This window comes from Lynx canadensis, chromosome B1 (assembly GCF_007474595.2).
Source record: "Lynx canadensis isolate LIC74 chromosome B1, mLynCan4.pri.v2, whole genome shotgun sequence".
NCBI classification, from domain to species: Eukaryota; Metazoa; Chordata; class Mammalia; order Carnivora; family Felidae; genus Lynx; species Lynx canadensis.
In genome coordinates, this window is record NC_044306.2 from 113,704,118 (window position 1) to 113,829,426 (window position 125,309).

The following is a 125,309-nucleotide window of genomic DNA, read 5'->3' on the forward strand; positions in this document are numbered from 1 at the left end:
TGGCTCAGAGCCTGGAGCCTGTTTCCGATTCTGTGTCTCCCTCTCTCTCTGCCCCTCCCCCGTTCATGCTCTGTCTCTCTCTGTCCCAAAAATAAATAAACGTTGAAAAAAAAAATTAAAAAAAGAAAGAAATCTTTAAAAAAAAAAAAAAGAAAATAAATCTGGAAATTTGCTTACAATCTCATATTTGAAAAAGGTAAAAATTCTGTGCAAACGCATGAAGGGAAAATTTACCATTTTTATTGAAAAAAATTCCATGGGGAAAGGATAGCAATGCTTGAGGAACACCGATGTCTCTTGGGTAATGTTTTAAAATAAAATATTTTCATTCAAAGATTTTAAAAGAGAAAGCATAAGCCAACTAATTCTGAAGAAATAAAATTCTCAGTTAGTACATTTTTTGATTTGATTTTCAAATTTCATTCTGTGAGATTACCAGCATGGACCACACCAATGATAAGTTAAATGCCCACAATGTATCATACCAGTAATTTTAATATTCTAATCATTTTATGAGATTGAGCCAAATGTTCTGTCCAGATAAAAGGAATTACCTTACAACTGACCGAGCCAGTGTGTTTGCCTACTTTAACCCCAGATTTCTTCTGGGGCTGCAGAGAAAAAAAATATCTATCTGCATTGACTATTGAAGACAACACAGTGTACAAAGCACTATGTACTTTGGTTTCTAATGAGTTACCTAGTGATTCTCACTGTGACTCTTACTTGAAAATCTGCAGCGGACTGCTTGGAGGAAGAATCAAAAGCACAACTACCTATTTGTCTCCAGGATGCTGAGTAGGTGATTAGTGGCAGAGACTGTGAAACCAAAATCTGTATTTTCTCTATCCTTTTTGAAGTGAAATATTACTGTCTATCAATACAGTTTATACCTCTTGACCTTCCTTTCAATTCCAGTGTTCACTGAGTCAGCTTCTTTTGGTGTGGTAGATCTGAGGCCCTTTGTTGCAGTATGGGGTTTGCTGACAAGAGAGATTGTGACTTCTCAACCCCCAGAGCAATGGGCTGTGCCTCACAGGAAGGGAGATGAAAACCCCACTGCATTCCGTGGGGACCAGAGCCTTTATCACTGGATGGTGGAATGCAGCAGCCTTGCTCTGCGCCCATGTACACCTGGGGTTCATTTCTCCATGATGGCAGTTGCACTGACCCTATACAAAAGGAAAAAGGAATTTTAGGATTCACATCATTCACAATATCCAGCAAGAGAGGCCCTAATAATAGTGGTTGGAGAGTAGGCCTAAACGATGAGGCACAAAATGAATCCATTCTCAGACTACCTGGATCCAAGGTTTTTAAAACTTAGTCTTGGTTGGATGAGACGATTCAAAGGCAATACTACCTGACATTCCATTTTAACTTTCTCTGTGCACGTCTCTCCCCATCTGGGAGACTTGAGAACAGAGGCCAGATTTTAAATGCACTTGCATGCCTATGCCCTAGCATGGCACTCGGCCCCTAGCACAGTGCTAACTTAACCTGCACCAACTGATGTTGGTTGAGGTCAGTGAACATGGTTCCATGGATCCACCACCAGCACAGCCTGTATTTTAATGGTTTTTCCAGGAGCAGAGAAGGAATTGGCTCAGAGCCAGTCTCAATCTTTTATCTCATTCTCCACTCTATTTCCTTACTGCGGATCTCTTTGTGCACTTCCACCACATATATTTATGAGACAGCTGGACATGATTGGGGGGTGTGATCACTCATACTGGGAGACAGCTTTATGAATGGCCCACAGAGAATGGGTCAAACTGCAGTAGAGTGAGCAAAAAGGGAGATATTTTAATCTCTTCCTGTGTACTCAGCTAACCAAGTTCTTAGTTCTTTCTTGAGTTTAACCATACCTTGGTCAAATCATTGTGCTACTGATTAACTGGCAAAATTATACGTACCTTGACAGTGAATTACTTACGCAATAAAGAATTTGATGCTTTTACCTCCTCAAGAAAAAGTAATATGTAACTACAAGGTACTCCATTACTTTCTAATAATGTTAGTAATAACAACAAAACCCAAGTAACTTTTGAAAATGCTAAATGTAACAACACTAATAACAGTTTATATGTAAAACTATATTTACTGTAATTTTAATATTCAATTCTTAAGTGTACCATAATATCCAAGGCTTCCCTCAAGGAAAAAAAGTTCTACTGAATTTGGGTTACATGACAATACATGTATGAGACAGAAGTGTAGAGTGAGTTTTTCAAAACAAGAATCCCATGTTCTCTCCATATGGATATCTGAAGAGGAGAGTATGGTAACAAGCATATTTACAAAAAGCAAATGTCAAAAAATATAAGTAGAGTTGAAGCCCCTCTCAGCAGAGAAACTATGTTGGCTCAAAGTTTCTTTGAACCTTTCTAGCAGCATATTATTCAAAACATGTTCAACTTTGTCCTCTGAATTATGAAATAAAACTGACATCTGAGACCCATGCCCAAGATGTCATAATGCAACCCTTGGCTAAAGTATTATTTTAAAGGGTGTCTAACTCCATTTCCACATGAAGCAGACTGAGTTCCAGAGAAGCCTGAGAACCTGGGTTGATTTTATGGCCCCTCTCCCAGTAGCCATGGACTTCACAGATGGCCAGGCATCTGGCTGAGGGCTAGCTCCTGAGAAGACTTGAACACTCCCAAATCCCCAGGAGGACCCCCAGATCAATTTGAATTCAGAAGAACCTTCCTAGTAGAACACAGAACACATTTTCTTGGAGCCATTTATAATTTCACCGGAACTACACCTACACCTACCAATACCGATCCCAAACCCCAAGAATGACCTCAAAACCCAACTTAATTCAAGTAAGGAGTCACTCATTGTGTGTTTGCTCCAAGTGATCTAGCAGACTGGTATGTGACCAGAGTTTTGAGCAAACGTGCTAACCTCACATAAGATAGGAATCCAATCCAAACACATTTCTCTAAAGTTCTAGGGCATTCCAATACAGCCCAGCTGCTCACATAGCTTATACAGTTTAACCATTGTTTCTGTGCTTCTTTGAGAGTTTGACATTAAGGAAAACATTCAGGATCCAAGTAAAGATAGCCATTCACCTGTCTCCTGAGAGGAAAACTGGCTAACATCTGCTGCCTCACTGTCCTTGAGGGCCATAGATTGACTTCCATTCCTGAGATTTGGATGTTCCTTTATAACCACAAACTGCAGAGAATACAAGAGAGGGAAGGAGAGAGAGGATATTGCTATAATTCACATATTATCTCAATATACATTAAACCAAATTCTATGGCTTCATTATGTTCATCCTATGGAATGTGAAAGTTGAAAGGCCCTGCCAAATTTATTGCTCTTGCTAATGGAAAATTCAGGAGCCATACTACTCTACTCATACATACTAGTCATTTAATAGAGAATACTCTATTAAAGCAACTAGGCACTACCAATGGCTTTACTGAAGAATCTATTCTAATTCTGGAATCCCAACTTTTGGGTCATGGATCCCAAGGATACCACTGTTTTACTTTAAGGAATCCAAGAATCCATAAGTGTTCTAACCATTGCCCAAGAGCCAAATAAGATCTCATATGTGTATGTGATCCAACTGTTCAAATATGTGTATGTGTTTAGTTTATAAAATTCATTTAAACCTGCTACCAAGTTCTAAGGAATTTGGGGTCATTAATGGGTAATAATAACTAATAGTAGAACTACTATTTTTCAGGGATCCACCAAATGCTTTTTCATAGTTGAAGAGCTTGGGAACAAGAATTCTAAAAGGCAGGCCCAGAAAAATCCAGCATTTCTCTTTGGTCAAAAAATTGATTATTTTGTCCTTATGGTATTATCCACAATTGACTGGGTACCTGCAATGCAGGCTAACCAGAGTTCACTGGCTCACATTCACACTAGATAGATTAGCTATTAGATCAATAAAAAAATAGATCAAGGGGTGTTTGTGTGGCTCAGTCGGTTGAGCATCCGACTTCGGCTCAGGTCATGATCTCACAGCTTGTGAGTTTGAGCCCACGTCAAGCTCTGTGCTGACAGCTCAGGGCCTGGAGCCTGCTTCAGATTCTGTGTCTCTCCTTCTTGCTTTCTGTCCCTCTCCTGCTCATGCTCGCTCTCTCTCTCTCTCAAAAATAAATAAACATTAAAAAAAAGAATTGGTCACACACACACACATAAAGATCGATGATAAAATTAAAGAAAATAAGTTATCTCATGCGGAGGACAAAGGATGTAATTTGCAAGTCCTTCCTCACCAGTGAGTAACCCAGCGGAGGGACTACCCCAAGATTTTAGCTGATCATGCTCTGCTGGCTCAGAAATGGGCTTTCTACAGAAACGAGCCCAGACTCAGAAATACAATGAGGAAAAGGGAACAAAAAAACCTCCCTGCTAATATTTCCCTTTGAGAAAAGTATAGGAAGAATAATGACTAGGGAGAGAAATGTTGGTGAATCCCATGAACATGTGTTTTCATTTTCTTATTTTCCACAGTGCTAATTATCCTTCACTGCTTTCTCTTCATTAATGGTCTCTCTGTAGCAATATATTGCAAAAGCACTACATGACCCACTGTTTAAGGGCACATACTCATTATTTCTGACTGAAGTCAAAATCCAGTCCTCTGCACTGCAAATTTTCCAGCCACATGTGTTTCTTCCAGAAGAACATAAGCCCTAGAATTCTGGGCTGAGCTGGGGAAGGCAGCTGATAGAACCAGATTCGGTTCTGCTGCTTCTCCTGCTAGTTCAGATGCTCAGCTCTCTCTCACTCCCACTAATATCTACAGCAGCAGTTGGTGTTGATGACAATTACGGCAGACAGGACGGCTAGGGGGACAGAGCTCAGCAGCCTGAGACCTCCTAGTATAGCTCTTAGCCAGCAAGTTGCTCATAACAGTGGCAAGTGTTTTTGATTTTTTAAAAACTAGATAGAGATTGTTTCTCTCACTCTTCCATGATTTCAACAACATGAATTAAACTTGCTACCCAAAACCTGAATGAAATACCATCTAGACCAACAGATGCAATAATGGTCATTTAGAAGTCTGCATAGTCATGAGGTCTCAAAGAACTGAGGACATTCTATAGGTAAGTCCACCCAGAAGCACACACTTATTAAATCTGGAGATACAGAAGTGGTCTCAGAGGCCACTGAATCCAAACGCCTCCGTGTCCTGAAGCAAGATGACTTGCTGAAGATTAGACAGCCAATTACTAGGAGGGTAAAGCTAGACTTCACATTGCTTACTTTGTTTGTGTACTCAAGTTTCAGCCAGAAAATAAGTATACACTGAATGCCTATAAGAAGCAGGGACAATGATCACCTGTTAGGTAAAATTGTGGCCATGAGAGAGCTATTCTCTGGGAAAGCACAGTGAAGTGAAGGTGGGGGAGTGGGGAAATGGTGTGGGAATGGAGGCAACCTCCACCCTTCCGTAACATCTTCCTAATAATCTTTTCCCTATTCGCCCGCAGGTTTCAATCCCACCCCCATGGATCTGCCACATATTCCAGCCTTATCTGCAATGTATACAACAAATATTGCCAGCAGTACACTAAACTAGTCAAGTTACTCTGACAGGTGTCTGGAAATGGAAATTCCAACAGTTTTAAGAGAGCTGAGCCTATCCCAAACTTGCCGTGTACTGTTCCAAGATCAACTGCTGAAGTGGGTGATTTATGAAGCATTTTGAACTTCCCAATCATTATGCTTTTAGGAAAATGTGTAAATTTAAAAAAAAGAAAGAAAGAAAAGAAAATGTGTAGATTTGCCAGATAAAATATAGGACACCGAGTTAAATTTGAATTTAAATTTAACAGTGTTAAGTATGAATTTAACTAGGTATCCTATATTTTTATTTGCTAAGTCTGGCAACAATTTTGCTGCTGAATTTTACAGATTTAAAAATGTATGTGAAGAAAAGAAATATTAAGAAAATTAGAGCATCAGCTGTATTTCAATAAATAAATAAATACATAAATAAATAAATAAACATCTACAGTGAGAAACCAGAAGAAGAAAGAAGATAAAAAAAAAAGAAAATGAGAGCATAATCTTGGGTTTTTAAGACATCCACTTGAAAGAGATTACCTAAAAATTGGGAAAGACTTTTAACATCACCCATTAAAGTGTAAGTTATAGAAAGAAGGTACATGACAGAAAAAAATAATGAGAAAAAAATGAACTAGGATCCATATGAAGCCAATTTCTTGCTTCATGTCCTTCGGTCACATTACCCAAGGTTGGGGACAAGAGGCCATCCCGGCCTCGCTGTCTGTAGGCCTACTAACTTCTCTGCTCGACTCTTCATAAGGATTCTTCAAATTTTCTGATGGTAGCTTCTTAGTTCTGCAATAAAGCCAAAATGTGAGACAATTTCAAAACAAAACACAACCAGAGCCCTTTCAGTGATGGTCAGGGACAACCGCTTTTGCTACTGAAACATAGGTACTTACAATGTATGAGAGAGGAGAAATATTAAGAAAGCTAGGAGCATAACTTGGGGTTTTTTAAGGTATTCTTTTCTCTGGAACTTTCCAGATGATATTTCATTTTTTCCAAGGTTCTCTGAGATGTTGCGGGCCAGGGGGCAGGGAGCCGTGCATTCATGCATTCATTCATTCATGTGTATATACTGACTACTAATTATACCCCAGGTACTACCCTAGTACTGGGGATAAAGAAGTGGAGAAACAACAGCAAAGTCTCTACCTTAATGGACTTACAATTTGGGCGGCAGGGAGTGTCTGTGGAAATAATATCACGGCAACTATGACACAGACTATGTTAGCTCCATTTTATAAGTGAAGCCAGTGGGACTAGAAGATAGCAGTGACTCACGCAAGGCACACAGCTACCAAAGGCAACTTAGGAGTTGGGTCACAATGACACAAAACCTAGGCCTCTTCCATTGGCCTGGCGCCCTCTGCTGCTCAAAAGCATCAGATTGCAAGGACACACAGTGGAGAACCCAAGAGGATACTATTCCATACTTGCCAAGCTAGGAAACAGAATAGGTCTCTCGCCTCCAAATCTAGCTTTATAAACACTTATTTGTTTGACAAACATGAAGCACAAAGTCTATAGAAGGCATGGTGTCATGCACTGAGGGGAAGGGAAGTTAAGGGAGGGAGATCTAATATTAAGCTGCGATCCCTGTCTCCAAAGCAGTAGCCTCTAGAGGCAGAGAGATGGGTACATAATGTTTTGAACCGCCATTTAACGCAAGGCAATGAAGGAAATGTTATGGCAAAGATCACTAGCCAGCTTAAGATTCCGAAACAGTGCTGCTGTCTTGGGCAGGTGGCAGCTAAGTCCCTCTAGGAGTGTGACCACCTATCAAATAGGCCTGCCTGGACATCTGATCAAGAGCAGTAAGGAAGGTAGGCACTCCTATGAAAACCATTCTAGAAACTGTGAGTTCAGTGTGACAGATGGTACTGGGTGGTGGTATGGGCTGTTACTGTTTTTAATCAAAGGCATCAAGGAAAATATTGAAGTAAGTGGATAATAGAAACAGTTCCAAGTTGCAAAGTAACAAAGGTATAGTTTGTGACGGAAGTCTTCTTGTTGATTTTCTTACAAGGGGGTCCTTCCAAGAAATCAAGCTTTATGAAGTAATATTACAACATTTAAAAAAATTACTTAGTTCCACAAACAAACTTTTGAGAGATATACCAAAGAGTGTTAAAATACCTGATTATAACTCTTTAAAGAAAATCATTCAGGGGCACCAGGTGGCTCAGTCGGTTAAGCATCCAACTTAGGCTCAGGTCATGATCTCACAGTTTGTGAGTTCAAGCCCCATCTTGGGCTGTGTGCTTACATCTGAGACCCTGGAGCCTGCTTCGGATTATTCTGTGTCTCCCTCACTCTCTGTGCCCTTCCCCTGCTCACACTCTGTCTCTCTCTCAAAAAATAAACAATATAAAAAAAATTAAAGAAAATCATTCAACATGCCTAAGATCTGTACTTACTGGTATACTTTAGTGACATGACAATATTTAGACAAGCAGTTTTAATTTGATCTTCTCAGAATCAATATAGCAGAGTACAAATGCAGTCAAACACATAGCTGAAAATTTGGGTTATCAGTTCCACTGACCAGAACTATTAAGTAAGTAACCATAGATTTGCTCAGAAAGAACTTTGCAGCTCTGGATGCATTCCAGTAAAAAGTAAAAGAAGGCGTTCTGATGAGTTTTTTTTGGTGAAGAAATAGTTCTTATCACTTTTGACTTAGGTAAATGGGGGTCAGAAGCCAAAAATGTTCTTATTTGTATATAAAGTCTACACAGACCAGCTGAGCTGGTCTTTGAGTTCTAAGTCCAAAAAGCCAGCAATCTGACACTAGCTTTCAACCCAGAGCTCTGAAGAACATCAACAGAACATAAAACTTATTTACTATGTCATAGCCCATAGAATAAGAAAAAATACTTAATAATTATAGCACACACGAACTTGAGTTTCTTGTTTCCATTTTTTCTACACTATTTGCCAAGCATCTACTTTTCTTTCGGCATTCTGTCCAATGGAATAAATCTTGATTATTCGATATTCTTTCCACAAATCCAGTACCAGGCTAAAAAGTGAAATGGTTATTGTTGGCACTCTGAATTACAAATTTCAAGTTTGTGCTTGAGAATCTTGTCTCTCAAGATGTAAATAAAAGGGTTTAGAACATGTTAGTCTTTAGGGGAAGATTACAGTTCCTAAAAAAGTCATCATCTTAATAACATATAGTGTTTATTAAGTCCTATATGCCAGTTCTACACTAAACTCTTTAGTTAAATTAATTCAATTAATTTTGCAATAACTCTTGAGACAAGTACTGTTCTTTGCTTCCATTTTATAGCAAAGGAAATTAATGAATACAAAGGTTTTAGATAACATGCCTGATGTTACTTAAGCATGACAGAGACTTATACCTGTGTAGTCTGACTCTTAGAGCCCATGCTGTTAGCCACAACACTAAGATATAGCAGGATCTCAGACAAGCACATCTTGGATGACATTCTGAAATTCTCCACAGTGCATGACACTAGCCTCCTGAATGGTTGTGTAGCGCTGGTAAGCGTGATTGGATTTTTATCTGCAGATGGTGGGATAGGTATTTCCTACATTCCCAGAGAACTGGGACTGTTAAATGAGACTTAGGCTCTTTAGCCATATAATGATGAAACTGAATTAGATAAAAAGTCCTCTTTACCCCAAACGCGTTTTGACTCAATAGTTTTGTACAGCAGAAACTACAATAGCACATAAAATGCTTTTCAACATTGATGATGGTGGAGGATGATGTCATTTTTTAAGAAAATGGAAAATAATGGGGGCACCTGGGTGGCTCAGTCAGTGGAGCATCTGACTTCAGCTCAGTTCATGATTTCGCTGTTTGTGGGTTCCAGCCCCACGTCAGTCTCTGTGCTGACAGTTCAGAGCTGGAACCTGCTTCAGCTTCTATGTCTCCCTCTTTCTGGCCCTCCCCCGCTCACACTCTGTCTCTCTCTCTCTCTCTCAAAAAATAAATAAACATTTTTTTTAAAAACTTTTGATGGAAAATAAGCAAACAATGTGATACCTATTCCTTCACCTTAATGTAGCATTTTTTTTAATTAAATGTATAAATATTTTTGTTCCACAGTTTTTAAGTTTCACCTTGAAATTACTCAAAAAACAAAACCGAAGGAACTTCTGGGTGAGGGAAAATACTGATTCTCTTGAACAGAAGTAATAATTTGCAGAAAATTGACTCAGTGGAAGACAGCCATGAGAAATTAATTACGTAGCCTATGGGGGGAAGCATGTGATGCTAAGAGAAAAAAGTGGAATGTAAAAATGCATTATGCTCAGTTAACAACCCCATAAACAACACAGATACATTGACAAAGACTGGAGTGGAACAAGGAAAAGTAAAACCACTGATGTTTCAGAGCAGTGAAATCCTGAGACATTTCTTGTTGTCTTTGATTGTTAACGACACCTTTTAAATAAATGTAGCAAGTCTGTAACAAAAGTTCATCTCAGGGAGGCAGGCATTCTCCTGGGAGGAGCAAGAAAGAGGTTGTAATGGAGGGGCCCAGGGGGCTCAGTCAGTTGAGCTCAGGTTTGGGCACCGGTCATGGGTTCATGGCATCAAGCCCCGCATGGGGCTCTGTGCTGACAGCGCAGAGCCTGCTGGGGACTCCTTCCCTCTCCCTCTCTCTCTGCCCCTCCCCCGCATGCACACGCGCGCTCACGCGCTCTCTCTCTAATAAATAAACAAACATTAAAAAAAAGGAAGTGTCAATGGATAGAAAAGGTCACCTGTAGCAGTGCGCCCCCCACAGCCCCAGCAGCAGCAGCAAGACGAGCGCCACCACGCAGACGGCCACCACAGTGACTTGCCGCTGTCTCCCTTGGCCAGCGTGGCGCAGTTCCCATTTCAAGTCCCGGTGCTGACATCGCTCCCCAACATAGCCAAAAACACAGCTGAAACAACACACAAACAGAGGTCAGCAGTAAGCCCTGGCCAAAAACACTGTGAGTTTTCAGATTCGATATCCAGCTGTCTTTCAACCTCTGCATTTCCAGGCTCAGCTCTTTAGAAGCATATGGAAAATCCATCAGGGGTCAGTTGAAAGCACTCTGATTTACACGTTAATGCGGCATGGACTTCCCCCTTTAGTCTGTTTGCCCTGGGATGGATGGGGGATTATTTGCATACCGCCTCTATAAGGCATTGCAGAACATTGATTAAAGATCAGCTTCTGTTAGGCTAAAATCCTGAGGAGCTACCTTTAAGACCAACACAAAGCAACTCTGCCCTAAGAGCCAAGAGAGTTTTTAAACAAATGTTTGGCTAGATTGCAGTGAGTGGAGGTCAAAGGAAGGAAGAATTTGAAGGCAGAGCCCCTCACTTGAGACCAGGCTTATAAAAGAATGTGTAGCCTCTGAACAGGAAGTACAGCCTAGTCAGCTGAGGAAACATTTCTTTCTTTTCTTTTTACAATTTTTTTAATGTTTATTTTTGAGAGAGAGACAGAGAGACAGAGCGTGAGCAGGGGAGGGGCAGAGAGAGAAAGGGAGACACAGAATGCAAAGCAGGCTCCAGGCTCTGAGCTGTCAGCACAGAGCCCAACATGGGGCTCAAACTCACAGAGTCCAAGATCATGATGACCTGAGCTGAAGTCAGATGCTTAACTGCCTGAGCCACCCAGGCGCCCTGCTTTCTTTTTTAAAAAATCATTACTGACTCAAGAGAAAAGGTCTTAGTGACAACATGTGAACTTTTGTCTACTTTCTTCAAGGGAGAAAAAACTAAACGGAGGAAAAGGGGCATGCAGGGGCAGTATTTCATTAGTGAAACTGTAACTAGCATTACCAACCACCAATATGCTTGTCAACCTTTTAGACAAAAGTAAATGAAACAATGCTGCCATCTACTGGGAATGTATACTTCCAGAAATTATGGGATCTTGGGTACAACAACTATATTTCTATTACTCTTTGCAACGGCATAAACTTTAAAAAATATCCTATTAAACATTTTGAGATACCCACTTGTTAGGAATTTCTTCCCCCCTTGGCCCTGGATCAACTATCTATTATGTCCATATTGTCCATATCATATGAAGGAATGAATACACAGGGAATTGGTACTGGTCTTTGTGATGGGAAGAGACAGTATGGAAAAAGCATTGGATGGAGCTCCAGAAGATCTAGGCCCTAGGCCAAGCTGTACCTCGAGTTGGTCACAAGAGCACTGGAAAGTCACTTTCAGAGAGGGAGGGAAAGGAGCTCGCATTTGTTAAGTACCCATGTGTCTGACGCTGTGCTAGGCACTTTTACTCATTTTACTTTCAATAGCAAATTCCCATTTTATAGATGAGAAAAATGAGACTCAAAGGCGGTAAGTAACTTGTACCAGGTCGTACAGCTAATGAATGGCAGGGATTTTGTTTGTTTGTTTGTTTGTTTGTTTGTTTGTTTTAGTAGAGCTGACACACAATGTGACATTAGTTTCAGGTGTACAACATGGTGATTTGACAAGTTTATATGTTTGTTGTGCTCACCACAAGTGTAGCTACAATCTGTCACCATATATCACTATTACAACATCAGTGACTATATTCCTTATGTTGTGCCTTTTATTCCTGTCACTTATTTATTCCATAACTGGGAGCCTGTGTCCCTCCATTTCCCTTCACCCATTTTGCCCAACCCCTCCATCTCCCTCCCTTCTTGCAGCCAACAGTTTGTTCTCTGTATTTATAGGTCCGATTCTGCTTTTTGTTTACTCATTTTTTTTTAGATTCCACATAGGAGTGAAATTGTATGGTATTTGTCTTTCTCAGTCTGACTTACTTCACTTAACATACTCTAGGTCCATCCATGTTTTCTCAAATGGCACATCCCATCCTTTTTGTGTCTGTGTCATATTCCATCACGTGAGCACACACACACAGACACACACATACACACACACACCACATCTTTCTTATCCATTCATCTATTACTGGACACTTAGTTTGCATCTATACCTAGGCTATAATAAATAATTCTTGCAATAGACGTAGAGGTGCATATATATTTTTTGAATTAGTGCTTTCATTTTCTTTGGGTAAATACCCAATAGTGGAATTATTGGATCATATGGTATTTCTATTTTTGATTTTGGGGGGAAATTCCATACAGTTTTCCACAGTGGCTGTACCAATTTATATTTCCACCAACCGTGTATGAGAGCTTCTTTTTCTCCACATCCTTGCCAATATTTGTTACTTTTTGTCTTTTTGATTTTAGCCAGTGAATGGCAAGTTTGATCTAAATGGTTTTCTGATGTCAGAGCCAGTGTTCTCCTGCATTGGGCTACTCCCAAAAAGGTTTTTTGAGCTGTCTGCACCTCTGAAAAGCTAGTCTTCTAGAGGCACCTGGGTGGCTCAGTTGGTTACGCATCTGACTTTGGCTCACGTCATGATCTCACACTTTGTGAGTTCAAGGCCTGTGTTGTGTTCTGTGTTGACAGCTCAGAGCCTGGAGCCTGCTTCAGATTCTGTGTCTCCCTCCCTCTCTGCCCCTCCCCCCCCAATGCTCTTTTTCTGAAAAATGAATAAACCTTAAAAAAATAAAAAAAATTAAAAAGAGAGAGAGAGAGAGAGAAGCTATTCTTCTAGAATGGACCATGAAAGAGAGGATAGGATCTGAGTGTAGTAAGTATAAAGGACCATCAAATTACTCCATGCTTTCCTGCATACTGTTTTAACTCTAGCTATCTTTGGTTATAGTCCTTTACTACCAATGCCTAACAGCCTCTTTTAAACTGTTGGATATCAACCTCAGAGATTTTAGGGTCTCAAGGAATATGCCAATCACATGGGCAAGAGTGCTGGGGAGCCAAGGCAAGCTGTAATATCGATGCCTTTCTGGGCTGTATGAGGCCCAGAGCAGTCAGTTAGTATTTCACATGGATGGGCCACCCACTACTAGTTCTTTGGGTTATTAACTAGTCCTGTTAAACCAAGCAAAAGATTCCTGGGTTTATTTATTCAAATAAATTATTCAAACCCGAGTTCATTTGTTTAAATAATTTTAAGAAATTCTGGACTGATAAAAGGTTCACAAGACTTTTTCACATTGTGGTGTAATATGATCAAGAACTGAGGGTTAGAGTGTGTAGCATTTCTCAAACTGATTTGACCACACAACTTTTTTTCATGAAACATTTCACAGCACTGGAGTTGGGGGATCTTGATCTCGAGAAGACCTGGCCAGAAGGATGTGGGGTGGTTCAAAGCCAAGACAGAGTAAACGAGGACCTCCACTTAGCTCAGGAGGCTTGGTCTTCTGAGACTCTCCACACCAGGGAATCTTTGAGGAAGACATGGGGTGTGGAGACATCAGTTCTCATATCCTCTGCACCCCCAGGGAACTAGGGGATCTCTGTATTGAGGGGAGTTTCCATCACCTGCGAGCAAGGACAGTAGAACAGCCCTTTCTAAACCTGCTCACTGTGTTAAGAACATTCTGCAGAATGATGCCCATGCAGTGTTTCTAATAAAAGTTAGACTGCTGCACACTTCTAGAGATGTGTTATTGTAGAATTTTTAAAAATATAAGGTGAGATCAGCAGGGCAAAAGGAGGAAAGGGTTCAATGTTTGATTAAACCACACTTTTATCAAATGTAGAATTCAAAAACAAAGTTGTGATCTAGATTAATGGGAACTCTGGTGATATTTTAATATTGCTTTTGACTAAAGGTCCTCAAATGTGAGTGTTATCTCTAGTTTAATTGTCATTTGGTAGCAACCCATTGTTAAAACACTATCAGGGAATAAGATACTTTCATCAGGATTTAATGACAGAAAGAAAAGCAGCATACTAAAGAGTTGATTAATCATTTAATGAATTGATGCTATTGGGTCAAACGAAAATAATGTACTAAATGCAATACGTAATTGTGAAATACCTTTCACATTATTGTAATGTCTTTTATAATCTAAAAGTAAAGTATCATAGAGAAAAACAAACCATGACCTAATAAATTTATCTCCATAATTTCATTATTTTGGATAACAAGAAATTATGAACAAGTAAAAAAAATGATTCTTATTAACAAAAATCAGGGATAACTACTGTGAACATTGGATTTATTTTAGAAAATTACAACATGCAAATATGAATATGAAAAGGCACCTGGGTGGCTCAGTTGGTTAAGCTTCTGACTCTTGATCTTGGCTCAGATCATGATCTCACAGTTCGTGGTTGGAGCCCGTATCGGCCTCGACACGAGGAGCCTGCTTGGGAATCTGCTCTCTTTCCCTCTCCCTTTCTCTCTCTCTCTCTTTCTCTCTCTCTCTCTGACCCTCCCCCACTTGCTTGCATGCTCTCTCTCTCTCAAAATAAATAAACATAAAAATATGAACATGAAGGTAGAATTCTGAGAATTGAGTCATTTTCACTATATTCATGAGCATTTTTTTCATTATTTTTTGTCTAGCTGACACAATTTATAATGCAAGACCATTCACTTTGTCACATGATATAACTTGTTCTTCTAACAATTTAGACTATGTTTCTGCTGATTACTATTCATAAAATAATAAAAGCCTTTAAGCTTATAGCATGTATTCATGAGGATCAGAATATTTTATCACGTCTTCCTCAGGCACAGAGAAAATTATCAATGAGTCAGGTGTCTAGCCATAGGAGACCTATTTATTTTTCAGTACCTATCAGTTCCCCCTGATTGACTGCAAAATATAAGATCCATTAAGAGTAAAATTTGATGCGGAACTAGATACTGTGAGTGTGGTTTTCTCAAAAGCTCCAATGGAAATGTTTTCTGAGTAAGTTTGGTAGAGGGACCTATGGTTTCAGGTCACCCTCAGACCTGCTTTTCAGTTGACCGTGTCCACCGTGAACCTGTCATGGGGACAAAAAAGGAGCAAGGGGCAGCAGGTGCCACTTCCAACACTTGTTACTAAACCACAGAAAATGTAAACACCAACTATTAGAAAATGAAGAAAAAGGGGCGCCTGGGTGGCTTGGTCGGTTAAGCGTCCAACTTCGGCTCAGGTCATGATCTCATGGTCCGTGAGTTCGAGCCCCGCGTCGGGCTCTGTGCTGACCGCTCAGAGCCTGGAGCCTGCTTCGGATTCTGTGTCACCCTCTCTCTCTGCCCCTCCCCTGTTCATGCTCTGTCTCTCTCTGTCTCAAAAATAAATAAACCTTAAAAAAAAAAAGAAAAAAGAAAATGAAGAAAAATAATTTCTTTGCTAGTTTTGAACACTGAAGGTAAGAGGTTCAATGTGAATATATAATAGTTTTGTAAATTTGGAAACGCATTGTGGGTGTTCTCCATATATGTGGCAGAAAATAAATCAAAAGTTTTAAGGGATTCTTTCACAAACCCAAGTTTTCAGCCGGAATGAGAGGTTTATGCCCCAGACTGTACCAGTAGTAACATCAAGTTAAGTAAAAGGGAAAATCACCAATTCTTTAAATGTATATTTACTGTTGGCAGCTTGGCGGTGGGGGGTGATGTGTAGGGAGGGTGCAGCATGCACACACACACAATTTATATATGTGTATTTATATATTTCTACCTAGCAAAAACCTACTTATAGAAAACTCTCCTTGACACAAATCTTATCAATTAGCTAAAAGTGACAGACTACAATATCATATCTCTGTGCCACCACAAAGATAGATCGACTTACTTGCATGCGTATCTGTCCACTGCTTCAATATACATACACACACCGTTATAGAGGCAGTACCCGTCATAGGATGGGGGGCATTCCTGGTAACTGTTTCTCACAGAATAGCGGCCATCCTCCATGAGAACAGAAGGAGGAGTAGAGTCTACAAGAATCAAAGACATTACTCTTACTTTCTGAAGTGATTAGATCTTTCAGGTCTTAATATCAGGAATTAGTCTCTGTGAACAACTTGTGATACAGTGTCCTTTAGGGACAAGAATCGTCACAAGTGACTCTAGTTTCACTTTCCCAACCAGACTTCATGTCATTCACCATGAAGTCAGCCACTCTTTCTTTGGGTTCAGTATTATCTGACAGAAAGCATAATGGAAGCAAGTAAGAGATTGGTCAATTCTAAATAATTCCATGAATCCCAAGTCACTGGTCTCATTATAAAAGTGCATCTGTCATCCACAAACACACACTCACTGTGTAAAATGACAGATAGCTTTAAGAGGGTCTTACTGAACAACAACAGATCTTTTTATGGCTCATCAATCACCCACCAGTATACAATCTATTACCCCCAATACCCTGAAAGCCTCAAAAATTTCTCCCATACAATGCTTTCTTCTAAAAATAATTCAACTTTCAGGGGAGCCCTCAAAGACAAGAGTACCCACTTTGACAGAAAAGAAATGTTACCATAAGAGAGGGAATGTCAAAGTGGTAAAAATTCCTTTTATTGAACGATTATCTGCTCATTAAAAGGAAAACATTAGGATGTGTAACCGACTATATAAATATTAGTAGTCCTTCAATAGTTTTAAGAAGAGCAAATTATTTGAGAAAAATAATGTGTTAAAAAAAAAGATCCGGGTAAATGCAGAAATTTCCCTTCTTGGGTGTTTTCAGAGCTGAGACAGGTGAATTGCTGACAGTGGTGGGGGAAGAGTCCCTGATCCTGGGTTCCAAGGTTGGGGTGAAGGCAGCTCCCTTGTGAGGATGGTGAGAACATACTGCCTGTTGGAGAGATGCTTGAGGAAGCAGAAGTCAACCATTAACATTTAAAAAGGAAAAAAAAAGAGATGAAGTTCTAATTCAGATCAAGAAATACTAATTTTTAAGGTAATACTTTAAAATCTTTAAGAGTGATTCAAAATGCTAAGGGTCTAGATGTCCTTCCTGGCCTGCTTTGACCTGCGAAGTTTTTCCAGCAGTCCCAGAAATCAACATTACAAATTAAGACATTAGTCACATAGTTAAAGAAAACCATCTGTATTCTCACCTTTAGTGAATTGTAGTGATAAAAACAGAATTTATTCCAGATGCTATTAAATTAAGAAAATTTGGACTATTTCACATTCTCAAGCTTAGTATCAACCGAATAAGGAAAGTAAACTCACCAGCTGATTGAATCCAATGATTTTCCAGAATCTCTAGAGCAAATACATTGGGGTAGAGAATTTTCCAAAATTAAGCCCCTTCCTTGGATTTAGACCACCCACCAACCTACCAGGACATATCTGTCCAGGTTCAGACAGGGTGCCGGCACACATGCAGGTGTAGTTTCCCTCCGTATTTGTACAGGTGGCATTTTCCCCACAGGTGTGTATGCCCAACTGGCACTCATCAATATCTGCCAGAAAAAAAAAAAGGAAGTAGGGAGGAGAAAAGTGAGGTGCAGAGGAGGAAAAAGGGTTATACTATTGGAAGAGCCAACATTCTGGGAGGGGAACATATTCAACTTTTGTCATGCTGCATGCTTTCGGAGGCTTTGCATATTTTGATTAAAAAATTATATCCTGGGGCACCTAGGTGGCTCAGCCGGTTAAGCGTCCGACCTCGGCTCAGGTCGTGATCTCACAGTTCGTGGGTCGAGCCCCGCATCGGGCCCTGTGCTGACAGCTCAGAGCCTGGTGCCTGCTTCAGATTCTGCGTCTCCCTCTCTTTCTGTCCCCCTTCCCTGCTCACACACTCTCTCTCTCTTTCTCTCTCAAAAATAAACATTTAAAAAATTTAAAAATTATATCATGAATATTGGACACAAAGATGAATGGAGTCCCTCAGCTGCCTGCCCATTCAGGTGTTCTAAACTCCTGAAATATGGCTGGATGTTTTCCTACTGCTTGGGAGAAAGGAGACATCCCAACAGCAGCTCAGTGGGGAGGCTGGAGATTGGTAAACTATCTCTAGGCAAACATTTAGAAAATCAAATCCTAAAAATTCATTCTTAACTTTTGCAAATAGACCTCCAGTCATTAACATACATGTTATGTCAAATAAAACACTTCTGCATTTTTTCCTACATAAATATAAGCTAACTCACCCCTTTCTTTCCCAACTACCATCATTTTCTTTCTCAATTACCACCCCCCTGACATCTAGATCCTTCCTCTCTTCAACTTTGCATTACTAATAGAATGGCCTTACTCCATTCCCCGCATCCCATCTCTCCCCCACTCTATTCCTAAACACCAGTGCCAGATTACTCTTCCTAAAGCACATTGCCCATCAGTACACCGCTTGCCTCAAATGCTGCCGGTGGCTCCCTGCTGCCTAGAGCTGAGCTGCCCAAGGTGGCTGCCACTGCCGTGTGTGTGTGTGTGTATGAGCATCTGAAACGGCAGCCAGTCTACACTGACATGCTGTAAGTGTAAAACACTTCCCAGATTTGAAGACTTAGTACCAACATGAAGCAAAAATGTGAAATCTCTCAATAACTTTTATATTGATTACATATTAACATATTAATACCTTTGACATATTGGATTGAATAAAATCTAAAATTAATCTCACCTGTCTCTTCGTACTTTTTGTAACATGGCTATTAGCAAAATTAAAGTCATATATGTAACTTACATTACACTTCTGTTTGATGGTGCTGGTCTAGAGAAGTAAAACCCCAATGACTGATGCTCAGCTTCTAGTCTCCTACATATGTAACCCAACCCACTTGTTATGAACTGTATTGAATCTCCCTCGAGATCCATATGTTGAAGTTCTAACCCCCAATGGGACTATGTTCAGAGATGGGGACTTTAAGGCAGTAATTAAAGTTAAATGAGGTCATAAGAGTGAGGCCCTAATCCAACAGAATTGAAGTTCTTATAAGAAAAGAGAGAGAATGATCTCACAGCTCCTGAGTTCAAGCCCCGCATCAGGCTCTGGGCTGACAGCTCAGAGCCTGGAGCTTCAGATTCTGTGTCTCTGGCTCTCTCTGCCTGTCCCCTGCTCGTGCTCTGTCTCTCCCTCTCTCTATCTCTCTCAAAAATAAACATTAAAGCAATTTTTTTTTAATTTAAAAAAAGCAAAGGAAGAGACACCACATGCCCCAACCCCCCACCCCCAATGACAGCAGGAAGGCATGTGAGTATGCAATAAGAAGGCTGTGGTCTGCAAGCCCAGAAGAGCTGCCACCAGGAATTGAATCAGCCAGCACATTGACCTCGAATGTCTAGGCTCCGGAACCGTGAGGAAATACATTTCTGTTGTTTAAGCCATCCAGTCGATGCTGTATTTTGTTATGAAGGCCTGAGCAGACTAAGACATCACCTTGCCAGCCTCAGTCTGTTTCTCTCACACCTACTACACTTGGGGATCAGTTGGGCTATTCTCTACCTCCAAAATAGACCTGTAATATGTTTATGCCTGGAATTCCCCCCTTTCCTTCACATTTCTAATAAAAATTTACTCTTGAGGTGCCAGGGTGGCTCAGTTGGCTAAGCGTCTGACTCTTGATTTCAGATCAGGTAATGATCCCACAGTTCCTGGGTTCAAGCCCCACATCAGGCTCTGCACTGACAGTGCAGAGCCTGCGTGGGGTTCTCTCCCCCCACCCCTCTCTTTCCCTCTGCCTCTCCCCACCCCCTTAAAATAAATAAATAAAAATTCCTCATGCCACAAGGTCCATCCATAGTGATACTTCTTTTATGAAGTCTTTCCTAATACTTCACACAGATATTCTCCCAGTTGTGAATTTTCACTGTAGTTTTTACTTCTCCCATGATGCACACCCTTCTTCTCTACTTATTATTAGCTCCATTTCTTCTAGATCCTGCTCTTCCCACAAACAAGCTCTACCTCCAGCATTCTGGTCTTCCTCACAGGTCCTACTGCTGTGTCTTTCCACTAATAAGAGCTAAATGAATATATGTCACATTGAACTGCTATCCTGATGGCTCAAATTGAGTCTTTTTTTTTTTACTTACTTCCTGTTATAATTTCTATGAATTATTATCTTGAGAGTCAGAGAAAGCTTTTCTTTTTAAAGTCTTTTTTTTTTTTTTTTCAACGTTTATTTATTTTTGGGACAGAGAGAGACAGAGCATGAACGGGGGAGGGGCAGAGAGAGAGGGAGACACAGAATCGGAAACAGGCTCCAGGCTCCGAGCCATCAGCCCAGAGCCTGACGTGGGGCTCGAACTCACGGACCGCGAGATCGTGACCTGGCTGAAGTCGGACGCTTAACCGACGGCGCCACCCAGGCGCCCCTAGAGAAAGCTTTTCTAAGAAGCAAAAACAAAGATATAGTCTTGGCCAAAAAATACAACTACTCTTAAGAATAAGAATAACAACAATGGCACTTATGTGTCAGGCATGGTTTAAAGCACTATATCTACATATATATGGAGAGGAAGGAAGGAAAGAAGGGGGAGGGAGAGAGAGTCAGAGAGAGGGGGAGAGGGAGGGGGGAGGGAGACAGAGAGGGAGAATGACACACACACAGAGAACAAGAATAGGCCCATTCTTCCATGTGGCCTGAGGATTCCATGCCATCCAGGTAGTCTGGGCCATGATGCCCTGTTGTGTGCTCACTACTGAAAGGAGGTAGGTTAGTGACACAGTGAGAATCCAGACTACAATGGGTTTAAACATCCAAGAAAGTATACCTTCTTTTCTCTTCAAAGCAAATTAAATATAAAGCCTGTTTGTCTAAATTATCTATGAGCCTGCTTAATTAGAGCAGTGACATTTTCCTGACTGACAGCCAAATATGTGCTTAAAAGAGCATTTACAAATGACTGTGGGCTCCACAAAACTAATCTGATAAAGGTCTGATTTAAACCAACCAGATCCAGAAAACTGGTAGTTACGACTGATTTCATCTTCAACCTCAACATGTGGGAGAAAGCAATAGCATTTTAGTGTCTTATCGGGTCATCTGCCCCTCACCGTGAAAAGATTTGTATGTTTTCAGAAGGAAAAGAAAATACTGAAAGAGACATGTTAAAGTCCTGTTAAACTTCAGATAACCACTTCACAGGGCCATGATGGCTTCAGGCATGTCCCCACTTGTGCGGACTACTATGCTACTGACACCTGGAATGATGGCAGACATCCACTAAGTGAACTCCCAACCCAAAAGCCACACCCAGATCTTGGCAGAGGATGGTAATTATGAAAAGAGGTCTTAATCATGCTTTACTTGTATCCAAATGTCAGTCACTTGAATCTCCCATCTTTTTTTTTTTAATGTTTATTTATTTTTGACAGAGACAGAGACAGAGTGTGAGCAGGGGAGAGGCAGAGAGAGAGGGAGACACAGAATCCAAAGCAGGCTCCAGGCTCTGAGCTGTCAGCACAAAGCCATCAGCACAGAGCCCAAGGTGGGGCTCAAACCCACAAACCTCAAGCCAAAGTCCGACACTGAGCTGACTGAGCCACCCAGGTGCCCCTTGAATCTCTCATCTTTGAAACTTATCAAGAGCCATCTGATGAACCCCTTCATAGAACCATTTTTCCTTTCTTTCATGCACATAGCAGTCACTTCCAACAGACCTACAGCAGCTCTGCAGTTCACCACAGTTCAACTGCCAAATTCAATGACAGTGAAAATGCTGTACAATTCCCCCGAGGATGGCTCGAGGTATAGAGTGTGGGTGAGGCACGGGGGTCACTCAAATCCCAAAGAAAGAAAGGCAGAGCGGCAAACCACCTCTTTGGGGTCTTGAAGCTGATGACTGCAGTCATAGCACAAGGGCACAAACCTGACTATTCATCAAGAACTGAGATATGTCAGCTTGAACATCACGCAACTTCTCTTTCAGACCTAACATGCGTGGCACCTAAATTATAGCCTGTCTTCTCCTGACCCACCACACCCACCGTGTTTCATGATTCTCTGAGGCCTGCCTCCACCCTCCTCCCTTGGCACACGTGCTCTCTTACCAAGACAGTGAATCCCATCTCCCTGGTAGCCTTCTGAGCACTGGCAAACATAGCCGCCTTCAGTGTTGATGCACTTGGAGGAGGTGGGAGGGCAAACGGTGGTGCTTGTCCCACACTCATTTATATCTGTGGGCAACATGACCAACTAGTGAAATATGTACACAAATGAGAGTCATAGGAAAAAAGAAACATAAGCTCAAATACGATCTTTCAGCCGCTTGCAGATGCTATTTGCAAATGTAATGCAGACTCTGCATCTTGGTTGTAAAGTTGCCTTCTGAATCCGTTTCTACAGATTTCTCAGGTGTCTGATTAGCTAAGTATGTGTATATACATCACATTGTGCCAGAGTTTCAGACCATGAGAACTGAGATTTTTACAGTAGTCACTAACTTAAAATTTCAAGGCTATCAATATAAAATAGAAACCTATCCAGCAAAACCTCAGCTTTTAGGGGAGAAAGTTGTGTTTTCATTGGAATTGTTGACTTCATAAATTTGACTTGAACTCAAATTCATGTTTCTGAAGCTAATTATATTTTTTCCTTTAATGTCAACTGCATATATTATGTAATTTTAATATAAACTCACTGAAATATAGCCACATATTATGTGTTTCATATATTCTATATATACTATCCATTATCTTTTTAGCTAATATCAAATAACTTATTCAATCCTGTTGATCACATAAATCCTCTGGAGATTTTGAGTCAGTATTATCTGGTTCACTGTTTTCCAGATATTATGTGTATTGGCCTTTGCTCTTACCAGAACATAGTTTTCCATCGCCAGTAAATCCTTTCAAACACTGACATGTGGCATTTTCTCCTTCTGAAACACACTGAGCCCATGTACCACATCTTATAGGACCACAGTCGTCATTATCTGCAAACAGGGAGAAACCCATCAGATTATTTGCAGACCTCAGGGGGGAAAATGGACTTGACTGTTTGGGGTTCTACAGAACATTCCAGCACTTCCTTTCCTGAGTTCTGGGATAGTTAACCTCCAAATAGAAACAATTTGTTGACCTATAAGCTTTATCTATATTAAAGGATCCACCAGCCATATGTTTCCATTTACATGCTCTCAATAAGTCTCTAGTCTTAAAGAACTATTTGGTGTTCAAAGAGCCCTGTGTGAACTTGTTTATCATTTTTTAAAAACCATTTGCAAGTCTGAACCATAACATTCCTAGGAGTGAATGCACTCAAGTTTCAAAAGTTGTATTGTTTATTTGAGAATTTCCAACCATCATGACATACAATAGGGGTCAATATATTCTTATCCCTCAAAGAGACACAGACTAATATACAGCAAGTAGATCTGTGTACCAACATGGCAGAGAAACAATAAATAACAATTTATTATAATAACACAAGATACAATAGAAAGATTTATTGTCAATTTACTAAAATTATGTTTCATATATAAGAGAAATGTATGTCACAAGATTTATGCAGTGACTTGCAAACTTCAAGGCACTTTTACAAAAGTCATGAACCATGCAAACTAAATGCTGTAAATGGATCATTTCATTTCATACTCCATTGAAATGCAAATGCCCCAGGGGATGGAGCTACATGTTGAGCCATAAACATGAGCAAGTTTTGTGGTTTGTTTTTTTTTCCTTTGACTACTCATGTATATAATCATTCTCCAAATGTCTCCTCTCTTTTGGAGTTGGGGAGCCTGACATACCACAGCAGGATATGAACTATCATCTCTCTATTCACTGGTAAGTTTGCTCATCTGAGTACCGAAGAGGTAAAAGAAGCACTCTAAATTTGTCCATAAATAAAAGAAAGTTAAATGATCTAAGTAGGATTCAGGTTCCATGTGAATGTAGACATTGGGTAATTGCATTTGATTTGCTTAGCTATTTGAGTGAGGTTTCTCTTGTGGGAACACATGCCCTTCATTCTTGCTTGGTCCTCTCCTGTCACTCATGACTCTTCAAGATGGATAAGTTCAGACTAAATCAATTATATTTGATTTGGCATGCATTTGGAAGACTAGCGCTCAAGTCACAAGGCTGTTCAGTGTATAATGGACAGTATCCAATTACCCAAGACATTTTAAATCACTTGCAGAATTGCCTTAAATTAGAATATGGCTCAGGATTTATTTGGTAACTTGCAAACCCCAAGGCAGCTTTTGCATAATGACAAGCAATGGATGTGCCGTTGCAGGGGGATGGGCCATAACCAAAGTTCTTTCTGCCACAAACTTCCTCTGGAAGGAATGCCTAGGCTTCACATTCCTCTTCTCCAAAATACCCAAAATACAGGTGACACTTTTTGTCCCATCTACTTCACATGATTATTGTAAGGACTTGGGGAAAAAAAGTGATTTTTGTCTAAGTTTATTTATTTAAGCTAGCTCTACACCCAATGTGGGGCTCAAACTCATGACCCCAAGATCAAGAGTAGCGTGTTCTTTTTCTTTTTTTTTTTTTTAGGTTTACTTATTTATTTTGAGACAGAAAGAGAGCAAGAAGGGGAGGGGCAGAGGGAGAGGGAGAGAGAGAATCCCAAGCAGGCTCCATGCTGCCAGTGCAGAGCCTGACCCAGGGCTTGGTCTCTTGAATCATGAGATCATGACCTGAGCCAAAATGAAGAGTCGGGTGCTTAATGGACTGAGCCACCAGGTGTCCCAAACTTGAAAAAACGTGATTTTTTTTTAAAAGCCTTGAGAATAATAAATCCTACACATATGTAAATAAGGACAACAAAGAAGAAGCGTATTGTGACCGTCTGAATCAGAATTAGCCTTATCACATTAGAAAAGACTCTTGATGGGGCACGTGCGTGGCTCAGTTGGTTAAGTGCCTGACGCTTGGTTTCAGCTCAGGTCATGATCTCACAGTTTCATGGGCTCGAGCCCTGCATTGGGCTCTCCACTGGCAGTGCGGAGCCTGCTTGGGATTCTCTCTCTCCCTCACTCTCTGCCTCTCCCCTGCTCATGCTCTCTCGCTTCCAAAATAAATAAATAATTTTTAAAAAAGAAAAGACTCTTGGGACTATTAATTAAACTAATAAAATTAATTCATTTAAAAGTCCCTACTATATGCCAGATCCTAAAGAGAGCCACAGATACAGTGATAGAGAATATAGACAGGGGTTCTGCTTTCTTGTGTAATTAATTATTGAAGTACACGTGTGATAAGCACTCTCAAGAAACAATACCACACTCTAAGAGAGCTAAAATAACTCTCATCTTACCTGGTTAGGAGACTAGGAAAAGCCTTCTGAGAGATCTGAAGGATACATAGGACTTGAAAGGGTATAGAAAGAATACTGTGGGCTGAGAACACAACATCAGTATGTTATAGGCAAGGCCAGTATAACTGAAGCTGGCCATAGAAAGCTGAGGACAGGGGTGCCTGGGTGGCTCTGTCCATAAGGTATGACTTTGGCTCAGGTTATGACCTCACAGTCCGTGAGTTTGGGCCCAGTGTCAGGCTCTGTGCTGACAGCTCAGAGCCTGGAGCCTGCCTCAGATTTGGTGTGTCCCTCTCTCTTTGCCCCTCCCCCCATTCATGCTGTGTTCTGTTTCTCTCTCAAAAATAAGTAAACATTTAAAAAATTAAAAAAAAAAGACGAGGCTAGAAAGGCACACATTGAGGCTGTTGAGATGTGTAAGGACTAGTTCATCCAGGGCCCAACAGGCCATGTTAAGAATTTTAAATTTTATTCATGAATTTAGAAGAACTCATTATTTTTGTAAACCTGACCATGAAACTTTTTTATGATTGAATTTCTTTGCCATCTTCTATGCAGATCTACTTGCTATATACCAGTCTCTGTGTCTTTGGTGAATAAGAATATATTGATACTAACCTAAAATCTCTTATACCATTTTCATTCTTTTTGGCATAGATATTTTGTTTAAATGAAATTTCACTACAAAACATAAATATGACCCTTAGCCTAACACAGGTAGAACTAAAACTTTATAGACTAAGACAAAATAGAACACAGTTTAGATATGGAAAGAGGAGGCAGTTTTCACAAAGGCAATCAATTCCATCCATTCTGCACAAGGTACAGTACAGTCTCAGGTATGAAGCCAGACACAGCCTATTATACAGTATATGTATTCCAATCTTTGACCATCTCATCTTCCCCTCCATCCCATCCATGTGTCTAATTTACTATCTGTCATTCATCTTGGTCTTGGAATCTCCCAAACATTAGCCTTTCAAAATATGCTCCATGAACCTTTAGGGAGCCCTAGCAACTTTGAAAGGGTTCTTGATACTGCTAATATTTATTAATATTGTTTTATTCTATCACTTGTTTGCCTCCACATCAGACTGTGACCTTGGATGTCAAGGCTATTTTCAGCTCCTCATGGTATCCCTAGTGCTTAGCACAGTGTGTAGCAAATAGTCACTAAATGAGGAATATTCCTAATGTGATCATGTTTTCCTGACTTTTTTTCTTGACATGAATTAATTATTTGGTCCTAATTTTCAAAAGTCTTTGGTAAACTCATTACATTAATATATCTTAGCTTCAGTTTTCAAATCTGTTAAGTGATGGGTTGTGACAAGAATCATATTAGAGGTTAAAGTAACTGGTAAACTCTAAACCTCTGTACAAGTTATTATTACCAAAAATATCCACCTCTGTGTTTGCATTTTATAAAAAAAAAAAAAAATCACACTGATAAGTTCTTATAGGGAGAGGTAAGAGGTCTCCAGGCTCTGGTACACTGGCAAAGGAGTCTGCAGGCCACCAAGTTGGATGAGCGCTTTAAGTGTATCTAAGATCTTGATGTGGAGCTTTCAAACTTATTTTTCACCACAGATATTTTATTAAAATAAAATCTTGGGGCGCCTGGGTGGCTCAGTCAGTTAAGCGTCCGACTTCGGCTCAGGTCATGATCTCACGGTTCGTGAGTTCAAGCCCCGCATCGGGCTCTGTGCTGACAGCTCAGAGCCTGGAGCCTGTTTCAGATTCTGTGTCTCCCTCTCTCTCTGACCCTCCCCCGTTCATGGTCTGTCTCTCTCTGTCTCAAAAATAAATAAACACTAAAAAAATTTTTTTAATAAATAAAAAATAAAATAAAATAAAATCTTAGCCAGAAATATAAATAAATAAAACATTTCAAAGTAGAGCTGCACTGATTACAGGGCAGAGAGCAGAGTGAAGAAGGGGTGGGGTTTGCAAAAGTTCTAGGGCTGAGCTAAGCCCAGTTTGAACACCATTGACCTCATCAGTAAACAGAATACAGAATATAAAAGAATGAGGCTCCCTAAACTTGTTACATACTGAACAAATTATTTCGTATTTTGGTGATAAACGTGCAGTACAGAAGAAAACAATTCAAATATTTGCCGTGTGTAAACTTTGGAGCAGCTGAAGCAACCAACTTACGTTTGCTTATCAGTTACAATCTACTTTTTCACACTAACGGAAGTATAGCTAGATGGGCAAAAGATAAAAAATACTAGGTATGGATAGGGATACACTCATATCTGTTTTGTGTTATTTTTCACCTTTGTTTCCAAGTTAGATTTCTTCAAAGAAGTTTCAGTTCAAAGATTCTCAATGAGTAAAGTTCATGTCCTGTCTAATAGGGAGCCATTTTCCTCAGGCACACGGTTCAGAAAAGAAGGACCAAAATTTGAGTCCAAGGTTTGGCTTCACTAGTTTTGTGTACATTTAGCCAAAGTTAGAGAATGAATTCAGGATTCTAATTAGAAGGATGGAAATTGTTGGAACCAAAGCTGTGTTGGAGAACTCATCATTCATACCTGACACCATGATCTCAGCCACTAGCATATGTTGGGATTCTGTACTGTTATCTTCAGATCCTCTATTCCTGGATAAGACATCCAGTGGCGTTACTTGGTTGCTTAGATCTGCTTCACTACCTACTGAAGGTCAAAAGATACAGTTAATTTACCTTTTATGATTCAAGAAAGTTTTGATTTTAACTTATATTTATAGATGTTTGTTGGTTGTAATTTCAGACTTACTTGTACAGTAAGAGCACTCAACTAGCAGTATCTTGGTGACTTAGAAAACCTCACCTGCTGTACCACACCCTCCCAGCTTCACTCAGTGCACTTGACGGTTGAGGGTAGGGAGAGACAGTGGGCAAAAAGACAAGACCAATTTAGGTACTGGCAAAAACAATGCATAAAATACTAAAATCCTAATGGACATAATCAGCTCATAATCACAGCCTGCTATAAGGACAAATTAATAAGATGATCTCCCCATCCTGCCTTCCATACATATTCTTTCTCCTTTAGGCTGCTTTCAATACTTACTTTAGCCTTATTTTACCTGTATTCAGAAACATGAAGGGGCACCTGGGTGGCTCAGTCAGTTAAGCGTCTGACTTCGGCTCAGGTCATGATCTTGCAGTTTGTGAGTTCGCGCCCCACGTCAAGCTCTGTGCTGACAGCTCAGAGCCTGGAGCCTGCGTTGGATTCTGTGTGTCCCTCTCTCTCTGCCCCTTCCCGGCTCATCCTCTGTCTCTCCCCCTCTCTCTCTCAAAAATAATTAAACATTAAAAAAAATTTTTAAAAAGAAACATGGAAGGGTATAAACAAGTCATAATTTAACATAGGCATGGAACCCAGTACATGGGAGAAATTGATCCCCTAAAACACTTAGTGTGTTCTCTTGGTTCTCTAGTGGGTTCCCATTGCACAGAGTCCATAACGTCAAAACTACTTTCACAAATACATGTTATATTGTTTGCCTTTTTTCCCTGTGTTGACTTTGATACTAATGGGGCAAACCAATTAGGCAAAATTACTGGTGCCTTAGTATGAATTAAGGCAATGGCACAAAACTCAACTAACAGTCATGTCTTCACTGCACACATTCACACACACACACAGACACACACACACACACACACAGTTTCACTTAAAAAGACCCATGATGAAACAGTAAGAATTATTAATTTTTTAAAATCTCAACCATGGAATACTTGGCTCTTTAATATTCTGTATAATGAAATGGAAAGTATATATAAAACACTCTGTGTACACACTGAAGCGATGATAGTCGTCTGGAGGAAAAGCACATGTGTAGCTGCAAGTTGAAACTAGCCTCTTTTTCATTGGACATAATTTTTACTTGGGAGACTGACAAAGTATGTTATTAACACTTGGAGATATGGCAAGCACCTTCCAAAAATGAAGTGAGTATGTTGTTTCAAGAAAAGCAATCGACAGTACTTATTGCCAATGATAAAACTTCAGCTTTCAAGTGAAAAGTAGAATTCTGGAAAAATTTTCCCACTATGCTGAGCTTGACAAAATCTCAAAACTCAAGAGCTTTTCTAATGGGTTTGACGGTAATTAATTAGTGAATGTGACTGGATGTGTGTGTGACACTTGGAAGATATGCAACAACTCGGCCAGCCAGTTTTTTCAAATGACCAACATAATGCCACAAAATCACACATTGGTAAAAGAGCCACTCAAAGTAGAAAACAAAAAGAAAACAAAACAAAAAAACCCACTGGATTTTAATATAACAGGTGACAAAAAGATTATTGATGTGGCTTCAGATTCCACATTGCGGCTAAGGTTTAAGAAACTACCACCTGTCCAGTTCTGATATACTATCAAAAGGATACAAAAAAGGCATCTGAAAGGCTATTAAATTTTCAACCCTCCCTTTTCCAAATCCACGTCTATGTGAGGTCAGGTTTTCTTCATAGGCTTTGACCAAAACAGCACAACAACAAATTTAACGTAGAGGCAGATATGAGAATCCAGCTGCCCTATATGAAGCCAGACTTTAAAGATATAAATGTAAAACAATGCTACTATCCTCCCTACATTTTTTTGTTCCAGAAAATATAGTTACTTCATTTATTTCCCTAAAAATATATCATGTTCATACATAATAAAATATTATATAAAATTATATATTAAAATATAGATATATTTTTTATTTTTATTTTTATTTTTTTTAACGTTTTATTTATTTTTGAGACAGGGAGAGACAGAGCATGAAGGGGGGAGGGTCAGAGAGAGGGAGACACAGAATCTGAAACAGGCTCCAGGCTCTGAGCTGTCAGCACAGAGCCCGATGTGGGGCTCGAACTCACGGACCGCGAGATCACGACCTGAGCTGAAGTCGGCCGCTTAACCGACTGAGCCACCCAGGCGCCCCTAGTTTTATTTTTAATTCTAATAGCATAACTATTGGTAAATTTAACCCACATTAACAAAAGCTCTTTGGAGTTTTCAGTCATGTTTAAGAGTGTAAAGGGTCATAAAACCAAAAATATTGAGAACTGTTGTGCTACAGCAACAATTAATAGAAAATTCTGAAAATCCAAAATAACCAATTCTGGTCCATGGATAATTAATCCATTTGTTTGCTGTTAATCTACCATGTAACTTAAACCTTGCCTACCAGATAAATGAATTAAAGAATTTGTAAATAAAATTTAAATTCTCTTTGGTATGAAAACTTCAAGAGATGAATCCAAATTCTCCTTCATTATTTGCATACACATTCAAGGAAAGCAAATCAGCACACTACTGGTTACACATCACATTTGATTTACTCTTCTGTCCTCTTCCTCAAAAACATGATTAGTTATTTAAATGTGGATCACAAGCATTCTCAGGCTAGATTCCCTACACTTATTTAATATCCTAAAGTTATTTATATAAAGGACTTTGCTTTTTCATATTAAGCCCAGCCATGTGGAAGGAGGATTGTATAGGACTACCTTTAAAAACTGAGGCCAAAATGTCTCTAAACATTATCTGAGGTGGTAAAATGCTCACATTGATTTCCAAGTGTGGGCCACTCCATCGTAAATGGGGGACCAGAAGGCTGGAAACTTAACATTTTGAATATTATATTTTTTTGTTAATTTTACAACTGGAGGAGGTCAATTGAATTTAGTCTTTAATAAGGAGCCTAAAAATAAAAAATAAAAATTAGGAGCCTAAACTCATAGAAAAGAAAAACAAAACAAAACAAACTTGGCATCCCTAAAAGCAGGGAAGCTTTTAATAATATAAAATACTAAAAATCAGCAAAAGCATACGATTGATGTAGAATTATATTCCTGAGCCAAAGTAAAATAATTTAGCCACATATTTATCATCTTACCTGCTGGTGGTATCTGATGGCCATTGAGGGCCAGACACATTTTCCCATCTGGGGCTTTCACAAAACCTTCACGACACAAACACTGAGCAGATCCAAACCTCTCTTTGCAAATATGTTCACAGCCTCCATTTTGGTATAAGCAGGGATCTGATCCTTGTGGGGAAAAGAGGTACATTCACAGATGGGCTTGGAGATGAAAAGAGTGCCATTGATACAAATCACATTGTACAGCTTTTGGGGAGAGAAACTTAGTGTATCTAAATGGAGCCTATATCAAGAGCTATTTCAGAAGAGCTCCTAAAGGAGCCAGTTCTAAGATAAGCTCAGAATGTTATTACCTTATGAGTATTTATTGAGTATAGCCAGTGCTTTTGTTCAAGAAGCTCTTTAGGCAGATGTGATCCTTATTTCCTGACTCATAATCTAGTCAAACTGACAAAGGGCAATTCAGAAGGAAGTTACATAGGACACTGGATAATGCTCACTCACTGGCACTCTCACGGGGTGGGGAAAGGCCCCAGTATAGATAGAAGCTTCCATTGCAGGTGTCTAAATTGCACCCCCAAACCCTGACCTCCCTTTCAGTGCCTTTAACCCAAGCATCCTTGAAAAGGAACATTTAATAAAAGCTGGCCAGGAGAGGTAAAGATGAGACTGGAGAGATAAAGCCCAAATTCAGTACCAGATTGTCTTAGTTTAAACCCAATCCACATCTTACGGAATCTTTTTTTTTTTTTTTTAATTTTTGAGAGAGAGAAAGAGCACAAACAGGGGAGGGGCAGAGAGAGAGGCAGACATGAAACCCGAAGCAGGATCCAGGCTCTGAGCTGACAGCAGTGAGCCTGATGCAGGGCTCGAACCCACAAACTGTGAGATCATGACCTGAGCTAAAGTCAGACACTCAACCAACTGAGCAACCCAGGTGCTTCCACATCTTACAAAATTTTAACATCTACCCGAATTAGTGAGAATCCCCCTCCTCTTCTCCCATCAAACAATTAAAATAGTTGCAGATTCCAGCCAAAGAAAGACTGTGTAACATGTCCAGTGTACCTGGTTTTGCCAATGGATGAACTACAACCAGTGATGAAGGCTTCAGCATGCTGCCTCGGAGACATACCCTATTTTTGCCAGTCCTCTTGTTCACCCTTATTACCGATGGCATAGTCCAATCAGAGAACCACACGTGATCCTCAAACACAGCTATAGCAAAAGGGTGACCTGGAAGCAGTTTAAATCCATTACATACATCTTGTCTCTGCCATGATTATTTTTAAAAGGACAAGGCTTACAACATACACAACTCCTACACCAAATCATTCCTTTAATATAGCTGCTAAGCAAGATACATGCCACTACTACACCTGCATCAAGAAGAACCCACATGATGAGCAAACATCATCTTACAATGCGAGCCCAGCGCTAGGAAGTCCTAGCATTGTTGCGCACCATATGGGGAGTGGGAGAATGTGGGTTGATTGATAGAATATCAAGAAAAAGACCAGGATGGGAATGTTTCCATGTTTGGTGATTCTGACACTACAGACTAAGCTTCAGAAAGTGATTTTTAACCTCTCTTTGCATTAAGTTCCTTGTCTTTTGAATGGCAGTAATAAGTACTAAAGTCATAGGTTGTTGCAACGATCTTTAACGATTTGAGGTAATTGAATAGCTGTCTCCTTAAATTCCCATTTCCAACAGCACATTTTGCTGCATTGGACCCTTACCTCCTTTCCTATGTCTCTTGTTATGCCATATTAGTCCAATGACCTGTGCTCTTAGTCTCTTTCTTCTTGCCTTCTCTTGAAATTTGTCTGTCAATTATCTCTTTCTTTTACATCTTTACTCTCTTCACTCTACTAGCTTCCTTCCCTTAGCCGATTAATATCCTCATCTCCTTGGCCCCTCTAGCATCTTTTTGTCTTTTTCTTTCCCTTCTTAGCCAAAGTTTTTAAAAGTCATTTATTATCTACTACCTCCATTTTCATGGCTCCTATCAACCCCTAAGTGGGTTCCCTGACCCCACCTCAATTAAACCACCTCGCCATGCTCCTGGAACTGATAAGATATTCAAGTATTTATAGTAAGCAAAGAAACGTTGTAATACACTATCTCAAGTGGTTAGAGGCTAAGCTAGGGAGCCCCAAATTGGGAAGCTTTAATCATGTCCAGTCACATTTTCTGGGACAATTTTTGTTTGTTTGCTTGTTTTTGTCTTTGTTTTGTTTTGTTTTGTTTTTGCAAATAAGCAATGGATGTAATGGATTAGAATAAATGTCTCCCTCTTCTGGCAGCAGACTCAAATGACTTGTCCTGGTGACCACGAGTCTCCATCCATCATTATTGACCAGGGCCTTTAAGATGTATTTTAGTTTCTAGTTCTTCGTCCCCAATTAAAGCTATAAGTCCATCAAGGAAATTCTTTTATATAGCTATAAGGTTTCTTTGTTATGGTAAAAAACATCTAACATAAAATATATCATCTTAACCTAAGTGCACATTTCAGTAGTGTTACGTACATTCACTTTGCTGTGCAGCCGATTTCCAGAACTTTTTTATCTTGCAAAACTGAAACTCTATATCCATTAAACAACAACTTCCCATTTCCCACTCTCCTTAGTCCCTGGCAAAACACCATTCTACTTTCTCCTTCTATGACTGTGACTATTCTAGAGACCTCAAATAGATACAATCATACAGTATTTGTCTTTTGTGACTGGCTTATTTCACTCACCATAATGTCCCCAGGGTTTATACATGTAGCATGTGTCAGAATTAGCTATGTTTTCTTAATCTTTTTGAAAAAATTTACTTTTCTTAATTTTAATATTGAAGTATAGTTGATGAGAATTAGCTATGGTTTTTTTGAACAAATACCTCACACTAGACATAGTCCTCCTTATTTTTTAAAAACGTTTATTTATTTATTTTGAGAGAGAGTATGTGCAGGGGAGGGGTAGAGAAAGAGGGAGAATCTCAAGAAGGCTCCACTGTCAGCACAGAGCCCAACGTGGGGCTTGAACTTATGAAACTGTGATATCACCACCAGAGCTGAATTCAAGAGTTGGATGCTCAACCGACTGAGCCACCCAGACTCCCCTTCCTTATTTTTTTAATAGAAGAGCCACAGTTGAATGTTAAATTCAGAACGAATTCCTTCAATAGCAGCTGAGAAGTTACCACTTATATACCAGTAGATGGCACTGTAATGATGGAAATGGTCATTTAGATATTTTCATATCAAATATTTGATAATAGCTTTTAATAAGTTGTATAGTCATTAGATTACAGCAGCAATAGAAATCATTCACAAAATATCTGTTATGCGTTTGGTTTAGCATATGGTATCTTTACATTCTGGATAGGAATTTTCAAATTCCTTTATACTGTCATATAGCAAAGCTATAATTTCCCATTTATTTGGGTGATGTATTTTTTAAATAATATACACCCCCCCCAACTAGACTCTATGACTTCACAGGAACCATATTCATTTTACTCTCTACCGTATGTCCACTTCCATCAAATGATTCAATAAATATCTGTTAACTGCATGGATAAATAGTTTATGGTCATACATAAGTTTCTAACTTATTGTAAAGTGTACCTTTAATTTTTAAAGAATCTTGTAAGTATATAAAATGTTCAACTATACTTATCATGATCTGTTTACTGTATAATACAAATCTAGAAATTCATTTCCTCTAAATCAAAAAGAATGGACAAAACAATACCTTATACAGATTATTAGTTAGATTCTTCATAAAAGAGACCATATTTTTGCATCTTCTCAACCGACCAGTTTCCGAATCTCCAAAGCATATTCAGTATCTCCCTGGCTCTCATTTTAATATTCAGTCTGTTATCAAATCCTCTCAGGTTTTCGTTCACAATGATTTTTTAAATACTCTAGTCCTCCACTCCACTTTGACATGGCAATGTTCTATCCGAGGCTTTCATGAGTTCTTGACTGGACAACTGTTGTAGCCTCCTGACTAATTTCCTTCCCTCGGATTTCAATCCAACCCTAATGCTGTTCCTTAAGTGGTTATGCTGAGGTACCAGTCTTATCGTATACACTTGCTGCTTAAGAACATGCAATGGCTCCTGGTACATTCAGTATTTCTCTTTCAACATTTAGCATAGACTACAGCATTTTAAATATATTTATGAACATATACAACACTCCATGAAAAATCTGGAAACTATATTTATTATCCTTTGCATATAAATGTTTATTCATTAATGTCTAAAGGTGATACTATGACAGTTGTACAAATGACATTGTCTAAAACATAAGAAATGACAACAAACCAAGTTCTTATTCTTAAGAGATCTTAAAATTTTTAATATATTCCTTCTGATTTGGGAAAATCTTGGCAAAGGGAAATGATTATACGTCACTACGTTTTATCCGGTATTCCAATATGAAGGTAATCTTTGTAGCTCAGGAATCTCCCAAGAAGTCTGTCAGTCTGTCTCCATGCCTTTTTTATCATATGGCTGAAGGAGGAGGGCACCTAGGGGTGAGTGTGTGTGTAAACATATTTTGTGGGGTTTGTTTGTTTTTATTTGAGAGAGAGAGAGAGTAAGAGAGAGAGAGAGAGAAAGCAGGGGAGAGAAGAAGAAGGAGAAAGAGAATCTTAAGCAGGCTCCACTTAGATTGGAGCCCAACGCAGGGCTCCATCTCACGACCCTGGGATCACGGCCTGAGCCAAAATCAAGAGTCAGACACTCAACGGACTGAGCCACCCAGGCACCCCAAACCCATTTTGTATTTCACACTCATTAGCACTCATCAACACTCGTTAACACTCAGGCCAAGATTAAGAAATCACCCATCCCAAAACCTCACCTACATCGTTCTGGGCAAGTCTTTGGCGTTTTGAACCATCCAGATTGGCCATTTCGATCACAGACTGCTTGGCATCACACCAATACAATTTGTCAGTTAAGTAATCAATCGTTATTCCACTGGGCCAGACCAGATCAGAACTAGCTATAACCCGTCGGCCAATGCCTTGAAGGGAAGAACTTTCAATTCGTGGATTAATCCCCATATCAGTCCAGAATAATCGCCTTTAATCAAGAAAGCATACAACAAATAAAATTTGCATGAAAAAAAATCTTTCATTCTTTCATCACTGAAAATGTCAATGTAAATCACTTTAAATAGAATAAGCTGAAGTGGTACACTAAGGAACATAGAGAGTATAGCAGTGAACATTAGACAAATAATTCTCAATAGCAAAAATTATCTTTCCATGTAGAGCATCTTGGACAGGAAATGATGAATTAAGGTTTAGGACATTGGATAAAGAAGAAATTATTAGTTTGAAAAATTTTACAATATTACTAATTGAAAGTGTGTTCAAGAGCATATTCTTAAATTAGTGTTTCATGCTGCAAAAGGCAATAAATAAAACCTTGTTAGCCTGTCCCTCTGCCATGCATATATAAAACTATATATGTTAAATTACAACATAAAGGGAATAGCATATTTATCTGTTACCTAATTTTATACAATGTACTCAGTTAACTTTGTCAGTTTTAACTTCCATAAATCAGATGCTGAGGCACACTTTTTGTCATATGGTTCATTGCCTTTTATACTGGTTAGTTTGGAGATGGTTATAGTCCCACTTTTTTAATCATATGGCTGGCTCCAAATCAATTATCAATTATTGCCAGTATATTGTTTCCCATGGACCATTGTAAAACTTTCATTAGAAACAAAATAGGGTTAGTCTTTAATCCTTCTGTTTTAACAAGTAGGAAGGAATCCATTATTCTCCTTAATTCTCTAAACCTAAACCAACATCTGTCACCAATATGTTGCTAATTCACAATTAACAATATAGTCTTCTAATCTTTCAGAATTTCTATTTCCACATGTCTAAATCTAGGAATAACCTATCATTTGAACTCATGTTATAATTTTTCTAAATAGAATTCATAAGCCATGCAATCTAAATACTATCCTTCACTTGGGAAATCAATAATGTAGATTTTTAAAGAAAGTACTTAAATGGGCTTGTGTCTAATTGATTAATGAATTACAGCCCACTTCTTTTTTTAAAAAAAATTAAATTTGCTTAAAATGAAGGTTATCTTGGGGCGCCTGGGTGGCTCAGTCGGTTAAGCATCCGACTTTGGCTCAGGTCATGATCTCGCGGTCCGTGGGTTCGAGTCCTGCGTCGGGCTCTGTGCTGACAGCTCAGAGCCTGGAGCCTGTTTCAGATTCTGTGTCTCCCTCTGTCTCTGACCCTCCCCTGTTTATGCTCTCTCTCTCTCTGTCTCAAAAATAAATAAATGTTAAAAAAAAAATGAAGGTTATCTGAATAATGAAGTTTGTATGTAAGAATAGAAAGTCAAAAGACATTAAGAGGATGAGGAAGTCATGCTAACTATATCATTTCTGAAAATTTGAACAAATTTCATGGATTTTCTTGATTTCTGATTCCACTGAACACCTGAGGTCTTAAGACAAATTTCGGACACTAGTATATCAAACATGAACTGTCTTATGACTTCTATGGGAAAGTGTCTTGTTTTTACAAATGCTTACTTGGCCATTGGATGGACAGCAATTCCTCGTGGCTGAGAGACCTCCTCCTTGATGATTATTTCACGATGCTTTCCATTTAAATCACTCCCTTCAATGAGAGATTTCCTAAAATGTATGTGATAAAAAGGAACTTGTTACATCAACTTTACTTTTTTTTTTTTAAGTTTATTTGTTTATTTTGGGAGAAAGTGAGCGTGAGTGGGGAAGGGGCAGAGAGAGAAGGAGAGAGAGAATCAGAAGCAGGCTCCACATTGTCAGTGCAGAGCCCGACACGGGGGCTCAAATCCACAAACCACATGATCACAACCTGAGCCAAAATCAAGAGTCGGACGCTTAACCAACTGAGCCACTCAAGCACCCCTACATCAACTTTACTTTTTAAATAAAAATACTCCTTTTCTCTGTTACTTACTGAAATGCAAAAATAGGCATTCTAAACTACCTCCATCACATGTGCATGCACTCACATACACATACACACACACACAAACACACACACACACACACACACAGGTCAGGACATACACCCATGAATTCTACTTTTCTTACACAGTCTTTTAAATAGCATCCCATTATTTATCCCACGCAATTAAAATACACGGTGAAAGGATAAGGTAAGAGGGACTGTGTCAGGAGGCTGGCAGGGACAAAGCCAGGGGTGTAAATACCACCAACCCCTTTTCTTCACAGCCTCCCAGCTCCTGCTGAACCCAATGAAAGCCAGAGGACAGGTCAGAGATCACAGGAAAGAGAGTAGGCCTCAAAGGGCCACAGAGACAGCCAGCACAAGGACAGCAGGGAGAGAGTAATGTTGACTTAATTTTCTTCCATATGATTCTAAGACAAATGGGAGTACTGAAATATTATTTGGTATTCTTTACATTAAAAAAATAATAACCCTTTGGAATCTGGCAGGGGAGAAAAATCCTTGTCTCCTCATTTTTCCATTTATTTTTTAAACAAACCTTTATTGTCAAATAAATACTGAGCACTTACTGTGTGTCAGGGATTGGCCTAAGCATTGGAGACAATAGTAAACAAAACCTTGTCTTTGTTCTCATAGAGCTTAGAGTTCAGCAGGAGAGGGAGAGAGAATTATAGTACAGAGAATGTAAAGAATGCAGTCGCCAGACTCAGGGCAGACACCTTATTGCAGCACACTTTCACCCTGTGTACTAACCTGGGCTTCCCAGCAGCATCCAGGAGCAGGCAGGACCACAGGCAGAGGGGACAAGAAGAACCACCCTTCCCCACCACATGCTGTCTGCTCAGCCTTTTCCCTACTGCAAACTAGAAAAGTATAATTATCTTTAATTCATTCAACAAACATCTGGAAAGGCCTAGCTCTTGTTCTTGTGGACAATGTCTGCATGAAACAGGCCTACCCAGAAACACAGGGAAGAACTATTTTCTCTTCCTTGTTCTGCTAAACACGAAGGAGGTCTCTGTGTGGTTTATTCGAGCGCACTTTCTAGCCACTCGGTTGGGAAGGGGCTTCATATATTCCCCCTTGCAGGTTATGTGAAGGAGAGAGGCAAAGCTAATACTGGCTCAGGGCATGTGCTGGTCAAGTACACTTTGCAGACTACCAACTCAAGACCCTGATAATCTGATGTGTACTCCAGGGCCACTTTTATCAACGTTTATTTATTTTTGGGACAGAGAGAGACAGAGCATGAACGGGGGAGGGGCAGAGAGAGAGGGAGACACAGAATCGGAAACAGGCTCCAGGCTCCGAGCCATCAGCCCAGAGCCTGACGCGGGGCTCGAACTCCCGGACCGCGAGATCGTGACCTGGCTGAAGTCGGACGCTTAACCGACTGCGCCACCCAGGCGCCCCCAGGGCCACTTTTAAAAGATAATTCTATTCCCAGATGAAGTGATTGTCAGAAAGGTACTGCTGGGTGGAAGGTATTTTTGAACTCAATGTGTCAAATTCACTCAATCACAACTGTCACTGAGCCTGTCCCTTGGTGGGAGGGAAGGAATTCTGAGGCCACTTTCTTGTGACCAGGGGAGATAAAACTGTCAGTTCTGATCTCACTGGTACATCATCTCTAAATTCTTACTGTTTTGAGCAGGAGTGAAATGATGAGAATCAAGACGGACATAAGCTCCTGACCCTGGATCTGTCTTAGGCAGGTCTCCTGCAATTTACTTTCAAAGCTCCCCAAGGGGTTCGCCCAATAATGTACTTCTATTTGATTCAGCCAGAAAGCAAATCTCTAACTCTGGTGTTGGTAATGAGAAAGTAAAGACAAGCACGGACATTTGGGTGCAAAGGAGTTCGAGCATGACCCTTTATCTAGTGGAGCATCTCTCTCTTTTTATCCATTATCTAATGGGTCTCAATGCCACTGGGATCCTCCAAAACCCACCCTATTTCCTGACAGGATTGTCCATCCAGAACCGTAGAAGAGCTATTTATACCTCATGGTAGTTTTTTGTTTGTTTTTTTTTTTTACCTCAGAAGAAAGAGCAAACATGTTATTTTTACCTTCCTGATGCATTTTTTACTGGGCATTTGACTTCAAGAATCAGGATTCCTTAATGCTAAATAATAGCATTACCAGTGGAATGATCAATTAGCTTCCTGCCTATGTTTAGATGATAATTTGAATCTGTCTTTTCCTAAGCCAATATAAACTGTAAGCATCCACTCTGGTTCTTTTAATTGGTTAAAAGTTCCCATATAATCTAATATCATGAACGTGGAATCTCGGTTATTTGAATCCAATTTCTAGCTAATATCAAGGTTTTCAAACTATAAACCTCTCATTTCCAGACAAATTAAAGGTTTTCTTGTAACAGCTGCCGTTAGAGGGAAGAGGACTTAGAAGGGCTTGTTATTACAGAACTCAATGAACTAGGAAATTTGAGGTCTGGATTCTCCAGGACACGGAGGTGTGTGACGATCTCCTGAAGGCATTGCCTTGTTGTAGGTACCACGGGGCTATTAATCAAACACTGTTAAAATTAAAGGTGCCATGCACATGTGGGAAATATGAGGAGACCCGGCATGCTCAGAGAGGCCAAGAGCGCCTGACATCTGCTGTCCTGATCAACGCTTACCCTTCTGAGAACAGCCGTGTACAAGCTCTGTTATTATGCACAGCTGACATTTTAAAACGTCCTTTCAAGTAGGTTCAACACAGAGGAGGCTGTTATTATGATTTTTATCATTACCACAACTGAAATGCCAGATCTACTTCTTGCTGGCCGCTTGCCATCGGGAAAGTTATTTTACCTCTTTAATTCTCAATGTTTTAATCTTTAAATTGAGGACAAGAAAACTTACTTTTTCAATAGTGTCATCGATATAAAGCTCCTAGCACAGTGTCTGATGCACTTTAGTGATTCAATAAATAAATATCCAAAAAATAAAGAAAGAAATGTTTAAGCGAATGAATGAATGAATGAATGAATGAATGAAAATATACTTGCCCTGGATATAAAAGTACCATATTATCGATAACTGTACACCACACCATACGTCTGGCTAATTTTTAGAACACCATTTGTTTCCCACGGATTATCTAGACCAAAGAAGATTTTCTGGAGCATAGAAAATCTACCCCCAAGCATATAAACCTGTTCCCTGGAACTTGGAAGGAGTTCTGTGTTGGGACCACTGATTTCATAGAGGTGATATCCTAATTAATTCTATCTTCTTTTGCTTTAACACAGTTGCGTAGGTACCAGATGTTTAGGTTGTCTACCATTACATTTCATTACTTTAAGTTACTCTGAGAAAACATCCTAGAGCACAGAGCATTTCCAAAACCGTCCTGTGACAGCTGCCTGTACTCTCTGGTTAGCTACCTATCTCAGAAGCAAGGACTGGGCTCTCATGAGCACACATAAGAGGAACAGCCCCTTCACCCATCCCTCTCCCCCATCCTTCACCCTCCTCCCCCCACCCCACACCATTCTGGGGGGCTCACACAGGCCACACACACACCAAATGCAGCTGCCCTTCCTGCAGCCCCAAGAGCAGTGTGCCCAGAGGGCAGAAATATCACAATTTCTCTCTAGTTCTGTTCTTTCCCACATAAGGGAAAGTAGACCATCTCTCCAATCTCATGAGGACTCTCCTCACAACTCCCACGTAAAGCCCTGCTCCCTCCTTCATGCTTATTAACAAGGAGCCAGCGTGTGGATTCTAGTCTGTAAAATGAGGGGGTTTGGCTAGTCGATCCCTGAAGCCCCTTCCATCACTCGCTCTGGATGTGTACACCCCTCATTTGGCATTTATTTATGTATGGCCTTATTTATACATCTCTTGTACTGATAAGTAGACCAAGCATTTGTACTGGTTTTGCCGGTGTACATGTGCCTTAGCTCCCTGGCTAAATTGTAAGCTGACCACAAAGATGGACAGCTCTTCACGCTCCTTTGCATTTCCTACAATACCCAGGACAGGGCTTTATCCATAGCAGGTGCTCAAAGGATGCTTGTTGATTGCATTCAGACAGGCTTTGCATTTCTCTGATTACCACAGCCTGAAGTGTGAAAACACATGCTACTTCCTTGGTCCACACAATTCTCCCTTGGATACAGATCCAATCTTGATGAAAGGAGGAACATCCTGCTTGGTGATGTGGGGGAGTGGAGGGAATATGGACAGCATTAGGAGCATCTTTCCTCCAGTCCCAGCCAAGTGCCCAGCAACAATTTCTTGAGTACAAAGTGGAGGATGAGGTCCGCGGTATTACCTATGCCATCACTCCCATCCCACGTGGCTTAAAACTGAAGGTGGAAGCGTACCCTCTGTCTGTCCAGTAGAATTTACGGTCAATCCAGTCTATGGCAAGACCTTCTGGCACATCTACTGCTTCCTCAATAAGCCTTTCTCGCTGAGAACCATCCATATTAGCTCTCTCTATCCACTTCAGGGCTGTATGGGCAAAATATATCTACAAAAAAGAACACAGGCATTTCTCTCTGATTTGCTTTTAAAAAATTAATGTGGAATATATACAAATGGAGTTGGTAACCTTCAGATCATACAGTGTAATCATTAAGAGCTTGACTTTGGAGATAGACACACCAGCAACTGAATTCCACCTCTGCTGCTTCCCAGATGTCTTAGACTCTTGGTTTCCTCATTGGTTAAATGGGGATAATGATACCAAATGCATTCACTGATATCTATCTATCTATCTATCTATATATATATATATCAGATATATATATATCTGATATATATATCACTTATATATATATTCAATTTTATATATATTCAATTATATATATTCAATTATACATATATATTTAATTATATATATACTCAATTATATATATACTCAATTATATATATACTCAATTATATATACTCAATTATATATATATTCAATTTTATATTCAATATATTCAATTATATATATTCAATTATATATTCAATATATATTCAATATATATATTCAATTATATATATATTCAATGCATTCACTGATATATATATATCACAGATATATATATCACAGATATATATATATATATATCTCAGTGATATATATATCACAGATATATATATCACAGATATATATATATATCACTGAGATATATATATATATATATCACTGAGATATATATATCTCAGTGATATATATATCACAGATATATATATATCACAGATATATATATATCACAGATATATATATATCACAGATATATATATATCACAGATATATATATATCACAGATATATATATATAGATATATATATCAGTGAATGCATTTGGTATCATTATCCTCATTTAACCAATGAGGAAACCAAGAGTCTATATGTGATATATATATCACTGACATCTGACATATATATATATATATATATATATATATATATATATATATCCTTAGACCTGTGCTTGACACATATTTCTATTGCTACTTGGTAGTTTATTAATCTTTGATCATTGGTTAATAACAAAGCCATTATACTTGAACTCTAATGGCTTCTATAGCCTGAAAGTGAACAGTGATGAGCAGTTTAGTGGCAGCTACAAGCTGGGCTGTGTCTTCTACTGTTCAGTCCACAGCACTGCATTTCACTACAAGTCAGGAAACACAGGTTCCTTTCCTGGTTTGGCCCTTATTTATTTAATTGTGCTGCCCAAGTCATTTGACCTCAATTTTCTCAACTGTAAAAATGACAAAGTTAGACTAGATATTTGCCAAAGTTTCTTTCATCTCTAACCACATTTAATTTCATTTTAATTAATCCACCTTGTTTAACAGAACATACCTTGCAGGTGCAAAGCTCTTTTTCAGTCTACTATGCAGACTAGCAAACAGGTACCAGAATTTTGTGAGAGTATTAACCATGAGTCAGATGACAATTTAATGATAGCATGTGTGGAATTTTAGCTGTGAGTACATATATGCACATAAATCTGTAATCAATGATGAGAATGTTCATAAACATTCATTATCTAATGAGTTATCATTAGATAAAATAGAAAAGGTTCTATTCCATAACACAAAAATGGGTACTTCTCATATTAAACAACACTAAGCTAGAGCTCTTCTCAAACTCAAATGTGCACATGAATCGCCCAGAAATCTTGTTAAAATACAGATTCTGATTCAGGAGTCAGGGTGGAGCCTGGGAATCTGCACTTCTAACAAGCTCTAGGTGACATTGATACTGCTGGCCCAAGGACCACGGTTTAAAAAGCAAGAAAATGAGAACTGGACCAGAGAAATGAAAACTAGCCACATGACTGCAAGTTCATTCTAGGTCTCTTTATTCACCTTATAAAGAACGCTGACTGTGTAGGAAAAAAAAATAGTTTGGTAATAAATCAATCTTGAACTGATTGTTTCTATTAATTATTTCTTTCTGTTAATATAATTCTTCCACGGAATTATCTAAATTCAGTTCAAGGAAAAGAGAGAAGGATTTTTTGCTAGTGTTTAAGTACAAACTTCTATTTGCAAATATAGTTATATTTGGCTATCAATCCATAGCAATTAAACAAAGAGTTGATTTGCTTCCCTCTGCCTCTTTTGACCATTTACCAGATTGCTTCTTCAAATCAGGAAGAAACAAAAATACAAAGTTTAAAATTCTAGGAATTAATGCACTGTCTAGTAATAATTAAATGATTAATTAAGCGCTATGTAAATTTATAATTATTGGGTGATTAACCTCCACAAGACAGTGTAACATATCATTTCAAGCACATTGTAACCTAGCACAAATATAACCAGAAATTAAAGATCAAATGGTCAGTTGATTCAGGTGATAACACAGAAATTTTTAAAACTTCATGTAAAATTGATTATTATATAAACAATGTTGTAAGACTGTCATTCCCACGTGAGTCATAAAATCTGTGTTTCTGATTGCCATGATTAAGAGGTCATTGAATTCCATCTTTCAAGAACTTATATTAAATGCAGATTACTAACCCATACTTCCAGTGTCCCACCCCCACCCACTCCTTCCCCTATCAGTAAATAACTAAAAACCTATTTATGGCAGTCTTCCTATGTGTATGGCACTCTGCTAACCTCCCATCCTCACCTCCAAAGATGAAACTAAATTTAAGATTCTGCCCAATCATTCCCAATAAAATGGGTGAATTACAATAAAGACCAAGGCAGTGTTATGAGAACAGGAACACCCTTAAAATTTGCCAAACGATGTTCCTACATTTCTCTGTGCCTAATCATTCTGAGCTTAGCAGAGGATTTTCAAGTAGCTCAGGTCATCTGTTAGGATAAAATCCTCTACTCTGTCCTTAAAGCACTGCCACATCTGTTCAGGCGACAAAACCATACCTTATTTTCCACAGGGTCGTGATCAAGGGCAAAAACCATTCCCATTTGCTGGCTGAGCAGGGATCCGTAATCTGTTCCATCAAAACGCACATGTCGAATATCTTGAGAATTGGCAAACAGCAAAAATGGCTGTGGTCCTGTTAACCAGATTCAAGTATGGCTCTGTTTAAAATATGCCTTGGAACCCAGAAAACACTTCTGACTCTTCCTTTTCATTGTACCCGCTTTCTGCAGTTCTCATCTTCGTAATTTCCCACCAGTGTGGTGTAGGTTAAGACAGGCAAGACGATTTCTTGTATGAGGCAACATTTTACCAGATTCCCCTCTGTCTAGGTGCCAGCTTTTAAAGTGCAAATTACTTGTCAAAAGAGCCAGCATCAAATAGTGAACACCAGAACTAGAAGACGCAAGTCTTAGTGCCATAATCTCCTTGATTCACACATATGGAAACATATTAATATTAGCAGATTCGTGTCCAAATAAATTCATGTCCAAATAAATACACTTCTCTGGCCTGGGCACTTCTGAAAAGGAGGCATGATTATTTGAGTTAATAACAAGACCCCTGATAATTTTCAGAGCTCAGATTACACTATATTCACTAAGGCCCTGAGAAGCTAAGAGTATTGGGGTCTAAGGCAAAACTCTGTAAGCTCATCATTATGTGATCCCAGATCACAGGCATAATGAACTTTGGGAGAGATGACATTAATTTCGTATAAACCTAGGATTTCTAAAGCTGCTGAGGGACACAAGAGATACAATGTCAGAAGATGAAAAAATTGTTCAAGCATACAACTACATATTAAATCTTGACATAAAAAGGACAGAATTTGTCAAAGTCTTATGATGGCCACATTCCCTGCAGAGATGAAAATCAAATCAATCAACAAATATTTATTAAACATCTCTAAAGATTATTCCGGTCATGACTTTCACATATACTGGCATCCCATGCTTGATGTTATGGTAAATATTTGCTGAGTGCTAACTGACTTAGAGATATTCCTCAAAATGATTATTATTTATGTGATTCCTATTTATATTTACAATGTGATTTTGTGTTCCATTTCCAAAAATAAAAACTCAGACTTTCTACTCAGAAGCCAAAAGCGATTTAACTCTCCATCCTTCTAAATAAAATGTTTTCACATAATCTTTTTGCAGAGACACACGTTCAAACATCCACAGCACTAACCTGATGCTGCACAACTTTTTTTGTCCAGTTGTAGGTCATACCCAGGAAAGCAAGCACATTCCCAGGATACTGGGCTAAGAGGGAGGCAGAGTTGGCTACATCCACCATTATCGGGTGATGAACAGCCTATAAAAACAATCGCTTGCTGATGATGCTATGCCATTCAAAAATATAACAATTTTTCATCAAAATATTGAAAAAGCCAAGTATATATTAGTTTTTAAATCTATCTCCATCATCATTTATACTGCTGCAAACAAGTTTATTTTTCAGACCCTAAGAACAAAATGTCACCACATTCCATTTTCCTATAACCTGATATCTTGAATGTTAACCCTTCACATCCCAACAGCCCTTGTCCTCTGTTCTGTCACTGAGCTTGAAAACAAGAGCACTGCCAGCGGCTGCAATAAGAAATATCTTTTGATGAGTGTGACAGCTGGTCTAACTCTTGCTGGTGAGTAATATATTTTTTCTCCATGTATTTTTGGCCTCCTGATTTCTTTTGCTTTATTAAAAAAAAAGCTACCCATAACTCTTATGCTAATTTTAAGTTACATCCAGCCCTCTATAATGCTTCAGTCTCTATGAAGATCAAAGTAGAAAGATATTTATTAGCTGCAAGGAATAGACTAAGAACTCTGTGTCCATCGTCTTGTTCAATGCTGGCCACAAATACAGGAGGCATGTATGATTAACTTCTACAGATGAGAAAAATGAGAACAAGGGGGGAACAAGTAACTAGTCCAAAGTAAGCCTGCTAGTAATGTAATGCTACCGCATAGCTGTCCAACTTGAAAGCCCTTGCTCATAACTACTACACTATGCTGTCTAAAAACAAAAAAAACCACACAAACCAAAACCTGATATAAACCTATATGGTACTGTGTTGCATAAGTACCTTTCTATGTGTAATGTTGAAAAATCTATTCTCCTTTATCAATAAGATCAATTTTTAGGTGTCACTAAGAAAATTAATGTTTTCAAACAAACAAAAAGTAAATAAACTTACCACTGCATGTTTTTCCATCTGTCTCAAGCACTGAGCCTTCAGGACAGAAACATATGGGACCATCTGATGTCAGAACACAGTCATGGCTACATTTAGATGTATTGCTTGGACAGGAAATTAATTCTAATCAATGAAGCATAACGTCAAGATTAGTGTTAAACCAGATTTGTAGAAATTTAGCAAAATCAGCTGACAATTAAAAAAATGCTATGCTAAAAAGAGAAAGTTAAATCAAAACCAGACATTTATGAAATACTTTGGTAAGGAAATTGTAAAAATAAAGAAAAACTTCAAATCTAAAAAAATTAAAGAAAGATCTATCATTTTAGGAAGTGAATCTAGCTTCCTCTAAGTTTCTTTTATGTCAAATAATATTTTCAAAGTTATTAGTCATCAGTATTCCAAAATATTTTATTTTTTTAATGTTTTTATTTTTGAGAGAAAGACAGAGATAGAGCATGAGCAGGGGAGGGGCAGAGAGAGAGAGGGAGACACAGAATCCAAAGCAGTTTTCAGACTCTGACCCGTCAGCACAGAGCGGAGTTCGAACCCATGAACCATGAGATCCTGACCTGAGCTGAAGTCAGAAGCTTAACTGAGTCACTCAGGTGCCCCTATTCCAAAATTTTTTAAATGGAACTCAGCCAAATCATTTGCAAGTTCATCTGGAAAACTAATAGCTCTTGTCTGGATGGTTATTCAAACAAATCAACTGTTTGAAAAAAACTTTGTAAGAAAATTTGAACACTGTCTAGACATTTGAGGTTCTTAGGGAATTATTGCTAATATTCTCAGGTACAACAATGCTATTGTGATTATACATAAAAACTAACTGGATATTAGATGATAGCAGAGAATTACAGCTAGTGTTATAGATGTAATAATGTATTACGATTATGTTTTTTATATACTTACCTTTCAGAGATATACAATAAGATATGGAAAAAGAAATAAATATATATAGAGAGAGAAATTTATACAGCTGCTTCCCAACCTTATTTTGATTTAATAGGCCTGAGTAGAGTCCAGTCACTCATGTACATAATAACTTATCAAGGTAATTCCGATGCATACTGCTGATCAAGGCCTACCAACCCAGTTCATAGCCACCTTAGAAACATCACTGAAAATGAAAGAAAATAATGCAATAAATACTTACGATGACACCGTTTCCCATCAGGAAGCAGAATAAATCCTACAGGGCATGTGCAATAATAAGATCCAGGAATGTTTTCACACCCAAGAGTACAGCCATGATTCCAAAAGGCACATTCATTGACATCTATACAACAACAACGGTAATCAGATGGTTATTTTTTTTTAATGTTGATTCATTTTTGAGAGAGAGACAGAGCATGATCGGGGGAGGGGCAGAGAGAGAGGGAGAAACAGAATCCAAAGCAGGCTCCAGGCTCTGAGCCATCAGCACAGAGCCTGATGGGGGGCTCGAACCCACAAACTGTGAGATCATAACCTGAGCAGAAGTCAGACGCTTAACTGACTGAGCCACCCAGGCAGCCTCAGATGGTTATTTTTTCAATAAATTGTAATATTGCTAATAGGTCAGCACAAAGTAGAATATCTCACACTTGTATTTCCTGTAACTGACCATGGAAAGACTGTTTCTGCTACTCTCACAAAGAATTAAAGAAGTCAATTCAATTGTTGTGAAACCATTTTTATGGTCACAGTTTATACTTTCAAATGCATCTGTACTTTCATACTAGAATTGCCTTCAGGAAAAAGTAGTACAATTTCCCATGAAAAGATGCAGCCACTTAAGGCAGGGACTCGTGAAAGTTCTTAATAAGACTAGGACATCCTTGCTCTGCTCTTCAGCCTTCTCAAGGCTGACAGGAGCCTTGAATGTAGGAACATTCCCCAGCAGCTTCATTCTGACGGAAACCCAACCTTCCAGGCCACTGTTTTATGCTATGGCTCTCCCCCACTAGTCCCAGGTCAACAGGAGACATATACTTAACCCATACTTAGGTGTCAAGTTTACCTGACCTCTCACCCCAGCCAATTCTACTGAATGTGTGCTGTAGCCATTGAGTGCTATTCATTAGTAACTCACTGGACCTCCCAGGAGAAAGGATACAGCACTTCTCCTGGGTTTACTGAATTGGGCCTGAAGCTTCAAAACAGGAGGAGCCCTAGATAACCAGTCCTGGTGCACAGTGTCTCAAGATCCTGTCACACCTTTATGGGATAAGGTGCGGATTTCATTTACTCTTTGAGGATCTAATGATAGTTATGAAAAAATCTTACTACCTTAAACAGATCTGAAAATACTGACATTTTTGCTCACTATCAAACCCATGGAGGTCCATGGAGTCCACTCAGAGAATCCCTGCCTTATATCCAGCTCTGAGTAGCCTCTGAGAGAATTTGATCTAGGAACACAAGATCTGAAAGTTATTACAAAGGCTTCAACAACAACAACAAAAAATTATTTTTCTGGGGGGGGAAGGGGAGAAACCTCAAGTTGGTTTCACTTCGAGGCTCTCCATGACCCACTGGAGAACAGCCCTAGCTCAGGCGGGCTACACTTGTTTTAGGTAGCTACCCCACAGGTTACCTTCACAGTGCTTTCCATCTGGGCTTAAAGTATACCCCTCCGCGCACGTGCACAAATGGGACTTAGAGTCTTGCTCACACACGCTGCCTGTGCAGTTACCTTTCCTCAGCTTGCAGAGTTTCTGACCTAAAAAAGAAGATGGTTTATTTGGAGTGGAGGTGTATTTTGACAAGGGACACTGCTTGATCCCTTCGTGGTTCTTAGAAGTCTAATCTCCCTGTGACAAAAGAAGGGGTGTTGTCTTTCATGGTGGTGACACTGCTTTGGAGCCAAACAGTGTTAGTCTGGATTCTGAAGCATTCAGAGAGGCAGCCCACTTATTTCTCTAATTGTATTATTCCTACAAAAGCACTCAGGATCAGACATCCTAATTAGCTGGAGATTTCATTCCTTGGGTTATAAACACTAAACACAAGTCATCAGTTTTTCATTTCTGCTTTACTTACTATATATATATATAATATATAATAAAATACATTTATATTTATACGTATACAATTCTATACATTTCTCAGTGCTCATCCAGATAACTGTACTCCTTTTTTAAGTGTTTATTTATTTTTGAGAGGTGGGGACAGAGAGGGAGAGAGAGAGAGAGAGAGGATTCAAAGCAGGCTCCACACTGACAGCAAAGAGACATATATGGGGCTCCAATTCACAAATCAGAAGATCATGACCTGAGCTGAAGTTGGAGGCTCAACTGACTGAGCCACCCAGGCACCCCAAGATAAGTGTACTCTTAATCCCCTTTATTTCACTCATTCTGATTTACTTTTATAAAAAAAGAATAATAAAACAAAAATTCTGAAAATGAAATACCTGTTTAAGAAACAAAAAAGCTTCAATCCTAAGAACATCTTTTTTTAAATATAATAGTTATAGGTTTGATCTATATATTCAGTTTTTAGGATCATTATTTAAAGAACATCTTTCAGACTTAAAATATACCACTGCCATATATCTTGTCCTCAAATTTCTGAGTTTTTTGCAGCCAGTATTCCATGTTTTACAAAATAGCCCAGGGTAAATAGCAGAATCTGCTTTGTGAGGTAGGTGTTTGGGTTGAATTAGCCAAGTATATGGAACAACAAATGGCCAACTTAGCACCTTTGATTTTCAGAGCCAGAGTCAAGAGACAAACTAGTAACACATGGATCCCTGCTCAAATCGTGCTCCTTCTCCTTTTTTACCAATTTTAACAACGACAGGATAATTTGTAAAATGTTCTTGGAGATACAGAGTTAAGCTTGAGTCTGAGGGCAGATTTCAGGATCCATTTAGAAATGGAAGCCAGAACTCTGGCAAGAGGTGACAGTAAGGGAAGAAGGCGGGGGTCATGGATCAGAAGTCATGGAGGGGTTGAGATCAGTGAGAGCCTATGAATACTTTTGAAAAGGACCCAACAGAAGCTCTGCTAAAAACACAGCTTTGCTGTGAATGGCACAGGGAACAAACCAGTGACAGCCTGAGCTCAGCAGTGCAAGAAGCTGAGGCCATTCTTTCTCCGTGTAGGGCTCTTCCTCTGGTCCCTGTTTATCTACTTATAAAGAGGTCTCCTCACTCTGACTGTACCAATTTCCTTCTATTTCAAGTCAGTAAACACTCTTTTTGACCAATAACACCACAACACAGTAAAAAGATAACATATTCTTGGCCTCTTGAAAATGTCTCGAGTGTGCATCGAGACTACCTGGCATGCCACCCTTTAGGGATTCTGATTTGGTAAAAATCAAGAGAAAGGCTCAGGAATCTGCATTTCAGGAATCATTCTGATTCTGTTGCTGTAAGTCTTCACACACACTTTGAGCAATACCTCAAACACTGAATACTGAATGTACCAATGAAACTTCCCAGCCTCACCTCAGTTATGAATACTTCCTTTTAGCAAGTCTGTGTTATTTCCTTGGTGATTTTAAACTTGTTTATTCAGGACACCTGGGTGACTCAGTCAGTTAAGCATCCAACTTCGGCTCAGGTCATGATCTCGCGGTTCGTGGGTTCAAGCTCCGAGCCGGGCTCTGTGCTGACAGCTCAGAGCCTGGAGCCTGCTTCAGATTCTGTGTCTCCCTCTCTCTCTCTGCCCCTCCCCTACTCACGCTCTGTCCCTCTCTCTCTCAAAAATAAATAAAACATTAAAAAAATTTAACTTATTAGGACATGATGACAGAATTAAATATGAAATAAATCTTGCCAATTATTCAATACTGTTGCAATATCACCGACCTACTGAATCAGTTCAGATATACGTTGAATAGTGTCTTGGATACTGATTCCCAAAATTTTGTTTCTTGTCTATGGTTTTTACACTAATCACACATGTATAATTACACTGCTTTCAGGTTCCTACATGCTTCACATGTTCAAAGTGTAACTAAGCAAGATGAAAAATAAAATGATCCAAATGTTAAAAGCAAATGACTAAAATTAGGAGACAAATGCACCCACTTCAAATTTTTTTAAATGTATTTTTTAAATTTATATTTATTTTTGAATTTGTAAATTTTGCAAGAGAATAACAACAACAAAAATACAGAAAGGTCTGGCTTGGCCTTTTTTTTTTTTTAATTTGAAGATCTAATTGGCTTTATTAAATGATTCATGAATCCAGCAACACCCTATCTAGTAGGTGGAGAGGCAGTCCCCGGAGTTGGCCTTTTAATGGCACCAAAGTGCTTCCATTTTCTTGGTAACAAAAAAATCGAGGAATTATGCTTCCTATGAATATCCCTTATAAAAACCTTTCCAAATCCAGCATGATAGGCAAGTACTTAATTAAAGACTAGGAAAACTGAGTTCTGTCTTGATTCTGCCTTTACATCAAATCATTATCTCTTTAACCTTAGTTTCTTAATCTATGAAATAAAAGTGTTGGAACAAATATGCTTTGAGATCACATATTTTAAAAATGAAATTTTTACGGTTCTGTACAGAGCCAGATGTTTGTGGTAAATTCCTCTAAGTTTATACCTCTAAAGAGTCTCAACCTTAATTACTGCTTATGATGTGTTAATAGGGACTCAAACTGCCTAATGAAGAAAAACAATTAGCATCCAGGGTACGGGAAATGCTCTGTTCTTAATCTAGATCTAATATTACTTATTTCTTTTTTGTACTCTTCTCCTACCTCTCACCTGTGCTCACCTCTGCTCTTACTATCATCACCTTCCATCCCACTGCCATCACAATTATGTATGTACATCCTTTTTCCATTAACCAATAAGCTTCCTGAGGATAAGGCATGCAACCCATTCACATTTCATAGTCCAAACGGCATCTAGCATGGTGCCTTTTACAGCACAGGTATACCTCAAACATACAGAATATATGCACAAACAAAGCAGTGATCATGTCACCTGCGACTTAACTCCTTTACTTAGTTTTTCCTTGAATTTCCAGTCAACCTTAGGTTAGAACTCAGATAGACTATACCAGTCAAAGCCTCCTTCCATGCTACCATGCTGCTGATGGTTTTAATGGTACTCCTTAGCAATATATATCACTCTTTAATGGTGAAGATGGGCAGGAAAGCAATCACTATTTCCTCTAAATGGTTAGGCTGAGGATACGACCTGAATTCAGGCACCAAACACTTTAAAAGGTCATTTTAGGAAGTGGCAAAACATAGAGGATTGAGGGCTATATTTTTGTTTAATCTTCTTAATCTGCTGCTGTTCTTCAGCTTCAAATTAGGCCAAAGCTAGCACTGAAAACCACTGCGGCTGACCTCAAATAACACCCCTTCCCAGAGCCCAGCAGTGCAGCTTAATTACCTCTGAGATCACATTAAAGCTCCTAATCACAGAGTTAATGTCCACCACCAACTGCGCCTTCAATAAATGCCTGCCTAACACACAGGCTCTCGTGAGCTTTTCTAACGCTGAGTAAATCTGTAAATTTTACCCTGGCCCGTTCTGAAACGGTGCACATGTGATTCCCCAACCTGCTTTGTTTCGCTGGTCACCTTTTCCCTACCTCAAATTCAGTGTAAGACTCGCCTCATCAACAGAGCCTTCCTAGTCTCTTCCATTTGAACCCATTCACTTTAACCAGTCTTATAACTAAATATTAGCACATCCAGTATTTAGCATATACAATAAAAAATTGGAATAACATTTTATAAAGCATTTAAATCTTCACATTTAATTTTCAAAAGAAGCCCTTCACTAATCACAGCACATATGATCTTTCATTTTACAGATTAGGAAATAGTGTGTTTAGGATCACATATGGGTAATAAGGGGTAAATCTGGGACTCAAGCTCAAGCCTTCTGGTTGTAGACCCCATTTATATATATATATATATATATATATATATATATATATATATATTTTGTATATATATATATTTGTGCATATACGTACACTTGTATGTGTGTGTATATATAACTATGGGTTTTTATAGACACCTATATTTTATTTCTAATTTATTTTCCTTTTTAAATTTGTTCAATATTTATTCATTTTTGAGAGAGAGAGAAAGAGCATGAGCAGGGGAGAAGCAGAGAGAGAGGGAGACACAGAATCTGAAGCAGGCTCCAGACCCCACTGTCAGCACAGACCTGGATGCGGGGCTTGAACTCACAAATCACGAGATCAGGCCTTAAGCCGAAGTCAACACTTAACCGACTGAGCCACCCAGGTGCCCCTATAATATATTTTCTATAAGAACCTAGTTATATTTTTGCTTCATTTATTTATTGTCTTACTCATTACTGAGTTCCCTGAGTAAATGACTTGTTCAATTTCCTTAAAAACTTTCCAAACTGTATATTTATTCTTCTTTGTTAATAGCAATAACAAGGAAGAAAATACTAGAATGGTCATTCTGTGCTATTGGAATTCCCAATTACAATAAAAACAAAAACCACTTAGCCAGAATTCAGCTAGTTGGTATCCTGAGCCACCTAAATTCCTCTAAGAATCAGAACGTAAACAAATCAACAGCCTCTGAACAGTTAAAAAATACAGTAAAACACCTTGGGCTGTAACTTTTTCTGTGAGTGTTCCCCAAGACAAACAAACATTTCTAATAAACTTTAAATTCATAAGTGAGTGATGTCTTGCAATATGAGTAGTACATGACACCAAACATAACAATCACAAATGACCCAATGGTTCTTCCCTCCCTCTCTCTCTCTCCCCTCCCTCTCTCTCTCCCTCTCTCTCTCTCTATCTCTCTCTCTCTCTCTCTCTCTCTGGATTGTGGGTGATTGTCTCCCATGCTTGGATGCTCAGTCTCAGGCCACAGAAATCAGTGATTTTTCAGAATGTTGGAAGGTGCCCACACCTGGCACTAGTGTATGTTTTGTCACTTCAAAGCACCTATGGACAGTCCCTTGCTTTTCCATACAAGAGAAAGCTTCGGAATGCTTTTGCTTCATTCTAGGTCAGGCTGCCTGCAGATATAGACCCTTTCCTCTGCTGCCTTATTGCCAGTTACATTAAATACAGTAGATGACAAGATTTTATCAATACTGTGCTGTAGGGATGCCTGGGTGGCTCAGTCAGTTAAGTGTCCGACTTCAGCTGAGGTCATGATTTCGTGAATTCGAGCCCTACTTCAGGCTCTCTGCTGACAGCTTGTAGCACAGAGCCTGCTTCAAATTCTGTGTCTCCCTCTCTCCCACCACCCACTCATGCTTTGTCTCTCTCTCAACAATAAACAAACATTTAAAAATTTAAAAAAAATACTATACTGTACTCAACATCTGTCAGTGATAGTGAAAGTCCTCCTACACAATAACCCTCCTTTCTCTTGTCTCCCTCACACCAGCCATAAAGGTTTTCAAAGGTAAGGGCAGGTTAATTTATTTTTCTTTATATTTTGTATTTTCTTTATTATTTTGTATTATATTACAGTATTGTAATCATTTTTATATGAATATTTTGGGGTTGTGGAATGAATCATCTGTGTTTCCATTATTTCTTATGGGGAAATTAGCTTTGATATACAAGTACTTTGGATTACAAGCATGTTTCCGGAAAGAATTATGCTCTCAAACCAAGGTTTTACTGCACATTCTTTTCACTCTCAGAAGAGCCCCTTGGGCCCACTCAGTCTTATTTTGTAGCCATTTCTGACGAGTGTGACCATGGCACCCCACAGCACAGAGATGGAAATGCAAGGTGTTAATGCCACTCCCATTGTCACTCCCCACCCCCACTGCATTCCCGGCTGGCAGAAGGGACTGCATGATTCCAGTAAGCCCACACATTGCCTCAGCCCAGGTTTCCAGACTACCAGGGCCAGTTACTGGGAGAGGGCAGCTGAGGTGACCCTACTGGTCATCTCTCCCACAAAGACTAGAAGCCTCAATTCAGGTATCTTCCTAGAGAAAGATGGTACAATTTGAGTGTCAAAATGATAATAACTGCAATGAATAGACACATGTCAAATATTTTTTTTAAATCTATGAGTTTATCAAGATGCTTAAAAAGAGACCCTTGGGGCACCTGAGTGGCTCAGTCAGTTAGGGTCTGATTTTGATTTCGGCTCAGGTCAGGATCTCATGGTTCATGAGTTGGAGTCCCACCTGGGGCTCAGCACTAGCAGAGTGTGGAGCCTGGTTGGTATTCTCTGTCTCCCTCTCTGCCCCTCTCCTGCTCACGCTCCCTCTCCCACAAAAATAAATGAACATTTTTTTTAAAGACCCTTTATTTCAAAAACAGATAAGGGAAAGAACTGAACATTTAATTTACATTTCCTATAAAAGATCCTCCCCAGGGAAATCATAGTTGATGTAGAAAAGTTCTTCAGCTAACAAATGCATAAGCGGTGATACAATTAGAATGTCATCACTTTGAAACTCTAATGAAAAAAATGGCTCTAGGCAATGATAACCAATAGCTTCTGAAACAATTATGTGAAAGGTTGATGGGAAACTTTACAAAGGATGGACCACATTGGCCACACCTGAACTGCTAATGACCCTTGAACATCACAATAAAATCCAGAATTAGTCACTACATGTCCCCTAGTGTGATCAGTAGGAAGCATACAGTACCTCCTATAAATTAGTCTTACAAAAAATCTGAATCTGATCAGTCTTCTAGGCCAAAACTACCTGCTTACAGGAAATACAGAGCCATGTTAAATGACACCATGGGGTTATGATCTGCAAAATCCAAAATGTGGAAATTCTATTGGACAAATGATCTGGTTTCCCCAATAAATAAATGGCAAAGAAATACCTCAGATTAGAAAATAAACAGAGTCCATGGCCAGGCGTGAGAAAAACAGCAAAAAGTAAGAGCTGACAGCAAGAAAGAAGACAGAAAAATGACAAAAGAACGATTCAAAATATTTAAAAGACATTTCAAGTAGTAGCAATTTTGTGTCAGTGCAAACCTGCATTTAAAATGCAGCTTTGGGGGCGCCTGGGTGGTTCAGTCAGTTGAGCATCCAACTCGATTTCAGCTCAGATCATGATCCCAGGATTGTGGGATTGAGCCCTGTGTCAGGCGCTGGGCTGAGCCCACAGCCTCCTTAAGATTCTCGCTCTCTCCCTCTCCCCCTCTCTCCTGTCCACACTCTGTCTCACTCTCAAATGGAAAATAATAGTAAATAAATAAAATAAAACCGAGCTTTGTCTCACACTAGTCTGATGAATGCCCAGTGACATGTATATTTGTAAATCTGATCCTAGTCATTAACAAAATATCAACAATTATTTATAAAGTTAGGAAGATATAGCCACCCATATTTTACTAAGATTTTTATGAAAAACAGAGAGATGTAGGTGTTTGAACTGGATCATTTCAAATTATATGAAAACAGAAAATAAGCATCAGTGGAAATATAATATGGTACAGCTACTGGGTGGAATATAGTATGGTGGTTCCTCAAAAACTTAAAAATGAAAATACCATATGATCTAGCAATTCACTTCTGGGTATATATCCAAAAGAATTGAAAGCAGAGTCTTCAGATATTTGCACACCCATGTTCATTGCAGCATTTTTCACAACAGCAAATACAGGGAAATAACCCAGGTATACATCGACAGATGAATGAATAAGCAAAATGTGGTATATACACACAATAGAATATTATTCAGCCTTAAAAGGAAGGAAATTCTGACATATGTTAAAACATGGATGTAATAATGAAGGGGCACATGCACCTCAATGTTCATAGCAGCGCCATCAACAATAGCCAAAATATGGCAAGAGCCCAAATGTCCATCGATGGATGAATGGATAAAGATGAATGGAGTATTACTTGGCAACCAAAAAGAATGAAATCTTGCCATTCGCAACTACATGGATGGAACTAGAGGGTATTATGCTAAGCGAAATTAGCTAGTCAGAGTAAGACAAATGTCATATGACTTCACTCGTGAGGACTTGAACACAAGGGAAGGGAAGCAAAAATAATATAAAAACAGGGAGGGGGACAAAACATAAGAGACTTAAAAAAAAATTTTTAATGTGTATTTATTTTTGAGAGAGAGAGAGAGAGAGGGAGAGAGCGTGTGCCAAGAACGAGTGGGAGAGGGGCGAGACACAGAATCTAAAGCAGGTTCCAGGTTCTGTGCTGTCAGCACAAAACCTGACACAGGGCTCAAACTCATGAACTGTGAGATCATGACCTGAGCTGAAGTCACATGCTTGACCAACTGAGCCCCCCAGGTGCCCCAACATAAGAGACTCTTAAATATGGAGAACAGAGAGTTACTGGAGGGGTGGGGGGTAGGGGGGATGGGCTAAATGGGTAAGAGGCATTAAGGAATCTACCCCTGAAATCATTGTTGCACTATATGCTAACTAACTTGGATGTAAAATAAAATAAAATAAAATAAAATAAAATAAAATAAAATAAAATAAAATAAAAACATGGATGAAACGAGAACATTATGCTAAGTGAAATAAACCAGTCACAAGACAACTGTATGATTCTACCTATATGAGGTGCAGAGGGTAGTCAAAATCATAAAGACAGAAAGTACAATGGTGATTGCCAGAGGCTGAGAGATGTTATCGTTGATGCATATAGAATTGTGGTTTTATAAGATGAAAAGAGTTATGGATGTTATGGAGATGGATGGTGGCGATGTTATACAACAATGTGAATGTACTCAATGCCACTGAACTGTACAATAAAAATAGTTAAGATGGTGAAGTGCCTAGGCAGCTCAGTTGATTAAGCATCCAATCCTTGATTTTTGGCTGAGGTCATGACCTTGCTGTTTAGGGGTTCGAAACTTGCCATCAAGCTCCAAGCTGACAGCACAGAACCTGCTCGGGATTCTCTCCCCTGCTTCCCTCCTCTATCCTTCCTCTGCTCATGCACACACACACACACACACACACACACACACACACTCTCTCTCTCTCTCTCTCTCTCTCTCTCAAAATAAATAAACTTAAAAAAATAGTTAAGATGGTAAATTTGTACCATTATTTTACTACAATAAAAAAATTGGGGAAAAATTATGTAAAAAAAATACTTATAATTCTAGGATGATTCTTTTCTAGAAGTTTCCAAATAACCAAGGTTTTATAGTAGACCCTCCAGCAATGACATAATTAAAATGAATCAGAGTCCCACTTGGGCTGTTTTATCTATACTAATCACTTCCATGAGCAGGTAGACCTCCAAGTGGGAGCAATTCTCCTTCACGAACTCTCAGAACTAACGAAATTCAGCAATATTTTTTTGTGCAAGAAATGAATGCAAAGTATTTTGCACAGTGTTGATGGTAGACACCCTTCATTTACCACAGAATATGCTTTTGAAACTCTTATGAGCATAACACTGGAATCTACATTTTTTTAATGTTTTATTTATTTTTGAGAAGAGAGAGTACTAGCCAGGGAGGGGCAGAGAGACTGGGAGACACAGAATCCAAAGCAGGCTCCAGGCTCTGAGATGTCAGCACAGAGCCCAACTTGGGACTTGAACTCGTGAACTGTGATATCATGACAGGAGCCAAAGTTGGACACTTAACCGACTAAGCCACCTAGGTGCCCCACTGGAATCTACACTTACAGAATACAAAAAGAAAAAAACAGAAGAAAGCAAAGATATTTGGACCTTTTATAAAAACTAGTCTGTGAGCAAACTAGTTGCAAAAAATCACCAGAAGCTGAGCTTGAAATAATGTCATTAACATTGTATACAAAGGAGTTCCCACACTGGCTCTGAGATTCATATAATAATGTGGGTGTTGGGACAGCCAGGAGAGCATTGTTGCTTAGTGACTTTAATCACACCAACAAAATTGGGTGATCAATTCTGTGACAGCCAGGAGAGAGGGGTGTGTGTGTGTGTGTGTGTGTGTGTGTGTGTGTGCGTGTGCACGCATGTGTGTGAGAGAAAGGGAGAGAGAGAAATAGGTTTTGGCCCCATGATCTGTGCACACCAAAGCATTTAACTACTAGGAGGCCATGGATAGATAAGAATACACCAAATTACAGATTTTTTTGAAACAAATAAGGCAAAATCTAAGATATGAAATGATAATAGTAAGAGTGTGGTTGGGGAAGAAGCATGGTGTCACTCTCTCTGGGTTCAAATCCCAATTCCTCCAGAGTGTGACCTTGAACAAGATATTGTGACATTTCTGCAACTCAGCTTTTTAATCTATAAAATAGTAATAATAATCATACCTAGTTCATAGGGTTGTTGTGAAGATTAAATGAGATAATATGGGTAAAGCCAGAGCAGATAATTCTTTACATACTCAATCACAATTACTCACTCAATAATTATGACTCTTTATATTATTTCTTTTTGTTGTTGTTGTTGTTGTTGTTTATTTTTTTAAAGTAGTCTGCATGCCCAGCACAGAACCCAATGCAGGGCTTGAACTCATGACCCTGAGACCAAGACCTGCACTAAGATCAAGAGTCAGATGCTTAACCAACTGAACCACCCAGTTGTCCCTATTTCTATTATTTTTAAGGATGACAGCCTGTGGCATTGTCCTATTTTATTTCCAATGCAGCAGCCCATGCAGCTTCTAAAATGATTATTTCTAGCTCAGACTTCTTTCTTGAGAACTAGATCAATTCAAAGAAAAAAGAAAAAGACACCAAGGCACAATGGGAATTAAGTGAGAAAACTGATTTAAAACATTGGGAATTTAGGGGCGCCTGGGTGGGTCAGTTGGTTAAGCGTCCAACTTCGGCTCAGGTCATGAGCTCGCGGTTCGTGAGTTCAAGCCCCATGTTGGCATCTGTGCTGACAGCTCAGAGCCTGGAGCCTGCTTCAGATTCTGTGTCTCCCACTGTCTCTGCCCCTCCCCTGCTTATGCTCTCTCTCTCTCTCTCTCTCTTTCTCAAAAATAAACATTAAAAAAAATTTAAAACATTGGGAGTTTAGTTATAATAAACCAAAGGGAGCAGCCCCAGTGAAGACTGTCCCTTGCACCAAGGGAAAGGTAGGGCTTACAGCACCTAACGAAAACAACATGTACTTAGATATGATACCTCTTTAAAACTTGTTCAGCATATTATTTTGGGGAGGGAGTGACAAAGCGTGTTCTTTCCACTCTTTTTTTCCCCCAACTATTGTTTGTTTATTTTTTTATAGAACAAATCTCTTATTTTCCATTGTAGAATAGGCTATACAAAACATTTTGAGTGTATCTCTGGGCTTCTTGAAATTTCTTTTTTTGGGGCGCCTGGGTGGCGCAGTCGGTTAAGCGTCCGACTTCAGCCAGGTCACGATCTCGCGGTCCGTGAGTTCGAGCCCCGCGTCGGGCTCTGGGCTGATGGCTCAGAGCCTGGAGCCTGTTTCCGATTCTGTGTCTCCCTCTCTCTCTGCCCCTCCCCCGTTCATGCTCTGTCTCTCTCTGTCCCAAAAATAAATAAACGTTGAAAAAAAAAATTTTTAAAAAGAAATTTCTTTTTTTTTTTCAACTATTATTTATAAAATGTCCTCTATGCACTGGGGGTGCAATGGAGAGGTGTCCTCCTGTCCTCGTAGGAGTAAGGAAATTTAGGAAGATGAACAATAAGTGACAGGTGAGGGAAATCTGTTATTCGTGAAAAGTTAACCAAGGCTAATCATGAGTGGGGCAGCAAAGGTGTTTCTGAAAGAAGGAAATTTGAGCTATTTCTCAGAGGATAAGGAAAATGAGCCCATGCAGAGAAGAATTGAAAGCATGTTTCCGGACATGCTGAAAGGCCTGGAGGAAAGAGCAAACATGTCTTGTGGGAGGAAATGAAACCTTTGAACATGGCTGCAGCACAGAATGTAATACAGATAATGGCAAGAGATGAAGCTGAGAACCTTCTGTGAACAGCTGTGAACAGGTTAAATAAAGAAACTGGATTTTTATTATTGGCAACAGAATTGTTGATTGGTTTTAACCAAGGAATGGCATGATTGGGCTCTGATTTCTGAAGGGTTATGCTCCCTGCAGCATGGAAAAGAGAGGCAGGAACACTGATGAAGCGGACATTAGGGATGGATCACTGCCAGATAGAGCAAGAGTGGTTCGATGGCAAGTGGGGAGATTGGTGGGAGCTGGAGGTTGATTTCATGGGGTGGGAGTGGGAAAGAGAGAGGAAAGGGTCATACCCAGATTTCTGCCTTGGGACATGGGGTGAGATACCACCCACTGAAATAGGGGTGCTGGAGTCAGGGAAAAGGGAGGTAAAAGTTGGTAGGCCAATTATTTCCTTTGTGCCAGAGGCCCTTGAAAGAAATCCAAGTAGAAATGCTCAGAAGGCAGATAAATATATAGGCCTTAATAAGGAAATTTTCCACATGCCCACTGCAGGACCCTGAGCCTGGAGGGTGCAGACAGCAAGCAGGTGTGGCCCAGATGAGAGAACTGAGTGACCACCTTGAGGAAACTGGTCAGAAGTATCAGAAAACCATCCTGATGGTGAAACTGTGGCTCTACCGCTTGGCTTTGGGGCTCAGCCATTAGCTGCAGCCAGCTCCTCTATAACCAGGCAATCCGAATCAATTAGCCATGGATTATTTAAACCAAAAAATGACTGCAGTCTTCCTTATGAAGTTTTGTGGCCTTGCCCTTGGTCGGACAGTCTTCACTGGGGCTGCTCACTTTCATATGCTATGAATAAATCCCCAGTGTTTTAAATCAATTTTCTCTGTAGTTCAACTCTCACTGTGCCTCAGTCTCTCTTTTTTTCTTTTTGGTCTAGATCTCAAGAAAGTGGTCTGGCTAGAAAGAATAGAGTTAGGAGTCAAGCGGACTGCTGCGTAAGAAATAAAATAGGAAAATGGCATAGGTTGTAGGGCCCTTAGAGACTAACAAGGCACTTAGCCAGATAAGTGGTTCTGAGAAATCACGTGGGAAAAAGACACCTGTTTAATTTCATTTAACCCAGCCTGTCTAAACCATTTGATCCTGAAACTTTTTTGGCCCCAAATAATCCCATAAAATCCCACAGAACTAGTGTCTTTTAGAACATACTTTGATAAGTGATAGTTTAGGCATTTGGCATGAAGTAAGTTTATTGACACTCTCATGTGTATAAATACTTACATTTTATGTAAAAAATAATGTCAACCAGGTTACACGATTTTTCTCAGTTATCTCCCCATTGAAGTAATCTCGTGACTAAATGCCTTGCAAGCCAAAGTACTATTACCATCCGCCTGTTGTAAGCCCACTATCCAGAAGGAACTAACAAGCCTGTAGAGTAGTATGTCTTTAAACGTGAAGGCACTTTGGGAACCTGAAGGCAGCTCCATACCATCTTCCTAGGGAGGGACAATTGCATATTTTTGTCTAACCATACAATCAAGAGATTCACAGACCCTAAGTCCCACGTGAAGAATTCCTGCTCTGCCAGGCACTAAAACAATTTACACCTATTTAATGGTAGCTGAAGTAACAGCGTCCTTGAAGTCAAAAGCTCTTCACACTTGGAGTATATATGAAGCCCAATCTTTGATCGATAACTGGAGCCAATATCACCAATGCCACCGTCTTCTAGATTTCAGGTTAGCCTGTAGCTCTGCAGCTGGCAGCGGCTTCCCAACCAAATGTTGTTCTTTGCCAGATTGTTTGAAGCTGTTTTGTAATAAATCATTATAGGTTTCCTTCTGAAATTCATGCTTTAAGTTATCGTATTTGACTTCCCTATCAAAAAAAAGCTGAGTAATAGTGAAGGATTCTGAAGAGTTAAAGTGTTTATGGTGGAAAGAACAACAGACTTAGCACCAGGCTTTTTTTCTCCTATAATCCATCATTAACAAGCTGTGTAATCTTGGAAAACGCACCCTACTTCTCTAGGCTTTAAACAGTTCAGTTATGAAATGAGCACAGTTATTGCTGACCTTTCTGTTTCACAATACTGCTGTGGACAAACCAATAAAATAGTGTTCATGAAAATACTTTGGAAACCATGAGGTTACACATAAATGTAAGAGGTGCTGATGGACATATCTGTAACTACTACAAATGACACTCAATAATTATTCATAGTAGTTGTTGGTTCTAATTTTGTTGTGGGTAATCACCACTTGGACAATGAGTCATATTTGAAGACAGCTTGAGTCCCTATTTCCCATGGAAGGTATCTGGCAGAATATCAGTTTCACTGTTCATGTGTGGAATATGGTCACCATCTCATTTATAACACTCCACCAGGTTGTTGCTATTTAATGTTACACTCCGACCCACAGATTAACTGTTTCCCACAATTTCTGCTTCACAAATTCAAGTATCAGTTTTTAAAAAATGACTTCTCTGGGGCCGCCTGGGTGGCTCCATTGGTTGAGCACGTGATTCTTGGTTTCAGCTCAGGTCATGATCTCACAGTTCATGATGGTGCTGATAGCACTGAGACTGTTTGGGATCGCCTGTCTCCCTCTGTCTGCCTCTCTCTCCCCTGAACCCCCCTCTCCCTCTCTCAAAAATAAATAAACATTGGGGCGCCTGGGTGGCTCAGTCGGTTAAGCGTCCGACTTCGGCTCAGGTCATGATCTCACAGTCTGTGGGTTCGAGCCCCGCATCAGGCTCTGTGCTGACAGCTCAGAGCCTGGAGCCTGTTTCCAATCCTGTGTCTCCCTCTCTCTCTGCCCCTCTCCCAGTCTCACTTTGTCTCACTCTGTCTCTCAAAAATAAATAAATATAAAAAAAATTTTTTTAAATAAGTAAACATTAAAAAAAAACTTATCTGACTAAACACCTTGGGGTGAGTTCAGTGAAGGGTGTACTGAGAAAAAAAAAATAGGTAATAAGGGGTAGGGCCCTTACCTCCTCTTGACTGGATGACCAGAGACTGCCTATCTGAGGACATACTGAAGCTCAGAATTGAAAGGAAGTCTAGGAAGAGAAAGGAGTGACTCCAAAAGCCTAAAGACGTGAAGGGGATGGCATGTCATAACAACTATGGAAAGACTTGAGTCAGAATCCAGTGAGGAACAGAGTGTTAGATAAGTTTCATCAAATATTGATCAACCTGGTAAAATGTTACATTTCAGTCTAAAGGCACAGGAAAGCTTTTGAAGGGTTTTAGGCACGGGAGTTAATGGATCAGATTAGCTATTTAAGGTCAAGAGGCAAGAACAGAAAGATTAGTTGATTGGCTACTACAACAGAACAGGCAAGAAATGCTGGTTGTTTGGACGATGGTGGTGGCAGTAGAGAAGAGAAATGGATATTTGAGATGTATTTAGGAGGTAGAATGGAAAGGGTTTGGTGATAGATTGGAAATTGGGGGTGAGGCAGTGGAGGAATCAAGGATGGCCCCTAAGTGTCTGGCTTGAGCAGGTGGACAGGTGGGGACTAAGTGCCAGACCCTGTTCAAGGTCAAAGATAACTCACCAGGTGCCCAAGCATCACTCTCTGCCTTGGGCTGTAAAAGTGGATGCACTACTTTGATTCCACCAGGTGGTACAAATGATGGATTGAGGTTGATTCTAACCATATCCTTCCCAGTGTGTTTGTTAGCTATCCAAATTGTCTTCTTTTTCCATGTTGAATAGAAGATACGATCACCAAAAAGGGACATTGCAAACAAACTGTGCCTTAAAAAAAAAAAAAAAAAAAAAAACAGAAAAAAAACCATAAATAATAGCAGAACACTTCTTCCTGGGCTTATTAACATTTCACTTCATTTCAGTGTATTGACTAAATTTTAATTACCTACCTTTCCAATTGTTTCTCCTTTAGGTTTAGAAGCAGATGTTAAATTTAAAATTTTATTTATGTAGTCATAATCTGAATTAATGGGATATGATTTCTAGCTTAAACTTCATTGTCTCATTCTTTTGCTAATCAGCACTTAAGTGTGATGAAAATAAAACAAAGAAGAAAATAGGAATTGTGTAAGAGTGCATTCTGGTTGTATCCATTTCACACTTGACTAATTTCTGCCTCTTACCAGAAGCAGGAGAGTCAGTTACAGGCAAGACAGTAAATCAAATGAAACATAGGTGCTTCACAAATACATGACATAGTAATTCAAAACAAAACAAAACAAAACTGTAACCAACATGTGAGAATTTACCAGATGCCAAAACTCTGTTAATTATTTTTATTTGCATTTCTTTACTTAATTAATTTTACTAAATTTCACAATAATCCCAAAAAATAGCTACTGCTATTATCCGCATGTTAAAGGAAACTGAGAAGTCATGTAACCTTCCTATAAGTGGTTAATCTTTTATTATATTATAGGACATTATCCTAATATAGGATATCATTTTCTTATGTTATAGGACAAGCCACTTGTCCTATAAATGGTAAATCTAGGACTGGTTCTCAAGTCTTTTGGACGCCCCAGTCTGTGCTAAACCACTGGACAAACTTCAAACAGCAATTGTTTTTTACGCCAAAAGCACAACTTACTGCGTAAGGTGTTTGTTAAAATGTACAGAACCTCCATCATAATTACAGGAACAAATATAAGAATTGCTTCCGTCTCTATTGTTCTGAATCCAAAAAAGCCGTTTATCAAGCACATCCAGTGACACAGTGGTTATTCTTTCTGACGTCTCTAACAGAATCTTCACTTCCACACCATTGAGATCTGCTCTGTGGAGGCTGCCAGCCACCTCTGAAGACCAAAATATAAACCTGAGAGCAAGCACATTACATAGACACATAACTGAATGTAAAGTCATTTAAATGGCCAACTCTTTCAGTGTTTCAGATGCCCCCAGGATGAGTGTGACTATTTTGAATGAAATTCCAATTCAACAAACATTTACTGCCCTGCTGTGGAAATTCCATGTGATTTCAAGTTAAAAAAGCAATTGTGCTTGTACAGCAGCAAATCACGGTACTCAAAAGCACTATTTGTACAGGGAGCCTGCCTTGGTTCAAATTCAGGCCACTTTCTCAATGAGAAGGTCCTTTTGAGTTCAAAATACTATGATTCCAGGAACTACCATCAGCGTTTTGAAATACATTTCAGTGTCTGAAAACAGCAGTTACCTTTCTACTGGATCAATTGCTACATTTGCAGGATATTTTAAGGCGCTTAAGAGAACACGGGAATTGTTTCCTTTCATGTCTGTTACTGTAATGATTCCTTCCTGTTGATTTGACCAAATAAGTTCTTCATTTATCCAATTTATTGCCATTCCTGAAACATTTTTCTCTATATTGCATACTGTCTGTAAAATCAAATTTCAAAATATTAATATTTTCTCATTCACATAACCATTGTTTTCATCTTTATGTATAAAAATCTATTCTTTTAGGTACTTGTCATTTTTGTGCACTCACAAGATCTTAACATATGGCACAGTTAGGGTGCCATTGTTTTGACAGAGCAATGTTAACCCTACCACACGAATATTTCTGGGCATAGGATTTATACATTAGTTTTAAAGTGGAAAACTATCCTATCTTATTGAAATTAGGCAATCAACCATAATGTACTAATAATTTCAACCATAATAACAGTGGAATTTCCAAGCTATTTTAAAGACACTTTATCCATTTGCTAATGGAATTTTCCATATCCTCACCTGAACCCAATTCTAAGCTCTGTGAGATTCTAAAGATGTGCTTGACATTTGTGCACAGAACTTTAAAATAAATGAATTTCTTGGGGCACCTGGGTGGCTCAGTGGGTTGGGCGTCCGACTTCGGCTCAGGTCATGATCTCACTCAGGTCATGATCTCACGGTTTGTGAGTTCAAGCCCTGAGGTGGGCTCTGTGCTGACAGCTCGGAGCCTGGAGCCTGCTTCGGATTCTCTCCCTCTCTCTCTGCCCCTCCCCCGCTCACACTCTGTCTCTCTGTCTCTCTCTCTCTGTCTCTCTCTCAAAAATAAACAAACATTAAAAAAAATTTTTTAATAAAATAAATGAATTTCTCATTAGAGTCCCACTTTCATGGCCCCTCCTCTTCCATCAGGCCCCTCCCTTTCTATAGGTCCTCAGTGCCCTCATACTATGACCCTATGGCCCAAAGTGAGGGTTTCTCTTTATGCCCTTGGGTAGGAGAGCCTCCTGCTCTCTCATGGTAAAAATGACCAAACAAAAATGTCTGTTATCTCCTAATTCCAGGGCATGCAGGTAAACCAGTTAGTCTTCCTAGGGGGTGGAGGGAGGGGGGGTGGGGAGAAGCCCTGGTATGTGAGGTTGCAGGTTTCCTTGGCTTGTAAATATTGCCACCATCGCTGATTTCCAGCCACTGACATGACTTGACTGAACTTGGAATGGGCAGAGATCAAAAATCTCACGAGCTTGTACTGTTCCTATACCTCACACAAAGTAGTCTAGCCAATCCACTTAACCAGTTGCTAGTATCTTAATATATTAGCTTACCCAGGTAAATTGTATTTTAACAGGTGTCCTTTTTAAATAATGTTTTAATCCAAAGAAGGGAAAACAATGGTGGATTTTAGGCATCAAGTCAATCCTCTCCTAATGACTTGACACAAAGTCACAACTGTTTAATTTTTTTTCCTAGTCTGTGACAGGAAACCCTCCAGATTTTGAGACTCAAGATTTTGAAACTGTTCTACGGATAGTTGGAGAATATTGAGTAGTCAACCTTGCTAAAGGTGACATTAGTAAGTATCAGAGACGTGATAAAAGAGATTAGCACTTAATTGAAGCTTTTAAGAATAACTGGAGGGAGAAAGGTTTGGTTTAAAAAAAAAACAAACAAAACAATGAGCACTTTGTGCTGGGAATAAATGCTTAAGGTTTCTCCAGTCACATGTCTCTATAATCCACCTCTCAGGAATTGAGAGAACATTCCTCCTGCGACTCATTTAAGGGCTCCATCAGTTAGGGAAAAAGACTAAAGATCTTTTGTATGTACTTGAAGCAAAATACTCCATATCTGACACCTGCTTTCTTGTTTTTTTTCCACAGTGCAAACACCTTAAGAATCAAAAAAGGTTTTCCTCCTAAATATCAGGTACTAAAACCCATGACAGACATTTAGACAAAACAGGTTCCCAACTCCAGCACAACTGACATTTGGGGCCAGATAATGCCTTGTTGTGGGGGCCATCCTGTATATTGTAGCATGTTTTGTAGCATCTCTGGCCTCTACCCACTAGATGCTACTACCTCATTCTCCTACTTTCCCAATCCAGATGTGAAAACCAAAAATGTTTCCAGACACTGCCAAATATCCCGAGTGGCAAAACTGCCCTCAGCTGAGAACCACTGGAAGCAATCATGTAAATAATCTGTACTTAATGAACTTAAGTATTTTCAAAATTACATTCACATCCTATTCCTTTGGGGGGCTTCTGAATATCAGTGCCACATTTATGGGCTTATTTAGTAACATACCACAGATACAGATTAAATAAATATCTCTGAGGTGCCTGGGTGGCTCAGTCAGTTAAGCGTGCCACTCTTGCTTTAGCTCAGTTCATGATCTCATGGTTCATGAGTTGGAGTCTTGCCTCAGGCTGTGCATCAACAGCATGGGCCTGCTTGGCATTCTCTCTCTCCTCCCTCTCTCTTCCCCTTTCTCTCTCTCTCTCTCCTTCAAAATAAATAAATGAGGTTTTTTTAAAAATTTTTTTTAACGTTATTTATTTTTGAGACAGGGAGAGACAGAGCATAAACGGGGGAGGGCCAGAGAGAGAGGGAGACACAGAATCTGAAACAGGCTCCAGGCTCTGAGCTGTAAGCACAGAGCCCAACACGGGGCTTGAACTCACAGACCGCGAGATCATGACCTGAGCCGAAGCTGGACGCCTAACCTACTGAGCCACCCAGGCACCCCTGAATGAGCTTTAAAATAAATAAAGAAATATCCACAAATGCCAGAAACATTTGAATTGGAATGTAATTTTCACTCATCTATACATTGCAAATTAACTATATCATGTTTGTCAGCCTATACAGAAATCCCTCAAATGCTTCGGGAAATGTACTTTACCTCCTGCCTTGTCCCATTCAGAAAAACTCTTTGCAAAAGTTGCCGTTCTAGATCTACCCAATAGAGTCTTTTCTTATAGTAATGAAAATCCATGATCACTGATACACCAGCATCAGCCACCAACTGCTCATAATTAGTTCCATCCAGGTCAATCCTAAAGATACTGCCTCCATGGGAGAAAATTAAGAAGGGTTCAGGACCTGTGTGGGAAGAAAGACATTTTCAGGATTTTGTCTGATTTAGATATTTTCCCATGACAGCTAATACAAGTAGACTTAATTCTTAATTACTGTTTTTATATTTTATTTATTTTTATGTTTACTTATTTTATAGAGAGACACAGAGTGTGATGGGGGGGGGCAGGGCAGAGAGAGAGGGAGACACAGAATCTGAAGCAGGCCCCAGGCTCTGAGCTGTCAGCACAGAGCCTGATGTAGGGCTTGAACTCACAAACTATGAGATCATGACCTGAGCTGAAGTCAGATGCTTAACCAACTGAGCCACCCAAGTGCCCCTGGTTTTGTATTTTAAATGAAGACAGTTGTATAGAGAACAAGTTCCTGTAGGTATTCCTACTTAATTTGATAAATCGTCTTCTTCACAAATTGATTGTACGAAATGAACATTGCCAATTATGAAAAAAAGAACTACTTGAAGAGAAAACCACTTTCTACTCTGATCTACAAGATGCCATTTTATGTTAAAAAAGAAACCACCTGTTTTCTATTGTGGATAGGGTCTATATGAAGGTAACTTTTAATTATATAAATTGGAAATAATATTACAGATATTATCATTTTGGAAATGGAGCCCACCTCCTCTTCCTACCTAATGAACAGAAAGAACTTTGGAGTAATGACATAGAAGATGATGGAAATAAGAGGTCTTAAGTGGAAACAGGAAAAACCGAAATGCCAGCCTGTGAAAGCTCTGAGATGCTTTGTCTCTGTTTGCATCGCCACATAAAACCCAGCATGCCCAGTTCAATCTGAATTGCATGTATGTTGCATGGGACATACTTACACTAAAAAAATTATTTCACATTTATCTGAAATTCAAATTTAACTAGTTGCCCTATATTTTTATCTGCTAAATTTGGGTGGTAGACTGCACTGGAGTTTCAATTGCTGCAGGGCCGTGCCCGGGGCCCTAACCCTATCATCTCCTGTTCCAGGTGATGCCACCTTCCCTCTCAGACTCCCAAGTATCCAACACCTGCTTTGGGAACCTGATACCTTTCTTTGGAAACCTCAGCACATATTGACTGACTCTGCACAGAGCTTGCCTTTGATGCTTCAAGATAATGCCAGAGAATAGCTTCGTCTCCTGCAGCCAGATTAGTCGCCTTGGTCTCTTCTGCCTGAGCGTGAGGAGGCTCCTTCAGCCCTGCCTTTAGATAACTCTGGAACCTCTGGGATGAGTGGGGGATTGGAGATGAATGCTAACATATTCTTGCTTCTCCGCGAGGTTCACATTATTCTCACATATTATTCACACTGCATCCACACTAGACTTTAATACCTTAATGTGACATAGTGAACGTGTTCATTGTCCTAAAGATTAAACGGAATGAGGGGTACCTGGGTGGCTCAGTCGGTTAAGCGTCTGAATTCAGCTCAGGTCATATTCTCACGGTCCATGAGTTCAAGCCCCGTGTTGGGCTCTGTGCTGACAGCTCAGACCCTGGAGCCTGCTTCAGATTCTGTGTCTCCCTCTCTCTCTGCCCCTCCCCTGCTCATGTTCTGTCTCTCTCTGTCTCAAAAATAAATAAAAACATTTAAAAAAAAAAAGATTAAACGTAATGATGGATTAACACCCTCTTACTCAGGAATTATGTTCTAAGGTCAGAGAACATTAACTCCACCTTAGAGGACATCAGAATAGATACAAGAGGAAGGAAGGGGTGCAAGATCATGAGAGTTTGAAATTGGTCCTGGCATGAATGTCTAGGAGAATTAGCTCAAATCACTCTTCCCATATCTTTCACACAACAGGGAAGACTCCTGCACAGATACAGAGGACAGTCCATTTCCTATTGCCACTCCAGCTATGGAACCAGAAGTATCATAGAAGAAATGGGAAGAGGGCACTGGACTGAGAGCCAGGAGACCTTATTTCTAGTCCTGGTGCCATAGCTTCCCTGCACAGGACCTCACCGCTACATCAGAGGATTATTGAGGAAAGAAATGAAATTTTATAGGGGAAAGTATTTTATTAATTATGGAGCACTACACAAATATAATTTGCCACTGCCGATTCCCACAACCAAGGTCTCACTATATAGGTTTGTGCCACTGTTCAGGTTTGAACCCCTGGATGAGAACGTTGGTGTAACTCATCTAACCCACAGCAATGTGTCCTGGAGGAAAAGAAGTCATATAGCAAAAGGCACCCTAAGCTCATAGCTACTGATCTGTGGGCCTGTAGATTTATTGCTAGGAATCCTCTTTTTGAAATGTGTATCATGTACTCTCTATAAATTGAATAAATGCACCCAATACGTATTATTAATTTTCTTATGTGCTGATACTTGATACATGAATGATACATTTATTCATTCAATAAAACTTATTTATTTAAAAGTATTACTAAATGGGGGCACCTGGCTGGGTAGTCAGAAGAGCATATGACTTTTGGTCTCAGGGTCATGAGTGCAAGCCCCACACTGGGTGTTGAGAATACAAAAAAATAAATAAGACCTAAAAAAAAAAACAAATAGGGGCACCTGGGTGGCTCAGTCGATTGGACATCCAATTTCAGCTTAGGTCATGATCTCCTGGCTCGTGAGTCCAAGCCCAGCGTCAGGCTCTGTGCTGACAGCTCAGAGCCTGGAGCCTGCTTCAGATTCTCTGTCTCCCTCTGTCTCTCTGTATCCCACCCCCTGCCGCTCTCTCTCTGTCTCTTTCAAAAATGAATAAACATTGAAAAAAAAATTTAAATAAATAAAAGTATTACTGAATGGGAGCTTTAGTTTAAAAAAAAAGGAGAAAGAAAAGGTACTTTAAAAATTTTAGACAGAATATAGCACAACACTTTGTACATAATAGGTACTCAAAATTTTTGAATAAAAAAGTAATAAAGAAACAATTGTAATTTGCTAATTTGTCTGGCTTTTACCAAAGGAACAAAGCCAAAGACACCAGCAGATCTATCAAATTCATAAAAGCAGAGTCAGTCCTACAGTGGTTATTTTACTAATAGCAATAATAATAATAACAACAACAACAACAACAACAAACTTTCACATCTTGATCTCATTTATCCTTAATATAACACCATGAGCTAGATGGGCCAGATATTACAATGAATAAATCAAAGAGAAATCTGAAGAATACTTAGATCCATAAAACACAAACCATAACATTAACTTCAGTAACTTTTCAAAAAATAGAAAATATTTATTACAGTACTAAGTATGAATTAATGAATTTACTCTTCAGATTTTTCCCATTCACTGGTGAATCATAGATAGCATCCTCTTGGAACTAAAAAGATCCTAAACATTACCTATCAGTGTTTCCTAAAATTGTCCAAAAGAATCCGAATGTTGTGTGTGTGTGTGTGTGTGTGTGTGTGTGCGTGTGCGTGTGCGTGTGCGTTTGTGTGTGTGTCTTTTGCAGACCCCTTCCTTTAAGATTCCAATTTAGTATAAGGGCTGGGCTGAGAGTGAGACATTCCAGATGATTCTTACATCTTGGTGAACTGGAAATCATAGATCTAGTTCAGATGAGGAAATCCAATGATGTTTCCCAACGACCACCACTAGTTGGTGCCCAATTAGCAGCCCAATATCACCCTCTTTCCTGCCTTGGTCTGGATTGCTATATGTTAAGACATTACAATCTTCATTTTGCTTATGTAACTGGTTTTAATTCCACTTCCCTCAAAACATTGTTCATTCCCCCCTACACTGTTGGCATCATTTTGTGTAACTGTAGGGCCTGGGTGAGTATTTGTAGACATGAAATGTAACATGATTCTTTTAAAAATGAAAGACTTTGAAAATTAGGCTTGGTAAAATAGTCATTCTGTATTACCACAGGAAATGATAAATAAGTTAGGGTTTTTAAGACCTGTCAAAGACTCTGTAAACATCAGTGTGTGGGACAATTTGTGGATCTGAATGTCAGCAGAATGTGCATGTTGGAACAGCTAAAGTTTCCCGTGGCAAAACCTATGGTGTTTATTTTGGGTGCCATTCAGTAAAAGGGAAGTGCACAGAAAATCAAACATTACTTCTAAGGAATACAAACCCCAAAACAGCAAACCGGTCACAGCAAATCAATTGAAGCCTCTGACTTCTCAGCCTGGGGATTAGCAGGGGATCTGCAGAAATTACAAAGGAGGCCAGAATGCTTGGAGCATCCTGAAGATGTTCATTAGTGACTCCAAGAGCTGGTTCAGAGGTCAATTAGGAAAAGCATGTTTTGATTGAAGTGGGCGGTAGAAACAATTATTTCACAACAGTCCCTTTTTCACTTGCTCTGAGCTGGTGGGAGAGGTCCCACACAGGTAAATGGGAAAAGGAAGCCAAGCTCTTCTGCCCCCTGGGGGCAAAGACCAACAGAACCTAGTTAGCACATAAATAAATGATCCTGGCAATCAGATTAACAAAAAATCCTGGGCTTCTCTCAGGCCCATATGGCACCCTGCTCTCCCCACCACAGGCTTTCTGCTCTAAATCTGGAAACAGACTTCAGGTTCACAGGACAGACAGTGAAAAGGAAGCTCCAGACCTCCAGGATTCAACAACACCATGCAGAAAGAAGGTAGATTTAAAGTGATGGACCTGATGACATAAGAAAGCTTGACACCTTTCACTGCTCCTACCATAAACCCCTAAGAAGAGTCATTTATTACTGCCTCTCAAGAGGCTGACTTGAGGGGCAACTTGGGTTTTATGAACCACAGAAAGTTTTATTTCATTCTAAAAGACTATCCCCACCTGTTTTGGTGGACAATCATAGCTTTTTTCTCAGCTTATTCATTAGTGTCAAAATTCAAGGCAGGTGAGAGAGAAACCAAGTGACCAGAAATAATACATCCAGAAAGGGGAGCCAGAGAGGTGAATTTAAATCTTAATTCTGAAAGACAAGCCTAGGGGCCCAATTTTGCTTTCTGAAAAATGCGAATGAAGTTTGCCACCCTAGTCCCAGAGTGGTGGTAGACATGTGTCATCTAAAGCAGAAAATAACCCCTACCAAACCCTCAATCCGATTCTCATCGTCAACCTTAAGAGGTCTTCCAGGTTCTCAGGATGGTAACTGGGACAAGAAGGTTCTGCAGATTTTTTTTTTTTTCAATAGGACTTCTCACCCTTTAATGTGCCATTACACTTTTTGATACTCCAAGAAGGTAGGTGGTGAGTATCACCAGAATAGCAATAGCCAACATCTTGGGTGTTATCTCTTAGGGTAGCACATTGAATGTATTGTTTCATTTAGTTGGATAATACCAGCAGGTGGGTTCTCAGTGTTTTTCATTGTACAGAAGAAGAGACTGAAGTTGGGAGCAGTTAACATGACATAGTCACATGGCCAATAAGTAACAGATTAATTATTTATAAATAATAAAGCCATGTCTTTCTGATCACATAGTCTAGCTTTTAAACATCATGCTGTGCTGCTTATCTCTAACTGAATTTACCAAGAACTCTTACTAGTTAGGGTCTCATAATTCAACTGTGTCAAGAAACCCACTTTGGGAAACACTGCTCTAGGCATGTTCACCCTAAGGCCAGATTCTCTGCATCCATGTTCCAGGAACTGGTTAGAAAATGGGTCTGTTTAACACAGGAGCCAAGAATACACAATGGAGAAAGGACAATCTCTTCAATAAATGGTGTTGGGAAAACTGGACAGCTACCATGCAAAAGAATGAAACTGGACTACTATTTATACCACACACAAAAATTAACTCAAAATAGATTAAAGACTTGAATGGAAGACCTGAAACCATAAAAGTCCTAGAGGAAAACATAGGTGGTAAGCTCCCAAACATTGGTCTTAGTGCCATCTTTGCAATCTGACTCCAAAGGCAAGAGTAACAAAAGCAAAAATAAACAAATGGGACGACATCAAATAAACAGCTTCTGCACAGCAAAGAAAACCATCATCAAATGATAAGGCAACCTACTGAATGGGAGAAGATATTTGCAAACCATATATCTGATAAGGTGTAAATATGCAAAAATATAGACAGAACTCCTACAACTCAAAAACACAACCAAAAAACCCTATTTAAAATTGAGGAGAGGGGCACCTGGGTGGCTCAGTTTGAGTGTCCAACTTTGGCTCAGATCATGATCTCACAGTCTGTGAGTTTGAGTGCCATGTCAGGCTCTGTGCTGACAGCTCAGAGCCTAGAGCCTGCTTCAGATTCTGTGTCTCTGTCTCTCTCTGCCCCTCTCCCACTCACAATCTGTCAGCCCCCACCTCAAAAATAAATAACATTTAAAAAAATGGGGAGAGAATCTGAGTCTACATTTCTCCAAACAAGACATAAATATGGCCAACAGACACATGAAAATATGCTCAACATCAGTAATTACTAGCGAAATGCAAATCAAAACCATGAGATAACACCTTACACCTGTCAGCAAATCAAACCATGTGATAACACCTTAACACAATTCTCTTCTTTCACTACTTTAAGATAATGTTTCTCAAATTACAAGCCTAAACAAATAAACATTTGCCTGTAGATACATTCTCAGTATCCCTAGACAAATAGACAAAAACAATAAGAAATTAAAAAGTGTTGGATTCTAGATGCTTCCTGAGTCCAATTTCATTTTTCTTATTAATTCCACCCTGACCAACCAGTTAATCCTAAACCCCAGCTGCACATATAGCTATACAAATATAGAGAAAAAATACTTCATGTAATTTCTTTGGAATATTGAAAGCAGATATGATGGAGTAATTAGGAAAAAATAATTAATTGGAAATTTTGTGTCATACTTTATCATCAAGGATAATAACAAATCACAGAAAATTGTGGGTAAGATGATTGTGAGGACTTGGCTCATCCCAAGAAACTAACTTCAGATTTCCCTAAGCATCATTAAGCAAAGGTATTCACAAAGCAAAGGTGTTCTAAATGTCTCAGCTTATGGTATTGGGTGGAAAGTAACAGCTAGTATTTACTGGAAACTCACTAAGTCAAGTGTGAGTCTAAGGACCTTATATCGACTACTGTATTTAGTCGTCATAAAATCCTATGAGGTGAGTACTGGAAGCTCATATCAGCTACACAATTGAACTTTATTAACTTCAAAAGTTGAAGCCTAACACAACCTGCCAGGTATAGCCCATCGACTGAAACTGAGGGAGCGCTCTCATGCAAAACAAGACAACAGCAAGGTAACACTAGAACCACCTATCTACTGCTCCACTTTTTCCTGTGACAAGATCAATCCACATGTGTAATGCACCAACCACAATTCACTGTTTAAAATGTGTCCTTTGTTTAAAAAATGGCATTTCATCCTGTCTGTTGGAAGTAATAAAACCTAGTCATTTCCTATGCATCAACGTAGCTTATGTGACATAGGGATATCCATGCACAATGTGCTTTTTTTTAGGTTTCTGTTCCAGAAGATAATCTATCGATATTTAAAGAAATTCACCTATCATCCTTTCTTTTTTTAATTGTGTGTGTGGGGGGGGGAGGAAGAGCACACAGGAGAGGGGCAGAGAGGGACAGAGAGAATCCCAAGCAGGTTCCGCATTGCCAGCTCAGAGCCCAACGTGGGGCTTGATCCCACAAACTGTGACATCCTGACCTGAGCCAAAATCAAGAGTCAGACGCTTAACCAACTGAGCCACCCAGGCACCCCCATTGTTGGGTGCTTTTTAAATGCATTGAAATTTTAGATGGAAATTTTTCTTCACATATTCTTTTTTCTCCTTATGTGAAATTGTTGCCAGGATTCATTAGAATAATCAAGAAATATAAGTTTCGGTTGGTTTTTCAAATTTGTTTTCCAAAATATAATAACCTTTTTGATCCACTCAGAGCTTTTAAAATTCTCAACAATGTTGCTTAAATCTAAAAGATCTGTATTTCCACATACGGGGTAAATTAATGACAGTAGACTTTGCAGTTTCCCTGCAGACCAAGGAGAGGTTAAATTCCTTTCTGCTGAACATTCTATAGTAAACAGAACAACTGTATGCTTCAGAGGGAGGAAAACATATGAAGACTCCTGGTAGGTTCTAAACTCTGCATGTTTTTCAACCTCATAAGGGAAGGGTCCCAAATACACAGGATTGTTGTCAACAGCTATATGGTGCTGAGTGTGACTGATCTTCTGTAATTGATCTGCTTATAAAAGGATGCAACCTATGGAAGAAGAAAGACCCTTCTTCAAGCTTTTGAAATTTTAATCAGAAAAGTATTGAAATGAATAAAATAAAACACTATTTCTCAACTGCCACATCATATGCTAAAGAACAAGGCAGCTGCCTTGATGTTGTTAGGACCGTCTGTATCCTAACAACCATCTACCCACAAAGAGAATCACCTTATGAATGAAATCTACCTACAAAGACAAAGCTGGTCTGTAGCACCCTGACAGGCTACTCTGGATGGAGGAAGAAAGTACTACTGTTCTCTGAGAGGCCTTTTCTATCCTGCTACTGGGAGGGGGCTTGCAAATAAATCAGCCCATACCATGAATCATTGTCATGGGGGTCTGCTGGCTCTCAAATGCCTTCACACTCACACAAATTCCAGCGTTCTAAGTATCCTGGGAAATACTTGGGAAACCCAGACACTGAGAGACATTAGCATGGTTAGCCAGGCTTGGGAGAATCAGAAAACCAAGGTCATAAAGTGAAAACAGACGCACACACCAATTCAAACTCCTGGCTTAGAAAGAAGGTCAAGAGGTGATGAGAGCAAAAGTTTCTGCCTAATATTTGGCTAAAACAACTGAAGTTTCCATACATTAAATAAATTCCAGCATCAAAGTGACATAGAGAAACTGAAGGACTCCATAAAAATCTGCTTTTTGCTCCTTTTCCTGCTTCTATTCTTGCCAGGACGCTCAGTTAAGCTCTTGCTTAACGCTCAGTTGGTTAAGCGTCTGACTCTTGATTTTGGCTCAGGTCATGATGTCACAGTTTGTGGGACCGAGCCCCACTGCACCCCCACTTTACATATGCCTCATAGTACAAATAATGTATGTCCTCCTTGTAAGGAACAAGGAGTTAATGGTTTCTTTAGAGTCTTCCAGCACACTAGATAACATCTAAGGAAGGACTGGGCGAGAATGACCGAGTGAAGCCATCCTATGCATATTCCAGACCACCAGCACTAGACATCTTGACGCCAAGATCCCCTGGCTCCAAGGAATAAGAGACTTATGGAGGACTTATGGACCCTTTTCCTTGTTCTGACTAGATCCTGGATGCCTGGGAGGATATGTACACCAGACCACAATCCTCAGTAAAAACCCCAGATCCAAGCAAAGATGAGACTTTTTCCTTTCTGAGTCTCTTGGATGCTCTGTCTGTATTTGCACTCTTTCTATATCTTCAATAAACTCTGCTCTCATGCCCTCCCAGCTCATGTTTGATTTCTATCCTGCATGTAGACTCTCTTGGCTGGTCCTGTAGGAATGCCTCTGGGTCCTTGGACCCAGCCTGCCTACACCAAAAGGAAACATTTGAATTGAAGGTGTTCAGGACAGGGCCCCCCAAGAATGTGCCACTTTGGCATGCAGATTATTTTGAGCTGAAGGCACTTGAGACCCTATGGGCTTAAGGGGAAATTTTGCCCCTCCCTTAACTACATAGAAGAATCTAAATTGGGGGCCCTTCCCAGAATAAGAGTTATTAACAGAAAGAAATTTTACCTGAATGATCCATCTGCATGGCAGGGCAATCATCTAATTACCAAATATCTGTTCTTATCACCCTGTGAATAACATTCCTTTTCTGAAAGTCCCAAACCCCTACCCGTTTTTAGTTCAGAATGATACATATACTTCATTTTGCCTATCTTTCATGGCGATGTGGATTCCCCATAAATATACTTACTAAATTCTATTTTCCCCTATTAATCTGTCTCATGTCAACTTGATTCTTAGTCCAGCTAGAAGGACCTTTTAGGGGACAGGAATTCTTTTTTTTTTAAACCATATGTTTTATTTCAAAAAATATATCAGGTTCTTTTCCAAAGAACATATACTTGAAATTTTTGGAATATTGGAATTTCACAGTTTTACAAAATTCAGGAACTGTCAACTTTCTTCCTCTCTTAATAGTCAGTTTATGTTCCTTATTTTTTTCTTCCAAGATTTTATTTAAATTCAAGTTAGTTAACATATAGTATAGTGTTGCTTTCAGGAGAATTTAGTGATTCACCGCTTACATATAACACCCAGGGCTCATCCCAAAAAGTGTCTTCCTTAATGCCCATCACCCATCTAGCCCATCCCCCACCCACTTCCCCTCCAGCAACCCTCATTTTGTTCTCTATATTTAACAGTCACTTATGGTTTGCCTCCCTGTTTTTATCTTATTTTAGTTTTCCTTCCCTTCCCTATGTTCATCTGTTTTGTTTCTCAAATTTCACATATGAGTGAAATCATACAGTATTTGTCAGTCTCTGACTGACTTATTTCACTTAGCATAATACACTCTAGTTCCATCCACATCGTTGCAAAAGATTTCATTCTTGATGGCTGATGTTCCATTCAACTTTTATGTCACATTTTCTTTATTCATCAGTCAGTGGACATTTGTGCTCTTTCCATAATTTGGCTATTGTTGTTGATAATGCTGCTGTAAACACTGGGGTGCAGGTACCCCTTTTAATCAGTATTTTTATACCCTATGGGTAAAGACCTAGTACTGAAATTGCTGGGTCATAAGGTAGTTCCATTTTTAACTATTTGTGGAACCTCCGTACTGTTTTCCAGAGTGGCTGCACCAGTTTGCATTCCCACCAGCAGTGTAAGAGGGACTGAAATGGTGGCATGCAATACCAGTATTTATAAACACTATTATTAATAAAGAATTTCTACAAAATGAACCTGCATTCTTGGTTCACCTAACATGCAAGTAATAGCTCCTTCACCATGAGTAGTACTACCAATTTGGATGAAAGTATTGACCTTTGGGCAAGAAGTAAATAGACACTGGAGGAAATTATGTTCCAATGCTTCAGGTTTTTGTTGTGCTGTTGTTGTTGTTCCTGCTGATTTCTCAAAGTTAATTCTAATTCTAACATTAGAAACTATAACAAAACATTGATTAACATAACATTTATAACAGAACATTTTGTTCCCTAACTCTAGGATTTCTCAGATTTGGAGTAAAAATTAAAACTGAACTAAACACTGAACTGCTTCATGAAATTTGAACATTTCTTGAATAATGTTTAGAAATTCCTTGACAGAAAGTATGTTCTTTAAAATTGATCTGGACATTCTGAAAAAGCTCTCCAATGTAATAGTTTCCAGTTGTTGAGGTTAGCTAATGTTTTTTGTTTGTTCATAACAAGTTTATAAAACTATCTTATTAAAATAATTGCTAAAATATCTTAGATTGAGTAATTTATATGTATTGGAAAGTTGCTAGTATCCTCTACTGTAATCAAAGTGACTTAACTTTTTGTTTAAGAATATTGCACAGACTTGGGAGGGTTTACTTTTTAGGTAAGAAATATGTGTTACCTTTTATCTGAGGTCCAGTATTTGATTTTGTAACAGCATAAATTAATCTAAATAAATTAGTACAACAAAATCCACAAATCAATGATAAAAATAAGAGAGGATATATACTAATTGATTTACAATCCAAACTATTTGATTCTCCTACTACAGTAGTTCCCCCTTATCTACGAGAAATACATCCACGACCCCCAGTGGATGCCTGAAACATCAGCTAGTACTCAACCCTAAATAAACTATGTTTTTCCTTATAATAAAAATTATGATAAAGTTTACTTTATAAATTAGGCACAGTAAGAGATTAAAAACAATAATTAATAGGGGTGCCTGGGTGGCTCAGTCGATTAAACATTTGAGTCTTGGTTTCAGCTCAGGTCATAATCTCATGCTCATGTGTTCAAGCCCCACATTGGGCTCTATGCTGGTGGCACAAAGCCTGCTTGGGATTCTCTCTTTCCCTCTCTCACCACCCCTCCCCTACTCACTCTCTCTCTCTCAAAATAAATAAACTTAAAAAATAATTAATAATAAAATAGAGCAATTATAACAATATACAGCAATAAAAGTTATATAGAATATTGTCTCTCAAAATATCTTATTGTACCATACTTACCCTTCTTATGATGTGACATGATAAAATGCCTATGTGATAAGATGAAGTGAGATGAATGATAAGCATTGTGATGTAGTTTAGGCTACTATTGACCTTCTGACCTTATGTCAGGAGAATCATCTGCTTCCAGATGACTGCACAAGACTGAAACCACAGAAAGCAAATCCGTGGATAAGTGGGGACTACTATACTAAACCACTAACTGGGAAATATTCTGCCTCCCTTAACCTTGACCACCAGTGCCTCTCATCTGAGCTTCTCTACCTCTGGTCACACCACTGTAGGAGCACAGTGCTCTGGAAGTCTCTCCTACCTGCCACTTATTATATCACTTCATCTGAAAGAGGATTGGCCTTTTTCTCATTTTCCTTAGCGCAAGTGAGATCAATCTCTAATTCTTAATAAGACCCTCTTTAAAAACTGGAAATAACAGGAAAGAAGAACAACCCCTAGAGGAGCTTCTAATCACTGGTCAAGGCCAGACCCATGAAGGTCTCTTTTGAAGTCAGTACCCTGCCTCACTTCTGACTTGGCCAAAGAAACGACACTCTTCAACCTTGGAATTCCAGAACCCTGAAAGAGTCTGAGAGTCCAGGAAAATGTCTCCTCTCCAGGTAGTATTCCCACCTGGGACCAACCTCTAAGAATCTTCACTTCTGTCTCAAAATTAACATTCTCCTACTGTGGAAAGAAAAGAGGAAGAAAAAATGGTTCAAAACTTTGTGGTCAGAATGTCTTTTTATGAGAAACAGTTATTTTGTTTATTAAAACACTTCATTATGCTATTTAGTAATTTATTTTTTTCTATTATTTAAAAAGGGAGGCCCAGGATATGATCAGAAAACAGACTTGAAGGGGCAGCTGGGTGCCTCAGCTGGTTGAGTGTCCAACTCTTGATTTCAGCTCAGGTGATGATCACAGGGTCATGGGCTCGAGCCCTGCATCAGGCTTCATGATAAGCGTGCAGTTTGCTTAAGATTCTCTCTCTCCCCCTGCCTTTCTCCCCCACTATCACTCTATCTAAAATAAAAAATATAAAAAATAAAACAGAGTTGGAGGAAGAAGAATTCTAAAATATTCTGCATAAACAAATGGAAGTGAAAAGAAAGACAGGGTAGCAATACTTGTATCAAAAAAATAGGCTTTAAAACAGAGACTGTAGGTGTGCCTGGGTGGCTCAGTCAGTTGGGCATCCAACTTTGGCTCAGGTCATGATCTCATGGTCCATGAGTTCAAGCCCCGTGTCAGGCTCTGTGCTGAAAGCTCAGAGCCTGGAGCCTGCTTTGGAATCTGTGTCTCCCTCTCTCTCTGCCCCTCCCCTGCTCATGCTCTGTCTCTCTCTCTCTCACAAAAATAAACATTAAAAAAATATTTTAAACAGAGACCATAACAAAAGAAGGACACTATATAATCATAGAGGGAACAATCCAACAAGAAGATACAACAATTGTAATTATTTATGCACCTAACATGATAGCCACAAATACATAAAACAGTTAATAACAAACATAAATGAAGTAATCAATAGTAACATAATAATAGTAGGGGACTTCAACATCTTAATTACATCAATGCTAGATCACCCAAATAGGAAATCAATAAGGAAACAATAGTTTTGAATGACTAGATGGATCTAACATTGTATCCTAAGACAGCAGAATACACATTCTTTTTTAAGTGCACCTGAATATTCTCCAGAAGAGATCACACATTAGGCCATAAAACAAATCTCAACAAACTCAAAAAGATCAGAATCATATTATGTATCTTTTCCAACCATAATGCTATGAGACTAAAAATCAACCACAAAGAAAAAGTCTGGAAATAACACAAATACATGGAAGTTCAATAGCATGCTACTAAACAATGAATGATCATCTAGGAAATCAAAGATGAGATTAAAAAAAAAATACATGGAACAAATAAAAATAAAAATACAAGAGTCCAAAATCTTTGGGATGCAGCAAAAGCTGTTCTAACAGGGAAGATTACAACAGTACAGGCCTACCTCAAGAAACAAGAAAAATCTCCACAAACAGTCTAAACTTACACCTAAAGAAGCTACAAAAAGAAGAGCAAACAAAATCCCAAACCAGTAAAAAGAAGTAAATAATAAAAATTAGAGCATAAATAAACAAAACAGAACTAAAAAAAATAATAGAACAGATAAATGAAACCAGGAGCTAGTTCTTTGAAAAGATCAATAAAATTGACAAGCTTCTAGCCAGACTTATAAAAAAAAAAAAAAAAAAAAAAAAACAGAGAGAGAGAGAGGATTTAAGTAAACAAAATCAGAAATGAAAGAGGAGAAATAACAACCAACACCAGAGAAATACAGGAGTTATAGGAGGATGTTGTGAAAAATTATATGCCAAAATATGGACAACTTAAAGAAATGAATAAACTATTAAAAATATATAACCTCCGGGGCACGTAGGTGTCTCAGTCTGTCAAACATCCAACTTCGGCTCAGGTCATGTCTCATGGTTCATGGGTTTGAGGCCCATATCGCACTCTGTGCTCACAGCTTGGAGCCTGGAGCCTACTCCGGATTCTGTGACTCCCTCTCTCTCTGCCCCTCCCCTGCTCGTGCTCTGTCTCTCTCTCAAAAATAAATAAATATTAAATATATACATATATTTATATAACCTCTAAAACTGAATCAGGAAGAAATAGAAAATTTCAATGGACTGATTACCAGCAATGAAGTTGAGGCAGTAATCAAAAAAACTCCCAACAAACAGAAGTCCAGGACTGGACGGCTTCACAGGTGAATTCTACCAAACATTTAAAGAGTTAATACCTATTCTCAAATTATTACAAACAATAGAAGAGGAAGGAAAGCTTCCAAATTCAATCTATGAGGCCAGCATTACCCTGATACTAACAACAGATAAAGACACTACAAAAAAGAGAACTACAGGCCAATTTCTCTAATGAACATAGATGCAAAAATACTCAACAAAATATTAGCAAACTGAATTCAAACAATACATTAAAAAAATCATTCACCACGATCAAATGATTTATTCCTGGGATGCAAGGGTGGTTTAATATTAACAAATAAATCAATCAATGAGATACATCACATCAACAAGAGAAAGAACAAAAACCATATGATCATTTCAATAGGTGCAGAAAAAGCATTTGACAAAGTACAACATCCATTCATGATAAAAACCCTCAACAAAGTAGGTTTAGTGGGAACATACCTCAGCATAATAAAGGTCATGTATGAAAAACCCACAGCTAACGAAAAACTGAGGACTTTTTCCCTAAGATTAGGAACAAGACAAGGATGTCCACCCTCACTATTTTTTTCAACATAGTGTTGAAAGTCCTAGCAACAGCAATCCAAAAAAATAAAGGGCATCCAAATTGGTAAGGAAGAAGTAAAACTTTCGTTATTTACAGATAACACGATAGTATATAAAGAAAACCCTGAAGGCTCCACCAAAAAATTCTAGAACTGATAAAAGAATTCAGTAAAGTCACAGGATATAAAATCAATATACAGAAATCTATTGCAATTTCTATACACTAATAATGAAGTAGCAGAAAGAAAAATTAAGAAAACAATCCCATTTACAATCACACCAAAAAGATTAAAATGCCTAGGAATAAACTTAACCAAGGAAGTAGAAGACCTGTACTCTGAAAACTATAAAACATTGATAAAAGAAATTGACGATGACACAAACAAATGGAAAGATGTTCCATGCTCATGGATTGAAAGAACAAACATTGTTAAAATGTTCATACTATCCAAATCAGATTTAATGCAATCCCTATCAAAATACTAATAGCATTTTTCACAGAACTAAAGCAAATAATCCTAAAATTTGAGTGGAATCACAAAAGCCCAAATAGCCAAATCTTGAAAAAGAACAACAAAACTGGAGGTATTACAATCCCAGATTTCAAGATATACTACAAAACTATAGTATACAAAACTGTAGTAATCAAAACAGTATGGTACTGGCACAAAAACAGACAGATAAATCAATAGAACAGAACAGAGAGCCCGGAAATAAACCCATGATTATATGGTCAACAATCTTTGACAAAGGAGGCTAGAACATGTAATGGGGGGGAAAAAAGCAGTATCTTCAACAAATGATTGCGGGAAAACTAAACAGCTACATGCAAAAGAATGAAACAGGACCACTTTCTTACATCATACACAAAAATAAACTCAAAATGGATCAAAGACCTAAACGTGAGACCAGAAACCATAAAAATCATAGAAAAGAATTTGTCTGACAGTAATTTGTCTGACATCGGCTATCGAAACATTTTTCTAGATATGTCTCCTGAGGCAAGGGAAACAAAACCAAAACTAAACTATTGGGGGCACCTGGGCGGCTCAGTAGGTTAAGCGTCCAACTTTGGGTCACATCATGATCTTCTGGTCTGTGAGTTCGAGCCCCATGTCAGGCTCTGTGCTATCGTAACAGTTCAGAGCTTGGAGCCTGCTTCAGATTCTGTGTCTCCCTCTCAGCCCCTTCCCCACTCACGCTCTCTCTCTCTCTCTCTCTCTCTTTCTCAAAAAATAAACATTTAAAAATAAATAAATAAATAGATAGATAAATAAATAAAAATTTAAAAAATAAACTATTGGGACTACATCAAAAGAAAAAGCTTCTGCACAGTAAAAGAAACAATAAACAAAACAAAAAGACCCTACTGAATGGGTAAAAATATTTGCAAATGACATATCCAATAAGGGGTTAGTATCCAAAATATATAAAGCACCTACATAACTGAACATCAAAAAAAAAAAAAAAAAAAAAAACACCAAATAATCCAATTAAAAATGGGCAGAAGACATGAACAGACATTTCTCCAAAGAAGACATACAGATGGCCAGAAGACACATAAAAAGATGTTCAACATCATTCATCATGCAAATCAAAACTACAATGAGATATCACCTCATACCTATCAGAATGGCTAAAATCAAAATCACAAGAAACAAGTGTTGGTGAGGATGTGGAGAAAAAAGAACCCTGTGCACTGTTGGTAATGCAAACTGCTGCAACCACTCTGGAAAATAGTATGAAGTTTCCTCAAAAAGTTAAAAATAGAACTACCCTATGATCCAGTGATCACACACTAATGCATATTTACCCAAAATATACAGAAACACTAATTCAAAGAGATACATTCATCCCTATGTTTATTGCAGCATTATTTACAATAGCCAAATTATAGAAGCAACCTAAGTGTCCATCAACAGATGAATGGATAAAAAAGAAGTGGTGTGTGTGTATGTGTGTATACACATACTAAGAAATACTACACATACATACTAAGGAATATTAGTCATAAAAAAGAATGGAATCTTGCCATTTGCAACAATATGGATAGATCTAGATGGTATAATGCGAAGTGAAATAAGTCAGTCAGTGAAAGACAAATATGTGAATTGATCATATGTGATATTTACAAAATAAAACAAATGAACAAAGGAAAAAAGAGACAAAAAAAAAGACTCTTAACTATAGAGAACAAATTGGTGGTTACCAGAGGGGAAGTGTGGGGGAAGAATGGATGAAACAGGTGAAGAGGATTAAGAGTACACTTATCAAGTGGCTCCTGAGTGGCTCAGTCAGTTGGGTGTCCAACTTCGGCTCAGGTCATAATCTCACGGTTCATGCATTCGAGCTCTGTCAGCACAGAGCCTGGAGCCCACTTTGAGTTCTGTGTGTCTCCCTCTCACTCTGCCCCTCTCCTGCTCTCATTCTGTCTGTCTGTCTCTCATAACTAAGTAAATGTTAAAAATCAATTCTAAAAAAAAGTACACTTAGCATGATAAGCACTGAGTAATGCACAGAATTGTTGAATCACTATATTGTACACCTGAAACTAATATAACACTGCATGTTCACTATATTGGAAATGCAAATGAAGTAAATAAATAAAATGTTCATAAGGATTAAGAAGGCCTTAATAGATTTACCTAATAGATTTACCTAATAGATTAAGGAAAGAGGGCTAGATACAGATCACACAACCCAGGGAGAAAGAGGGGCCAGCTACCATCGTGGAAGGCTAATGCCAAGATAAAGAGATGAGTGGTAAGTCTTTGCCACAGAGAATAATCACTTACCATTCAAGAACTAGAATGAAAAATATCTTGTTTTGTTTAATGTGCTGGATCAGGGCGTGGCTAGAACTTTTCGCCGAAAGCCTTTAGTTAAAAGTCTGTACCCTTATGACTTATATGTGAGAAATAAAACAGGGTAATGTCCAGTGTGAGGTGATGGAGTGTGGGAAAGGGTCAGCACGTGAGAGAAGTGAGGCCCAGAGTAGATGAGTAATTCAGTGGAAGGACCGGAGGGAACAGAGCCTTACATGCCACATCACTGTCCCCAAGTCCAGAAACCCTCCAAGATAAAGGGAGGAGACTCTGGGTTTCCCCTAACATAGGATGTTAGAATAGGATATTTTTCTTGAACAAAGGAAAACATAGTGACCTCAGCAGATCATAGAGCTTTGGAATATCAGAAACTCCAGCCCATCCTTAGAGATGTGGTATGGCCTTCTGGTCCTTATGAAAGAATCTCAGCACAGTCCTGCTGCCTTTTTATTTCTTCTCTTATACACTCTGAGAAAAGTCATTCACTATGAATAAGTCCCCTGTACTTGAAAAAGAAATTAGCAATCCTTTTGTTTCTCTCTTCATACCTAAGTGAACAGAGATTAGTGAAAAAAGATAAAGCATTTGTTCCATCATGTTATTACTTCTCTAGAACAGTCTCCCCCATGTAGGATGTGTACTACTTAGAGACTGGATGAAGATTCACTATTGTGTGGAAAGGAAATATTAGAAATATTATGTGTTGTGTAATGTTCATAGTTGTAGTTCTCAGTAGCATGTAAGTAACTGACAAACAGACACATCCTGAGAGCGTATGCCCACATTTTAATCGTTTACTTGATGGGACTAAATTGGAGACTATTGATGTTAAAAAGGAAGGAAGGAAGGAAGGAAGGAAGGAAGGAAGGAAGGAAGGAAGGAAGGACCATTCATTCACTCTAAATAAGAAATGATCTCAAGTGGATTTTCATGAAGGCAAATTTGTAGCTGGTAAAACCAGATCCTGAATTTACATGAGCCAACTTACTAGTCCATTTACTTTTAATGGGAGACAATTACTTGCTGTCTCCTGAACACAAGCAAAGAATTCCCACCTTCCAACTTCTAAACTGAAGGTCGAATATTTGGACAACCCAACTTGCCCAAAAATGTAAATTTGTTTAAATAATTATTTTATCATTTATTTATATGCCCTCAACAACTTTAAAAATCTTAGAGAAGGGACAGCTGGCTGGCTAGTCAGAGGAGTGTCTGACTCTTGACTTCAAGGTCATGAGTTCGAGCCCCACATTGGGTATAGAGATTACTTAAAAATAAAATCTTTTTAAAAAATCTTAGAGAAATTGGTTCCAAATATAAGAAAAAAATATGCAAGAATTTAAATAATCATTTTCAGGGTGCCTGGGTGGCTCAGTGGGTTAAGCATTGGACTCTTGATTTCAGCTCAGTTCATGATCTCACTGTTCAGGGATTCAAGCCCTGCATCAGGCTCTGTGCTGACAGCACTAAGCCTGCTTGGGATTCTCCCTCACGCTCTCTTTCTGTCCCTCCCCTGTTCATACTCTCTTTCTCTCAAAATAAATAAATAAACTTTAAAAAATTAAAATAATCATTTTCAAGTAGCTTGTTTTCGCTACTGTTATAAAAAATAAAATTATTACTGGTAAGAAATCTAACAAGCAGAAAGACAAGCACTGGAACTGTAGTTCCACAAGGGCACTAACTCAAAACAGGTTGAAATGTTTTCATATTTTTAATAAACATTTCTCCTGATTACAAAAATATGTTATAAATGTTGAAATTATTTTGACTACATTTTTAAATGTGAAACTATCAAGTTTTTCAATGTGACATTTTTCTGTGTACAAAAAAAATTCAAGGGGCGCCTGGGTGGCTCAGTCAGTTAAGTGTCCGACTTCGGCTCAGGTCGTGATCTCAAGGTCCGTGAGTTTAAGCCCTGCGTCGGGCTCTGTGCTGACAGCTCAGAACCTGGAGCCTGCTTCTGATTCTGTGTCTCCCTCTCTCTCTGACCCTCCCCCCATTTATGCTCTCTGTCTCAAAAATAAATAAAAATTAAAAAAAAAATTCAATTATTGTAGATGAAACTAAGCCATAGTTAGAAAATACTACTACTATCACCACCAATAAAAATAATCTTGAGAACAAAAAAAATATTAATAGCAGCTAAGACTCATGGAGTGCTAATTATGTGCCAGGGTCTGTTTTATGCACTTCATATGTATTAATTTAGTGGTCCTGAACTCAGGCTGCCCATTATGGCCATTAGAATTGCCAAGGGAGAATAACAAAGAAAACGATGGCTGGATTTCACCCGCAAAAGAGACTCTGACCCAGATGGACTAGAATAATAACCTGGACATTGGTGAATGTAATGTGCGGCCAGCGTTGAAAACAAATACATTAACACAATCCCGAGAACAATCCTGGAAGGAGAGAGTAATTATCTCTGTTTTTCAGCAAGGAAAATGAAACACATGATACACAAGCAACAGGATTTGAACCCCAGTCTATCTCCAAAACTTGAGTTTTTTACCACTAAGCTCTACTACCCCTCAAAAAACCACAAACCACTTAGTACTTGCGGGAGTGGTTTCATTCACATGGTATGCATAAAAGATCATTTCTATAATTTCTTTGCTGTTAGATTAAAAAAAAAACTTTGGGGCTGTCTGACTGGCTCAGTCAGTTAAGTGTCCAACTTTCGATTTTAGCTCAAGTCAGTATCTCATGTTTTGCGGGTTCGAGCCCAGTGCTGTCAGCACGGGAGCCTGCTTGGGATTCACTCTCTTCCCCGCCCCACTCTTGCTTGTACACTCTCCCACTCTCTCTCTCTCTCCTCTCTCTCTCTCTCAAAATAAATAAATAAACTTAAAAAAAAAAAAAACTTTTGCATAACCTTGGCTGTAAAAACAAACAAGGCTGTGATCCTGGAATTACTCTGCTTTGCACATGACTGGAAAGCTGAGCAAGCCTTAGCCAGTGCTGAAATCGGGGATTTCACTGTTTACTAAGCGTGATCTCCCCGGTTGGCTAACTTGGTGTCCCAGGATCCCTCCTGCAGTCAGCTGTCTCAGGGTTGGCCTGTACTTCTTCCTCACCCTTTATTTACCAAGAAAGTTCAAATAAATAATACAGGTACACACAGCAAACAGGAAAAGTTTCTTTTTTCAGCTGATATTTCCCCTCCAGGGCAAATAGGCTTGAAAGTTCAGAAGCCATTTGCCAGCAGTTTTCCTCATTGCACTCTTCACCTATTCTAGCTCAAATAGAGGCTAATAAAATACTCATTTAGTTTAAAAAAAAAAAAAAAGCAGGAGGGGTAGTGGGGAACGAGAAGAAAACCCAATGCTGTGTTACCAAGAGGTTTATCTGGCTACCAGTTACATGAGTGACAACCTTGCATAAAGTAACCTGAATCTTGTCAGACCACAAAGCATTCTTCCTGCTGGCCAGAGGTGGCCTGTCTCAATGCCAAAGGCAAGAAATAAGGTGAGTAGAATTTAGTTGGGAGAAAAAAAAATAGATGATAGCACTCTATCTATTTACAGAGGAGAAATACTACCCTCTGAAATGCCGGGGGGCATAGGGTGTGACCCAGGCAGTTATCAGCTAACATGAGATGCGGAGTGTAAGGTAGGGGGGTTACACCAGTGACTTGGCAAGGAACGAGGGAGCAGAGACAGAGTCACAAAGTGGCATCCAGACCTTCCACACTCTGTGGGGTCTGTGCCACTGTTCAAATAAGGCATCTCATGGTATGATTCGATCAAGGTGTTTTAGACAAGAGGACATGTACTGAGCACAATCCACAGCCCTCTGTGCTAGGTGCATGTCAGTGTCATCTCATGTGACCCTCACAACAATCCTGAAAGGGGGGTATTGTTATTTCCCAGCAACATTCCAGTAGTAAACAGGTAGAATGGATTTGAAATGAGGTACATTCGCTTTTAAAACCTTCCACTCTGTGGCACACTATCTCTACCCTGGGCTTCAGGTTTATTTGTGCAACCAGCCTTAGTGAAGGCACTTCTGAGCCACCAGCAGGGAGGAGCACAAGGCAGAAGCTCCTTTGCTGGCAGGAATCGGGTTGCTCCCTAAGACTCTAAAGCTATGTGTAACAGTTCATTTCTGTAATTTTCTTGCTTTCTCGGATTCTGCTTCTTGACTGGCTCCTACCATCTCCCCTCACATCCTAGGCAGATGGCAATGCCCGCCCCTGGTCACGTGCCAACTACTCTCAGAAAATTCTCCCACCCCAGAGAGGCTCCAGTCCACTTGACATAATTGTCCCAAAGCTTTTATTTCTGCTCCAACAGCTGAGTAATCAGTTCATGGGGTCATTTGGCCTTTTGTCACCCCCTTTTTGTAGCTATTCTCTGGGACTATATGATTAGCAGGTCAGGGAGAGACTTCTCATTCATTCAGGAAGAATGTATAGAGTATATACTATCAAGGGGGAAATGTTCTAGGTGCTGGAGACATAGAGATCACTAGAATTCAGTCCTTCCTTCCAGTGCCCTAGGGCTCTGCTCACTTGTTACAATGAGTACTGCCTGGAGACAGAGTCCCAAATTCTGAGCAAGAGCACCTGATTTCCTCATCTGTAACTTCCTTCATGGGAGAGCCAGGGCAGGAGCCCAAAGTCGGCAGTTTGACTCAGAATTGTTCTCTTTATTCCCATTATTTGGTGCTGTCTTCCAGAGGCTTCTGGTCTGAGAACCGTACTGTGTTTCCTTCACCCTACCTCTTTTTGGGAGCCAGACCCCTTTACAAAAGGTCAGGATGACAGGATAGGTATGTTAGGGCAGTCAGTGCCCTCTGATGAATGGAAACGGCTGCTCTGTTTGAGCAGCAGTTTGGAGACATACCCAAGGAATAAATAAAATGAATCGACAGTAAGAGAGGGTGAGAGAGAAAGAGGAAGATGGGGAGAGAGGGAGAGAGGAAGAAGTGGAGGAGGCGTAGGGGAGAAGGAAAGAAGAGAAAGGGGGAAGAAGAAGAGGAAGGAGGGGGAGAGAGAGATTTTTCAGGCAAAGTCCTTAGGCAGGATTGTTATTTGCATTCAGTAAAAGTCCTATTTCTCCTTGATTAAAAACCCACTTAATATCAGAGGGGGTGTGGCATATTTATTCACTGTTATTTCTTAGCAGTGCTCAAAGTTACAATGCACCTGTTACTAGAACACTGAAGTTGCCGTCAGAGATCCAGAAAGGGCAGGAGAGGGGAGGGAGGGGAGGAGATTTAACGTGAAACTTGGCTTAACTTTCACAATTTCAGAATTACATTTGTTCCCTATTCCCTTCCCATTTTTCACTGTTTGTTTTTTTGTTTTGTTTCGTTTTGTTTTTTAGCAAATTCTGAGTTCTTACACAAAGTTATCAGAAAGGATCTTTTTTTCCTTTATGGCTTACATAGAAACAGTTTCAAAAAAAAAAACAAAACTCCATCTGTTTCCTCAGCTTCCAATATAAAGCTAACCAACTGAGTATTACTCTTCATGTCAGAATAAAGACAGAGGTTTACATGAAATGCTCAGCTAGTTATAAATGAGAACATATTCCCTCACACACGTAAGAACAGTTCGGGAGCTGTGAATTTTTATAGTTGGTAGCAGATTACCTCTAACAACCAGGAAGGAAATATACATGCATTAGAAAACAAAAATTAAGCCAATATATACACCCAAAGACAAATCAGAAAAACATATCCAAGTATACAAAACAGAATGAACAGGTATTTGAAGGCAGTTTCTGGGAAGATGTGAATGCCTTTTCATGAGATTACTTACCCACACAAGTAGAATTCCCCTTTCCTGAGGAAGAGCCTTCAGAACAGTCCCAGCCTTGCAGTACTGAGAGACTAACAAAACTAAATTTAAGAACTACTGGCAACAGAATGATAAGGAAGAGCAGCATAATCTTGATGGGCTTGAACTTTCAATAGAAAATAACTTGACTTTGTTCGAGCATAGCCCGGGCAAAGTCGGTCCGTCTGACCCCAAGCGTGTCCCCCTGGGTTGGCCTGCAGCCCTGGGGCATCTTTTAATCCGCTGTTTTGCTGTAGTCCTCCAGTTCTGTCTCCTTCAACTCAAGACAGCCTGAAAGGGACACTCCGGGAAAGATTTCTTTCTCTATGTTTTTGGGAAGTCCAAGTCCCTAAGAAATGCCTGACACCTTTATGACAAATTTCGCAGTTGAACAGCCACACTCTGGAAGCCTGCAGCTGACTTCGCTATGATAGGCAGAGCGGTGTAGGCAACGGCTAGAGAGAGAGAAAAGGAAAGAAGTGATGGAAAGTTCCAACAACGACCCTTGATGAGGCTGAAGGGAGAAATACAGAGACAGGATTGCTCCCCAAACAGTTTCTCTTTATGAAAAGTAGAATGACTCCCTTTCCTTTTTAAAGCCCTTTTGGCTCCACCTCCTCTCTCCCTTAGTGACACTTGAGTGAGCCTCTGTTTGCAAATGTGAATGTGGGCAATTCCACGCTACAGGAAAGCAGGGACGGCTGCCAGAGAGGAGATAACTGGCTACTCACCATAAATATTCCGGGCAGAACTAGGGAGAGAGCAGTGAGGGGGCTGTGGAGTTGCTCCCGGTGTCTTGGAGGTACCTGCAGAATAGTGACTAGGCTTTAATGTCTTGAAGGATAGAAACAAAGTTAATTTTTTTTGTAATGTTTATTTTTCAGAGAGAGAGAGAGAGTGAGCAGGGGAGGGGCAGAGAGAGAGGAAGACACAGAATCTGAAGCAGGTTCCAAGCTCCAAGCCCAACACAGGGCTTGAACATGCAGACTGTGAGCTCATGACCTGAGCCAAAGTCCGCGCTCAACCGACTGAGCATAATGGAAACAAAGTTAAACCATGCCGACGGTGGTGAACAGCAGTGCCAATAATTCAGACTTAGGAGTAATTGATCATTCACAGGAGCAATATTAGAGCACAATGTCAACACCAGTGCACATTCCTGGAACTTAATCGTTTTTTCTCTCCTGTATATTTTATAGCGGAATTTGAAAGATTATTCTTTCCAAATCAAAGGGAAATCCCTGAAGCCAAATGAAGAGATACAGTATGCACAGACACCTTTTCTTTCAGCATGAGCATAATAAAACATCATGAGGGGCCAGGAGTGCAGGGAAAGGAGTGGGTTGTTATTATAGAGCCGTGTTGGAAAAAATAAGCTAATAGTGCAAAATCTGGGAAGCACTGGAAATCCAGCAGAGCTGAATGCTGTCCCTTCTCAGACAATTTAGGCTATCTTTTCACGTATCAGGGATAGAAAATAAAAGCCTGAAGCATCCACTGGCTATCTCCTCAACCACTTTGCACTTGGAGAAACAGCAGTTATTTCATCGGGAGGACACCCAGGGCTCAGAAATATCCAGCAAGGGCAAACCATTTACACCAGAATTGATGGACAATGGAAATTTCTGCCAGTTTACTTCATCCTGGAAAACAAGCTTTCATGTAAGTTGCCCAGAGGTAGTGTTCCAAGTGCTAGTCGAAATGTAGATAAAGTGATAGTCACAAAAATAACAGTCACACTAGTGAACACCCATTCTGGAAGAGAACGGGAAGAACTCCAAGCCTTTTACTCATATTTAATTATGTCTTCATCATTCCTCAAATACTGGGTCACTTTCTGAAACAGCTAAAGTCAGGATTTCTCTGATTTTAGCCGGCCTCTGCCAGACAGCTCTGATTTCTTACAGGAGAAACAGACCCTGGCGGGCAGCAGAAGTCATGTGGGGGGATGTACGGAATATTCCATTGCTTTCTGAACTCACTTGGACTCAAGAGTCGGCATGAGTGTCCTCCAAATAACCTGCACTAAGTTACCAACCTTGTTAAGGTTCCCCTTCAGCAAAATGCATTGTCAGTGTTACAGGTGACAACAATTAGAAGGATAGTCAAGTATCAAGCTGGATTAGTCGAGAGGAGTGAGGAGGGTGGTATGAACACAAATAGGAAGTAATCCACAACTATATTTATTCTATTTGGATATTAATATCTCTCATATTATTCTAGGTTGTAAAAAGGCTCACTTTCCCAATTACATGCCACCTGGGCTGATGTTATCATTAATGTTGAGCATCAGCCCCTTAGGAGATGACAGCGTCAGCATGGCTATGGTGGACGCCAAGACTGGTGACTGATGTAAAAGATCAATCTCAGCTAATCCACAGACAATCCAGGGTTTCCCAGATAGCAAAATCTTAAGACAGCTACCCACCCAGAAAGGACTTGCAGGGATATTTTATTGCTCCATAGTCTTACTCCTAGATAAAACTGAACCTCTCCTGGGCAAATGAACGTCCTCCTTATTTTAAAGTTGCCCAGAAATCAGTTTTATGAGAGAAATACCCACTTAGTTTCTGGGATTGAGTTAAATTAACTAATTCATTGATTAGTTAAACATCTATATCTGATAGGGCACTGTGTGGAGTACATGAAATAGAAGTCATGGTCCCCTAAGTTCAAGAGCTTGCTTAGGTGGATTAACAACAACAAAATATAGTTTATGAGTATGAGCTAATGAATGGCCAGTCACCAATTATTCTGGTGTCAGGAAGGAAGGGGCAACAGCAACAAACTGTGGACTGGAGCATGCAGTGAAGCTTTGTGTGATACACAGGAAATCTCAGATAAGCATCGGGAGGAAGAAGCACGCTGACAAGAGAATGTGGAACAAGAGTGGACAAAGTGGACAAAGAAAAGAAATGCTTATTTATTAGATCCTCATGGGACACAGCTCAATGGGACCTGCTGGCAGGTCAGTAAGAGAATTAGGCATTAATGGCAAGGAGACATCTCTGAATGTTTTTAAGCATACCTGGACATCAGTAGGAAACGGGGGGGGGGGGGGGACTATCGGGAGACATGGTTATATGTGTTGGTCACCCTTCTTACTTTCCAGATAAAACTTTCCTACTGAACCACAATTCTCCCGGGCTACCCATTTGCTATATGCACAGCTGCTATTAATTATCACCACCACCACATCATCTACAGATTGCTCCCAATGAGCCAGGCATATAGGAAGTAGATGCTTTATTCACATCACCTCCAATCTTCCACATCACCTCGCCAGGTGGATATTATTGGTCCATTTCACAAACGAGGACACTGGAGATCAGAAAGGCTGAGAGATTTTCCCAGTGTCACACACAATTCAGAGTATATGAACTCTAAAGTCATTATTGTCTCCTTGTGAGCAGTGGTTTTGATCAGAATAAACAGGCTGGGGCATCATTAAAAGAAAGAGCAAAACTTAACTACATGTGTGTATATGACTGCAGGAACCAGAAGTGACAAGACAGTGTATTTTGCTAAGAGTAACTATTAGCACTTAACATCCACCTGCAGAAACAAACTATTTCATGGACTACCTCTATCAATGACTGCAAGGTGAATCAGTGTAGTTCCTACAAGTTTGAAAACATTTTTTTTTGCTTTTCAAAGAGAAAGCTGTTGGCATGTGTCTGGCATTCTTGGGATTCATATGTGGCAAAAACTGAAATGGTTTCAAGGGGAAGAAATTGGGAGAGACACAGTCACAAGAGTTAGCCACAAAAGGCAAATTATAATTTATCAAGATATAAATAAGAGATGTAAAAGTTTTATTGAAAAAGAAGGGCAATTGTGCTCCTTAGTATTTACCCCAATGAGCTGAAAACTTATGTCCACAAAGAGAACCTACAAATATTTATAGCAAGCTTTATTCATAATTGCCTACGGTTCAAAGCAACCAAGATGTCCTTCAAGAGAAGAATGGATAAATAAACTGTGGTATAGCCATACAATAGAATATTATTCAGGAATAAAATGAACCATCAAGCCACTAAAAACATGAGAAATCATAAATGCGTATTGCTAAGTGAAAGGAGCCAATCTGAAAAGCTACATACTACATGAATTCAACTTTATAACATCTAGAAATGGCAAAACTGTGGAAACAGTAAAAAGATCAGTGGTGGTCAGGGGTTGGGGTGGAGAGAGATGAACAGGGGGAGCACAAAAGATTTTTAGGGCAGTAAAACTATTCTGTATGATACAATAATGGTGGATACATGCCATTACATAATTATATATTTGTCCAAACCCCTATAATGTACAAGAGTGAACTCTAAACTATGGACTTCAGTTAATAATAATAACAATGTATCAATATTGGCTCATCAATTATAACAAATGTAGAACACCAATGCAAGGTATTAATAATAGGGAAACCGAGGGCGGGGTGGGGAGGAATACAGCAATTCTCTGTACTTTCTGCACAATTTTTCTGTGACCCTAAAACTGCTTTTATGAAAAACAGTCTATTTTTTTTTTAAGAAAAAGAAAGGAGTCACTATCCACTCTCCAGGGAAGCAATGCTATACTTAACGCACACATCAGTTAATGCCATACTTCTACCAAATGAAATCAGATTTTAAAAAGCACTTGGTAAACAAGAGTAAAAGAGGAATCCTGCCCACTCTCCACTTTTCAGTTAAGTCCACCCCAGTCACCTAGAAAGGTTCCTCTGACCGAGAGGAAGAAACAAGACTCCAGAAACTGAACAAATAAAAAAGAAGAGCAGAGCAATCTATAATCTATAATTTATAATTCTATGAGGCAGCAACAAAATTTAAATCTAAAAGAACAGCTCATTTTAGACTGCATTGCATTTATTTACATAATCTCAGCATGCCTGTTTGTTTGCAACCTGAGGAGTTTCTTGGGTGAAATTTGAAACTGGCCCTTGTACATGCATCCTGGGCTAGGAGAGACAGAAGAAAGAGGCAGGCCACTCGAGATTGACAGGTGGCAGTTTTTTTGTTACTGTTGTTGTTACTCCTGAAATTCAGAATCTTAGAATCTATTTAAAGTAGGGGGGAAAAACCATGTCAAGAAAGACCAGGTGGAAAATGGATTTCCAATAAAATGGAATTTGGGGGCAACAAAGGTCTAAAACGCCACAAAAGAGAAATGGCACCACAATTTTACTTGAACGATGGCTAATTACTTGCATTTTTGGCATTGTTAATCACTGAATCTGGGTTTTCCTCTGAATTCCACATAGAACATGCACTGCACAATTTTATCGTAAAATACCTGCTTTTTACACACATTTTAGGATAAGCTAGGGAGGAGGCAGTTTTAATAAGCAAGGAAACTTACATAGGAGGCTTAACACAGGAGGCTGCAAGACGAGTGCACCTCTGCACTCCCTCGCCAAAATGTTAAGAGTTTATACAGAAGCCTTACCTGGGTTCTCTCACATGTATTGTACAGATAGTCTCAACAACACTTTGCTCTCTCAAGGTTGCATCTTTGAAATGGCTCCGGCTATGGGAACCATGAGCGGAACGTATATTCCAAGTCCAGGACAGGAGGTGAGGAGCCTCTAACTGCGTGGTCCCGCCCGCGGGTGAACTGGCGGTCAGATCCTCTTGACGACCTTCTCCAGCAATACCTCCGTCGTCATTCTCTCAGGTATTTTTAACTTCTAAAAATGGTAAGGTTTAGGGAAAGAACCTCTGGCTTTTTATGTTAAATCATCCACGGTACAATCTTTCCCCTGACCTTGAGTTCCGACGAATCTGTAAGACGCATAGTTGTTATTAAGTACAGAGCGTTCGAAGGCTGATGGGAGTGCTAGAGACGCTGTAAACTTCATGTCAGTCAAACTACTTGTTGGAAACTAATGAAAATGCAAACCACAGTTTGCCGTTCTTCCTTTGTTCTTATTGTATTTATAAAACTGTGAAACAGTATCTTCTTTCTCCTACCTCCAAGGAGAGAAATTATTTGGGGGTAAATAATCATAGTTTACCACTTAAAATTGGAAGGATAGATGGTGGAAAATATTTCAGTAAATGATATATTTTTAAAATTTCAAACACCAGAGAACTAAAATAAATTAATATTGCTTTAATTTGGTTTTCCCAGCCTGACTTCTAATTTAGATGCATTCATTTTTTGTTTTTATTAAAATAAAATTCATGCAGGGGTGCCTGAGTGGATCCATTGGTTGGGCATCCCACTCTTGATTTTGGCTCGGGTCATGATCTCACAGTCATGGGATCGAGCCCCACATTGGGCTCTGTGCTGGGCGTGGAGCTTGCTTGGGATTCTCTCTCTCTCTTTCTCTCTCTCTCTCTCTCTCTCCCTCTCCCCCCCTCCCATTTCCTCTGTTCACATGCACTCTCTCTCTCTCTCTCTCTCTGTCTTTCCAAAAATAAAATAAAGTAAAATAAAATTTATGTAAAGAGAACAGATCTTGTGCGCAAAGTCTGATGTTGGTAAATGTATGTACACATTTAACAAACACTATGACCAAGATGTAAAATGTTTGCAGTACCACCAAATTTTCCCTTGTGCTCTCTCCAGTCAGTCCCACCCCCATCCACAGGCAACCGTTGTTCTAGTTTCTATCATAGTTCAGTTTTATCTGTTCTTGAATTTGATATGAATGCAGTCATACAGTAGGTTCGCTTTTGTATCTGACTTCTTTTGTTCAACATGTTTTTTGACATTCGGCCATGTTGCATGTATTGGTACTTCTTTCTTTTTTATTGCTAGGAGTATTCTTTAGTATGAATATATCACAATTTGTTTATCCATTCACCTATTGATGGACGTTTGGATTGTTTTTAGGTTTGGCTCAATGAATGTTTTTATTTCTGTTTAGTTAATACCTAATTTCTGGTTCATAGGTTAGGGTTTAACTATGTTTAACTTCATAAGAAGCTGCCAAACATTTTTCCCAAAGGGGCTGCTCCATTTTGTGCTCTTATCAGCAACACATGTGAGTTCTGGTTCTCCCACATCCTCACCCACATCTAGTATTGTCCATCTTTTTAATTTTAAATATTTTAATAAGTGTGACTTAACATCACATTGTAATTTTAATTTGCGTTTCCCTGATGAATGATGGTGTTGACCATCTCTTCTTATGTTAATTGATGATTCACCTTTTGTCAGTTGTCTATTTGTATCTTTTGCCCATTTCTTTATTGGGTTTTTAAAAAAATTTTTTTTAATTTTTTAATTTATAGTTCCTTATATTCTGGATATAAATTCATATCTGTGTATTTCAAATATATAAATATGTATATCAGCTCTGTGTATTACAAATATTTTCTCCCAAGCCATGTCTTGTCCATTCATTTTCTTAATAGTGTCACTGATGAGCAAAAGATTTTAAGTCTGATGAAGTCCAAGTTATTAATTTTTTTCTTTATGGTTACATCTTTTGTATGTGTTTTTTCAAATAAGTTATTGCTTATTCCAGGCTCAATATATTCTGATGTTTTTTTCTAGGCACTTTAGAGTTTTAGCTTTTATGTTAGGGTTTGTGATTCATCTTTATTAATTTTTGTATATTATGTGAGGTTGGAGTAGAGGTTTATTTTTCTACGCATATGTATATACTGAGTATATACTTCAATTTGGGGAGAACGACATCGTAACAATAATAAGTCTTCCAGTCTATGAACAGTCTATATTTCTCCATTTATTTTAAGTCTTCTTTATTTTCTCTCATCAATGTTTTTCACTTTCCAGTGTAGAGCTTTACATATCTTTTGTTAAATTTATTTGTATTTTATGTTCTTGAATGTTCCTATACATGAATAGTTTTTCAATTTTCTTTTCTTTTTTAAAAATTTTTTTTAATGTTTATTTTTGAGAGACAGAGAGACAGAGCGTGGCTGGGGAAGGGGCAGAGAGAGACACAGAATCCGAAGTGGGCTCCAGGCTCTGAGCTGTCAGCAGAGAGCCTGACTTGGGACTTGAACTCACAGACCGCGAGATCATGACCTGAGCCCAAGTCGGATGCCTAACCGACTGAGCCACTCAGGCACCCCCAATTTTATTTTCTATTTGTTTGTTGCTCCTTTATGGGAATAAAATTGAGTTTTATATAAGGACTTAATATCCTGCAGCCTTACTAAATATTTCATTATATAAGGAGGTTTTTTCAATGAATCCAAAGTCTAATGTGTTTCTCCCACAATACCAGATGTAAAATTTAAAGTAAGACACATAGTCATGTTTTTTTCTCAAATATCAGCTACCAAATATCAGCCATCAGTCAGGAGCCACATCAGGAAAAAGACTGGAAAAGAAAACCTCTAACTGGCCCTATGAAAAGTAGACATTAATTACATTTTATGGAAGGTAAATCTGAAGTTGGAGAAGCTAAGGATCTGACCCAAAGTCTCAGAGCTGTTGAGTGATGGAAATGGTATCGAGTGATTGAAATAGACATACGCTCCAAGTCTGTCTGACTCTAGAACTTGTGCCTAAACCACTAGTCTCTAGGACTTCTTTTATTTTGCTAAAAATGCCAAGATGGGCACCATCCCCCATGCCAGCTCCTGCGACCAGGGCACCAACAGGAAAATATGAGTTACCCTATCCATCCTCCTATTCTCTTTTGCCAACTTCTTGGTGTCTCCCCTATGTTGAGAATTCCACCTGATAAGGTCCCTCTGGCTGCTGGTTGTGTTGTTTGAGAAATGAAGTAGCCTTTTTCAGTGATCCATAAAGATGTGCCTGGAGATAATAAGAAAAAGAGGCAGCCATTACATTAAATAAATAGATGTCCTGACCATCAAGGAAGTTTAATTCAGTACTCAAGACAGGGAAGTCAAATGTGAATGTAAGAAAACAACCTGAAGAATGAATGCAAGTGTTTGTGGCATAACCAATAAATGGTGTTATTCCAAACTCTACACAAAGACTTTACATATATTGGAGAAAGAAGAGAGGAAGAGATTTAGCCACTTTTGCTGAGACCAAGACATCTTGGAACAGTTGTTTAAACACTTGAATCTCAGATCCTGTGATAGCTCACCTGAATTAAATCTATGCCATGGAAAGGATTCATTCTCTCATAGGTCACCTGTGGCTCCAGTTTCCCTGGATGCATTCATGTATTCATTTTAGCCCTTTCATTAAATATATCTGCTAAACCAAGAATAACAAAATTATACAACTGTGGCATTGTACAGATAAAATTTGTGGGTGGTATTTTTAAACTATGCATCAGAATCTGACTGCCTTATTTATTGAAAGGAAAATTACATTGCTTCCAGGGAGTTTGGGAACTAACTATCATCTTCATTCTTAATCCTCTCAAATGAAGGAAATTACAATATAAAATTGAGCTCACTATGCATATAAACAAGTAAAATGATGGCCTCAGTCCTCCCACGTGTGCTGAGGCAAAAAAGAAGCATTGAGATTATCTTATCTGGGCCTTAGGCTATAGCTTGTCCAAAGTATAACTTCCAGAAGGGATCCACTTTATAATTATGACCAAAATGAACAGAACTGAGATTTGTGATTGCCTGGCCCACTCACAATATAGCAGACTTTGGCATGATTCCTGGCTTATATTCTTATTCTGTATATTAGGAAATAATATTTTTTATTTCTCACCAGTTAGATAAGTGGTCAGTTTAATATAACACATATGTTGATCTTGTATCAAAATAAGTCTGACCTTTAAAAGCCAACTTGCATTTGGTACAACTCTTTTAGCAAGCAATTTGGCAACACATTTCAGAGCCATAAAAATATTCATAGGCGGTGACCGTGTAATCTCACACTTGGCAATTTCTCCCTAAAGGAATAATCTCTCCACAAAAAAAAGAAGTTATAATCATACAAAAAGGTATTGTAATATTACTCATGGTAGCAAAAATTAGAAAGAGTGTTCATTTACAATACCAGAAATAGTTAAGAAATTATGAGAATATGATATACTCATTAAAAGGGAAATGTTTGTTGCAGTATTAATAGAAAAAATGCAAATGCTTATCTGTCCTACAATTATAGTACTTATTATTTTTGTAAAACAGATAAAAGACACAGAAAAACTGATAGTGATTTGTTTGAATAAGCAGTAAGTTTATGGGTGTTCCTTCCTTTTTAAGTTAAGATTTGGTTGTGTAAATTGTAATTTTATGTATTTATTTTTTGCCCATAATCCAAACTTCATTGAAAAACTGACACCAAAATAGGAGGTCACTGTTGTATACTTTAAAAAATTAAACATAATTTAATTATCTTGGTAGAGTGACTTGAATTACTGAACTGATAAGGCGTTCTGCAATATAACACAAATTCAAGAGGTTATGTGGATCATTAGTGTTGCTTTCTTCTAGATGAGCACCCTTCTGTGAGTCTGGCCTTCCCTCCTGTTGGCTGGTCTAACACTGTTGAACAGCCTACACAAAGAACCATCTGAGCATGGCTGAAAACTGTGATAATCTTGTAATAACCTAGACATTTTACATCCATAAAATAGGAGTTTGGGCTTTGAACTAACCGTTTCTTTTTATGTTTTTTCTTTTCTTCTTCCAAGGACAGTGTAGTAAATCTCTAGCCAAAGCCATGTTGATCCTTTCTCATTCCCAGCCAGTCCCAATCTTTAAGGCTAAAGTTGTAATTTTAAAACAAACTTAGTAAGGTGCACCTGGGTGGCTCAGTCGGTTAAGTGTCCATCTTTGGCTCAGGTCATGATCTTGTGGTTCATGAGTTCGAGCCCTGCAGCAGGCTTTTTGCTGACATCTCAGAACCTGGAGCCTGCTTCAGATTCTCTCTCTCTCTCTCTCTCTCTCTCTCTCTCTCTCCCCCCTCTCCCCCTTGAAAATAAATATTTTTAAAAATTAAAATAATGGAATTCCCTTAGAATGTTTCTCTGCTTCCAACAGAGCCACATTTAAACTACTCAAAATTCCATCTGGAATTCAAGACCTCACAGGTAAGGATTCGTCATTGTAGCCTCAATAGTTCATGTCAAGAACATTCAGGAGTCCAAAACATACATTCTATTTATTTAATTTTTTTTAATTTTTTTTTTATTAATGTTTATTTATTTTTGAGACAGAGAGAGACAGGGCATGAATGGGGGAGGGTCAGAGAGAGAGGGAGACACAGAATCCAAAACAGGCTCCAGGCTCTGAGCTGTCAGCATGGAGCCCGATGCGGGCTCAAACTCACAGACTGTGAGATCATGACCTGAGCCGAAGTCGGACGCTCAACTGACTGAGCCACCCAGGCACCCCCATACATTCTATTTAAAACCTGAGACATAAGATGGAATGATTCTCCAAAGGATGCTTGGTTTAAAATTTCAAATCTCTATCTTCCCCATTATTAGCAAATTAATTTGTATCCAACATATTACATATTTCCAACATAGGAGGAGAAACATAAAGAAGCCTTGACAGGACAGTTTTTCCCTGACAATTACTGAGAAAGGACATGGTTACTTGACATAATTATTGAAATTAGGCATGTGTGGGTGGAAACATACACTTAATACTGTTTTATATGATAATTTCATATTTCCACCTGAAGTAGTTTTTTAGTTTATTTTTTATGTATAGGTACAGGTTTACTAAAGCATTTCCTTTAAAATTTCTCTTGAGAATATTTGGAGTTGGCCCACCACTGTGTCTCTTCAAGTTGAGACTTTCCATCACTTCCTGTCAAGCTTGTCTTAATACTGTTAAATATTTTATTTTTCCTCAGGTAAGTGTTAACCTAGTAATGTAATATGATTATGGAGCTTTAAAACAAATTTCCATGTGGAATGTTTCATGTATAGGAAATATTAGTTATATAATAATCTTTTTTAATGTTTATTTTGACAGTGTACATACATGAGTGGGGGAGGGGCAGAGGGAAAGAGAGAATCCCAAGCAGACTCCACACCAGCACAGAGCCCAACTCAGGGTGCAGTCTTATGAACCATGACATCATGACATGAGCTGAAATCAGGAGTTGGACACTTAACTGACTGAGCCACTCAGGCGCCCCTAGATATATAATCATCTTTATCCACATCTGAGTCTTCAACAAGAACAAATGATCTCCTGATTCACCATTCTTTGAGAAAAAGTAAATGCCTGAATAGAAAACATAGCCCCCAAGAGGGTAGTCAAATCTGAATTAGATTGGCTAGGGATCAAAAGATAAAGGCAGGAATTGTGGCTGTAAATTAAAAATTTTTACATTTATGAGGAAAAACATAATTTTTTATCTTTTACATTTACTGAGAGATATACCAAAAGCATCGAATCAAAAGTTAGAAATCATTTTTGAATGTATCAGTGATAATTCATGTATGAGGTCTTCTGGATTTGAAAAATATTTATAGTAGGCCTGGCATTTATCTGAAGGGATTGGTGTAGTTTGAATCATTCTTGCAGCACCATAGGAATCACATTCTACTTCCGATGCCAAAGAACTCCTTCACTCTTAGGAGAAGAGCAAGTACGTTAATAAACTCATGATCACACAAATAAGAAAGCCGATGCTGGGAATAGCCCTTGGATACATTTCCCATTTCCTTTTATGACTCTCTAAAATTATTATTGCTTAATGACTGGGTTATTCTTTTTAAGTTTTTACTTAAATTCCAGTTAGTTAATATACAGTGTAATATTAGTTTTAAGTGTAAAAACTAAATCTAGTGATTCAACACTTCCAAATATCACCGGGTGCTCATCAAGACAAGCACTCCTTAATCCCCATCACCTATTTCACTCATCCCTCACCCATCTCCTCTCTGGTGATCATCAGTTTGTTCTCTACAGTTAAGAGTCTCTTTCTTGGTCTGCCTCTCTCTCTCTTTTTTTTCTTACGATCATTTGTTTTGTTTCTTAAATTCCACCCATGAGTGAAATCGTATGGTATTTGTCTTTCTTTGGCTGACTTATTTTTGCTTAACATAATATTCTCTAGCTCCATCCATGTTGTTGCAAATGGCAAGATTTCATTCTTTTTTATGGCTGGATAATATTCCATGGTGTGTGTGTGTGTGTGTGTGTGTAGGAATATATATATATAAGGAATATATATATATAAGGAATATATATATATAAGGAATATATATATATATATATATCTCACCTTTATCCATTCATCAGTTGATGGACTTTTGAGCTGTTTCCATAATTTGGCTATTATAAATAATGCTACAAACACTGGGGTGCATCTATCCCTTTGAATTAGTATTTTGTGTTCTTTGGGTGTGCATGTGTTGGATCATAAGATAGTTCTATTTTTAACTTTTTGAGGAACTTCCATACTGTTTTCCAGAATGGCTGCCCCAGTTCACATTCCTTCCAACAGTTTAAGAGGGTTCCCCTTTCTCTGCATCCTCGCCAACAGCTGTTGTTTCTTGTGTTTTTTATTTTAGCCATCCTGACAGGTTTGAGGTGCTATCTCATTGTAGTTTTGATTTGTATTCCCCTGATGATGAGTGATGTTGAGCATCTTTTCATGTGGATGACTGGCTTATTTTTATTTAAAGTTAATTATTGCAGAGGGAACTACTCCAAAGTACTCTTATCAGATTGCTAAGTCACATGACCAAACGTACATCTTGTTAATAAAGAGATAGTTACTGGCACAGAGCAAGCACTCGGTATATCTTTGTCAAGTGAAGAAATGAATGACTATCAAGTTAAAAGTAAAAACAAACAGATGAAAACATCCTGCAGTATGTGTGCATGCATTTGTGTGTGTGTGTGTGTGTGTGTGTGTGTGTGTGTGAATAGAGACTCAAAAACCTACCCACAGACAAATAGTTTCCAAAAACCCAATAACAGAAAAGTCCTCTGTGAAGCTGATGGTTATGTGAGGTACCTTTCCCCCATACAAGTCATGCCCAAATATAGCATCATCCCAAAGTAAAACCCCACGTCATCATTTGGAAAATTCTGAGGAATACTAAAGGAGAATGGAAATGCATTGCTTCTACCCTCAGAGGAAATGAGGCCACTGGGAAGGGGAAGCCATGCACCCATGTGAGAAGCCCTGTGACCCTATACAACCTCCCAGCTGCCTAGGGAACAAAGCCAACGTGTGGATCTCAACCTCAAATGCCATGATGAGAGAGAGAATCTAGTGTGTGGCATTTGAGCCCCATAGCCAGAGACACACCCTGTTTTCTACCACAGCTGTCCATGCTGTTCTTGGATGGGTACAAGGAGGAGGCCAACTGAGAGCAAAGTCAGAGGGCACAGGAGTGAATTTGGTGCTTAGACTCATTTACTATTTAAACAAATTGATCTTTGCTAGAATTATTTTTAAACCAGAACTTCATTTGATGGCTCTGTTCCTTTGTTTTTTCCAGCATGACACAGTGCTTGGAGCAATTCACAGTTACTGACTCTGTACTTAACATTCACCTAAAAGTCACTGATAAAATCGAGAAACAAATCAAGAGAGAACACCAAGCTCACCAAAACCCAGTAATATGCCTTTTACTTAATCTACTGTAAACAGTCTACTTACTCTAAAATGAATAGAGGAAATTTTTCATTATCTTAGAAGTCTATTTCACATGCTTTTTAATGTTTCTAAACACCCAGCTAGTCACATTCCTGAGAAGGGTGACATTTCTGGGGCACAGAAAGAATGGTATTCATAGATATTTCCCCAATCACATTACTGCCTCCTGCCAAGAATGTCCAGTTGATTGCTCAAGGGAATGTATCTCACCTGAAATCCCTTGGATTGCATACATTTGTTTTATGCTGACTGTACTGGGTCAAATTCTGCTGGGCATTTAGTCCAGCAACTCTTAACCAAATTCTGTTCTTCTAGTCTAACATCAGGCTGCACTGAAGTAAGGAAACCTGGGTACCAATAATGGCTCTGACCTTGGATAAAACACTTATCCTTCTGGAGGTGCTGGCTTCCTTCTCTGTGAATTAAGAGTGTTGTACCAGATGACTTCTAAGATGTCTTTTGACTCAAAGATAATATGTGTTATGATTGGCAGTGAATTGCAAATTACAGTTAATTTTTCATCCCCTGAAAGGAATCAATCACAGCGTTTTATAAGGAATAATGGAAAGCCACCTCTAACATCTTTTGTTACCAAAATAGGGAAAATGAGGCCCATAGAAAAAAGGTATCCCAGTTAGTGGTGGAACAGACTGAGACCAAAATCTCTTGACATGTTGTCATGTACTTCTATAACAGGCTGTCAAACACTTGTCTACTGAAAATGGAAGTCTGGCATGAGCTAAGGAGTGGAGGAGTCAAATGCCCCTCCTCTCTATTCTTACTGCTCTTTGCTAATTTTTCTTCTACCACTTACTACACTGCATTATAATCAGTTGAGTGCAGTTTTGAACAACATACACACACAGACAAGCATGCTCACCCACAAAGACACTTATGCACACTTAGATTGTGAACTCTTTGAGGACTTTGTCCACTCCAAAGGGTTTTACACATGGTAGACACCCCATAAACATTTGCTGGATGTCATCCATGAAATGCTTCTAGGAGAATGTATGAGAAGCTGGGGGTACCAACAGTTTACTCCTCCTCTACTCCATGGTCTACTCCCCTTCTAGATTTTGCTCCAATAGCCCATAAACACAACCCGCAGATACCTACATAGAGATAACAGTGACAACCCTTATTACTGGAGGCGCAGTAAGTTTCAGCCTACAAGATGCCCTGGTGAAGATGGATTCGCAAATATGGTTTGGACTCAGACCAAAATAAGGCTTCACGCTTCCCCCCCTCTTCTAGCCTTGGGAACTATTGGGATGAAGAGCTAGATGGACAAAGAGACTGAAAACAGAGGACTGCAAACAGCCTTGACAACCACCCAGGCGCCCACAGAGCAGACAAGTCAGCCTGTCCCCCTCCTAGCCTGGTCACACGAGACCAGACATCAGGGAAGGCATCTAACTCTGACCAATCCATGAGGCGGGCAGTGCAGGAGGTGGGGGGCAGACTCAAGTTTGTGAGTCTGTTGACTGCAACTAGGATCCAGTTGACACCTGACTTTCACATTAGCAACTCCTCTTTGAAAAAGAGGCTTGAAGAAGGGGAGGAAAAAAACAAAACAGGAGAAAGAATGCCAAAAGAGCTTCTGGTGATACCTCCTTGCATGGAAATATCAAGATAGAAAAACAAAATTTCTCCCCTTGAGAATGAAACAATTATTTAAATTGTGAAGAATTTAAATCAAAAATATAAAATAAAATCATTTTTAACAGAATACTATATTTTTAATGTTTATTTTTGAGAGAGAGAGAGCACAAGCAGGGGAAGGGCAGAGAGAGAGGGAGACACAGAATCTGAAGGAGGCTCCAGGCTCTGAACTGTCACCACAGAGTCCAATGCAAGGCCCAACTCCTGGACCACAAGATCATGACCTGAGTCAAAGTCGGATGCTTAACTGACTGAGCCACCCAGGCGCCCCCAGAATACTATTTAAATGGTTGTATTGGTTTTATAAAATAAAACTTATTGAGAATATTTGGGTGATTTATGAGCCCATGGTGAATTTTTAATGTTTAAATATGTTTCCTTTATAGAAGTAACGCGATTATGGCAGAAAATTTGGAAAATATAAAAACACAGCAAGAGGGAAAAAGTTAATTGCTCATAGTCTCAGCCATCTGGAGGCAACAATTAATAACAAATGCATTTCCTTCTGCATACTTTTTAGAGTTTTGATCATATGATGTAAATGTAAATGTAAATTTTAGTTTAAAAAATAACATCTTTTCTAATGATAAAAGTAATATGCATTCATTGTAAAAAAATTTCATGACAAATACAGAAAAAAAAATCACTCTAAAATCCATAATTGGTATGTTGTTACTTTATGCCAAAAGGAAAATGAAACATGAAGTGCCAACATTTTGCTTTACAAAGCTTTTACAAAAGTCCCTGGTTTTGAATCTGCATAGAAATCATAGTAGAAAGTTATACTTCTAAGGTAAGTTTCTATAGTTATAATTTTAAGGTAAATTCACATACTTTTAAGGTAAATGCTGAGCTAAATTTGCTTTCTCACTGGAAATTATTCGGAAAATTCTTTAGACACATCACTTCTTCAGATCTCTTAAATTCATTGTCTGTACAGTGTACACAGAAGAAGGTAAAGAATATATCCAACTCAATGCCAATGTCCTAGTGGTCTCTCCAGGCTGTATTCAGTTAAGATTATAGCTCAGAGATGGGAGGGTTTTAGTACTAAAATTTAGACACACAACTTTACTTCAATCATAGCTAAGCTTTTAGCAAATAATATCAGTTAGACATCAGGAAGAAGCTCTAATGCAGTGGTCTCAACCTCAGCTGTGCATTATATAACCACCTGGGGAGATTTTAAAATCCCAGATAGGTAGGCTCAGGCCAGTGAAATCAGAATCTCTGGGATCTGGCATCAGCATTTTAAAATGCAGGTGATTCCAATGTATAATCAAGGTTGAGACTCCTGCTCTAGGGAGAAAACATTGCCCCCAGTAATGTTTAGAGTGCATAGAGTGTCTTTTACCTAGATGACCATACCCTTGTCCCACAACGTAGATTAGAGCTAACTAGAGGCAGGGCATATTTTTTGTTTTCTGATTATATATTTTTTTAAAATTTTCAGTATAAATATATTTTAAACGTAGTCTGATCCTTCTATTGTAACGTTCCAAGAATTTTTTTTTAAATTTATAAAACTAAGTTAATTCACCAAATATTTAATTCACCAAAATTTTGGGTTATATTTGCTCTCTACTTCCCATCGTGCATAGATTAAAACTGCATATAAATTAAAAGTTTCACAGTAAGTACAGCTATTAAAAGTGCAGGAGAACATTTGGAGAATAAATATGCGATTTGAGGACAGTAGTAAGGCCAGAAATTATAAGTGTGAATATGAACTGATTTAACTATACAGCAATGTGAAATCTCTCTATGCAAAACACCACAATGCTAAACAGTATGTGAAAAGCAAAGGAAGAATATTTGCAATGTGTATGGCAGATATACAGTTAATATCCTTAATATTTAAATATTCTTACAAATTAAAAAGGTAAAGACCAACCCAAAAGAAAAAAATGTGAAAAGTCAAAAAATAAGCTATTCACAAAAAAATAATCAACCAAAATATATGGGCAAATAGACGTTCAATAGCAGCAAGAAAAACATTAATTCAAATTGAGATAATAAATGGCCTCTTATGAGACTGTAAGGAGGTCTTGATTCTCTCTTAGAGGGGAAATAACTCCAAAATATCCTTTTTCCAGATTCACCAGTTTTCTTAACATTTTGCCACATTTGCATTATCAATCTCTTGCTCTTTCCAAATACATATTGAAGAATAGGTTGCATACATCATCCTACATCATTCCTCTTTACTCCCCAATTTTACATGTGCATCTCTATTTTAATCTTTGATTATCCTTTGTAAGACTTTGTTTTCTGCCATCAAGCAAAAAGCTAATAATTTAGCTCATTCTTGTTTCAGTATAAGTATATATCAGAGCCATAAAACTATTCTCCAAAGGAATTTCCTTGGTCATGATATCACCTATTAAATGATCATATGTGACACCTGGCAAATTGACAGACATGGTCACTTGCTTCTGAGAGTTTGGCCTCTGAAACATGACCACAATCAATAAATTTGTATTCATACATGAAGAACTCTGAATTCCAAGAGAGTACAAGACGGCCAGTTTATCAAGGAGCTGACTGCCATGCATGCACATACGCACTAGATGCACATGCATATTCAAAGAAGCCAAGAAGCTGGGACACACCCATTGAGCTATGCTTTGAAAGTTAAAACCCCAGGTGTCCAATTTTACAAATGTGCAAATTGCTAAAGTGAAATAAGATTCTGCTAAGGGTAAAAGGATATCAGGATTGGCAGGAGTGTGTGAGGAGGTGGAGGAAGGAGTCCTGAGGATGGAGAATTCAATGAATGTTGAGTTTGTAAGTATTTTCCTGGGCCAAGGAAACACTCCATTTGTCCAGAAGAAAAAGAATCAGCTGCTGTGCTTGGGCATTGGCTATAGATATAGTGTGTTGGAACATATGGCATAGATCATGTTTAAACAAATACCAAAAATGCCTGCCTAAAGTGGTCGTATTCTAATAATACATATGCACCATTGAATTCTATCTAAAGATGCACCTTGGGGCGCCTGGATGGTTCAGTTGGTTGAGCATCTGACTCTTGATTTCGGCTCAGGTCATGATCTAATGGTTCATGAGTTTGAGCCCCGAGTCTGGCTCTGCGCTGACAGCACAGAGCTTTCCAGGGATTTTCTCTCTCCCTCCTTCTCTTCGGCTCCCCTGCTCACGTGCTCGCTCTCTCTCTCAAAGTAAATAAACTTTAAAAAAATGCACCTTAATTGCATTAATATCATAATCAATTTTCAGTTTTTCAGTTTTCACTGCTAATTAAATGTTAGCCTTCCCTAACAAGCTAAGGAACCTGATTTAACCATTTACATTCATTGAAGTTCTGTTGTTTCTTCCAGTATGAGTTGAATATGTGAAAAATGATTATGATCATAAACTCTGCCAACCCAAACAAAAATAGTTTCATTCCAAATTTCTACCTAGGGGATAGGGTTTTCATTTCCTACCTTCATTCTAATCTTTGATCTACTATCCCGCATTGTTGTTTGTTTTTCATACTTTGAAACAATTTCAACCTCATAAAGTTACAAGTGAACTCCAAAATATCCTTTACCCAGATTCACCCATTGTTAACATTTTGCCACATTTGCCCTGTCAACCTCTTGCTCTTTCCAAATATGTATTGAAGCATAGGTTGCATTATCGTGATACATCATGACCCTTTACTCCTCAGTATTACATGCACAATTCTTAAAAACACGAATATTGACTTTATTCCCTTACATAACTTCAGTACAGTTATTAAATTCAAAATACTTAACATGGATATAATACTTTTACATAATCAATCACCCTTATCCCAATTTTGCCAGTTATGTCCTTTATACTTTTTTTCTCTTCAAAGAGTCCAGGATCCAGTCCAGGATAACACATTTTATTTAGTTGTTATTTAGTCTTTAGTCTCCATTAATCTGGAGCAATTTGTCAGTCTTTCTTTATCGTAATGACAGAAGTACTTTCAAAAAATACAGGTCAGTTTTTTTCAAGTGTTCCTCAGTGTGGGCTAGTCTTTCTCATAAGATTCAGTCTATTGCATCCCCAGCCAGAATACTGTGTAACTGATACTGTGTCCTTCTCAGGAAATCATATATCAAGGCAGGTTATGTCTGTTGTCCCCTTACTAGTGATGTTAATTTTCTTTTCCCAATGGTTTGTTCTACTTATCCACTGTATAGTTATTATTTTTTCCCATTGCAATAATGAGCAGTCCGTGGGGAGACATTTGGAAAATCATGCAAATATCCTGATCCTCCTCAAAGGAGGAGATTACAAAATGGTGATTTTCCAACTCCTGATTTATCAATCAATTTTCTGATATAAGGAACAGCTCTTCTCTATCTATCTATCTATCTATCTATCTATATTCTTACCTACCTACCTACCTACCTACCTACCTGTCTGCTATATACTATCCATGGATTGACTCATGGATCTCTATTTTACTAAGTGGGTTATAATTCATTACTGTCTTTACTTATTTTTGTGTTCAAATGGTCTCAGATTTAGCCAGGAGAAGTAGCTTCAAAGTGGTTTCAAGGGGGTTTTTCACATTACCCCATCGCTTTTTTTTTTTTAGCACTTTTTTATATTCTGACTCAAGATGCTTCTGTTTCAACTCTTACCTTCCCTACCACAGTCTTGAAATCAGGTGTTTCTACAAGGAATGTTCCTTTTAATGGGGAATGGTATTTAGTAGGCAAGATTTGGGTACTAAGTGTGCTGATTACTATTAGAATATAATTGCTTATAGCTGGTTCAAAAGGCAAAGAGCTAAAAGAGGCAAACATATGTAGATGGATGCATGGATGGATGGATAGATAGATGAAATAATCAGTTCATACCTTCAATTCCAAATTTCAATCCACCCGACCAAGTTTTTCCTTGCCTTTCTTTCCCCCATATTTGCATCTTCCTGCACAGTATAAATCTTGTTTTCCAAGAATATCAACCCATTCACTCATCATTTATTCCTACAATGCATAGAAAATCATTTTAGAATTGTTATGCTAATACCAGAAAAAAGAAAGGCTTCAAGATTTGTTTGTGGGTCTTTTTCCCCCCGGACCAAGATTATGTAGTAAAAGGACTATATTCGAAAGTCACTTGGGAAAAACTTCCATTTTTAGTAAGACGGAATATATACTTTTCTTTATTCCTTCTGTTCATTACAACTAATAATGTGAACTTTATACTTAAACAGAAGACTCTGAAACATGGAGAGAAGGCAGACTAGCCAGGCACTTAAGACCCAAGGGACAACATGGTGATGAGTTAGTTCCCTGGCTTTTCCTTTTGGCTTCTGTATGCCACACTTGGAGCTGATGATGCTGGCGATCCAGAAATGCCAACAAGCGTAGACAAAAACAACAAAAGGCTGCTTTCTCTAGCCAAAGAGTTAGGAAAGCGCAGCTTAGCAAGACAGGAAACTTTTGGACAATAACCAGTCTACTCCAGTCAGATACTGAAGACATAACTGGGGCCCCATCTTCACTGAAGCAAAAGCCAGGTGAGGAGCTTAGACTTTGATCCTTGCCACTCTGTAATGAAGCATCCTAGCCTCTCCCCACTACATGTTAGTCTACAATTATCTTAAAATTAAAATTTTAATTTAAAACAAAAATGAAAAACATATTTGAACTATTTCTCCCCCCCTTCAATGTAGACAGATTACGAATTGGAAATACAGTTTGAATATTTTGTTTTTGTTTGCATTTAATTTATGTTTTTATTTTCCCATACTTGTGGTTTCAATTGTAATTTTTGAATATATGGAACATTAATAAGCTTCCAAAAGGAAAGCATTTTCGAAAAGCATACTCACAAAAGTGTACTCTTTCCCCTATTCTTTCCACACTAAATCACCTCCTCCTCACCCCCCAATTCTCCACGCACATCCTTAGTAGGCAATCTGTTTCAGTGCTTTTTGTTACCTGTGTTCCTTTGAAAGAATAAGCAAATATATGTGTGTATGTTTTATTACCTCCCTTTTTTTCTAAGTAGTGTCTACCTCCAGAAAAACACAAGTTTGTTGGTATTTTTATTGGGATATTAAATTTATAAATTAACTTGGAGATAACTTATATCTTGATGGTGTTGAAACATCCTAATCAGGAATAAGGAATGCCTTTTTGCTCAAATTTATTTTTATATCTTCCAGGTTTGATTTTTCCTTAAGTAAATTTTAAAGACTTTACATTTTATTTATTCCTAAATATTTTAGATTTTTCTTGGCTATTGTAAACAAGGTTTTCTTTTCCAAGGTTATTATTTGTATATACAAAAGTTTTTAATTTTGGTGTGTTGATTTTATATGCTGCCACCTTGCTGATTTTTGAGTTTTTATCACTAATTCTTTAGGTTTTCAGGCATTGCTATAACATCATCTGCAAGTAGAGATAATTTTACTTCCTTTTTTGTTGTTGTTCCAATTTTGTTTTCTCTTATCTAATTGAGTTGGTTAATACCTCTAGTACTATGTTAAATAATAGTGGAGACAGTAGGTATTCTTGCCTTGTTCCTGTCCTTGGTGGTATGTCTTTGTGTTTTCACATTAGGTAAAATGTTGCCTTTGTGTTTGTGTGTGTGTCTGTGCGTGTGTCTGTGTGTGTGTGTGTACATATGGGCACATACACACATATATGTGAGGGTATATACATTAATATATGTGTATATATGTTAACCTTAATCATATCAAAATATATGACATTTACCAATCAACAATCTATGATATATGAACATTATATGTAAAGGAAGTATTCACCCATTTTTTTTTTTTTGAAAGTCTTTATTAGGAATAGTGTTGAATTTTTTCAAAGGCTTTTTCGGAACTATTAATATAGAACTTTATATTAATAGACTTCCTAATATTGAACCAACCCTGCATTTCTTTATAAACCCTTCTTAGTCATGATGTTTCCTTAATGTGGTGTTGAAGTCAGTTCACTAAAATTTGATTTTGGATTTTTTGCATTGCTATTCATAAATGATATGATCTGAAATATTCTCCTTTTTAAACTATCTATCATAGTTAGACATTAGTGATATCATCTGGGCCTAGTGACTTTTGTGGGATAGTTCCCTGATAACTTCTTTTAATTCTAGTGTAATTGCTCTGCTTATGCTTTCCATCAATACTTGGGTCCATTTTGGTAAATTGTATTTTCCTATGAAATGATGCATTTCATCTAGGTTTTCTAGTTTATTTACATACTGGTATGCAAAGTAGTCTTTTCTTATTTTTAAAATTTTCTGTGTATCAATAGTTACTTCTCTCTTTTTATGTTATGTTTTTGTGCTTTATTTCTTTAAAATTAAATTTCTGGGGCGCCTGGGTGGCGCAGTCGGTTAAGCGTCCGACTTCAGCCAGGTCACGATCTTGCGGTCCGTGAGTTCGAGCCCCGCGTTGGGCTCTGGGCTGATGGCTCAGAGCCTGGAGCCTGCTTCCGATTCTGTATCTCCCTCTCTCTCTGCGCCTCCCCCGTTCATGCTCTGTCTCTCTCTGTCCCAAAAATAAATAAACGTTGAAAAAAAAAATTTTTTTTAATTAAATTTCTTAGTGATTCGTCTCTTTTGTTGATTTTTTTCAAAAGAGCATAATCATTTGATTTCCTGTTTTTCTATTTTCTGCCTCATTAATGTCTATTTCTACCTTCATTATTTGCTTCCTTAAGCTTCTTTTGTATCCTTTTGTTTTCTAATTATTTTGGAAATTTAATTTGCTTACTTTATTCACTTCTATTTTTATTGACGTGTGTATTTGCCACTTATGAGTATTCTGCTCGTTGCTTTTTTAAGTACTTGATTTCTATATATAGAATTTTAAATTATCACTATTTTTCAGAAATTCTGAAATTTCTGCTCATATTTTAGCTTTCATCAAGAGTTTGTTGTTGTTGTTGTTGTTGTTGTTGTTGTTTTAATATCTAAGTGGGAAATTCTACTTGCTGGATCGAAGATGATGGCCATACATTTCTTACACACTCTATTGACAGTTGGGTTCTATTTACCTTCCCCTTTGATTATGGATTGGTCTGTATACCTACTTACATCAACAGAATATGTTATTGTGGGTATATCTTGTAGGAGGACTGTCAGTTTCTGATTTGGTTGCTTGAATCCCTGAACCACCATATAGGATTTCTGACAACTCAGCTACAGAGACCAAGTACAGAGTCCCTGAAACTGACTACAGCTTCAAGTACAGAGTCCCCAAGCCATCTCAGCTGATACCATAGCATCAAAAATGAACAACCTAGGGGCACCTGCGTGGCTCAGTCAGTTAAGTGTCTGACTTCAACTCAGGTCATGATCTCATGGTTCATGAGCTCAAGCCCCTAGTTGGGCTCTGTGCTGACAGCTCAGATCCTGGAGCCTGCTTTGGTTTCTGTGTCTCCCTCTCTCTCTCCCTCCCTCCCAAACCTGGGCTCTGTCTCTCTCTCTTTAAAATAAATAAACATTAAAAAAAAGTGAAAAAGAGGCAGACTATTATTTTAAAATAAAAGAAGAAAAGAAATTAACAACTCAGCTAAGCTCTTTCCAAGTTCCTCCCTAACAAAATCATGTGCAAAATATGTTTTAAAACACTAAGTTTAAACCTCTTAGGAAAAGGGGGAAATAGTTTTATATTTTCTATAGACTTAAAGTTAAGTATAGAAAATTCCTGGCTTGCATTTTGTTTCCCCTGAGTTTCCTCAAAAAGCAGCTCTGCTGTATATTGTTTAGTATGTTGTTCTTTAGAAGTCTGATGCTACCTAATTTTTCTAACCTTACAACTAAGTTGACCTTTTTGCTTGGAAACCCTGAGGATATTTTGCTTTGTTTTTAGAAACAAATAGTTTTAATCTTTCTCTGTTTGGTGTTTTGCTTGCCCCTCCCCCCTTTTTTTAAATTCACTTGGCTTTTAGGAAGGCATGCATTTGTTCTTGTTTTAAAGGGTCTTTTATAGTGGGGTCTTTAATTCTCTTCTTTCCTACTTAACATTTTACTATCTTGTCTGTAATTTTATTTATTTTTTTATTTTAGAGAGCATGCGAGTGGGGGAGAGGGGTGCAGAGAGAGAGAGAGAGAGAGAGAGAGAGAGAACCTTAAGCAGGCTCCATGCTCAGCACAGAGCCTGACATGGGACTGAATCTCACAACCCTGGGATCATGACCTGAACTGAAATCAAGAGTTGGACACTGAACCTACTGAGCCACCCAGGCACCCCTGGTCTATAATTTTTAAATGGTATTCTTTGACTCCAATATTTTACTTATATAGCAGACAATTATCTTCTACTCTCCTATTTCTCTATTTCCTCTCCTCTCATTTTTTAGTTGCATTCTTTCTACTCTGTCAGTTTGTACACTGTTCACATACAATTCTTCCACTCATGTACCCACTCTTGTTTTAGTCTTTGCTCTACAATTAAATGTATTAAATGATCAATATCAGTGCATTTGCTTTAATTTCCCCCCTCTTGCTTCTTTCTTTTCTTTATTACCATGCCTTTGACAAGTACCACTTTTCTCTAGCTCCTTCTCCCCTAAAAGTAATGCTTTTCCAAGGCTTCTAACTCTGGTCCCACTCATTTGCATGCCTCTTCCCTGTAGCTCTTCCCTGAACTACCAAGTCTCAGATGTGAGGTCCATGTATTTGCACTTGATGTTTGCTTTTCATTTTCTGGTGGTTTTGTGTTTTTGCTTCACATATACACTCAGCTCTCTTCTTTCTTGCAGTCCCTTAAGACTTCCTTCTCCTGTTCTCTATACTTACCAGTTTCCAGCGATGGCAGGGCATTCATTGGAATTTGATGTTAATTTCTTTCACAGGCAATTCGTATTTTATGCTGTTCTCTCCTAATGCTAAAAATATGGGTCATATGTGGTTTTATTTGCATTTTTTTTTGTCAAACTAATAGTTTTGGGGTGATGATTTTTGGAAGGATGCATGGAGATACTAGGATTCCAGGGGCAGCCATTATCCTTCAGACCTGCTCTCTTGCCTTCTGAGATATTTTCTCTTACAATTCTTCTGTACTTTTACCTTTTTTCATTACTCCTAGGGATCACAGAAAGTATAATAAGGAATTCAGTGTCAGTGAATATCAATGCAATTCCTCTAAGCATTTACTACTGTCTTAATGTTAAACACTTGGGAAATTCCATAAGACAAAAACAACACCCTTAATAAACAATGTATTAAAATAATGGCAATGATAGGAAAGTTTCTGCTTTTCTCTAAGGACTTGATTGTGCTTGCAAATTGTACCAAAATAATACATAAACATTGAGGGTTTTTTTCCCTGAATAATTAAGATAGAAATCATCAATATTATATTCTACACCAAAGAGAAAAAATTACAGTAACTCTTATCCAACCACTTAGTTGAAATTAACTGCATAAAAGGAAAACAACACCAAAATATGCACTGGGAATATAGCCTAATTTGTTTCACTACTTAAACAAATCAAGAGTCAGGTGTTTATATACAAAATCAATTTTATTAGAAATCAAACAAAAAGTGGCTACTCATCAAGACAAATATTAGCATTCTCTTTCAACTAAAACCAAGAATATACTTTTATTAATTTTTCTGTCTCTCTGCTACAGTCCAAGTGATTGACCAGAGGACTTGTAGTCTACAGTGTCCTTCTAGGTTCTTAACCCTTTCTTTTTTTTAAGTTTATTTATTTTGAGAGAAGGGGGGGAGAGGGGCGGTGGGAGGGGGAGAGAGAATCCCAAGCAGGCTTCATGCTGCCAGCACAGAGCCCAATGTAGGGCTCAGTCCCACAAACCTTGAGATCATGACCTGAGCCAAAACCAAGAGTTGCACACTCAACTGAGCCACCCAGGCACCCCAGTTCTTAACACATTCTTGCATGATAAAGTTTCTAGATGCTTGGTGATCTTGGTTTTGCCTTCCTGTGGATACTCCATAGTTTATCAAGGTCCCTGTTATGGCACCAAAAATTAAATTTGCTCCTGTAGAAATGGTTTATTAATGTAGAGTATAGAGGGACTGTTACCTTTCTTGATCTACCTACTACTTATATTAAAGTAACTTAATGCTACCATATTTAGCAATTAAATAACTCTGTTGGTTCATAGAATGATTGTAGTCATTCTAAATCTAAATTTAAAATCTTAAGTCATAGATTTTTTTTATCACTTGAACATTCATATTTGTGCCAATTTAAATGCAAAATTTAATATTGTCTCTGTTAGATTTAATTCTGCTAAAAAGTCATCTAAGATCCTTTTCAAGATTTGGTGTCTTCACCTATCATATAAATGTGTTCATTGATAGCTTTTTTCAGCATGAAAAAAAATCTCTAATATAGAGCCACAGTTCTCTGTTTTTTACCCTATTCTATTTGAGGTTTCTATAATTGACGTGGATGAAGATAAGCAGAGCACCTTGGAGAATATGTACCAAGATATTCAAAGACACAGAGATGCCAGTTTTTACCCCCCCCCCCCAAAAAAAAGAAAAAAAGAAAAGAAATTGATTAGACAGAGAATTGCTCTGTATTTTTAAAAATTATGAGATAGAGTGGAAAATCACATGGTTTTCAATTAAGACAAAATAATTGAGAGAAATGTCTCTTTTGGCAGCCACTTAGAATAGTTGTTCTGGTTTCTCAGATGTACGTTCACTTTCCCCTTCCATTAGGAAAAGTTTGAGAAGCACCAACATAAGACACCCTGTCTATTTTCATGTCCTCTGTAGAGTTGAGAAGTCTGTATTTATCTAGTCATTTACAAAACGCTAAATAGGGTAGAGGCACCCTAGCAGACACTTTCTCATGTTATTTAAAGCCATTACTAGACATTCTTGAGAGGAAGCAACCCATATTACTCCATCAAGGCAAGACAAATAACTATAGCTAGCTGCTATTTGATTTTCAAGCAGTCCTTTGATTGATCTGCCTAGTAACCTCATAAAAAACAGGCCATTCTGGTTTATTAAAGCTTCTCCTTAGCTGATATTTGTTGGCTGCTAATGACCATAATATTCATTTCTGAATGCTCAAAAACAAGCCTTTTAACAATCTGTTGTCAATTCTGCAAACATGAATCAAGTTGCCTGTAATTTCCAGAACCCACCCTATTCTCCTCTTCAAAAATAAACATGAAAGTTAGTCACTTGTGGTCTTGTGGTATCTCTCCTATTTGCCATGACTTTTCAAAGGCTACTGAACAGTAGCTTTGAGATGATGGCTGAAAATTCTTTTACCACCCTAGTAATATATCTGGCCTCATAACTCCTTATCTATCCTGGGCTAAAATTTTCACTTTTCAGTTTCTTCTCCATATTCAGTTTTAAAACCCATTTAGAAAGGAGAAGAAAAAATAGGAGTTGAATGATTCTGCTACTTCTCTGATATACTTTCTCTTATCATCTCTAAACAGTACACTTATTATTTCCTTTTTCTTTTTAACAAAAAACGCCTTACAGTTTCTTCTAGTCAACCATATATATATATATATATATATATATATATATATATATATTTTTTTTTTTTACATGTTTTATTTATATTTTGAGAGCGAGAGACAGAGTGTGAGTGAGGGAGGGGCAGAGAGAGGGAGACACAGAATTCGAAGCAGGCTCCAGGCTCTGAGCTGTCAGCACAGATCCCAACACGGGGCTCGAACCCACGAACTGTGAGATCATGACCTGATCCGAAGTCTGACACTTAACCGGCGAGCCACCCAGGTGCCCCGAGTCAACCATATTTTTGATCCTCAGTTTACTGGGGGCCTTTATTTATGACACTTTCATAATAGATTTGCATACACATATATATATATATATGATTTAAACTTTTAGATTAGTAGACAGCCATTTAGCTTTCCTGAGCTGTCTCCTGTCTTATTTGAATTATTTCATAATTATTCAGCTAAAAGTTTTTGGGTTTTTAAATTCTCCCTTTGTTAGCCATATTCCCTTTTTGAAACTCAAGTCTGTGGGCCAAAATTTTTTTTTCTTTGAACTTTTTGTAAGTTTCCCAAAGTCCGGGGCACTTGTCTGACTCTGAAGTCCAGGATTTTCTTTTCTGGCCATAATAAACATTAGCTTGGAGTTCTCAACATTTTTTATGTCATAGCATATCATTTTTTATAGTCTCACATGTGACACACCCTCACCAGTTACCCAAGTTTTACAAACCTCAAATATATCTTATCTGAAAGTAAAACATTGTAATCATATTTAATTGTCATGTGTATTGGTTATGTATCAGTTATGATCACTCTCCACAGTGCTTAAGGTAACATTGATAAACAGGCTGCTGATTATATAGGATTCCATGCTGCTTGCCATGTCAACCTTTTTCTCCCACTCAGGAAAGTATACTTGTGGGGCACCTGGGTGGCTCAGTTGATTAAGAGTCCGACTCTTGATGTCAGCTGAGGTCATGATCCCAGGGTCATGGGATCGAGCCCCACATCAGGCTGCACACTGAGCTTGGAGCCTGCTCTCTTCCTCTCCCTTTGCCCCTCCCCTGCTTGCTCTCTCTCTCTCTCTCTCTCTCTCAAAAAAAAAAAAAAAAGAAAGAAAGAAAAGAAAGAAGGAAGGAAGAAAGCATACTTGTAAGAACATAAGAGCAGTGATATTATCAGGATAACTTTGACTACACTCAAATGTATGTATTTTTAGAAAGTAGATTATTTATAATTTTAGTCCTTTCACTATTAGTAACAGATTACTTAGGACTTACTTCATGTACCAAGTCCAAGTTGAAGATGACAGAGGTGCTTTCTCTTCTCCACACCAGCAAATATCTTTTCCTCATTAGTCAAAATAAGTGTAGGCCTCACTTGTTTTTTTTTTTTTAATATTTATTTTTGAGAGAGTACAAATAGGAGAGAGACAGAGAAAGAGGGAGGCACAGGATCTGAAGCAGGCTCCACGCTGACAACAGAGAGCCCAACACGGGCTCAAACTGACAAATCATGAGATCATGACCTGAGCCTAAGCTGGACACCTAAACAACTAAGCCACTCAGGCACCTCATCACTTGATTTTGACTACGAGGGA

At 38.7% G+C, this 125,309-nt stretch overlaps 1 protein-coding gene and 1 pseudogene across 6 annotated transcripts; both read right to left on the reverse strand.

The window, feature by feature from the left end:
* Positions 1 to 218: 218 nt before the first annotated feature.
* Positions 219 to 95,701, reverse strand: EGF (epidermal growth factor). 6 transcript variants are annotated; one of them, XM_030313258.1, is made up of 24 exons: positions 95,108 to 95,701; positions 70,900 to 71,099; positions 67,976 to 68,157; positions 67,388 to 67,615; positions 66,362 to 66,564; positions 50,607 to 50,732; positions 49,185 to 49,307; positions 48,026 to 48,148; positions 47,014 to 47,139; positions 45,816 to 45,952; positions 42,795 to 42,943; positions 38,028 to 38,132; positions 36,315 to 36,538; positions 32,513 to 32,680; positions 31,460 to 31,612; positions 28,114 to 28,233; positions 23,118 to 23,234; positions 22,348 to 22,473; positions 17,693 to 17,815; positions 16,195 to 16,339; positions 10,300 to 10,464; positions 6,234 to 6,345; positions 3,084 to 3,189; positions 219 to 1,172 (listed from the first exon to the last, which is right to left on the reverse strand). In XM_030313258.1, exons 1-24 carry the CDS (start codon positions 95,232 to 95,234, stop codon positions 922 to 924), a joined length of 3,639 nt encoding a protein of 1,212 aa, XP_030169118.1. In that variant the 5' UTR covers positions 95,235 to 95,701; the 3' UTR covers positions 219 to 921. The 6 variants fall into 6 exon arrangements, with proteins under 6 accessions (XP_030169118.1, XP_030169117.1, XP_030169122.1 ...); XM_030313257.1 differs by having other exon boundaries at positions 28,114 to 28,236; XM_030313262.1 differs by lacking the exon at positions 3,084 to 3,189.
* Positions 95,702 to 105,460: 9,759 nt separating this feature from the next.
* LOC115512328 lies at positions 105,461 to 105,711 on the reverse strand (annotated as a pseudogene).
* Positions 105,712 to 125,309: the final 19,598 nt, after the last annotated feature.

What these genes read in the sequence shown, in the direction of transcription:
- EGF (XM_030313257.1), bottom strand. Translation starts at nt 95,234, where the DNA reads ATGCTGCTCTTCCTTATCATTCTGTTGCCAGTAGTTCTTAAATTTAGT. An exon ending in GCAATTGATCCAGTAGAAAG is followed by an intron (nt 67,616 to 67,975) that starts GTAACTGCTGTT and finishes GCTTGCTCTCAG; the next exon opens with GTTTATATTTTGGTCTTCAG. An exon ending in TTTAACAAACACCTTACGCA is followed by an intron (nt 66,565 to 67,387) that starts GTAAGTTGTGCT and finishes TTTTTTTTTAAG; the next exon opens with GCACAGTTTGTTTGCAATGT.